Source organism: Acomys russatus, chromosome 17 (genome assembly GCF_903995435.1).
Source record: "Acomys russatus chromosome 17, mAcoRus1.1, whole genome shotgun sequence".
Classification (NCBI taxonomy): Eukaryota; Metazoa; Chordata; class Mammalia; order Rodentia; family Muridae; genus Acomys; species Acomys russatus.
In genome coordinates, this window is record NC_067153.1 from 25724774 (window position 1) to 25856930 (window position 132157).

At 45.4% G+C, this 132157-nt stretch overlaps 2 protein-coding genes, 1 non-coding gene and 1 pseudogene across 3 annotated transcripts; 2 read left to right on the forward strand and 2 right to left on the reverse strand.

Annotated features, from left to right (window-relative positions):
* Positions 1-11455: 11455 nt before the first annotated feature.
* On the reverse strand, positions 11456-35726 carry Fam83a (family with sequence similarity 83 member A). The gene is made up of 4 exons (XM_051159645.1): positions 35081-35726; positions 27850-28017; positions 25745-25869; positions 11456-11993 (listed from the first exon to the last, which is right to left on the reverse strand). The coding sequence occupies exons 1-4, from the start codon at positions 35558-35560 to the stop codon at positions 11456-11458; spliced, it is 1311 nt and encodes a 436-aa protein (XP_051015602.1). The 5' UTR covers positions 35561-35726.
* Positions 35727-46663: 10937 nt separating this feature from the next.
* Positions 46664-46736, forward strand: Trnam-cau (transfer RNA methionine (anticodon CAU)). Its single transcript has one exon. It is a non-coding gene; the product is annotated as a tRNA-Met (tRNA).
* Positions 46737-53377: 6641 nt separating this feature from the next.
* On the forward strand, positions 53378-53829 carry LOC127201807 (40S ribosomal protein S13-like; annotated as a pseudogene).
* A 5141-nt stretch (positions 53830-58970) lies between these two features.
* Positions 58971-120710, reverse strand: Tbc1d31 (TBC1 domain family member 31). The gene is made up of 21 exons (XM_051159647.1): positions 120518-120710; positions 115556-115702; positions 110682-110797; positions 107155-107333; positions 98582-98733; positions 95964-96123; positions 93998-94198; positions 91297-91473; positions 89368-89447; positions 89140-89286; positions 81934-82067; positions 80110-80243; positions 79390-79569; positions 78471-78703; positions 77451-77603; positions 75240-75375; positions 72460-72552; positions 69631-69771; positions 68395-68589; positions 66490-66625; positions 58971-59303 (listed from the first exon to the last, which is right to left on the reverse strand). The coding sequence occupies exons 1-21, from the start codon at positions 120592-120594 to the stop codon at positions 59170-59172; spliced, it is 3105 nt and encodes a 1034-aa protein (XP_051015604.1). The 5' UTR covers positions 120595-120710; the 3' UTR covers positions 58971-59169.
* Between the last annotated feature and the right edge of the window lie 11447 nt (positions 120711-132157).

A 132157-nucleotide genomic window follows, 5' to 3' on the forward strand; every position in this document is an offset into this window, starting at 1 on the left:
TGGGGTTAAAGGCGTGCACCACCATGCCCGGCTTAAAAGAGCATTTTCTTACTCAATGGAATTGCCCAGGATAGAATTGTTCTTTTCTAGTGGACCTGATAAGGTGGGCCTCACCCTGTGTTGCTTTTTATTTAGGCTTCCACGGAGGCATGATTCCGGCCCTCGACAAAAGGTGCAGCCTCCAGGACTTTTCGCCCACGCATTCGCTGCTCTTCCCCAGACAGACAAGGGGCTGACTATGCTGAGTCTAATGACTCTCAGTGAACTGGTCCGCAAATTTAGTTTCTCAAATCAGAAACAAAAGACTCTCCAATGATGAGGCGCTGCGGCTGCGGAAGCCGCTCACAGTAGAGCACCCATGTGGCCATCAGTTATTGAGCCCATTTTATGAGCCACTCGTATGATTTCTAGGGAGACATGGGCTGAAGTTCGTGGTTTAGCAGTGGATCACCCTCAGGGGCAAACTGACGTGACTGGCCACGCCCCTCTCACCACGTAGCTATGGCCACCTGGAACTCCTGTCCCCAACTCTTTTCCTTTAGCCTTTTGATGGACCCCTCCGTCCTCCATCTTCATCAGATAGCTACTTTACAGGCCCTTACCTAGGTATGGTTTCCTGGAAGTCTTCCTGACCCCCGATGATGCTGAGATCCCTCTCTGGTGGCCTCCCTTGCTAGTTAGTCCCTTCCTCTTCCTTAATTTTCAGAGATGTTTGCTGTGATAGAATCGGCATTTCTTTCTTTCTTTCTTCTTCTTCTTTTTTTTTTTTTTTTAGACAGGGTCTTTCTGTGTTAGCTTTGGCTGTCCTGGACTCGCGTTGTAGACCAGGCTGGCCTCGAACTCACACCGATCCGCCTGCCTCTGCCTCCCGAGTGCTGGGATTAAAGGCATACACCACCACGCCCGGCCTAGAATCGGCATTTCTTAAAGTCAGGGGGGATCTCGTTTACACTTTGATTCCTGCGGGAGAATTGCAAGCATTTTACTAAATATTCGCTGTAATAATTGCTGATGTCTCTGGTTTGCATAAAAGCTCACGTGCCTACCTGCCTGTGTCTCTTTCTGCAGCCAGTGCCCTTTGCCCCACTGTCTGCCTGGGTTTCCCGGAAATGCTCCCTGTTCTCCCACAGCCCCGGGCTCCAGCTCCATCCTAGCGCCTTGTCAACTTGACGTATGCTCCATGCTTTCAGTTCTTTGATTTTCCTCCCAGACCTCCCACCTACTCCCCATGGCCAGTGGTTTCCACAACACCTTGACACCTCGTGTACAACTTACTCCCACCTCACCTTCCTGGGGGTGGAGCCGTCACTGAGGGTGGGAGGGGCATCAGGAGGGCGGGGCATCTGGCTTTCATTGGCTGAGTTACCACAAGCATTTCCAGCCCAGATGGGGAGGATAATGAGCTGGCCAATGACTCTTGGGAGAAGAGGCTTTGCTGCTGTCTGTTCACACACCTCCACCCTCTTGCCAGCGAGTGAATCACTCGGAAGTGAGCGGCTTAGGTGTGACTGTCTGCTCTCAGGCTAGGGTGGGGTGTTGTATTGGTAATTTAACTTGTTGCGGTAACCAATACCATTCAAGCAGCAATTTTTCTTTTGTTTTTGTTTTTATTTCGAGTCAAAGTTTTTCTGTTTAACAGCCCTGGCTTTCCTGGAATTTGCTTTGTAGACCAGGCTGGTCTTGAACTCACAGAGATCTGCCTGCCTCTGCCTCCTGACTGCTGGGATTAAAGGTGTGCGCCACCTTGCCAAGGTCATTCTCAAAGTTGCCATAAGGGCCGTGAAGCCCTTCACTATGGCTTCTTGGCCCACTGCATCCCAGCTCACTCTGCTCCACTTGGTACTGGCTCCCGCTCTTATTCACATGCCCGGGCCCTTCAAGCCCCCAATTCCCACTCCAGCCCCCTGCCCATCCAGTTGCCTCTACCTGGGTCCATTCTCCGCTGTGGGTCCTATACACAGCCCTTGTTTCCTTCCTAAAGGTCCTCTGAGGTCACTGTCAAAGTGCTCCTGAACCCTACACTGGTCATGCACCATGTTACAGTGCCCTGTACTTTCCCTGGTGCCTATGCAAGGTAGAATTAATGATACAGTGTGGAATTACTCTTAGCCCGATCATAAGCCCAAGACTATCTCTTTTGTTTGCCCTTTTTGGTGGAGCTCAGCTTCCCCACTGCTGCCTTCCTCTAAAGTGTCAGTCCTTGGAAAAGGCCTCATAAGGTACGGTGAGCTTGAAACTCAGAAACCAGTCCCTGCAGAGCCAGGCCACCAGTGTCACAGATGTCTCCAATACCTGTGCACTATGAGGTTTTATACAAGATGAGCTCTGCTTTGGGGAAACTGTGGGTCATACACACCTCTAGCAAATGAATAAAAGCTGGTGTTTACATAAAGATGGTTTTAAATAGCAGCCCTCTCAAAAAAGTTAAAATTAAAATTTTTGACCCCTCTCAGAAAGTAGTTTATTTACACCCAGCTTTCCAGGGCTTTGGCTGTTGTTAGGAAAGCAAGCAAACCAGCAAAGAAACAAAGAGGGAACCACTCCTCTCCCCACCCCTTTCGTGAAGAGTTGCCGGCTCATTGCATCAGGGGCAGCCTTGCGTGCACATGGCTGTGTTCTCCCGTCCTGATTCGTGTCTTCTGGCTAAACCAGACCTAGGTTAATGTTTTGGACCAAAAAAAAAAAAAATCTAATGGGAATGTCCTGAGCGAGCCAAATGACAGTCCAGTAACTGGCACCTCAATTCCATGTTCCCAAATTGTCACTTGGAAAATTGTGCAGGAGTTGGGGGCCAGACTCGGAGGGGAGGATGGGAGGACTTGGAGGGATGCGGTGGGTGAAAGATGCTCATATATTTCCTTTATTTTTTTCTTCCTCCTCGTTCCTGGGTGGCTTCATCCCCTGAAGCTTTGGTGTAGTGTTGGTGCTACCTCCAGTGAGAGAAAGAGAGAGAGAGAGAGAGAGAGAGAGAGAGAGAGAGAGAGAGAGAGAGAGGGAGAGAGAGAGCTGGCCTCTTCTGAAGTGCGGGCATCTGGCCCAGAGACTCAGACTGTTAGAGGTGTAGGGGAGAGTGGTTGAGGTATAGGGGAGAGTGGTCTGGTTCAGTCTGGGTCGGATGCTTGTCTGAGGATTTAGCAACACAATCTTCTTCTGAACTCACCCGACTCAAATGCTTAGGAGCAGGCACTATGCTCTTCCAAGCAGAAGGCAAGAAGAGCAGGTCTGCAGAGAGAAAACACAGAAGCTGCCCAAAATGTGCAGAGAACAGTTGTCTGCTTTGCTACTCCCTAGTTCCAGGCCCTCCCTGGACTCTAGGGCCTTTCTCCTGCCTCCATAGAAACCCCCAGGGGCAGCAGGGAGAAGGATGCTACCCGCTCCCACTCCCAAGATACCCATATTCTTTTTGTTTCGGTTTTGGAGACAAAGTTTCTGTGTGTAGCCTTGGCTGTCCTGAACTTACTTTGTAGACCAGGCTGGCCTTGAACTCACAGAGATCTGCCTGCTTCTGCTTCCCTGAGTGCTGGGATTACAGGCGTGTGCCACTGCGCCCAACTAAGATATCTATGTTGGATCTGGGTTAACCCTCCAGGATGATCATTTCTAGTTCCATCCTTAACACCTGTGTCTCCTCAACCCCCGCCCTGTCTCTCTGTCCTCCCCCCTCAGGCTAAGAAAGCCCAGGAAATGTAAGCATGGCAGTTCCGGGACCCTGATGGCAATATACCAACTCTTCAAGTCAGGGGCATGTTGCTGTCTCCTGGAGAGTGAACACACAAATCAGGCACTCTAGAGTGGCAGTGAAGCCTGGCTCCCCAGGCCCAGACCTGCAGACTACCTGCTAATTCTTTCATAGTACTACCAGAATGTGGGCTAGAACATTCAGGAAGGAGACAACCTGCACGTGTCTCTATGCTACTGTTATAGAAGGGAATCCCACAGTGGTACTCTTGGCTCTGCCCCTTGGCAGAAATGTTCCTGAGTCAGACTAAGAAAGATGGTATGTACAGGTATCCAGAACAGCCCCGGGTCCTTCCTTCAGCTGTGTATTTGAGGAATAGCTGCCAGAAGTAACCTTTTGACTGCTGGTAGAAATAAGTTTGTTTGTTTGTTTTTAAGACAGCGCCTTGCTATATGGCCTAAGCTGACCTGAAACTTGCTATGTAGCCCAGGCTGGTAAAGGTGATGTTTTTGCCATAGCTTCTCTAGGACTGGGACAATGGACATGTGCCACCATGCAGAGCGAGACACGTTTCAAATGAGGGACTGCTGTGTCAAGAGGCCTGGCTGAATTACCTCTGATGGAGCAGGCTTCAAATCCAATCCAAAAGTAGTTGGTTATCCCCGATAACCTTTGCGCCGCCATTGTACCAGTGAGCACATCTTAATAGGCCTCAGGCTTGGCCACAGTTATAGCATTGATATCTTTTCTCCCCGACCGCTCACCCTCCGCAACCTGCACAACACCTTTCTGTTCCATGAAAGCTAGCCAGCAGGGAGGAAGTCATCGGGTCATTTCCATTTAGATTTCTCTATGTCCTAAAAAACAAAAGTGTGTGTGTGTGTGTGTCCTCAGCAATAAGGTCTTACCTCCTAGTTCTGGTGGGCAACCAAGAGTGACAGCAATGAATTATCCCGCCATTTTCTTAGACACATTTCTGTGGCTCTCCTTACCACACCTCGAGCTTTTATTTTCCAAATGGCTGGACACAGGCACTTCTTGGACTCCTGAGTAGAGTCAGTGTTTGATGATATCAACTCCATCTGTACTCCTCTAGCAGCCAAGCTATCTCAGAACATGCAAGCCATTAACAGTGTGTGCTCTCTAAGGCATTAACAATGTGTACATGCAGCTTCCTCCTACACCATGGAATATAAATGTGTTTTTTTACTGTGGAATACAAAGGTGCATGTACCCTCCCTCCATCCCTTATTGTTTTCATGCTATCTTTAGTTCCACTTGGAGTTATACTCACCTGTGGGTCTCCCTCACCAGGGCCTGCTTGCCGGAGCAGTCCTTAAGTGACAGTCTCTACTACCGAGCGAAGTTCAGCAATGGCACCTGACCATGTTCAAATGGGCACATCTCTCTGCCCTGGGGTCACCAGAAAGACCAGAAGAAGATGAAAGGGATGGCAGGATTTTTGTGCTGTAGAGCATCCAGCAGAAGAGGGTGTTTCAACCACGAGAAGGCATAGCTACATTGATGGACGACGTGATGGCTGTGATGACCACGTGCTTCCAGAATCTCTCTTTCCTTGAACTAGCCTGTTGCATTGGTCTTCATACAACGTGGATCTTCTACTGCTCCACCTGCTCAGCAAGAGAGCTCAACAGTGTCTCTACAGCCCCCAGGAGGCTGGCAGCAATGGCCGTGCTTAGACCACGCCCGTTACCAAGGCCCCTCAGGTGAGCGCTTGTGAGGAGTTTCTTTCCTGCAGGGCAGATGGGCCACTGTGACACCCCAAGACTGCCACAACAGGGCAGGAAAGGGAGCTCCCACCTTTGTGTAGCTTCACAGCTTGCCCTCCTGGCCTGTCAACCAAGCGTCAAAGCAGCTTCTTCAAACGCTTCATTTTCTGGACTCGATCCAAGAAGCTGTTGGACACAGAGGAACTGTCAGTCACTTTCTCGGCTTCCTCCTCAAGAATGTCTGTGTGTCGGGAAAACTGTTATCAGGAATGTAAATACTGTAGACACTCTGCCTTGGATTGAAAGACACCCGAGGAGATTGGAGTGAGGGCTTTTCCTCACACCGTTGGCACCGTGAGGGCTAGGGTCAACCAGTGATTGAATTTCCAGAGGAAATTGAATTTTGAATAGAGTGCTGAGAGGGATGGAAGTTAGGGTCTTGTTGGATACAGTAGGTCCACGGGGAAGGTGGCGAGGGTGGGGGTGGGGGTGAGGAACTTGGTGGTTTGAATGAGGTGTCCCCAATAGTTCCAGGGACCTGAATACTTGGTCCCTACTTGGTGGCTCTGTTTGGGAAGCTTAGAGAATGTGGCCTCACTGAAGGAAGTATGGCACCAAGAGGGCCTTGTACCATTCCCAGCATGCTCTCTGCCTCCTGGTTGCAGTTTAAATTGCCATATCTGCTCCTTCTTTTATTCTGTCTTCGTGGACCTTAACCCTCTGGAACCCTAAGCCCAAATAAGCTCTTTCTTCTATAAGTTGCTTTGGCCATAGTGTCTTATTGGTGTCTTATCACAGCCATAGGAAAGTGACTAACACAGTGGGTATGTTTTTGAAGAAATCTCTCTCTCTCTCTCTCTCTCTCTCTCTCTCTCTCTCTCTCTCTCTCTCTCTCTTCTCCCCTCTCTGTCTCCCCCCTCCCTCCCTCCTCCCTGCCTGCCTGCCATAAGCCTGCTCTATCATATCTTTCCACTGTAATGCTCTGCCTCACAAAAATAAGACAGCCGGCCAGCTTACTATGCATTGTAACCTCAGAAATCCAAAATACAATCTTTCTTCCTTAAAGTTATTTATTTATTTTTAGGCATTTTATCATTTATGGCTACAAAAAAAGAAGGGAGAAAAAAACTCACAAGATTACTTCAATATGCCTGTCCCCAAATGCCCTTCTAAGTACACTAGTCAAAATAAAATTTGGTTGGAGTGGGAGTTTCAGGAGTTGGAAACAGGCACCAAGATGATAAAGGATGGCCTTAAAATGTTTATTTTATGTGTTGACATGCCTGGGGTGTGGGGCGCCCAGATGTTTGGTAAGACATCATTCTGGGTGTCTCTGGGTGGGATTAACTCCTAGACTTAGAAAAGCAGGTTTTCCTCCGTAACATGTGTAGGCTTCATCTAGTCAGCTGAAGCCAAACACAATTCAAAGACCACCCTCCTGCAGCCAGGAAAGAATTCCTCTGGTCTGGTGGCCTTCAACCTAAAGCACTATTTTTTTTTTTTTTTTACATGACCTAAAACAGTTCTCTGGCCTTGAGCTAGTGGCCTACATGCAGAAATGATGCTGTTAGCTCTTGCGGAAATGTCCTGAAGGTCTTGGGACTCGCCTGTCTCCATTATCACACGATCCAGTGTTTTCATTGGCTGTTGGTACGGTCTGCCTCTGCCTTTGCCGCTTTTTCTCCTCTCTTCCCTTTCTCTCCCTATTGGTTTCTCCGGAGAGTCTTAGCTAATACAGATTTTAACACTGTGAATTTTAAGGTCGTGCTTCTAAACAGCCACATTCTGAGGTTCTACAGATTAGGGCCTTACAATAGGAATGTAGGTCACACCATTTAGTCCCTAACAAGCAGGCTCAGGTGCCAGAGGAGGCCCAGTTTATCCACCCCAGGGTGCTTCTCCTACCTTTGCAACTTGCCTTCCTCCTCCTCAGAACCTGGACTGACACAGATCTCCTCTCTCTCCAAGCCTGGATGGGGCCAGCTGAGAGCCCCATCACTTTTACAAAAACCCCATTAACTGGAGAGTTCCTAGACCTTGGGCCCTACAGCTTAGGGGGACCTACTATTGTTTTGTTAGTATCATATTGTCAAACTGCATTTTAACTGTTGATGTTTGTATTCATAAACTAGTGCTGCCCTCAGTCTTGGCCAGATTTCTCTCTGCAGTGCTCACCAGTAAATGTGGAGACTCATAACTTTTCACAGTGCTAAGAACAGCCAGGCGTGGTGGCGCACGCCTTTAAACCCAGCATTTGGGAGGCAGAGGCAGGAGGATCTCTGTGAGTTCAGGGCCAGCCTGGTCTACAAAGAGAGTCCAGGATAGCCAGGGCTACATAGAGAAACCTTGTCTTGAAAAACCCCAAACCCAAAAACCAAAAGCAAACCAAAACAAAAAACCACAAAGTGCTAAGAATAAATTACTATTGATTGCTCAGCCCTAAATGGGACATTTACACCAACACACACACACACACACACACACACACACACACACACACACACACACACGGCAAGGTTCGGGTAACATCATGGAAGAGGAGGTAGAAAGAATGGAAGAGCTAGAGAATAGGAAGAAATGCTGTGAAATGCTATGAAATGCTGTGAAATGCTGTCTTCTGGACATGGCACCCGTGAGCTAACCAGCTGTGATTACTTGTGTAAGACCTGTATAAGATGAAGCCAGCAAGAACAGTCGGCATTTCAACAGGCAGCACCTGTATCAAGCCAGCAAGAACAGTTGGCATTTCAGCAGGCAGCACCAAGAGGACTCTGGTTCCTGGGAGTGGGGAGCTGGGGTGTGCACGATCAAGTTGCGTTGTTTACAAATTTGAACTTGTCAAGGGGATGACTAAAATTATTCCTTACAGAAAAAGGCTGACCACTTGACCAGAGGGGCAAGGTTGATTTTCCTGAATGGTTGCCTTTGCCCTTGCTTCCCTGTAAAGCTTGCTGGCTGGAGACGTATGCTAAGCTTGTTATTTTCCTAGTTGTTAACCCGTTGCCTACTCAGATCTCAGGCTCTCCAAATAGATCTCAGCTTAAAGACTCAGATCCTTGTGGCCAGGAGCTCGAGCCCCAGTGTCCCCACTTACAAGACCAGGCTTGGCAAGACTTGAAACTTAGATGTAGCCTGGATCCAATTTTCTACCCTCCACTGCCAGGTGCTGAAAACTTTGACTGGTCTGTGGTGGGAAGGCACTCACGTCACCTGCCAACAATGTCCCTACGTCAAGCCAGTGGTGGGTTTCAGAGGTCCTATCAGTCAGGTTAGGGAAAGGCAAAGTCTCCACACCCCAGTGGCTTATATGACGTGGGCTTATTCCTTCACAGTGTATAGCCATTGCAAGGCAGGTGGTGGGAATGGGGGAGCCTGAGGCGGTGGTTGCTGGAGAGGTGTGGCTGGTAGGGGTGGGGGGTGAGGGGTGGGGGGTGGGGGGCTTCAAGCCGCCAGATCCTTTGGGTTGCAAACCACAGGCTCTGCCTGGATGTGAGCTTTTATAAGCTGCTAATCAGAGCAGTGCTGGCCTACCTGGTGACAGCAGCTGGCTGTCACCAAACTGTGAGGGCTCAATAGAGTATTTATAGTCAATAGAGTATAAATTATATATATATATATATATATATATATATATATATATATATATATATATATATATATATACATATAATTTTATTTTCTTGAGACCAGGTTTCTCTGTGTAAGTCTGGCTGTTCTGGAACTTAGATGTAGACCAGGCTGGCCTTGAACTTAGAGACCTGCCTGCCTCTGCCTCCAGAGTGTTGGGATTAAAGGCATGCACCACCATCATCCAGCTAAAAATCATATTTTATTTATTTATTTATTATTTTAACAGACTTAATTCATTTTATTTCTCTTGTATAATCCCCCATGAATGGTAGCCACAGCTGGAGCCTGGATCCTCTGAGCAGAGACTCTGGTGTGGGTTTTCACAAGATGATCAGTGAATTCCTGAGAAGGAGATTCGGTGAACACAGTCTCTTTCCAGAGGCCGGGTGTCATGTAGCTGTAGGTCTTAGAGATGGCATCAAAAGTGGCCTTGGCAGAGTTGCCCAGGGTGACAGTGCAATCCCTGGCTGATGTGTAGCAGTCACCAATACCGGCCATCATCAGTAGCTTCTTGGGCACAGGAGCAGAGACAATGGCAGTGCCTCTGGGGGTGGGGATGAGACGCTCCAAAACAGAGCCACAGTGGCCTGTCACTTTGCACGAAACAGTGTGTGGCTTGCCAATCTTGTTCCCCCAGTAGCCTCTCCACACAAGGACAAAAATCGCATTAGTTTTAATAGCCTAGCATAGTGACAGGGTGCAGGGGAAATTGCTGGCTGGAAGTGGCCAGGAACTGCCTGGTTCCTCCCTTCTCCAGGCTTGAACTCTTTCTGGTACACGTAGGCAGGCCTTAGAACGAAGCCTTTGGGAGTTTGTGCTACCCTGTGAGCTTTCTCTGCTTTCAACTTTCTCAGCCAACTGTGAAATCCAACTTAGAAGCAGCCAGGCCCAGTAATTCCACCTTGGTCCTGGTGTCAGCAGGGTAACAGCAGCCTGGGGCTGCCTGGAAGATGGTTCAGAGAGTCAGGGAACTAGCAGCCAACCTGAAGGCCTGCCGTTGGTCCTTGGGCCCCGCGTGGTGGAAGAAGAGATCTGAAAGCCACACTCTGACCTCCACACATGCAGTGCAGCACACATACACAATGCACACATAACTTTTTAAAAAATCAGGATTCATATATGAGTGTTTTTTGTTTTTTAAATGTGGGAAATAAGGTGGGGGGAGTAAATGGGGCAGGAGTGGGAATAGAACGTAAAAGAAACACGTGGAAACCAGGGTGGCCCTGCCTTTGCTGGAAGTGTTAGATAAATAACAACAAAGGGCTGGGTAGGTTAGATACTAAGTGTGCCATAGCTGCCAGAACGGGCACAGGACGAAGGAAGAGCTCTATTCCTCAATGCTCCCCAGGCTTCTCAGGAAAGCCCAGGGTTTTGTTGTGATGGGTTATGGCTAGCAGGAGGTGTGTGTGTGTGGTGTGGTGGTGGTGTGTGTGTGTGTATGTGGTGTGTGTGTGTGTGTGGTGTTTGTGTGTGTATGTGTGTAGTGGGGTATGTGTGTGTATAGTGTGTGTCTGGTGTGTATGTGTGTGGTGTGTGTGTGTGTGTGTGTGTGTGTGTGTGTGTGTGTGTGTCTATCCCAACAGAGGGGTAACTGTCACAGACTCTAGGAATGGACCTATGAGGCATTGTGAGGGTGCCACATTTATTCCTCAAGGCTTCACCAGGCCAAGCAGAGGCCCCCAGAGCTGGAGGCAGGTGCCTGCACAGGGCCGGCTGAACCTTTGAAAAGTTGTCCAAGGCTGCCCTGGGCCTCGCTTAAGGCCAGTCCCAGCCATGACAACCCACGTCCTTGCAGTCAGCCCAGACTCAGGGCCTTCCGGGTCAGACTAGGATCCTCTTATGCAAGGACGGAAGTCTGCTAAAATGTCTTGTGGGATGGAAACTTCCAGCCTCCCTGGGTTGTCCCGTCCCTGCTGGTGGCAGCGTCAGGTGACCCCACGAATCACAGTTTCTGGGGGCTCATTGCTAATTCTTCGGTTCCAGGGAACCCCAGTTTTAAGACACTTGACAGGGGAGGAGCATTTCCTACCAGAAACATCCAGAATGTTTTCACACGTGTGTTCCTGAAGCTTTCCTTTCTGAGTCTTTGAGGGAGGGGTGCCTGTTTATAACAAACAGGCAGCATTTGCCTGTTTTTACATTATGTAGACATCAGTATCAAAGTCCAGGATGGCCTTTGGAAGGCAGGGTTTCTCTCAATCATATTTTGTCATTGAGGTCTCTCCACTACCTCCCTGGAATCTTCCAGAACGGGTTACGTAGGCAATAACCCATCCCCACGCCCGACCCCCAGTGCTTTTAGCTCATAGGGAATCAGGCTCAATCTTATTGGTCCTTAAGACATGGCCTTTGACTCAGAAAATTCAGCAGTGCGCAGTCCTCATCCCCAGAAAGTCGGTGAGGGGGAAAGGACCCTTTAAAAATGAGGCAAGGCCTGTAGAAAAGGTCTCCAGGGCTGAGCCACCCTTGGCACCAGGCCGAGCTGCTGCAGCTGCAGCCGGGTGGGCCTGTAGGCCATGAAGCTGCTGTGGGGAACTGCTGCTGCCTCATGGGGCCTCATGGGGCCCAAGAGGGCCTGTGGGGCCGCCGTTCTCCGGGGGCTGTGGTAGGGCTCAAGCCTTGGGACTGCGGATGGGATGGGGGCCAGGGGACTGCCCGGCCCTGAGGATGTGGACAGACTCTGGTTGTGGGCATTGCTGCCAGTCGACGGGCTGCTGAAGGGGTCGGAGGAGGTCCGGTCACTGGCGGAGCCGCTGCTGCCACTGAGGCGGCCATTGGGGGCTTCTGGGCCCTTGCAGGGCTGGAGCTGGGGAACCAGCTTTGGGGACTTCAGGCCCATCAGGGGCTTGGAGGAGGCGTAGAGGCGTCTGAATTCCTCATCGAACAGCTCCACCGCCTGGCCCGTGAACTTGGAGAGGATGTTCCTGTGCACGTGTCCACAGAGCCAAGAGAAGCTGGCGGAGGTAGGGAGGGGGGAGGAGGTAGGGGGAGAGAAGGGGACGAGACAGTGAAGAACATCAGTCTTGCGTTTCTGAGACCCTCAGAGCCACTCACCCTGGCCACTGTTCTATGCTTCCAAAGTCTCTTATCTTTAAGACTCTACTTCCCAACTCTTAAAAACAAACAAACATAAAACCTAAAATCGAAAACCTTTTATCTCTGATTTCTTTGCACTCTGCTCTCAAAAAAATTGTCAAAGATTGTGTTGTCAGCTCACATCTGAGGATTTTTAATTTGCTCATTGGATATGGTTTAATATTGATATAATTTGCTCATTGGGTATGGTTTTAAATCTACATATTCTATAGCAATATTTGACTTTAAACTTTTGGCAAAAGGCTTATGATTAAGAATCCATATTTAAGTATATATATAATATATGATTCAACTCATGTTTAGGGCATATATATGTATGCATATGTGTATGCAATTCTAATTCAACTCCATATGTGTATATATGCATGTAATTTGAATGCAACATTCATTTAAACATATATCTATAGAAACACAAATGTTTTTAAATAACAACCATGTCGACCATATGGCTTGCAACCTGCCATATGTCTTTCCCATCTTAATATGACTATATGGTATAAAGCAACTTTTATAAAACTTCTTAGTCCTAATGAACTCTCTGTTTATTATTGCATCTCCTTTCAGACTAAGAAAGTAACACGTTTCATATTCTAAATTGGTATAAGTGTTTATATGATGATAGAAACTTAAGGTTACATTAAAAAAAAAAAAACCAACATACTGTATATGTGATTCAACCCTGGTTTAAAATATTCTTTATATAAGGATGAAATTTCAAGGTTAGAAAGGCCTATTCAGATTAACAAGCTAATTTATATCTTTGCTAGTATGTGGCCATTACATGTCTTATTCTGTATGTCTTAGCTATAGGTTATAGACTTATAAATTATTGGAGATGGTTAAAACTCATAACTTGGGGTTAGCAATTGAGAGTTTGTGCTTAATCTTGAACCATGGGATGCAACTCCAAAAATGCTTTTGAGATATATTAACTTGAGACACTGAATTGTTTACAGTGCTGTTAGAACTTGGCTTTGCCTTCTGAAAATTATGACTATACTTTATATCTTCACTCTTAAAGAGGTACTTTATTTTAATGTTACAAAAACACAATTGAGAGATTTTAAAAACTCCTTTTAAAAAGAAAATTGGAGGTTTACAACAGTAAAAAGCTTAAAATTACTGCCTTAAAAATATGTTTACCCTTGTTTTTTGCTAATATTATTAAGCCATAATAGCTTTAGATTTTTATAAGCTATAGCTTTTTTATAACCTCAATCATGCGGGAAACTGTTGTGTTCTATAGTTATATACCATATAATGGTCAGAAAAGTTCCCAGTCTTTTTATGGACTACGTTTATGTATTTAAAAGTTTAATTTTGATACTAGAAGGGTTTCAATTCTGAATCATGATTTTTAGGCCTCTAAACCTAACATGGATGGAACCTAAGCCCTAGTCTTTAATGATAATTAAGACATGCAAGCTAAGCCAGGCATAGTAGCACAAATCTGTAATACCAGCACTCAGGAGGCAGAGCCAAGCAGATTTCAGTGAGTTCAAGGCCAGCCTGGTCTACAAATAGAGTCCAGGACAGCCAGGGCTACACAGAGAAACCCTGTCTTGGGGGAAAAAAGAAAGAAAGAAAGAAAGACCTCAAAGAAAAAGAAAAAAATATTGAGCTAGGGTTTCTCTGTGAAGCCTTGGCTGTCCTGGACTCGCTTTGTAGACTAGGCTGGCCTCGAACTCACAGCAATCCACCTGCCTCTGCCTCCCGAGTGCTGAGATTAAAGGTGTGCACCACTACCACCTGGCTGCAAACAATGTTTGTTATTGTGCTAAATTTATATACATCCTGTCTTCTGGATAGAGGGGGAAAGTCCCTCTTTTTTGATGCATAGTCATCCTGAAAATCAAGGTCTAGTGAGTTGTTGTCCCTTCAGATCCACTGGCTTCTTCTGTCTTCCCTGAGCTCACCTCAAAGAGGATTCATGCTTTTAACCCAAGGTCATTTCCCAAGCCTCTGCTATGCTGACACGAAGATGTGTGTCTCTGGCTTTTTTTTTTTTTTCCAGTGCAGATTTCAGTGCAGATTGCAAACAGTGGAAATGCTAACATGTCTAAAGTCTATCTCTTTTGTAAACTTAAGAGGATTCTTCAGGAAATACACTCTCTCATGGTGTGTGTGTGTGTGTGTGTATGTATGTGTGTGTGTGGTGTGAGTGTGTGTCTGTGTCTGTGTTATGATCTGTAATGATGTGGTAGCCCTCTCAGAGGTCAAATGGATTCCAGAGAAGAACCTCTGTCAATCAACAGCCTAACTTTCCCATGTATTGTCTATTCCAGAGAATGGGATTCCTTCCCCCTTCCTTGGTTTTGGGACTCCCCTCCCCACCATGGGTCCAAATTTTTCAGAAGTACACTGAAGGAAAAAAACTTTTCTCCCTGACCTACTTAACTTTATCTTCTGCCTTACACACACACACACACACACACACACACACACACACACACACACACACTTGTAGCCTGCCAGTAGCCTGCCAAGTCCAGGTGTTTCCTGTATCCAGGACAGTGCCAAAGCTGTTACCCACAGGTGCCCAGCCTTGTAGCCCGCCTCAGCTAGGCCACAGATGTTCTCACAGATCCTGCACAGTGGTCAAACAGTTGACTCTCCCAGGACTTCTCCAGCATCCCAACTTTCTCAGGGCCCCCAAAGATGTCTTCATCCCTAACCAGCAGGAAGTACTCTAAAGAACACTCTGCCCTCACTCCTCCCACCATTACCCCTTCCCAGTTCCTCATTTTTAATTTAAAAAAAAGGGGGGGGGGGACAGGCGTGGTGGCACATATCTTCAATCTCAGCATTAGGGAGGCAGAGGCAGGCAGATCACTGTGAGTTCAAAGCCAGCCTGGTCTATAAAGTGAGTCCAGGACAGAGTTATCATACAGAGAAACACTGTGTCAAAAAACTGGGGGGGGGGGGGGAAGAAAAGAAAAAAATATAAAAAGGGGGGGGGGAGGAGGAATGTTAGCCTTCTGACAGATCTGTTGAATGGCATAGTTTCTCAGGGGGTTGCCACATCATTTTAGATCATAACACAGACAGACAGACAACACACACACACACACACACACACACACACACACACACACACAGAGAGAGAGAGAGAGAGAGAGAGAGAGAGAGAGAGAGAGAGAGAGAGAGCCCAAAGGTCAGAAAATAGCTAAGTGTGAGCTGAGTCCTCCTGCCTCCATTCTGCTCAAAGGAGGTCACCTGATGGAGCCAGTGTTGGGGGGCCTTCAGTGTTCCTACCTGTAAAGATGGGGTACCAGCCCCACGCCAACACTTACTAGCCACTGAAAACAGCTCCCCAAACAGGCAAAAGGGTGACTAAGTATTGGATGGCCCTGCTGTGTTGCCATAGAAATTTAAACTGTCCTTCAGGCTCCAAGAGGTGGCACTGGCCTTTTATCTCAGTGCTCAGGAAGTTGAGGCAGGAGGATCACTGTGAGTTCCAGACCAGCCTGGACTACACAACAGAATCCTAACACACAAACAATAAATAAATAAGTGCTCTTGAATGAAGAGTTAACTCATTTTGCTCTTTAAGCAATGCAAAAATGGAATGCAGAGTGAGCCCACGGGGACTTGAGTACCTACAGCTGCAATTCAGAAAAGAAAGTCCCTCAGATATCCAGGGATGAACACCTTTGAAGATAGGTCTTGACCCCCCCCCCCCACTCCCAATTTAGAGGTTTTAAGTGAAAACAAAAAACTTGAGGCATTTATGCCTTATTTTTATGATTCTCTTATTTTGGCAAACATTTTTCAGTCTCAGATAGAAAACACACCCTCAGAAGCCTAGGGCAGGGGAGGTACCCCACCAAGAGGAGCTAAGGATCGTGGACTACTCACACAAATGGGCCATCCCTAGGGTAGTGCAGTGCATGGGGATAGCAAGAAAAAGCCAGCATCCCCAAAGTGTGGGCAGTGTGAGAACTGATGAGAGACAGACCTCCGAGGAAGGGTCTCTGCTTCAGCCCTCTGCCTGTCTCCTGGCCTTAGAGCCCGGGTAGGGTTCTCTATACTGTGAATCAGGACAGGCCCACACAGGCCAGGATAAGCCTTGGAACAATCAGGATGCTTTGTTTAAACCTCTCCTCCCACCCAAGAGCACCCACGGCCTGGAGAGCTGAGCCTCGGAGGCTGAACTCAGGCTGCCAGGAGGCAGGCAAGGAGGTGACAGATCCGGCTTGCCTTAGACTTGCAGAGTTGTTTGTAATCAGATACGCAAGTGTCTGTAAGACACATAGGTGTGTACCTCGTTCAACAAAACAAGCTCAACAGCGCCCTAGAAACTTCTTAGGCCAGGGGTTCTCAACCTTTCTAATGCTGCACCCCTTTAATAATGTTGTGGTAACCCCCAACCATAAAACTGTATTCGTTGATATTTCATAATGGTAATTTTTGCTAGTTTTGAATTGTAATGCAAATATATGTGTTTTCCAATGATCTTAGCCAATGACCCCCGTGAAAGGGTTGTTTGACTCCCAAAGGGGTCCTGGCCCACGGGTTGAGAACTGTGCGTTCACTGTCTTAGGCTCTTCATGCCCCTCCATTCCCTGTGTGGCCCCCACACTCTGCTCTTGTGTACCACTGAGCTTTGCTCATAGACTTCTCTCATTAAACACAGGGGAAGGAATGATGTCTACTGTTTGCTGAGTTTGGGCCCTGAAGGCAAAACTTCACAATCTTTGTCTGATAGCCCACTCTCCTTTCTGGTCTATCCATGGCTTATTTAACTCACGGATCTATTTTCCTGTGTTACACTGTTAGTAGTATGGCCTGAAATGAAAGGGAGCCACCTTTAAATCTTGTTTGTTTATCATTATCGTGTGTGTGTGTGTGTGTGTGTGTGTGTGTGTATTAATACATGTATGATCACAGAGACCTGCCATGGTGCATATGTGGAAGTCAGAGGATGGCTTTCCCTTCTTCTACTTGGTTTGGGGATAGAACTCAGGTCACTAGGCTTTCACTACAAGTGCCATTGTCCACTGAGCCTTCCTCACCATCCTGGATCATAGCCCACACCCAGTGCCAAGGTCCTCCCAGCAGCCTTGCCCTGGGGTCCTGAGCTAAAAAAAAAAAAAAAAAAAAAAAAGTCAGTGAAATGTGTCCTGTGACTACAGGATCGATGTCAGTTACTCTTTCATTGCTGTGACCAAATCACCCACTGGAAATAACTCAAGGAACAAAAGATTGAGTTTTGCTCACAGTGTCAAGGATTTTAGTCTGCCTTGAGGAAGGCATGGCAGTGCTCATGGTGGCTGGATCATGCGGCGGAGCTGATCATATCATGATGGGCTGGGAAACAGAGAGAGCAAGCCAGGCTATAAGCTTCAATGCACACCCCATTTAGCCTAGCTCCACCATCTAGGCCCCACCCCTTGTGGGTTCTGGAGCCTTCCCAAATGCCATACTGCCAATCACCAATCCCTGCTTCCCTAATCCATAATTAAAAACAATGCTGTATGCTTATATTTATTCTTACAAGTAAATATTGTAACTTTAGGATTAAAAACATATATGCAAACTTTTAGGATTTTTCTCTTAATATTACATTACTAAAGTGTGTTCACATTATTGCTCCTCCCCACTCACGATGAGACAGGGTTTCTCTGCAAAGTCCTGGATGTCCTGGAACTCAATCTGTAGACCAGGCTGGCCTTGAGCTCAGATCCACTCGCCTCTACCTCCTGAGTGCTGGGATTAAAGGTGTGTGTGCCCAGCTAGCTACTTATTACTTCTTGCTGTACTGTTTTTTTTTTTTTTTTTTGGTTGTTGTTGTTGTTTTGTTTTGTTTTGTTTTTTTCTGGGGTGGTTGTTTTCTGTTTTTTGATTGTTACATACTATCCCATTGGCTATGTCACTGGTGGGGAGAACTGGCTTGCTCTTTCTTCAACAGGACTCCTTCAGTATTCTCCTGTGTGTCTCCCACATGCACATGAACAAGCTTCCCCAGGGTATACACAGAGGAGGACAAGTGCTGGCTTACAGGTGGTGAGTGTTCGCCTTGATGAGGAAATGCCAAACGCCTCCTACAGCCATTCTCCAAGACAAAGGCATTTCCACAGTTCTCAGTATTTGTTAAAAACCTTACCTGGCATCACAGGCCTGTAATCCCAGCTCCCTGGGAGGCTGAGGAGGGAAGGTAGAATGCTCAGGGCCAGACTGGGCACTTCATTTTGATCTTGTATCAAAATAAAAAGTAAAAAGAAGAGCTGGGCATAGTGGCGCATGCCTTTAATCCCAGCACTCGGGAGGCAGAGGCTGTGAGTTCGAGGCCAGCCTGGTCTACAAAGTGAGTTCAGGACAGCCCAGGCTACACAGAGAAACCCTGTGTTGAAAAACGAAAAACAAACAAACAAATGATGTAGCTCAGTGGCAGTGCCTTTGCCTAGTATGCGTGACACCTGGGTTCAATCGCCAGTACTCCAAACCAAAATAATGCCCTCCCCCCTCAGTCTCGCCTGACCGTGCAAAGCCTTATCATGCTTTTAGCCCTAATCAATGTTGGGCAACAAGCCTGGTTCCTGTACACTGCCTTTCAACCCCACGTTTGTCATGCTTCTCACCCCACCTTCTTTTCTGCAGCCCAAACAGGTTTAGGGTAAACACCTTGAAACTTCCCTTCCCTAGACTGTCACTAGGAAAGCGGTCCTAGGGCTAGGTCTAGTGGACATGCGTCCAGTGCTGTCTGGCCCTGCTGCGTTGTCAGGCACACACTGCCTCGAGGAACCTGGCCCTGCTCCCTGGTGCTTTCCTCCAATATATGTCACAGAAAGGATGAGACACAGGAAGTGGCCTCACCTCCTGCAATGATGCTTCTTGAGTCATTCGATTAATGTGCTCATAATAATAACACTTTTTGCTTACTCACCAGGACCCATGGGAGAGGTCAATTCACTTTGTATAGAAGACCTAGCTGTGTTGGGCTGAAGAACCAAAGTCACTATTCAACAAACCCTGCCTGGAGTTATAGCTAGCACCATACATAAGAATGGTTAAGTAATGCCAACTTGTTTTTGTTTTGAGACAGTGTCTCTGTAGCCAAGACTGCCTAGAACTCATGGCAATCCTCTTGCCTCAGCACTCTGGGTGCCAGGATTACAGCATACATGAGCTACCATATTTAACACCAATGCCATTTAAATTTGTGTGTGTGTGTGTGTGTGTGTGTGTGTGTGTGTGTGTGTGTGTCCGTACATGCCTCAGCATCTATGTGGAGATCAGAGCACAACTCTCAGGGGTTCTGTTCTTCCACTGTGTGTTTCAGAAATGGAACTGATGACATCAGGCTTATGTGAGATGTGCCTTTATTTGCTGAGCCATCACACTAGCCCTAATACCAATGTCTTAAACAAACGTTTTTGGGTATCTCATGGCAGACAGTTGAGAGTCTGTTTTGCCATTGACTTGATCTTCCAAGCGACCCAATGGAGCCCATGTTGTGTTTTGTGCGGATGAGGAAGCAGGCTGGCAGAGGGGTACGCTGTGTAGCAACATGAGCCAACAAGCTCAAGCTCTTCGTCTGAGGGAAGATGTGACACATAAGATTATGTTGACTTAGTTCAGAAATGAAAACAGTGCCAACGTGGGGATTAGGTAGCGAAATGGTCCACGTTTTCAGAAGTTAAGGAGCAGCAAAGATTGCGTTTCTCTTGATGCTCAGGGGGACAGCACGGGACGGCTCAAGATGGTACATGCCCAGTTCTGATCTTCCTAAAAGCGTCCTTTGGTTCTGATTCTCTAGCGCCTTCAGCAACAGCATCTGTTTTTGTTTTGTTTTGTTTTATCTCTCCCTTCATCACCTTAGCACATCTCCAAAGGACAGAGTCCCTCAATCCTCTCTCTTCCTTGTGGTAACTCTAATAGGGCCTGAGGAACTGGTGTTTAGAAGAGATGACAGAAGAAGCAGTCAGGTAGACAGCCAGTCACAAGGGATAGGCTGTATAATTAGGCAACACTCTAACTACAGCCTAAAAGCTATGCAAAAATGCCTACACATAGATGCAACAGGATTTTAAATTAGCTCTACCAAGAATAGCAACTTTAGTAAGCGTAGGCTGAAGAGTCTGGAGTGGGGCTCACTTAGGATTTTCAGCAATTACGGCATTAGATTGTGTTTTGCTGTCGTAAGACATTTGGTTAGGGTTCCATGATAGGTGAAACAGTCAGCGGTGGGGAAGTGTTTTGGGTCAGAAGGTTATTCTGCTTGGTGGGCACTCCTTCCCAGGGTGTCACTAATATGCTGAATGCCCCATTTTGGGGGTCTCTTGAAATCCTTAACACTGAAGGGTTTAGAGCAACTGAAAGCACAGGGTGACCAGGCTCCTGCGTGCAACAAGATATGGAAACTCCTTCCGCCCAGGACGAAGACATGACATGATTCTTATGATGGACGACACATCTAAGCTCAGGATCCTGACACCTCAGGTGCAGCTCTAGTCATACAGAGACATCCAGAGCAGGCAGAGAGAGCATTTACGGACCCTGCTTTCTAATAGAACCGCTTTGAAGGCACCAGCGCTTTGGCCTTTCTTGAGTCAGTCCTCATAGAGAAAGGCTTCTCAGACCAACACACAAAATAACAAATAAAATTACTTAAATTCAGTATGCCAAGGAATAGTTCAAAAGAGAAATGTAAAAAGGAAATGTCCTTAGGCTGTGAACTGATTCTTAGGAATTCAAATGGCAGGTCAAGCTTTTCCCCAATGGATACATGTATCCTTTCTCCAATGGATACATGTATCTTTTCCCCTAATGGATACATGTATCTTTTCCCCAGGATACATGTATCTTTCCCCCAATGGATACATGTATCCTTTCTCCAATGGATACATGTATCTTTCCCCCAATGGATACATGTATCCTTTCTCCAATGGATACATGTATCTTTTCCCCAGGATACATGTATCTTTTTTCCAATGGATACATGTATCTTTCCCCCAATGGATACATGTATCTTTTTTCCAATGGATACGTGTATCTTTCCCCAAATGAATACATGTATCTTTTTCCCTAATGGATACACGCAGGCTGCCTCAGAGCTCACTGTTGGCCCAGATCCTTCTCCAGCCACTCACTAATGAGACGTTTATAGAATCTAAGTGGAAAATAGCTCAAATTAATATCCTGCAATCCAAGAGCAACTTCCACACTGCTTATTAAGCCCCAGATGTGGAACCTTTATTCCACAACAACAGATAAAACATATGTAGAGCCAAATGGCTGCAAAGCTTCAGGTGGGAAATCCTTACTCCATAATTTTCAAATGAAATAAAAGAGGCCCCTAAATGAACTCCAAATGTGCCTCGGTTCTCTCAAACCTCTTTACAAATGAGTGCCAATTGCACAGAGAAAGCTCAGGCTGTGGGAGTTTACAAACCACCGAAACAGAATTTTTTCAAATGAAGAGCAAGTCAAAAAAAGAAAAAGAAAAAGCCTTTCCCTTAACCAGTTTATCGATGAGATGCATATATCCGTAGCCAGCACTACTGCACTGAGAAAGGGAGAACATTCTAGGATGCCACCAGCTGCTGGGAACTCCCCAGGACTCCAGCTGCAGGGTTGGCTGGCCAGCCTGGAATTTACATCCTGACTGGCTCGCCAAAAACTAACCAAGTCTGGAGTCTGAGAGCTGTGCCTTGTGGTCATAGCAAATGAAAACCAGGAGATAGACATTATCGAAGGGGGGTGAATTTACTTACGGTTTTGAATAGAACTAGGGCAAGAAAAGTTCTTAGTTTCTTTCCACCTCTTTTGTTAACAGTATTGATATTTGGTAGAAAAGATGAAACAGAATCCCAGAAGCATGCAGGTTGTTCAGTTTAAGGAAAGCCCCCAAACCGTGCTGCTGACAATTAACAAGCCCTTAGGGTCTGGGCTCAGCTTGGACCGGACTCTGACTGGGTAAACCGAAGGATTGCTAACGGATAATTAAAACCTAGACTCAGCATTCCCCAGAGACCTTGTGAAACTGGTTGCTGTTTGTCAGCAAAGTCATTAATTCCCTTGTCTGTCCCTTCCAGTCACAACTCCAGCAATGAGCACCTAGGCCCAGAGTAACTCAAACAAGCCCTAACAGATCAAAGTCCCCATGCCAGTCCCCAGGCTGCTCTGGCCTGCAATCCCACCTTCCAGGACTCTAACTCCTAGGCAGTTCCTGCTCACATAGCCCACCCCCTCCTCTCCCCTCCCCCCCACCAACCCCTCCCCCCACCTTCCCTGACACAACTGCAACCTGTCTCCTTAAAACTGGCAAGGCTTTTCCTGCCTTTTTTTTTTTCTTCTTCTCCATGTCCCCAAGTGACAGCCTTGCCAGTTCGCTACTGAATAAACCTTTCTTTCTACCCACACAGTGGTCTAGTTCAGTGGTTTCATTGTCATTCGTCAGCTAGAGAGGTAATCAGTACTTCCTGGAGTTGAGACCCTTCTCAGGTGCCTTAGCCTCAGCCGGGTCCCTCCCCCAGTGTGGGATCCCTGGGTGAGTATACTGCTTCAGTGGCCATTTTCTTCAGCGTCCTTGTAATGCTTTCCTTAAACAACTCCATGGTCATGTGGACGGAAAGCGACTGCTGGGTTCTAAAAGGCAAATTTTATTTGTGTGTTCTATTTCTCAGGTTAGAGCATCCGTTAGCTCTCCCAGCCATTGGCTATATCCCCTCCTCTCTCTCCATGCAGGCAAAGTCCCAGTTCCAAAAGGAAGGGGCCCAAGAGTGAGATTTCCAGACCTTAGGTTGCCAGGAGCTGGGGACAGGGACAATCCCTGTGAATGGGTGAAGGGTTTAGCAAACTGTGCTACATCCATACAGTGGAATGTATTGCTCAGCTATAAAATGGACAAGACACTGAAACATATCACAGCTGGTATGAACCTCGAAAACACTATGTTAAGTTACAGGGCCAGTTTTTAAAAATACCACCTAATGCATGACTCCATCTGTATAATGCCTGGAGTAAGTAAAGTCATCAAAATATAGACTGGGGGTCACTGGCGGTAGAGGAGAAGGGGATGTGAGTGTGACTTTTTAATGGATATGGAGTTTCTTTTGGGGGCGATGAAAACATTTCATACCTAAATGGTAATAATTGTACAGTGTTGCGACTGTATGGTCTGCCACTGAATTGAACATTTTGAAATGATTAGTTTCATGCTATGTAAATGTTAATGTAAAAACAATAGTAATAGTGAGAAAGAGGCCAACTCCAGCAGTGGTTCTCAACCTGTGGGTCGTGACCCTTTTGGGTGGTTGACTGTCAGATGCTCTGCATTTCAGATATTTATATTATGATGCATAACATTAGCAAAATTACAATTATGAAGTAACAACAAGATAATTTCATGTTGGGGGGTCAGCACAACATGAGGAACTGTATTAAAGGGTCACAGTATTAAAGGGTTGTAGTCTCAGGAAGACTGAGAAGCACTGCCCTACAGAGTCCTTACTTCAGGCATCTTCTTGTATCAAGAGCAACTGTCAAAATACGTCAGCAAGTCTGACAATAATGGTGCTATACTTTGGATATGGGTAGTGGGGATGGGGCAGCCATCGGGTTACATCCCACCCAGAGGCCAGGCTAGTCTTCCCGGGCTGTAAACTAAGTAACCTTTCTCTGTGTAAAGTTAATTGCCTCTGGTATTTTGCTATAAAAATGCTGACTTATCCAAATGATCTGGGAAATGGATATCGGTGTTAGAACTCAGTATTTATGTCTGTCCAAAATCCACAAGTTAAAACTCCCAACCCTTAATGAGACGATGTTAGGGAGTGGGGCTTTCAGGGGTGGCTGCATGCTGGGGGTGGAGCCCCCGTGAATGAGGTTAAGTGCCTGTGATGGTTTGAATCTGAAATGCCTTCGAGAGGCTTATCTGTTTGCACTTTGGTCCCCAGACTATGGCATTGTCTTGGGAGGTTGTGGAACCTTTAGAAAGTGGGGCCAAGCTAGAAGGTGGGTTTCTGGGGGGGGGATGGGGCGCAGCCAGCAGATTACATCCCAACCCTGCATCTAATGTGAGCATCCTTTCCCGTTCCTGACCCACTGGGGAGGTTAATATTGTCAACTTGAGAGGCTCGAGAATCATACAGGAGACAAGATTGTGCACAAGCCTGTGAGGCATTAGCTAACCTGGGCTAACTGAGGTGGGAAGAGCCACCTTAACTGTAGGTGGTACATTATGGCCTGGGGCCTGGACTACAGAAAAAGAAGAAGGCACCATTGGCATTTGTAACTTCCTGTTTCCTGACTATGCATGCAGTGTGGGCTCCTGAGGTTACTTCTTCCTGACCATGAAGGACTGCTTTCTCGACATGAGCCAGAGTAAACCTTTGCTTACCTAAGCGTCTTCATGTCAGGTATTTGGTCCCAGTTGATTACTGTACTCACTATAATAGAAAGGGCTGTGCTGTTTCTGCTGCCATACCCAAAGCTTTCCCACCATGATGGAGGGGAGGTGTAGCCTGGTCCAGGAACCCAAACAAACCTTCCTTCCTGAAATCGCCTCTGTCGGGTGTTATGTACATAAAACACGAAACATAACTGATTGGAGTGCCCTTCCAAAAAAGACCATGGAAAGCTCCCTCATCCCTTTTTCTGTGGGGGAGTGAACACAACATTTCTTAATAAAAACGTGAGAGGGCATTTTATAGTATATCTTGTTGTTAAGTTTCAAACCTGGATCAGAGGCTGAGGTGCCTACTTAACATATCAAAGCAGACCTGGCCTCCAGGTTTTGCCAGCCTCCCTCAGTCCTTACCTGTCACACAGTATGGCTGGCACACCTCACCCTTTACCCTGAACTCTCCAGCTCAGAGACTGGGCTGCTCTTCTCCAGGTGGGTTTTTCCTATATAATCCAAACATTTTGGTTACCTGTCTTTTTTTGTACCTTTGGCACCTGGTTCTCCTCTCGCTTCCCCTCCCCCTCTATCCATAAGCCCAAGTCAATCTGGTCATGTCCACGCTGGTCTCTCTCAGATGTCTCTGCCTCTGGCTATCCTCTCTCACATATCTATAATAAACTCTCTCCTCCACCACACCTAGGAACAGTCACGTCATTCCCTTTCCTTTTTATTTCCTTTCTAAAAATTCAATTGTAAAAGTGCATTTGTATTTTATTCCGTAGGGAGGAATCTACATATAGCTTAGCACCTGTGTTCTGCTAATACTTTTTTCCTCAGTTAACTTTTCAATCTTTGTATTGACCATCAGGCCCAAGCTGAACACAGAACTTAGTGGCCTTGATGTATGAGAGCCTTCCCTCCCATCATACATAGAGAAAGACCCTAATGAGAAGAAGCACTCACAAAAATTTTTAAAAATTAAAGTAAAAATGGATCATCATGTCCACACACAGGAGAAATCTATTGCTTTATAACAGTTTCTAAGAGATCTGAGAGTTAAAAGAATTCTATGTCTTATTTCAGTACCGGGAAGGTGCCACACTTCTCACTTCTCGCTCCATGTATGTGAAGAACTCTAGCTGTGGACAGAAAGGAGAGCTGGGAGCTCCCAGGGTGTTGGGAGCAGCTAGGGTCCAGCTGGCACCTCACTCAGCCCTTCACTGCCAGGAAGCCTTGACAGAAGATGAAACCAGTACTCACCTGTATGATCCGGATAAGACAAATCTCCAGTCTGAGATGATGAACTTCTCTTGGATTTGGCCAGCAAATTTCCTCCCTGACTTGGCACAATACACCTCCCCTTCCACACTCCTGATGGAAATGTTCTGTTGGAAGCAAAGAGAAGCTGTCACAAACGGTGTGTTTCTCGATCAGCATGCGAACTGTGGCTGAACATGTATCCCCAATTCTGTGTTGAAACCTAATCTCCAGTACAGTGGCTCTAGGAGGCTGGGCTTTGGGAGGTAATTGGCTCCTGAGGGTGGAGCCTCACAAAGGCATCTCCCTTGGTCAATATGCCATGTGAAGAAGATACAGTGAGGCAGTCATTTACAAACAAGGCAGGGAGCCTCCCCAAACATTGAATTTGCAGACATCTTGATCTGGGATTTCTCTGTCTCCAGAACTGTGAGAAATAAATCTCAGTTGTTTATAAGCCACCCCAGTCTGTGACAGTCTGCTGCAACAGCCCAAACACACCAAGATGATTTGCATGGGAAATTGGAAGGATGCTACCAAGAGTTTATCTGAGCTTGGAGAGATTTTTGTATCATTTACATTTTTTGTTGGCCTAGCTTTCTAAGTTTTTTTTTCCATTGCTCTGGCAATAGATGGTAATGGGGGAAAAGAGTAGAATTCCAGCAAAATTAAGACAGCAAATAAAAGAAAGACAAGGGCTTGATGGCCCAAGGAGCCCCTATTCTAGGCTTCCATGGACCATGGAAAGTCATCTGTATTGCCGAGGAGCAAGTCTATAGGTGAACTTAACAACATGAATTCCTTACCCTAAGCTGGTCAGACACCTGGCCCGGTACAACAAGAGGAGACAGTAATGTGAAGACCTCATGGACCCAGGACCATTCTAAGAAAAAGTGTGTTCACAATCCCAATTCTAACTCTATTTATATCTTGTCTCCCTGTCAGCAACTGGTGTCCTTGCCTCAGCTGGATCGCATGGAAGCCTGTAGAAATGGCAAAACAGGGAATATGTGGGGATTCACTTTAGGTTTATAGCCCACCAGGCTCAGGGAAGGACACGCCAGAGGAGATCCACAGCTCTTAGGTGTGGTCCATGAAGGCGAGGCCTGTGCCGACTCTCTCCATCTATTATAACCTACCCTTTGTGGAGGAGTAGGCAGACCTTGAGTGACTGCCCGTAATCAGTGGCATCACTAAGGATCCCTGAACTCAGCTGTTCCCCAGTCGGTGTGGAGGGGATGGTGTTTTAGAAGCTGATTACATGTATGAGCTAGAAGGGACATATCAGAGGAGCCCAGAGGACCACAGATCAGCTGTTCAGCTAGGCCTATGCATGAAAGTTATGGGTGGTTTTCCTCCTGACCTCCACTCAATGCTCTCACGTCTTGTATGACTAATGAAATTCCTATCTCTGTGCTTCTTTTCTTTCCACCAGGAGAGGAAAATGTGCATGCATATGCGAGTAGAGCATGTGTTTAGGGGAGGATCCAGTTAAACTAAGAGCATCAACTTCTTGTTAGGGTCAGGGAGTTCAAAACACATACATGCCTTTTCCTCCTTCTCTTCCTCCTTTCCTCTTCTTCTTAATTTTTTTTTTTTTTTATTCAAGACAGGCTCTTATTATTTGCTCTGGCTGTTCTGGAACTCACTATGTAGACCAGGTTGGCCTTGAACTCACAGAGATCTGTCTGGCTCTGCTTCTCAAGCACTGGCATGAAAGGCATGCACCACCACCATGTCACCCTCAAAGCACACATCTTGTTGGTTTTTTGGATGGCTCTGTACTGTCAGATGTGTCAACTTTGTTTCCAAAGCTAATAGAAGGAAAAGAAGATGTAGCCTACATTTTGGCAGTGTCCTGAAACTTGGAAGGCCCTACACATCCATTCCATCAAGGGTTTTATAGATGAAAATGATGGAAATCTCATTTGGGTCAGAGCCTAACACTATCCTTTAGAATTCTGCAGTCCTCTTTCTGGATCACTACTGTTTCGTATGCTGCTTCCCTGAATAGTATAGCTTCTTTGAGATACTGGGTTGGGTCAGAGCTAGCACTGTCCTCTCTGATGAATACAGGGTACCCTTAGAACCTTCACTGAACCTCTTACCTTAAGATGACTATCGGAGATCTGGACTTTGTCACACATCTCCTGGAAGAGTTTCACACCTCCCTGGTCTAGAAGCACACAGACGAACACCCCTCTCTTGTTGGCTGCCTCTAGGATGTCACAAAAGATCTCGACATCCGTGAACACATCCATCAGAATGGCCAGGACCTGGGCCAGGAGAGAAGACTCCATTACTAGAGAGGTTAGTGCAACACCACCAGGTTGCAACCACAGCTCCTAAACTGCAGTGGGTCTCAGAGAGCTGGAGGGGGAAGGGGGGAATAGGGGAGGGTCTGACAGGACAGGATTACAGGAAGGAGAAGGAAGCACCCAAGGGAGAGGTCCTGAGCCTCTCTTGGCCCCACCATGCCAGACTAGGCATATCTTTGCCTCTGTGGCCATGTTGGAGTAAGAAGTGTTGAGAGGAAAGATTAAGAGGAGAGCAGGGAGGTGAAGGAAAGCAAACAGGTGGAGAGAAAGAAAATGAACTTCAGGTATTCCTGGCCATTTGGAGGTAGAAGGAACCGCACTGTTTGTCAAGTGTTCTTAATCTTTTAACATTTTCATTTGTTTGTTTATATTTCTCCCTCTCTCTCCTCCCCCGACCCCACAGAATGGAGCTGGGAGGGCGGGTAACTTGTGCCATTGTGTGAATGTTGTGGTCAGAAGACAACTTGTGGAATTGGTTCTCTCCTGACGCTATGTGGTTGTCAGGGACTGAACTTCTATTCTCAGCCTTCGCAGCAGCTCTCTTTATCTGCTGAGCCTTCTCACTGGCCTCTAAGTGTCCCCCCACCCCCGGAGTCCTCATGTCCCACAGAATCCCATATGGAAGAACTATATTTAAACTAGCTCAGAGAGAGCTGCCCCCAGTGGGATGGAGGGGTCGTGAACTCCCAGCAGCCTCTGTATCATCATCAGTCTCCTCAGAACTTTGCTGAGATATCCCACAAAGGGGAGGCAAATGGAGGGGTGCCTGCTTGCCAAATCCCCATTTTTCCTTTCTGTGTCAACAGCACCCCAGAGCGAACTGGACAGAGCAGCTGGGAACCACTGGTCACAGAGCAGCTGGAAACCACTGGTCACATGAGACCAAGGCCAGAGCAACGAGAGCACCACATCCCTCCCTGGCCACAGAGACTGGTCCAGAGATGGTCACACCATCCAACTTGTTCTGATGAGAGCCGCTCCTGGTTGTTTGTTGGAATTCTTGAGAAAAGGAGAGGTGTTTGTCTGTCTGCTCTACCCCCACTTAGCTGCTAGTAGTTAATCCTGGCACCCAGTGTGCTGTTCCTGCACAAAAATGAAGCCAGCCTAGAGAAAGCCAAGCCAGGCAGTGGGCATGGGTCCTCAGTAATAGTACCTGAACCACCTGGTTCCAGCCATGCCTGAAATCCCCTGAGTGTTGGGATTACAAGGGCATACCCCTGTGCCAAGCTACCTCTGACCTCTCCACAAAGGATAACAAATCTCCGTCAGTTTGCTTGGATTGATTTATTCCCATTACTAATACCTAAATTGTGGTTTAAAAGATCATTTGGATGACTGTGTTAAAATTACAAGAATCATTAGTATGTTTGTGGTCAAAAGTAAAGCCTGCTAGATGGTAAGTACTCAAGAAATGTATGTTGGTAATGAATGAAATTAAATTTTAAAAAAGTGAAATAAACCTAATCGTCACCCTCCACTGTGACTGCCACAGACAGATTAAGCCTAAATGGTAGTCACAACAGGAGGGGTATAGAGAATTTTGTCTTCAACATTAGATGTTGCTGTTTGCCAGTAAAATGTCCCCCACTGGCTCATATGCTTGAACACCTGGTCACCAGATGGTGAGCAGTTTGGGGGATGTTGTAGAACTTTGGGGGTTTGTTTCTATCAGGTGTTTTCTCATAGCATTGAGGCAAGTAGCTACCACAGATAGAACAATATTGTTTCACTGTCTTGCCAGCAATGAGCCCGTGTGTGTGCAAGCACGTGTGCATGCATACTTTGTCTCATTTTGCTTTGAGTCTCACTGTGCAGCTAAGACAAGCATTGACTTGTAGTGTTTCCACTTCAGCCATCCAAGTGCTGGGATCACAAGCCCGTGTCAAAATGCCCTGTGACAATGTTTGTTGTTTGTTTGTTTTTAAAGCAGCAACAACTGGAAGCTAGCATGGAAAGAGAACACCTCACCTTATGGGTGGACCACAGAGGTGGCTGGGACCTGTGTAGGGCTGACTACTTAGCTGATGTGGCTATCTGTGTAAGGGGGGACAATTGGAGAACTGGGTCTTGCACAATAAAACCCATAATCCATGGGTTAGAAGCATGGGTGGTTGTCACAAGCTGGAAGTGTGTAAACTAAATATATGGGAGTTCAAATGGCCAGGGGCTTCCTTCCCTCTTGTGAGATAAATACTGCCCTTCTGAGGCATAGAGAGAGGGACCACACCCTTTCCAGAGCGCAGAGCTTTCTCTGAGACAGTGTTGGTGAGAAAGCAACTAAAGTGACAGGTTTATAAAAACAAGGCACCTTGATTTATAGGTCATGGATGCTTATAAAGATAGGTACACAACATGTGGGTTTATTTCATTTGTTTCTTGTTGGGATGGGCTTTCAGTTGGATGAATTTGAGGCCAGTAGCTGCTTTGAGTTATTCTTCATAAGCTTCCTACACGATGGCTGGGTTGGGGAGGTGCCATCTTAAAGAGTGTAGTGGATCGAACCGTGGTTCCTCCCTCCCAAAAAATATACGGTCACAGCCTAACCACTGTGAACGAGACCTTACTTGGGAGAAAGTCTATGCAGGTGGGAGTAAGTGAGAAATCTCAAGGTAAGCTCTTTCTAGATTACTAAGTGGGCCCTGGATCCAATGACAAGAGGGAACAGGGGATGTGGGTCTCCATGGTGCAAGACTGGAATTACAGCTGAGACAGAAAGATCACAGGTTCTGGGATAGCCTGGGCTACATAGACCCTGTGCCAAAATAAGATAGTAGAGGAAGCCGGGCGTGGTGGTGCACGTCTTTAATCCCAGCACTTGGGAGGCAGAGGCCGGTGGATCTCTGTGAGTTCGAGGCCAGCCTGGTCTACAGAGTGAGTCCAGGACAGCCAAGGCTACACAGAGAAACCCTATCTCGAAAAAAAAAAAAAAAAGTAGAGGAAAGATGCAAAGAGAAGAGAGGGAGGCCATGTGAAGACAGAGATTAGAGTTGGGGAGTCAAGAGGCCTGGAGCCCCCAGAGGCTGGGAGATGGGAGCAAGGGTTCTCTCTTGGAGTTTGTATGGCCCAGTGGGTACCACCGTTCCATCCCTTTGGCTTCCAGAACTATTTGAAAATAAATTCCTGTTGTTCTAAGCCACCAAACAGTAACAACAAAAAAGGCTCGATAAGCATCTACCCCAGATTTGTCTCATGTGACTTCCTCAATACCAATCCCCCACTTCCCAGGGAGGATCTGGGGGTGCAGACAGCTCTCCACAGCCACAGGCCTGGGATGTGGTCAGACCTACTCACACCCCAACCTGAAAACTCATGTCCTTATCATTATGCTCCACACCCACAAAGACTCTGTCTTTTTGTCAGTCTGTCTGTCCTGTGCACAACAGTGACAACCTGAGGGAAGAAGGGTAAGGAAAGTACATTCTAGAATTAAAAGAAACATTCTGGCTCTGTTTCCCTGCCAGGAATATAACCCTAATTTATTCCCCACTGGCTTTTAATGTGCGCGCGTGTGCGTGCGCGTGCGCGCGCACGCACACACACACACACACACACACACACACACCCCTCAGAGCATCTTCTTGCACTCTTAACAATTTTCAATATCTTCGAGAACTTTTTTCTGTGTATTATACCTATTGAGATGAGAAACTGGACCTGAAAAAATCATTTTTGCTGTTTTAAATTATTAGCCATCAACCCCATTATAAAATAAATAGCATAAAATAACACATTTCAGAAAATACCTATCTTCAAAAGCTATGGTGAGCAGCATGACCTTCTTCCTTATATGTTGTGTGTTTGTGTGCCATGCTGGGTCCTCATATGTTGTATGTTTGTGTGCCATGCTGGGGACCAAAGTCAGAACCTCACACATGCTAAGCAGACCCCCAGGTCTGATGCTTTACATTTTTGCTAATCAATGTCTGCCTCTACAGAACACTGTAGTTTTTCCCTATCTCCCACCTCAGTCTGCTGCATAGTGCTGTGAGTGGAAGCATAGAAAATAATCTTTGGGGGGAGCTAAGATGTAGCCCCACTGACAGAGTGATTGGCTAACATGCACAAAGCCCAAGGTTAAAATTCTAGAAGTGCAAACATCAGGGCATGATGGTGCATGCCTGTAATCCCATCACTTGGGATATAGAGACAGGACAATCAGAAGCTACGTGAGATTCTACAGCAGGGAGCAAAATACACTTAAAACAAAACAAAACAAGCCAAAACAAAACAGATAAGTGCTTAGAAACAACAGAGCATCCCAGAACCACTGGAAAGTTCTCAGGGATCCTCAGGGACTTGTTACTCAACTTGGGAAATGCTATTCTCACTCTTACATCCAATGTACAAAGCATACACAGTGGCTGGCCTTGGAGCCTCCATCCTTGTCCCCTCCTGACTCCTTAGGGTCTCACTGCATAGACGGTGGCATCTCCCCTTCTCCAGGACACTTGCCCCCCTCTGACATTCCTGACCTTTGCACTGGGCTTCACTCTACCTGGAACCCTCCCTTCCTTCTCTGCCTGGAAAGCTCTTACTCAGCCTTTTCCTGACAACTCAGGCCACCTTTTCTCAGCAGCCGGCCTTAGTCACTGTCTCTCAGGGACTTTGCGCCATCTGGAGTTTGACCTGCAGCATATCCAGTCCTTTCTCGTAGCGGGAGGCAGCTGACAGAGACGTCCCCAAGGCAGAGACACCTCAGTTCTGCTTTGCCACCCTGGGCTGGGAGCAGTGAAGGAATTCAGTTTGAAGGGAAGTAAGGAGGGTGGATCCTGCTTCTTAGGGTGGGGAATGCCCTAGAGAGGACAGGCCAGGCTGCTCCCCAGCCTGTCTGCCTTTCCTCTCAGGGGCTGCAGTTATAGAAGATGGGAGAGCTCCTCCTCCTCTTTTTTCGAGACAGGGTTTCTCTGTGTAACCTTGTCTGTCCTAGACTCACTTTGTAGACCAGGCTGGCCTCGAACTCACAGCGATCTGCCTGCCTCTACCTCCCAAGTGCTGGGATTAAAGGTATGTGCCACCATCGCCTGGCTTTCCTCCTCTTCCTGTCTTTGTCTGTCTGTCTATCTGTCTGTCTGTTTGCCTGCCTGTCTCTGTCTCCCTCTGTCTCCATTTCTGTCTCTGTCTGTCTGCCTGTCTCTCTGTCTCTATTTCTGTCTCTGCCAGTCTGTCTCTCTCTTTCTTTGTGTGTGTGTGTGTGTGTGTGTGTGTGTGTGTGTGTGTGTGTGTTGTATTGGCCTGTGCACTCTTGCACTCCTATGAGTTTTGCATGTCTGAAGGGTATAACTAAGTCAGTCAGCCTGCAGGTGGCTGGTAGGCAGTAGAAATGAGGAAAGCCTCAAGAGGCTCAAGTCCACAAAGAGATTTAGGAGACTGTGACAGAGAATACCCAGTCAAAGAGGTCACCATAACTTGTTTCAGAGGATCCAGTCTTCCTACTTGCTAAGTGGACCCAGACATCCTCACTTTTAGCACCTTCTGATTTTCAACTGTCTTAAAATCCATAACATGTTGTGTCATACAAAAAAGAAAAAAAATACCTGTGGGGCTTGGGCTTCAGAAGGTGGGGATAATGGAGCAGTGGCAACTTTCCAAGACGTTGCCCTGGCCCTGGAGCTGGTGCTGCGTCTGGTGCTGGCAGTCATCACAGTTAGGCCAAAAAAAGAGTCTCACTCAGGTCAGCATAGTAGCTGAGCCCCAGGAGGTCAAGTACTAGCCTGAGGTGTCACAAGGTAGCCATGGGTGCCCAGGCTCCTCAAAGCCTTCCTGGGCCCATCTGTCAACTGAGGATGCCATCATGTCATGAAATATAGTTCCCAGGCAGCCCTGAAACACAGTGGATCCACCCACTGATATCATCTAATTTAATTTTCCAGAGCTCTGCTCCCTTACAACCCTCCAGGCCCCCAGCCTTGGTAGCTTTCCCCAGGACTTTAAGATTGCACACCTCATTGACCCTGGGGGTGGGGGGTGGGGATCCTGTCATGAGTCCAGGACCACAGCCAGAAATAAGCATAAACATCACACAGACACACACACACACACACACACACACACACACACACACAGAGAGAGAGAGAGAGAGAGAGAGACAGACAGACAGACAGACAGACAGACAGACAAAAAGAGAGATTATTTCTTTATAGATGACCCCCACCCCATACTGGGGATTGAACTCAGGGCCTCTTCTATGTTAAACAAGCACTCCAGCACAGGGACACACCCCTAGCCCTAGATGGCAGACTTCTCTCCTCCTTGGAGCTCACTCTCTCCCTTGGGGTGACCCCCCACAACCCTGTGCACCTGGGAAAGAAGAGATACCAGAAAGCGAGCCCCTCCACCCAGCCCTCAGTTAACACGGGCAACCACTGCAGACCTGAAGCCCCAGAAGCCCTGGGGACTCGGGCCCCATCTGCTGTGATGCTGAGGTCCTGTCAGCTGCGCCAGCGGCCCCCCTATCACCCCCCTGCTCCTCCCATCCCCCTTGTCCCCCCCCCCACTTCTGAAGGACTTTCCCAAGTCTAAAACATTGGCCCTATGGGGAGAGGGAAACTTTCTCTGACCCTCTCCCTATCCCATTTTCTGCTTAGAGCTGCCCGATACAGGGGCCACATGATCAGCCGAGAGGCTGAGAGGACAAAAGGACAAGAGTATGCCCCCAATGAAGGCCCCTCCCCGCTTCATTTGCAAGCACAAAGGAAAGAGTAGCGAGAACCAAGTGACAAGCAGCAACGGTGAGGGTCTAGGCAAAGGTAGGACATCCTGCAGCCAGAGGCCAGGGACTCAGAACTGAGTGACAGGCAGTTGGCAAAGAGGCTGGAAAGCACTGGAAGAACTTTATTCTTCCCACACAGGAGACTGTGGTGCCAGGGATGGGGTGTTAGTGGCTGAGGTCCCAGTTGTTACAGGGAGCATGGGTCTGTGTTCTGGGGCAAGCTTGTGAGAAGAGGATGCAGCCCCTAGCCCCTGTTCTACCAGCCCTACTCCTCCCTGCCCACGGCCGTGCAGACTTGCTCTGGGTGAGTACCTGACTGGCCCGGGAGATGCAGCGGCGGACCAAGTCTCTGATGTTGTTGTGTTTGTCCATCTGGAAGTACACAGTGGCGCTGGACTTTTCCTTCATGTAGGGCTTCTCGGCCAAGGTCCAAGTGTGCAGCAGAGCCGGTTCGCTGCCTTCCGAAGCCACGGGGAAGTAGGTACCCGATTGTAAAGAGCAGGAGTCAAGCCCTCTGGGTCCTGACTCAGCCCCCGCTGCAGGATCTAGGGCACCGGGGGGCTCCCTGGCCTGGGCCTGGATATACTGAGCCTCCACTGAGGACAGGAAGTCTACCTCTCCTTCCTGGCTGAGGGCGCGCCAATAAGCCTCTGGACCCCCATCCAAGAGGGCATCTGTAGCCAGCCGGGCACTCTCATTGTCACTAAAGTCAGCTCTGGCTGGCTGGACCCACTGGTTCTTGACATCTTCCAGACGTTTCCGGATCTTGCCCACGTGCCTTGACCGGCTCATGCTGCAGTGCCCCTCAGTCGTGGTGGGGAGGCCAGCTGTGGAGCGCCTCCAGATGTATGGAGAATGCAGGTGATACCAGGGAGGAGTGGGGCTCCCGGTATTCCTAGGAAGCTATGGGCTTCCCATAACTAGCCTGCAGAGCAGAGTCTGTTCTTCCCCTCTGGCCTATTTGGGGAAATGATTCTCACCACCCAAGCTTCTCAGGGAGCTCCTCACCTGCAGCCCAGGTATTGGCTTATTTCTGAGGGCCGCCACCCTGCCCGCAAGCCAGAGGGCTGGATCAGTCACCGCCTTGGCACAGTCAACCATGGGATATTTCCTCCGCTGCAGCCGCAGGCTGAGCAGGCTTTCCCACTTTATTGCACAACACTGGAGACCTGGAGCCCCTGGGGCGTTTGTTACAGTGAGGAGCCGCCCCTCCATCACCACCAGCCCAAAGGACAGACAGGACCTAGGACGACTTCTCTCTGGTCCCCTTTGTCCTCCTTGGCTCAAACTCTGATGGGTTCATGTCAGGCCAACAAAATCTCCCCCTCAGGATCCCCTCGTTTCCTTGCTCGCTCCTTCCCTGTCCCGGGAAAGATCAAGCCTCCCTGTCTGGTGTTCACCATCATCCTGTTTGCTCAGTCTGCAAAGAGGTTCCAGGTCTGGGGCTCATGCTGCCCTTTGGAAAGTATGGCTGCTGTTCAGGCTACTACTTTCTGGCCTGGGAACCCATGGGATCCATTTGGGGGCAGGGGGGTCTGGAGGAGGGGCATAGGCTGTGAATGAACCCAGTGACTTCTGAGGGAGTAACCCCTGTGCTTTCTCTAGGGACCTGATCCCGGCCAGCTGTGGGTGGGATGGAACATCTGGAAGCCTGACTGTCTTGGATTGGGCTCTGCAGGAAGTAGGTTAAGATGAGGACTTGAGTACAAGTGTCTTGGGAGGGAGCTCCAGAGGACAAAGGTCGAGAGGGCCACGGGGAGTTAAACAGCAGGGAAGGACATTTGTCTTGCATAGGTTAACTCGTGGGCTGCTGTAGTGGCCATCTGGGGCCCGTGACCGTGATAGGACATACCTGGGGCTCAGTTCTCTAAGCAGTGTGTGATAAGATACGGGTCACATCTCAGCTTTCTTACCCGGAGGCATAGACCACTGAGGTGCCAGCTCACCTAGCAGTGATGGGGAGCCTCTCATGTCTGGCTTCACCCTGCCACCTGGCCTGCCCGAGAGGCCACTATGTGGAGGGTGGTGACAAAGTCACAGGTGGTTACAGGAAGATGTACCTGTGAGAAGGGTGACACTTAAGGACAGAAGCCAGGCTCTGGAAAAAAAAACCTGCTAAGGACCTGTGCCAGGAAATTCCAATTGTGTGCCTTCGAGGAGACAGGACCTGGGAAGAACCAATGCCTCTGGGGCACAGCTACTCTCTGAAGGAAGGCAGGTGCAGGCTTCTAGGACCTTAGAAAAAGTGGCCCAGGTGGGTTGGTCCATCAGGATAGTCACATGGCTTAAATTAGAGTGTGACTCCAAGACACGAAAAGCAATTTTAAGAGGAATTTCTTTCCTCCTAGTACAAATGACGTAGGAATCCAACTCACAATCTGAGAGAAGACTGCCTTTGTTCCATCGCCTCTCCTCCCTCAGGCCCTGTTGCCCAGGACAAACCCACTAGCCCCTCCTTGCCTTCGTGCCCTCTCCCTTCCTGCTCCCAGAAGTGGACATGCTTTCCTCTCCCACAACCACCTCCCTCTTCCTGTTTCCTGGGGTGTACTTTGTTCTTTCCTAAATCCAGTCCATCTTCTAACGGGACAGACCCTGGGGAGTACCCTCACAAGATTTGCTATTTATGCCAAGGGGTATTCTGTGCCCCCTAACTTGAGACTGTCTAAAATGACTCCAGTGTGATCTCTTCCACGCTTGGTTATCACAGAACCCTTAGGCAAACTAGCTCTCTAATGTTGAGGGCAAGATGGGTTTCTGGGCTCAAAACAAAGAAGAGGAAACCAAGGACCAGAAAGACTGGTAGTTTGTCCAAGATGGCGCAGCTAAGACATGGCAGGCAGAGCCCAGCCGCTGAGATTCTGAAGGTCACGTACTTCCTTTGTGAGCCCCACTCTCTTGTCTTCCCTTTCTACTCTTCCATCTCTACAGATTCTATCATCAGCTCCAGAGAGTGAGTAGGGCAGAAGGAATCAAGGATGTGGGTGTTCTTCTTACCTGGACTTGACTCTGTTTGCTAAATGATCGAGTGCCTCCCTTGAGAGAAAAGTAAGTCTTTGTAATCTATAGGGATCTTTTTTTTTTCTTTCTTTCTGTTTCCACACTAAGTAGTTCTAAGAAATGGTGAGAAGAATGTTTTGTAGAGCTTACCTCTTCAGAGCTCTGGCCCCAGCTCTTGGTCTTCACAGATCCCAGATATTCTAATTAAATCCCTTAGAAGAGTCAGCAGGCAAGAATGTTGTTCCACTCATCACCCCATCCCCAATGGCTGTACCCTTGGCAGGCATTACTAGTTGGTCACAGAGCACTGTCTGAGTGAGTTGAGAACTAATTTCACAGTGGAGCTTATAGGAGGCCATAGAATTCATCTGGAAACACGAAGACAGACTCCCAGAACATGAGATAATCTACATGACAACTGCGGCAACAGGACAGAGGCAGAGATGTTTTTCATAGAAAGAAACTGAGAAACTGAGGCACAGGGATTAATTAAATTCCTCAAGCACCCAGTAGCCGATTCTGGTTTGGGTTTCTCTCTGTAGCTGTAGCTCTTGCTCCTCTCTACAACCAGATTCTCTAATTGCTAGTTGTGTGTGTGTGTGTGTGTGTGTGTGTGTGTGTGTGTGTGTGTGTGTGTGTGTGAATTTGAGACAGGGTCTCACTCTCCAGTGCAGGCAGGCTGGCCTGAACTCACCATATAGTTCATGTAGGTTTAAACCCATAGCGACGCTCCTGTGTCAGCCTTCAGAGCACTACGATTACAGCACAATCTCAGCCACACCTGGCTTTGTAATTACTAACTTAAATCAGACTCCTTTCCGGGAGACTGAGAAATTTGTGCTGGCAGTAGGAGTAGGCAAGGGAAGTCTTGGCCTCTTGGCACCCCAAGTATGTATCCTAGTCAGTGATTAGCACAAAGCAGGTGGTAAATCAGTGTCTATTGGAACAGTAAATAGTGAAGAGCCCCCATAGAGAAGCTGAATAGAGACGTTCTCCTGGGGTCCAGGGCTTGATTGTGCACTGCATGGGAAAAATCTAGAGAGCGTGGCTAGGCCCTGGGGCAATAGCACCTCCCCTGCCACTTCACATTAAGGCTTGTAGCAGTGAGAGAATCATACGGTCCTGTTACTCAGTGACCCGAGACACTCAATTAAATTGAAAATTAGTTGGCATATTAATTAGACAGGCAAATCGCTCCTTGTCAACACCAATCAATTCTTTCTGCATAAAATCAGATCAGAGAAGGCAGGGCAGGGTGAGGTTCTCTGAGATCGGTCTGCTGGGGGCCAAGGCAGTGGGTGGGAAAGAGAAGTGTGTGAGAGTTCACCCACAGAACCTCCTCCAGTTGCTTTTCAGGGAGGCCTCCCTCTAAGTTGGTCCCCACTGGTCCCATCTTGAGCACATTACAAAATCCCTCTCTTGTTTCACACCTTTGACTCTGATCCATTGGTTGAGATTTCTGACATGTATAAAGGCCACACAAGCTCCCAGTTGTCCTTTATAAACAGCAAGGAGCTCTCTCAAAGTTGAGATCTCATTTGTGTGCACTGAAGTTCATCCTCCTGAGTGTGTGCTGTGCTAGTTCTGAGGCCATAACCAAATAGCATCCTCCTTACCACTAAAACCTCCCGGTGTCCTTCCAAAGTCACAGCTTCCTCTGCCTCAGCTCTGGGAAGCCACCTATCAGTTATCTGTCCCTAAACATTATGCTTGTCCCTGATGTCTGTAATCAGAAGCACACAGGTTTAGTTTTCCAAATCTGGCTTCTGGCTTCTTTTGTGTATCATAAAGCATTGTGACTCACCCATCTTGTGCATCAGTATCCGGCTATTTTTTGTTGCTGTATAGTATTTCATTGCATAGATGTACCATAGTATGCTTATCCACATCCCAGTGAAAGAACATTGGGTTCTCACCTGATGTGTTTGTGAATAAAGCTGCTATAAATAATCGTGTGGAATTTCATATAAACAAAGTTTATATCTGTTGGGTAACTATAGGACAATATTTCTAAGTTGCATGGCAGATGTTTTTATGACATCTTTGTAAGAAACTGCTTGTGAGTCTTGTAAAGACTGAACTATTCTGTATGCCCATTAGCAACAAATGAGACTTTGGTTGTTCCACATTACCCATGCATAAACATGTGTGTGTGTGTGTGTGTGTGTTTGTATGCATATGCATGTGTAGATATTCAAGTGTGTGCACGCCTGCTGAGTGTCTGGAGGCTAGAAGTTAATGGCAGCATATTTTTCTCAATTTCTTCTCCATGTTTTCTTCAAGGTCTGCCTAGCTTGGAACTCCCTGATTCAGCTACACAGGCTAGCCAATGGGGTCCTGTCTTGCCTCTATGAGTAGCCCAGTTCAGGGGTATAGACGAATGCTACCACACTTGACATTTTACAAGAGTTCTGAGGGTCTGAACTCAGGTCTTCATGCTTGCACAGAAAACGTTTTACCCAGCGAATCATTCCCCCAGCCCCTAGTTCCAGGGTATAAATTTTAAGAAGTGACATCACGTATTGCTGGTGATCACAGCTACACAATTTGCAGACCCAACAACAGAACGCAAACATGGCGTCCCTGTTCAAAACAGAAGGAAAGAAAATACCACTGACATTACTGAGCTAGAGGCTTTTGTCTTTCTTCTGTGGTCTTTCTCTGGGCTCATTGTGGGTTGTTTGGTTTACATTTTAAATTTGTTCACAGACTCAGGGTAGAAAGCATTATCTCAGTCAGTCCACAAATACATGCTGCAGATGTGGGGGTGCTGACATGCTGGGCTGTGTGTGGCTCTGGGAAAGCTGAACAAGAAAAAAAATCCCCATTGGGGCCCGGACCTTCTAATAAGAGGCACTTTGTAATTAGACGCTCTCTCTCTGGCTGTTAGGTAAATGGAAGCCGCTAAGCCAGATGAGGCAAGTCTGTCAATCAAGGATAGTTGTGCAATTCAGGCACAAACAGCATTGTTTGGAGGAAGGTCCGGGAGCTGATTTCACTGATGTGAGTTGAAAGGACCGGTGCTCTGGCAGCCCAGCCCTGCGAGCTAGCATGTCAAAGCCACACACCCATTAAGCTCTGTGAACCAGGGCCTCATGGCTCTGTGTGCCAGCATTGCCAGGGAGGGGGGTGGGAGGGGTAGGGTGGGGGTGGTGGAGGGGGGGAGGGGAGGGGGAGAGAGGGGTTGACAGGAGACACTGCCCCCACTCCTCAACGCTCTTATATGGATTGGAACTAGAGCAAAGCTCCTACCCTGTTCTGGGTCTGAATTTGGAAGGAGCAGGCTCAGCTTCGGGGCCCCAGGGTTGCTGCACCCACACCCACTACCACCTGTCTCACCTGGCAGTAGGAATGGAGTGGGAGGGTCCAGGAAAGACACCATGTAAGAAAGCATGCACACAGAGGAAGCCTGTCTTGAAATACCAAAAAAAAGAAAGAAAGAAGAAAGAAAAGAAAGAAAGAAAGAAAGAAAAGAAAGAAAAGAAAGAAAGAAAGAAAGAAAGAAAGAAACCGTGAAGCTAGGTAGTGAGACGGATCAGCCAGCAGGTAAAAGACACACATACACACATGCATATGCATGTGTGTGTGCGTGCGCGCGCGCACGCGCGCGCGCACACACACACACACAAATATAAAAGAATGTAAGAAAGGAAAGAAAAGAAACAAAACTGTGAAAGCAAGCTTGGGAGCTTGCAAACAAAGCAACTAAGCAACCATGACCCCAAACTATGGTGAATGTTGTGGTCAGGGGAGGGCAGAGACTATGAGAACACAGCACAGAATGACTCCACCTAGCTCAAGGGCACATGCCTCAGGAGTGCCTAGCAGGGACAAGGGAGGATGCCAGGCTGCAGGGTGAGGGTGAGGTGAGGTGAGAAGAGCCGTAAAGGACAGTCCTGAAGATGCATGAGGATATGGCTCTTCTTATGGGTGGTGGTGCCATGAGGGTTTGGCAGGACATAGTCAAAGTCACTGTAGCATTAGCAATGGCTGCTCTAGTCACATGAAGCCAGTGGAGATGCTCCTTGGGGGTGGGGGAGGCATCTGGCCAAGAGCAGAGGTGAGGCTGCCTTCTTCTCTGTCAGGGTGATAACTCTTGGGTGCTGCCAATAACAACACAGGCTGCTTCTTGCCTGGCTGTCCATTCATCAAGTCAAAGTTGAACCTGAAACTGGGAGGACTGTGACCTCCGGATGCCCTGGAGACATGGCTGTTTCCCTCAGGGGCGCCACTGAGCAGCCTGCCTCTGCTCCTTCTGCTAGCCTGGATGGCTGCCCGCTTCCTTCTCTCTCCTTACAGCCAGAGTAATAACGTGAGCCTCCTGGGAGCCTAACCAAGGCCAGCCAGGCAGGTGGCAAGCTGATGGAGGCCAGCCCAGGGACCTTTACGTATCCCGGAGGACCACAACACAGCTTCACTGCCCCCTCCAGGACCTTCTTCATAACTTCTGTCCTTCTGCAGTTCTCAACTGGCCTCTGTTTATTCTCAGTGTAAGCAGAGGTCACCGGAAAGGAGGTGGGAGTCCTAGTGTGCAGACCTGGCTCCAGCTGAGCAGTCAACTACAGGGAACTGTATGAGGAAAAGCCAGAGGGCAGAAGAGAGGCGGCTCTTAAGCTAGTCAGGATCCCTGCCAAACAGATTGAGACAATGAGCTGAGGGTGAAACAAAGGGACAGAGAGAGAGAGAGAGAGAGAGAGAGAGAGAGAGAGAGAGAGAGAGAGAGAGAGAGGAGAGCGAGAGATGAGGGCGAGAGAGAGAGAGAGAGAGAGAGAGAGAGAGAGAGAGGTGAGGGGTTAAAAGTAGGTGGGGAAAGGATTAGCAGATTTCTTAGAGGGTGTGACCTTTGACCTTTGACCTGTGGAAGGAAGAAATCCCTGTAGGAAAGCCACTTGAGGCTAGAGAGGATTGTCAGGTGGGGGTGGGGGGCAGTCTGTGCCCAGATGAGAATGGGTTGTTTCTTCAGTTTCCAGAAGATATGGCCTGGAATGCTTTGTCAGCCTGTTTGTCTAAGACATGGCTCATTGACTTCCAGCCAAGCCTGTAGCCCTGTGGGGGGTGTGACATTATCCAACCTGTATTCAGGACTCAACGCACACAAAGACATAGGCTCAATCTGAAGCATCGTGTGGAGTACAGTTGCTGGATTCTGCAGCAGTAGGGTCTGCTCAAGGCACCAGGAGGCTGGGCGCGCTCTCACATACCCAAAGGCTCCCTACGGGCCTGTATTCCCGATCTGAAACAACCTGCAGGGGGCAGCCCTTCTAGTTCTTTCAGTCTGTGTGTGTGTGTGTGTGTGTGTGTGTGTGTGTGTGTGTGTGTGAGAGAGAGAGAGAGAGAGAGAGAGAGAGAGAGAGAGAGATCTCCCAGGCTGAGAAGCTGGAACTGGGACGGGGTGACCCCTGGACCCAGTCCCCTGTGGCCAGCAGGTTCAGAGGCATCTCAGAGCTCCAACACTGTGGCACACGGCAGGACCGGCTCACAGGAGCCTCTCACTCAGTTTTCTTCATCCATCTCCTTTTCCCTCTTGCTTCTACTCCTCTTCCTCTCCCTCTCTTTCTTTCTCTTCTCTGTTTTTCTGTTTCCCTTGATTTTCTCCTTTTCCTTCTTTCCAGTTCCCACAGCTTGTTTAATGGCTGAGCCATCTCTCCACCCTTCCCCCACTTTTTTTTTTTATATTTAGTTTTATTGTATGTGCACTGGTGTTTTGCCTGCATGTATGTCTGTGTGAGGGTGTCAGATCTTGGAGTTACAGACAGTTGTGAGCTGCCATGTGGGTGCTGGGAATTGAACCTGGGTCTTTTGGAAGAGCAATCAGTACTCTTAACCGCTGAGCCATCTCTCCAGCCCCACCCCCCATTTTTTTAAGGCAGGTTTCACTATGTTTTCTCTTGGAACCCACTATGTACACAGAGTTGTCCCGAACTTGTGGAAATCTGGCAGCTTTTCAATCTCAAATGCTGGAATTAAAAAAGTGAACCATTACAGCTAGTCCTTAAAAAGATAGTAAATCAACATAGGGCCTTTCCTTTCCATTTTTATTGTTTTATGTGTATGGGTGTTTCGCCTGCACATCTATTCTGTGTCAGACGCCCTGGAACTGGAGTTATAGACAGGTTGTGAGCTGCCACGTGGGTGCTGGGAATTGAACCTGGGTCCTCTGGAAGAGCAACCAGTGCTCTCAACCACCGGGACATCTCTCCAGCCCTGTTTGTTTGTTTGTTTGTTTGTTTTAAAGCTACTAAAAATACATGCAGAAAAGTTTTCATCTCAGAAAACAGATCTCAACATTAAGAGCTGGCTTGAAGAACACCTGGCCAGGGCTCTTCAAGACCACCAAGGTCATGTAAGCTAAGGAGCCTGTGAAACTACCACAGCCAAGAGGAAGGAGGGAGGAGGACCACAGACAAGAGTGATCGCTCCAAAAGCAAGGACACTACATGGGAAGCAAGGTGGGCCTTGGTTATGTGCCCACAATGACTCCATAGTTAACAACAGTGCTGGTCCAATGTAGGAAGTTAGCATAGAGAGATAGAGAGGACACTGAATGGGCCTTGCCTCTGCAAATTCTCTGTAACTATAAAATTGTTTTTTTTTTTTTTTTTTTTAAAACAAAGTAAAGTTGTTTTTTTTTTAAGTACTCATCTCATTCTGGCCTAAATTATGCATTTTCCACCCCTCCACAGTTCATCACTGATTTTAATATTTTAGGTTTTTTTTTTCCTTCAATTTACCCCCTTTTCTTTTTGGAGATTTAGTGAGCAAACACTAACACATTAACACATTTAAATAATCCCCCCCATCTCCTCCTCCTCTTCTTCCTCTTTCTTTCTTTCTTTCTGTCTTCCTCCTCCTCCTCTTCCTTTTTTTTTTTTTTCTTAATACAAAGGAGTGGTCCATACTTAGACCTGTATTTGCCGTCTTCTCTGATTGTCCATCATCCCAGCCTGGACTGATGAATGCTTAACTCCTACTGTCTTGACACTTCACATTAGGAGGACACTTGTGCTGTTTCCGGTTCTCTGCTGTTCTGCACACACATCGGGCAACCGAGGCAGACATGGTGTGCTATCTGTGAGGTGGTTTTTCTGTCTAGAGACCTGCCATCCAGTGAGTGGTCAGTTTGCTAGGATACAACGCACACACCTCCTCCTGCCTAGGATCCGGAGTCCACAGATTTACTCCAGAGACCCAATCTGCACAGGAGCCCGCTCTCCGCAGCGGTTCTCAACACGTGGGTCGAGACCCACGGGGTCGGGGTGGGGCGTCAAATAACCCTTTCACAGGGGTCGCATATCAGATACCCTGCATATCAGATACTCACATTACAATTCATAACAGCAACAAAATTACAGTTATGAAGTAGCAACGAAATATTTTATGGTTGGGGGGTCACCCAACGGTATTGAAGGGTCGCAGCATCAGGAAGGTTGAGAACCACTGCTGGGGTTCCCATTGCCAAGCTAGTTTCAGGGTCTCCCACAAGGCGCTGGATTTCCTAGGCCTGGGGTGTTCGCGTTAAGCATCTGGACAACCCACTTCCACACTTCACTCCCTCAGGTTTGGAGATTCCCTGACCATCCACCACCCCCACTCGTGGGGGCTCCCCTTGAAATGTTGAGGTTCCTCTTCTCAGCAACTCTAGTACCTGCAGTCGCAACCATAGGTTGCCTGCACCCCTTTAAACTCACGTGAGTACAGCCAGGTGTCCCCTCCGCGTCCCACCTGTGCTCTCCTAGTCTGGGTGTCCTAATAGAACTGGGCGGCGAGTGTCCCCAAGCCTCAGCAAGGTCTTGCCTTTATGGTCCTCCCACTCATGGCTCACTGGGGCTGGGTTCTGTCAACCTCGGTCCTGACAGTCAGTCCGCAAACTGTCTCAGCTCTCCCACCCTTCAGATCTGTGGACCCCAGGACAGGCCCTTCCCAGTCCTAATGTCCACCCGATTTCCATTTAATCCTTTTTTCATTTAAATTTTAGCCAGGCATGGCACACCTCCCAACACTTGGAAGGTGGAGGCAGAAACTCAGAAATGCAAGGCAGGCCACAGCCACCTAGAGAGTTCCGAATCAACCTGTCAAGTCTGAGGCTTTGTCTCAAATCTTCCCACCCACCAATCAAAACGTCAGCAAAAGAGTGGCGAAATCGACACACCCCCAGCTTTCAATCTGGCTGTTTTGTTGTTGTTTTTGGTTTTTTCCCCTTTAATAGTTGTGTGTTGGTGATAACGTCAGTGAGAACAAGAATCCCGGCTGTTTCCCCGGAAACCTGAAGTTCCTTTTTATAGAATGCATTTAAATGAACTTACGAAAAAGAGGCTGGGGTGGGGTGTTGGTGGGGGTGGGGGCGGGAGGCTGGAGTGAGTCAGGTGCTAGGGCTGGGGCTTGTAGCCTTACCTGAGCGCGGCGGCTTAGAGCTGCCGGGGACGCCCAGAGGAAGCCTTGAAGGGAAGCTACAACGAAAGCTGGGTGGTGGGAGAACAACATGCCGCTGTAACCCGCATGCTTGTAAATATATTAACGTAGGCTCCTTCCGCTCAGTTGCTCCAGGTTAAGAGTGACCCTGAGAACCCGGCATCCGGAACGGGGCCAGGAGCTCAGTACGTGCCCAAAGAATGTCTCGTACTATCCACGGCTGTGTAAACGCTATACAAAAGTGAGCTCATAGCAGTTTCTCTCCCAAGCTCCCCCTCTGCAGGACAGCTTCACAGCAAGCAGCCCATCGTGTCAGATGGGACAGATGAAAAAAGACAACGGGAGTGTAGGTAGGCAGGATCCTAAGAGGCGAGGAACTCTAGGGCTCAGGAATGAAAACAGAACTAAACTAAACACAAGCTTCTGAGCATGCGCACTGGGCCTTTTCCACCAGGGTCTTGACACACAGCCCGGAAGCAGCCACTAGGTGCCTCGTTAGCGCAGTAGGTAGCGCGTCAGTCTCATAATCTGAAGGTCGTGAGTTCGATCCTCACACGGGGCACAGTACTTTTGACTGCACGCAAGCCAGAAGTGGATTTTACTGTTTTCCAGTTCTGAAATTTGAGTGAAGCGGTCGCAACGCCGAAATCATTTGGCGTTAGTTAGGTGCGGGATGGCGGCCATGTGCTCTGCGGGACCTGTTTTGTGTGAACCGTGAGGCGACCGCTGGGGACGCGGACAGCTTCGCTGGGTGCGGTGATCCGGTCTGTGCGAGGCACGTGGAGCCAGGTGGTGGGCGGCGTGGACTCATCCAGGCGAGCGACGGTTCCAGGGGCTTTGGCCACTCCTGCTGGCTGTTGCGGGGCGACCACAGGTCACAGAGCAAGTCACGCGGGGAGGTGTTAGATATCACCATGCCCACCTTCCAAGCTGCAACCCTCCCCGGGATAATTGCGGCAGAGGCCCCTCTTCAGTGGGTCTTGAGGCAATGTGGAGAGTCTGTCATTTCCCAGCGTGTGTTTAGTTTAGCGGTTGATTCAGGAAGATACAGGCATGGGCGTGGCTCTCTTCACTCTCTGGGATTCAGACTTACCCGAAAACTCCCCGGATCACCGAAAGCCCCCACTTTGGGTGGTAGTTCGCAAAAATGTAATCTAGTAATGCCTGTCGTGCTTGGCTTTTACTTCCCTTGGTACATATCGTTCCGTAAGAGTCTCCTTGGAAGAACGCTGAGCGAACGAACACGTGGCTTTCCCCTCCAACCATGAGGTTTGGGGTCTGGGATACAGGAATTAGCATAAAGGAAACTGAGCCCCAGGTCTCTGTGTGACTCAAGTTGGGCTCTGGGCCCTTAGGCCCTGGAATCTTTCCTTTACACTCAGCAACCTACACTTTTGTTGTTGCTGTTGTTTTTCGAGACAGGGTTTCTCTGTGTAACCCTGGCTGTCCTGGAGCTCGTTCTGTAGATCCGCCTGCCTCTGCCTCCTCTGCTGGGATTAAAGACATGACTTCTTGGTCCTTAGAAACACAATCTACAGCCAAAGAGCCCTGAGTATTATTGCCTTCCTGCACCTGTCTCTGTATGTGTGCATATGTGTGTGTGTGTCTCTCTCTGTGGGTGTTCATCTTTGTATCTGTATGCGTGTAAATGTCTGTCTCTGTTGTCTGTCTCTGTATGTGTGTCTCTGTGTGTTTGTCTTTATATCTGTGTCTCTGTATGTATGTACGTATACATGTGCATCTGCTGTGTGTCTGTCTTTGTATGTATGTATATGTGTGTGTTTGTCTCCGTGTCTGTGTATATATGTATGTATCTGTCTGTCTGTCTCTGTGTATGTGTGCATATGTGTGCATCCATCTGACTCTCTGTGTGTGTATCCTGGAGAAGCGTACAGCAGCATCAGACTGCTGACTACATCACGGCAGGCCCACACGACCGGGGCAGGCTCTGGATCTCAGCTAGCTGGTGCACATTGAGCCTTGGTCTTTCTGTGCATGAGGGTCATTTCCCATAGTCTCCTGCTATGGTCATCCCACCCTGAATGTTTGTGGATGCTCAGCTGTCAGCTTGGGACAGTGTGGGTCCCCAACACTGTGACACTGTTTCCTGCTGCCTGGGGCTGTAGAGTAGCTCTGGCAGAAAGGTCACCCTTATATGTCTGTCCTCCTGGCACTCTCCCTGGGCCTTTAGTACCCTGCAGTGCTCTGCTGTCATCTATACCTGTTTCCCTGTGAGTTTATTACGCTTTTACTGTCCTTTCCATGAGTAGTTGTGTGGATTGGACCCAGGACTGATACAGTGAGATTAAACATCAAATTCCGAACCTCTGACAAGTGCGCCTATATATAGAAATCATGCCATATGGAGTCTTTGTCTGCGTCAACTGCTGTGGCGGTCACTTTGGAAAGGCCTTTACCAAAATGCCCAAGTCACGTTCTGCACCGGAGGAAAGTGCTATGAAGGAGTGAAAACAGGCAGGAGAAGATCAAGTCCGTAACTCATTCTACACCATTGGGTTTACACGGCAAGGCTGGGGAGACAGCTCAGCTGGTAAAGTGCCAACATTTTTTTTTTTTTTAATTTTAATTAACTTATTCAGATTACATCTCAATTGTTATCCCCTCACTTGTATCCTCCGGTCCCTCCCTCCCTCCCTCCTTCACTCCCCTAGGTCTGTGACAGAAAGGGACCTCCTCCCCAACCATATGGTCACAGCCTATCAGGTCTCATCCTTCCTCTGAGTGCCACCAGGCCTCCCCACCAAGGGGAAGTGGTCAAATAGGGGGCACCAGAGTTCATGTCTGAGTCAGTCCCTGCTCTCCACACAACTGTGGAGAATGTCTTGTCCATTGGCTAGATCTGAATACATGTGCCAACGTTTAAACAGAAATCTGGACACGGCTTGTACAATTTGATATCCCTGTGCTAGACAGGTGAGGCAGGAGCTTGGAGCTTGCTGGTCAGGAGCCGAGACTACTTGGTAAGTCTCAAGGTAGTGAGAGAGCCTGTCTCAGAAAACAAGGTAGGGAATGACACCCAGTGTTGCTCTCTGGCCTCCGTGTGCACACACAAGCATGTATACCCCCTAATCATGCTGGGGTGTAGCCAGATATGGACTTAGCTGAAGCCCAATATTACATAGTTTGTGCGGAGCAATCGTGCAGGTTTGATCACACACTCAAGAGTGCACCTGAGCAACTAGAACATGAAACAATTTTTTTTTTTGTGGGTGGGGGATTGTTTTGTTTTTTCGAGACAGGGTTTCTCTGTTTATCCTTGGCTGTCCTGGACTCTCTTTATAGACCAGGCTAGCCTCGAACTCATAGCAATCCGCCTACCCCTGCCTCCCAAGTGGCATTCTCCACCATGCCCGGCTAGAACGTGAAGTGTTTTAGTTAAGCTCAGTGTTTGTTCAAGTGCAGAGAATTCGCATTATTATTATTTTTTAAGTGACAAACAAAAACAACCTGGGTAAGACTATGGGCATGGTGTTAAGAAGCAGGAAGAGATTATTGGAAACACACTTTATTATTCAATTAGCTATGAGAACCTTTGAAATGCCAGCCCAGGGCACATGGGTGTTCAGCAGTGCCTGGAAGCTGCAGAAACAGCGACTCTATGGAGACTATTGCTGCAGGCCTCAGAAAGCAAGAGGGTGCAAGAGAAAACTGTCTCCAACTGGGAAAGAATACTCCTAAATGCCTTTCGCTACAAAGATGGAAGCTTTTAAAAATGAGGTATTACAATTCTATGTTCAAGGACACACCACACACACACACACACACACACACACACACACACACACTTACAAAGGCAATTTGAGGAAGTGTAAAGTCTAAAAATCCCAGTGACCAGTTCTGGAACCTGAGGACAGAGGTATGGCGTTGGTGAGAGAGAGAGAGAGAGAGAGAGAGAGAGAGAGAGAGAGAGAGAGAGAGAGAGAGAGAAGAAGACATGGACCACCTGTTGGTGTTCAAGCAAATGGGCTGTGAGCCGTGTGGTTAGTGTGTGTGTGTGTGTGTGTGTGTGTGTGTGTGTGTGTGTGTGTAATATCAGCATTACAAAAGCCTCACCATTGCTATGCTCCCCCAATAGTTTCACTTCCTCCTTCTCTCCTCCCTACGGGCCAATCACACCTCCCCCTCTCCTTGATGATATTTTGCAGTACAAAGCACAATTTCAGCAAGCCAAATATAAATGTCTAGTCAGGCATGCCCTGTGGATGTGAGCACACACCCAGCTGGCAGCAAATACAGTTGCACAGTTGTTCAAGGTGAGACAGATGAACCATTTGTGGGTGTAGTTCTGTCATCAAATAGCATCCTTTGTCATAATACTTTAATCGCAGACAGAGATGTGCTTATTGTACCAAGCACCCTTTCCTGATATGTACCCATCAATTTCAATTTCTGATACTATCCTTTCTTTCTTTCTTTCTTTCTTTCTTTTTTTTTTTTCAAGACAGGGTTTCTCTGTGTGTAGTTTTGCCTATCCTGAAACTCATCATTTGTAGGCCAAGCTGGCCCTGAACTCACAGAGATCTGCCTACCACTGCCCCGAGTCCTGGGATTAAAGTCTTGTGCCACCATCACCCAGCTCTGATACCATGTTTTCAAGAGCCCCCTTTTAGGTGTCTGTTGGTCAGACACAGCCTCCCTGTGCCTCACTTATGCAAGAAGGACTCACTGCTCTCCACAGGCTTACCCAGTGCGACTGTAGCTGTTTTTCTATGGATATAATTACATGCCCCCAAATACCTAGGATTAATGGTCACATCTGGAAGATTGATAGAGGTAGAAGGAAGACAGGAGGTTTTATCCCTCTTAAGGAATTTTTTTTTTTCAAGACAAGGTCTCTCTGTGTTAGCCTTGGCTGTTCAGGACTAGCTTTGTAGACCAGGCTGGCCTCGAACTCACAGCAATCCACCTGCCTCTGCCTCCCTAGTGCTGGGATAAAAGGCGTGCACCACCACACCCGCCCTCTAAGGAATTTTGAGAAAAACATAGAATCATCCAAGGTGCTTTTGGCCTGTGTGGTGCTGGCCTTGCCTGTGACAAAGTGAAACTAAATATTGCTAGGAATATAAACATCATAGCGGAAGCAAGGAGGTGATCTAGGTTAACACATGATCTAGGCAATAAGCACAGAGGCCACCAAAAGTCACCATAGGTCCTTGCCAAGTGGGAAGGTGTTTCGATGGGCCTTGACATGTAGAGTCACATTAGTGAAGCAGTCACTCGTGGTTCCTTGCAGATGTTGCATGGCCACCACCATAAAAGGACCTAAAAGGGACTGGAGAGAAGACCTAGCAGTTTTGAGCACTGACTCTTGCAGAGGACTTGGGTTTGGGTCCCAGCACTCAAATGACAGGTCACATTCTGACTTCTCTGAACTCCTGCATGCATGCAGTGCACACAAACTCACACAGGCATACATGTACACAGATAAACCCTTTTCTTCTAAAGGACTTAAGAGATGACGGGTTTGAAGTACAGGCCTGATTGTGGATGTAAACATGTTCTTGTTTTAATTCCAAGTATGGGATGAGGAACAGACTTGTGAGAGAACAGGTGATGTTTATCCACTAGAAGATGAACCATCTTGTGTGGGGGCTTGGTTTTTGCCAGCTGAAGCATGTCTTAGTACAGACTCTGAGAGGATGTGTGTGTGTGTGTGTGTGTGTGTGTGTGTGTGTGTGTGTGTGTGACCGTTCTAGAGAACACTTCAGGTCTTTGGGTTCCGGCTGCTGTTAGGGGTTCTGGCAGCAAGCAACTTTGGTTGAATTGCTGATCTGCTGAAATCCTGCTGACTATGCCAGGGGAATCACTCCCGGGAACTGAGTCCAAAAAGATCTATTTCTTCTGTTCCCATTAGCCTTTTTTTTTTTTTTCCCCTCCTCTTCTATCTAGGGTAGGTGGGTTGGAAGGGAGGTATAAACATTAAAGAACCTCAAATAAAGTAAGTTTGGAAAAGGTTGAAGCCTACAGGTGGCGCCCAATGTGCTTTGGGCATGATGGGTAACTTAATTTCTAATGTTGTGGAGGAAGATGCACGTTTGAAGCTATCGAGATGCTGTTTCGGGGTGTCAGCAAAATCACAGCTGCTTGCAAAGTTCTTTCCTCCTTAATACCCAGAGGGAATTTTTTTTCTTTGTCTTTTTACTGTATTACATTTTTAAAAAGATTGGAAGAAAGACTGAAGGTACGAAAACCAGAAGGGTCACTAAATTCTATTATTCTGGAAAGGATTGCAGAGTTGGCTGTACAACTAGAAAAATTTCAGGTAAAGGTTGAAGCATTTGGAAAGCAAAAAGCGCTGTTGGTAAAGGGAAAACACCTGGTAACTGAGAGCCAGTGTTTCCCACAATTGCCATCCAGCCCTGCTCCACACGCCAGGTGTCCAGAAAGCACCAGCGTGGGGAAGGAAACAGAAAAAATGGGAAGCCGGAGAGATTGTAAAGATTCTAAAGGGATGGGAAAGCAGACAGGCCAAAAGGGCTTTGGAGACAAGTGCTCTGATAGAGGAATTCTCTAGGGCTGCACAGACACCACCAGCTTTTCCAGTCTTTGTGCAACAAATCCCTAATGATGGTGGTGAGGCTCATGGTGAGATGGCATAGCGTCCAGGAGATATTCTAGATTTAAAGCATTTTTAAAGAGGCTATTGTATGGTTGGAATGCATACATCTTTTGTTAAACAAATGTTAAGTAACTGGGATACGCAGCATGGATTTATTCCCCAAGATTGGAAGGAACTGGTGTCAGCTGTGTTAGAAGCTGCTCAACAGTTACAGTGGCTATCGTGGTGGAGAAATGAAGCCGCAAGAATAGAACAACAAAATATGACAAGGGGGATAAATGTTAAAGATCAACTGCTTGGTGAAGGGCGTTATGCTGACGTAAGAGAACAAACCCGATCTGAAGATGCAGTAATTGAACAGTGTCGTGTTGCAGCCTTAAGAGCTTGGGACATGGCTGAGGAGCCTGGAACCACTTCATTTCCTAAGGTATTTCCAGGCCCTGGAGAAGCCTTCACAGAATTCTTACAGAGATTGGGTTCAGCTCTAGATAGAGCCATACCAGATCCTGAGACCAGACAGGCAGTGACACTGATCATGGCGCATGAGAATGCAAACACTGAATGTCAGAGAGCAATTAGACCATTAAAAGCACGAGGGGCTTTGCTGCTAGACCTCCGCCATCATGGGTCACATGCACACTCCCGGGAAGAGCCTGTCCCAGTTGGCGCTGCCCTACCACTGTAGCGTCCCCACATGGCTGAAGTTGACATCTGATGACATGAAGGAACAGATTTACAAACTAGCGAAGAAAGGCCTGACCCCCTCCCAGATAGGTGTGACCCTGAGGGACTCACGTGGTGTGGCACAGGTCCGTTTTGTGACTGGTAACAAAATCTTGAGAACCCTTAAGTCCAAAGGCCTTGCCCCTGATCTCCCGGAGGACCTCTACTACTTGATTAAGAAAGCAGTTGCTGTCTGCAAGCACCTTGAGAGGAACAGAAAGGATAAGGATGCTAAATTTTGCCTGATTCTGATAGCAGAATTCATCGGTTGGCCCATTACTATAAGACTAAGTGGGTGCTCCCATCCAATTGGAAATATAAGTCATCCACAGCGTCTGCTCTAGTGCCATAAATTCTCTTGTGTGCACAGGAGTAAAATAACTTTGAATTAAAAAAAAAAAAAAAAAAGCATGAGGGGCCCCATTAGATGAATGAGTAAGAGAGACAGTTAATATTAGTTCTCAGGAGCTTCAAAACAACATAATAGGACAAGCTATAGCTAAAGGTCTCAGATATCAAAACACCTTGTGCTGTAATTGTGGTAAATTGGGCCATTTACAAAGAAACTATAAGGTTAGAAGTTCCAGACCTAAAAATAGCAGGTGCACTGACTTTGGAGTAAATGGTACTCACAGAAATGAGTACAAGGAGCTTCTGGCTGCGATGGTGATGATATGCCAAGACTTCCAGAGTATTGTAGATGCTGTGAGAAGGGAAAACATTGGTCTAGGGATTGTCAATCCAAGAGAGATTACAAGGTAATCTCTTGCCATTGGGAAATGAAAGGAGGGGCCTGTTAGCTCCAGGCCCTGCAGCAAACTATATGAGCAGTCTTTCTTTGGTCAGCCAGGAGCTAACAAACTTGCAGGAAAACAAAACTAGGTATTGATGATTTAATCCATGCTACTGAAGGCAGAGGAGCTTTGGATCTGGCCTCAGATAAATCTTTTATACTATCCTCACAGGTTGAAAGTCACAAAATAACCACTGGTGTTTACCTTCAAAGACAATAGGAATAATCTTGGGAAGAAATAGATTAACTTCTCAAGGCTTTATTGTGCATCCCAGTATTATGAGTGGGGATTGTAAGGAAGAAATGAAAGTCATGGCATATGTAAAGAAGAAGATGCAAATTAATGCAGGGGATAGAATTGCTCAGCTGTTACTGTTTCCTTACATCAAGGGCAAAGCACGGTAGAAAGAACAGGTGCATTTGGGAGTACTGGAAGATGTGTGTTCTGGCAAACAATGGTTAATGACCAGAGACCTAAATTAATGGTACAAATGAATGGTGTTGAAATAGAAGGTTTGGTGGATATAGGAGCAGATGTCACGATCCTTTCTCAAAAGTATTGGAAGCCAGATTGGCTACTTCAGAAGGTTTATACACAGTTTATAGAATTGGTAAATTATCTCAAATAAGACAAAATGTCTGGTGGATTAAGTGTGTGGGACCAGAAGGGCAAACAGGGAAGCTGAGACCCTGTGTGGCTGACATACCTATAAATTTATGGGGAAGGGATCTTTTACAACAATGGGGTACTCAAATTAATATTCCTGCAATCGCAGAGAAAGACAGTGATGAAATTAGGGGTGAAATGGTAGATGCTTCTGGGGAAAGTATTGCCATGTGTAATCAAGGGCAAATACAAGCTGTGCCCATCGCCCAAACACAGAACTTCACAGGTACTGACTTTCCAAATTTATAAAAATGGCCACTGCTGATATACCAACAGCCTTGCCCCTAAAATGTCAAACAGACCTGTGTGGCAAGAGCAGTAGCCTATAACAAAAGAAAAACTGCAGGCACTTCAACAACTGGTCCACGAGCAGCTGGAGGCTCACCATATAGAAGAGTCTACCTGCCCATGGAATTCCCCTGTGTTTGTTATAAAAAAGAAATCAGGAAAATGGAGGATGGTAATGGATTTAAGAGCAGTGAATATAGTAATTCAACTGGTGGGTCCTTTACAGTCTGGAATTCCTTTACCTTGTTACCTAGGTCATGATACCTGAAAAGCAAACGTATATAGTTTGTAAAAAGAATTAATTTGATCCTTCCTCATATTGTAGAGAGAATACCAATTCCAGAGGCAGCAATCTTCTGTAGCGATGCAAACAGGATGGGAATGGCAGGTTATAAGTCAGGTAAAATAACTAAGGTGATCAAAAACCCATATACCTCAGTACAAAAATCAGAATTGTATGCAATCCTTATGGTGCTGTTAGGTTTTCCTGAATCTCTTAATATAATTACTGACTTTGAATATGCAGAAAGAATTGTTTTGCTTATAGAAACTGCCGAATTTACTCCTGATAACTCAGAATTGACTTTTATTTATAGAATTAGAACAGGCCATCAGAAATAGAAACTATCCCTTGTATATTACTCATATTCAGTCCCATACAGGATTACCGGGTCCACTGGCACAAGGAAATGAGGAAATTGACCAATTACTAATAGGAAATGTGTTAGAAGCCTCAAAATTGCATGAAAAACATCATGTTAACAGTAAAGGGTTAAAGAAAAAATTTCTCTATTACTTGACAACAAGCCAAAGACATACTTAAAAAGTGTCCTACATGTTCTTTGTATAACCAAACTCCATTGCCTGTCAGAAGTAACCATAGAGGTACCAAAAGGAATGAAATCTGGCAGATGGATGTGTTTCATTTTGCAGAACTTAGAAAACAAATGGTACATACATCATAGCATTGATATATACTCAGGGTTTCAGTGGGCAACTGCTTTAAGTTCTGAAAAGGCTGACTGTGTAATTACACACTTGGAAATCATGGCAATCATGGGAATACCTGCATAAATTAAGACTGACAATGCTCCTGCATATGTATCCAATAAGATGAAGAATTTTTTGCATATTATAATATAAAGCACATTACTGGTACACCACACAATCCTATAGGACAAGCAGTTGTAGAAAAAGCTAATCGTACCTTAAAAGAGATGCTTATTAAACAAAAAGGAAGGGTAAAGACCCACCAGGGCTTTGTTGACTTTAAATTGTGTTAATGTTGGTGAAAAAAGAACAACAGCAGCGGGGCTGGAGAGATGGCTCAGAGGTTAAGGGCACTGGCTGCTCTTCCAGAGGACCTGAGTTCAATTCCCAGCAACCACATGGTGGCTCATAGCTATCTATAATGAGATCTGGTGCCTTCTTCTGGTGGGCAGGCAGGGTGTTGTATACGTAATAAATAAATAAATCTTTAAAAAAAGAAAAACAGCAGCTGAGAGACATTTGGCTATAGAAAAAACTGAGGAACTAGGACAACTGATATATTATAAGGGTCTGTGGACACGGGACTGGAAACCTGCAATAGTTTTGAGATGAGGATGTGGTTATGCTTCTGTATCTACAGGGAGTGAAAAGAAATTGTTACTGACAGAACTTATAAAGATTAGATCTGACCAGGAAGACCTCCTACTGCCTGAACATGAATGTGTTCATACAGCAAGGGAATCTCAAGGGCCACCTGGTCCTTATGACATGCCATTCTTTCACACAGCGTGGATATTATAGCTCAAACAGATGTATAACGTTGATGTCTTATACCTGCTCAAAAATAGGGCAGACATTTATCTTTAGATAATGCAAAATACACCTTGCATATTCCATATATATGTAGAAATATACCTGTACTAATACTTTTTAAAATTTGACTATTTTTCAGAGCAAAAAACGAGATGATAATGAAGACAAAGCAGACGGCCAGGGTGGTTCAACCTCGAAGACTGACTCAGCTACTGTTTCCTCAAGAATTTGCATGCGTATCAACTTTAAAAGGGCTAGCCCAAAGGATCGATCACCAAAAGACTGGACAGAAACAGATACAATTAGCTTTTCCAGTACTTGGCCAATATCTTATTTTTCTAAGGGTACCCAAAAGGTGTTTTTACCCTGAGACAGCAAAAAGTAATTTTGTGAACATACGGCCCCATTCCCAATAGGTGGGGGTGAGTGGTTTTGGTGGGTTACCCATGTTTGTTATTGTCTAGGGGGGTTGGTTAGTAGACATTACATTTAGGGATTTCTTTCTTTCTCCCCTCTATCTTTCTTTTTCTCTTATCTTTCATACTATCTAGTGTTAGGGGAAAGGAAGGGCAAAGGGAATGATAAAAGGGGAGGATATAGAACTATAGGAGAAAAGGTAGATTGCTGGGGCTGGAGGGATGGCTCAGAGGTTAAGAGCACTGACTGCACTTCCAGAGGTCCTGAGTTCAATTCCCAGCAACCACGTGGTGGCTCACAACCATCTATAATGTGATCTGGTGCCCTCTTCTGGCCTCCAGGTGTATATATACATAATAAATAAATCTTTAAAAAAAAAAAAAAAGGTAGATTGCTGAATCTATTAGTCTCAGTGTTCCAGCAGCAACTTTGGTGGAATTGCTGGTCTGCTGAAATCCTGCCAACTATGCCAGGGGAATCGCTCCCAGGAACCGAGTACATAAAGGTCTACTTCTCCTGTTCCCATTAACCTCTTTTCTCTCCTATCTAGGGTAGGTGGGTTGGAAGGGAGGTATCAGCATTAAACAACCTCAAATAAAGTAGGTTTGGAAAAGGTCAAAGGCTACAGGCAACATTTCAGACCTTGAATGTGTTAGGTCGGCAGGCTCCTTCCCTAAGGATCCAACATATTCTTCAGTCTATACCCTCCATTTCTGTGGCGAAACACCACCAAAGGCCCGGACTTTAATCACCGAAAAGGCCCAGGCTGAGGCAGTACTCCTGGGAAGCCAATGTTTGCACCAAGACCGGTGTGTGTGTGTGTGTGTGTGTGTGTGTGTGTGTGTGTGTGTGTGTGTGTGTGTGTAATTTTACTAGTATGACTCTGTGCATAAAGAAGAGCACTTTGCAGATGTATTTGGTTTGCTGCACGATAACTCTTAGTTAACCCAGAAGACAGAGTTACTGCAACACACCACACAATTACTATACATCAAGTCCTGGGCCAGGAACTTGAGGCAGGTGTTGAAGACTCCCCACAGGTCCTGCAAGGATGAAAGGGAATCCCAGGAGGCTGCTGGAGTGGTATAGGTGACGCAGTCCTGGCTCCTGGCAGTAGGGGGCAGGAGAAGCTGAGCCGGCGTGCTGTGGCCACAGCAGAAAGGCCCGGAAGTGCAGAGTAGGAGGAGTGCTGCCTTTCAGCCAATCCCATTACAGCAGGGCTCTAGCCAGTCCTGCTTGTTGCTGAGGACTCAGCCTTTTTGTTTTGTTTGAAATTACGTGTATTTATATACTTATGATGGGCGCATGAGAGGACAAGTTGGTTCTCGCCTTTTGGCCTGTGAGGCCAGGGGTTTGAAACTAGGCCATCAGGCTTCAGGTATGCACCTGTACCCACTCAGCAGCCTCCTTGACCATGGTGTCCTGTTCTTTATTTCTCCATTTATCTTTAAAACAAACCCCATCTCATCAGCTGAAGTCTGTGCTGGTCTTTGCGAGCAAAGAAGACAGTCAGCTTCAATAGTTACGGAAAACCTTTATTGTGAAAGGTCCCAGAAGTCCTTTACAAGCCAAAAGCATTATAATTCAGCAGAAAACATAATTTTATAGACATAGCTCTCTATACAAAAGGCTGACCTTTATAAAAAGTTAGAATAAATAATTGAAAAATTAGTGCCATTGATTTAAAAAAAAAGGTATCTGATTGTTTTGCGGTGAAATGCCTTCTATGTCACCAGGAGATGAGGAGACTGACACCTGTTGCGAGCCTGGGCTGCGAGTCTCTGGCGAAGATGTCGCACTTTCTTGAGAACATCATGTTCTGTGTGGTTCCATTCTTTTGTTTTCTTACTTGAAAAAACTTGAAAGCGAAACTTAGAGTTATTATCAGCAGAGTTTTCTGATGCACTAATAATATATTTACTTTCAGTGAAATTATGTTATAAAAATCAATAACAAAGCCAAAATACTAATAGTTTCTTGAACAAAAAGCCAACCATATAACCCAATCCTGTGTGGTTTCATTTCCCAGCCAAGGGGCTTTATTGCTGCTGCAGTTGAGGACGTCAGAGGAGAGCTTGCAGCTCTTGCCTACTGAGCACACGCCATATGTATAAATTAAGTCCAAAGCCTGGCTGGGAAGCTGAGCCCTTCAGGGCAGTGCACATCCTCCTGTGATGCTCTCTGGAAAGGAGAAGGGACAGACTCTTAAGTCATGAGCTGACTCGCACTCCACAGCCACCTCCAATACAGATATCCTAGCAGCAGCTGGTGGCAGGGGAGTCCAGATCAACACTAAAGCAACTCCTGCTGGAGTTTCTACCGCTTTGTCCTGATGGAGGGGATGGGAACACTGCGAAGGAGGGAGTACCCTTTCCAGAGTTTAAATAGCTTCAGTGTCTGAAAAGGATTTCAGTCCCCTAAAGATGGCAGTCTGTATGCTTTCATTTCGCTGCCAAATAACCTGAGCTCAGCTGGCTCCTCCCCATCACTCTAAAATGCAGATTATCTGGGTGTGAGGCTAAACTCCAGCTGGGCTGCTGTGTGTGGTCCCCTCTGCAGGCTGGAGGGGCAGGGCTGCGCAGCTGCATGAGTGGAGCAGTTTCAGGCGGCCTGTTATACACAAAGAAAACATCTAAGTCTGAAAAAGGGAAAAGGTTTAATTCTGGCGAGTCTGAGTAGAGACCAGTTGTGACCCTCTTATATAACACTGGACTCCCAAATGATCTTTGGTTTAATCACTCTTCTGGGACAGAATTTACAGATGCAAACAACTCAGCAAAAATAGTTCACACAATGTTGGAATTTCACGCCTTGTCATTAGTCATAGCTCTCATAAAGCTTGTCTTCTGGGGCTCTTTTTTTTTTTTTTTTTTTTTTTTGGTTTTTCGAGACAGGGTTTCTCTATGTAGCCTTGGTCATCCTGGACTCACTTTGTAGACCAGGCTGGCCTCGAACTCACAGTGATCTGCCTGCCTCTGCCTCCCGAGTGCTGGGATTAAAGGTGTGCGCCACCACGCCTGGCTCTTCTTCTGGGGATCTTGAATAAAGGTTTTTTTTTTTTTTTTTTTTTTTTTTTTTTTAAAGAGAGCTCAAAAGGCATTTAAAAAAAAAAAAAAAATCAGGCAGTGGTGGTGCAAGCCTTTAATCCCAGCACTCAGGAGGCAGAGGCAGGTGGATTGGATCCCTGTGAGTTCCAGGCCAGCCTGGTTTACAATTCGAGTTCAGGACAGCCAAGACTACACAGAGAAACCCTGTCTTGAAAAACCAAAAACCAAAACCAAAACCAAAAACCAAACCAAACCAAAACAAAACAAAAAAAAGCCCCCCAAATAAACAAACAAATCAAAATTTGCCTTATCTATATAACAGCTTTACTGGAAAGCCATTTAAAAGTCTAATAGACTTTCTTGTCCTCCCCTTATTATATTAAAAAAATTATTTATTACAAATTAATTAATTTTGGTGACAACCCAGGCTTCATATTGAGTTGCATCACTAGGTTGCTCAGGCTGGCCTGGCCTGGATCTGTCTGCTTAGCTTCCCTAGTGGCTGGGATCACAGGCCCGCATCTACAGGCCCCAGATCCTTTCTGAGTTACTGACTCTACTGAGATATGACTGGCTCCCTTACGGGCGAACTCAGGATCTTACCGTACCCCTACCCTGCCCTGGGCAACAAACAAGTCACCTAGCCAGCCCCAGGCCATCCCGTCATCAGTCAAGCTGAAGTCTTTCAGGCAGGCAGAGTGGAGAGTTCTGGGTCTATGTTACTTGTCCAGTCAATGTCCCACCCTGCTATTTAGGGGCTAAGGAAATGGAGTCCCATGATCTCTGTCAAGACTGCTCCTCATCCTGTCTTCCCCAGCAGAGCTGCGACACTCCGACTGTCCGCATTCTAGACTTCCTGCTACCAGTGCCCTGGGAAAACATTCTCTACGAAAAGGTACCTTTAGCCTCCACTCTGCTTACATATTGTGAAATGGAAAATAATAGCCAGAGTCGACCTTATTGATCAACTTACTCGGTGTTGACGGAGCCATTTCAGAGTCTTGACTTAAATGTGAGGTTTGGGGCAAAGAGGCTGAGGCTATTTGTTCCCTTTGCAACCAGGGCACTTCTGCAGGTAAAGAGGAGAGAAAAAAGATGTGTGAGAGTGAGCAGAGGCCCTTTATTAATGACAAACAGGGCTTGGTAACTCACACTTGCACGGGTGGTTACCCTCCCCTTCCTGTCTTGTTCGGGGAAGAACACTGCTGCCTTTTAGCAGACAGCGGAAGTGTAGTGCAGGTAGTACAGAGCTGTGCAGAAGCTCTGCTAATGGCTTTTAAGAACATCTTCAGCTAGAACAAAAGGGCAGCAAGTAGCTAAGAGACAGACTTCAGGGGCTAGCAGCCTGGCTTGGTGGTAGAGCACTGGCCCAGCGCGCACACGCCTCCAGATTCCTTTCCCAGCAAAAGAAGATGTCAGGGGCGATCCCAAATACTAAATGAAGAGACTGTGGAATGTATTAGCCACAGCCACTGAGAACCACTGTGAGTGCATCAGAGGCAGTCAGGTGGCTTAGCCAGGCGGGTTACCACAGCCTAGACAGTGCATCACAGGTAATTCTGATCAGAGTAGTGAACACAGCAGCCAAAACTCAGGAGGCCTGCTGCTCATTAGCCCCACTCCTCACCACGCAGTTCACACAGGGCTGATGAGATGCTTAGCAGGTCAAACCTGACCGTCAGAGTCAATCCCTGAGACAACACAGTGGACAGAGAGAACCTCTTATAGCTATGCACTCAGTACAAAATTAAAGAAATTAGCATCACTAAACCACACTCACCTTCAGCTGTTTCCCTCTCCCCCAAACCCCACTGCTCCATGTCTTTTGGATATCCTCCTCCTCCTCCTCCTCCTCAGCAGCAGCAGCAGCAGCAGCAGCAACAGCACGACCACCACCACCACCATCATCTTTTCTGTCTATCGCCCAGTCTAGAATCCACACTTAGAAGAACAGGCCTCACTGACTCACTGTGATGTCCACCTCCCACTCCACCTGATCTTGGGAGAGTTAAGTGGAGTGTTTTACTTTGATGAGTCATTAAGACAATGTAACTGCCAAGTAACTAAGTGGAACTGGTATGATGGGATAGGACATAAAGGATTCTATCAAAATACAGCTGTCTCAGAGGCAGCTAATATAATCTGCATTGCTCTAAGGAAGACCTAGAAAGAAAGAAAAATCATAAAAAAATCTTTACCTATGGGAGGAAAATGGTACCATGTAACAAGCTGGCCAGCTTCCAAATATCTCAGTATAGGTGATGCCCCCTACTGCCATGCAGAGGATGGGCCACAAGCCAGGCTCTGGCTCCCATCACCCACCTTTCCAGAGCTGCGACCTGCCTGCCCCTGCCTCTCACTATCTTCAGGAACCCATGCTACCCACTGCTATCTGACCCATCACCTCCAGAGGCTGGTCAGTGATGTTTCCTGCTCAAACAAGCCCTGGCCATCTACCTTGAGATTCTGCAGAATCTCTCGCCCTGGCTGAGCAGACTCACCTGTGAAGCTAGGCTAGCCATCGATTCAGCCCTACTCTGCTGAGCCACTTGCTGCACCCACTGACTCAGAGCACCACCACCAATGCAGTTCTGCATGAGTGGACTTAAAATAGTCTGCAACTGACTGAAAGATACTCAACATGTACGGAATAAAGAAGTGCCTACGCTTTCTGTGCGGCAGCCTGCCGCTTTTCTGCCCTCAGAGCACATTCTTTAAGGCTGCAGAAGAGATTCATTTCTTTCCGTGTGTGCGCGCACATGGGTATGTGGATGTGCAGGCACATGCGTCTGTGTGTGTATAGAGGACAGACACTGGTATCTAAATCTTCTTCCATGCTGTCCACTTTTTATACTGAGGCAGTCTCTCATTGCAATCCAGATGTTGCCCAGTACAGCCATCCACGGGCACTTACAGCCATCCACGGGCACTTACGGCCATCCACGGGCACTTACGGCCATCCACGGGCACTTACGGCCATCCACGGGCACTTACGGCCATCCACGGGCACTTACGGCCATCCACGGGCACTTACGGCCATCCACCGGCACTTACGGCCATCCACGGGCACTTACGGCCATCCACGGGCACTTACGGCCATCCACGGGCACTTACGGCCATCCACGGGCACTTACGGCCATCCACGGGCACTTACGGCCATCCACGGGCACTTACGGCCATCCACGGGCACTTACGGCCATCCACCGGCACTTACGGCCATCCACCGGCACTTACGGCCATCCACCGGCACTTACGGCCATCCACGGGCACTTACGGCCATCCACCGGCACTTACGGCCATCCACCGGCACTTACGGCCATCCACCGGCACTTACGGCCATCCACCGGCACTTACGGCCATCCACGGGCACTTACGGCCATCCACCGGCACTTACGGCCATCCACCGGCACTTACGGCCATCCACCGGCACTTACGGCCATCCACGGGCACTTACGGCCATCCACCGGCACTTACGGCCATCCACCGGCACTTACGGCCATCCACGGGCACTTACGGCCATCCACCGGCACTTACGGCCATCCACGGGCACTTACGGCCATCCACCGGCACTTACAGCCATCCATGGGCCTGGGTTCTCTGCTGCAGCTACCTTAATAACACCACCAAGGCAGGCAACTGCATACCACTGCTGAGTTATCAGCGCGTCAAATTTTGGGAGGAACAACAGGTGATAAAGCCACAAAAATTCTTAGAGAAAATGCTGTCGATATATGTGTATGTTTCCCAAACAGGCCCAGAAATGCCAAGTGGTTGGAAAACAGCATCATACAATGCTAGAACTGTAACAAAATTCCAGAACCCCAGTCTATAATATTCTCACTTTACAAATGGGAAACTGGAAACTTAAAAAAAACCAAAGGCACACATTTCCGCGGCTGTGGCTGTGTGTGTTCCCATGAACTCGGGCCAGGCTCCTAGGGCACTGTCTTGCACTTGGCCCCTGGTAGTCCAACTGTTCACCTCCCCAAGTGCCATCTCCTTCTTCTAAGCCCTCCCTGTTCTCCCTTCAACTTCTAGTATTTTTGGAACCTGGTCCAATGGCTCCATCTGGCAACAATGTTTCCCAGTATTAGTTTATTATTTACTATTACTTTGTGGAGGAGGAGGTGGTGGTAGTGGTGGTGGTGGTGGTGTGTGTGTGTGTGTGTGTGTGTGTGTGTGCGTGCATGGGCACACAAGCTGAGTGAGTGAGGCTCAGCACCTAACTTGCAGGAATTGGTTCTCTCCTTCCACTCTGAGTTCTGAGGACTAAACTGAGGTTAATAGGTTTGTGTGGAAGACACTTTGATGGCTCCCAATGTCTTTTATTTTTGAGGAACTGTTTATTGATATAGAATTTATATATCATAGCCTTCCTTTTATTTGAGACAGATTCTCATGTAGTGCAGGCTGGCCTTGAACGTCTGATTTCCTGCAGCTAATTCCCAAATGCTGTGATTATAGGAATGTACCATACACTTGGCCAATTCATCTTTTTAAAGTTAATAATTTGATGTTACTGATAAATTCAAAGTTATTATGTAATCATCATCACTAATTTTAGAACATTTCATCACCCACCCCCAGTGAAATCCCATATCCTTCAGCAGACATTTCCCACCACTTTCGCATCCACTCCTCTCTGTACAAATGTGCCGTCCCTGACTAGTTCATCAGGACGGGCGCTCACAGTGTGCATCTAGCCTTTCACAACTGGCTTCTGTAAGCAAATATATGGTTTTCAAGGTCAACTCTTCTGAAGTATGGCACATTCCTATTTATAGCAGAGTAAGATTTTACTGTATGGATATACTCATTCTCTTTCCCCTCAGATTTCACCATGTGGCTCAGACAGACCTGAAAGTCATGTCAGCCTGCGCTTCCCGAGTGCTTGGATTACAGGTATAGAGTTTGAACATGTACTCTGTAGACTATAAGCAGGCTAACTGTACACTGAAGGAAATATGTACCAGTGAAGCTGTTGTTTTAAAATATAATAAATCATATATTATAAAAAAGCTGACAGAACAAACAGCAGTAAAAGAAAATTTCCTCATATCTGTGCTCTACTTTAGAATGTTAAATTGTAATTTTCATCTAAAGTTACATCTGTCTGTCTGTCTATCCATCCATCCATCCATCCATCCATCCATCCAGTATATATGTGTGCACATGTGGAGGTCAGAGGATGACAGTGGGAGTGAGTTCTCTTCTTCCATCATTCAGATCCTGGGAATGCAACACAGGCTATCAGGCATGGCACCAGAGGCCTCATCCATGGACTCATCCAGCAAGGAGAATTGTGAGTTTAGTTGACCGGTTTCAAGCCTCATCCCACAACTTACCAGTTAGGGCCTATCAGAAGGCCCCGCGGTGCTTTAACATGCTGTTGTTCTGGAGCTGATTATCTGGCAAAGCACATCTCCTTAGGACAACTAAAAATAGCTCCTAGGGAACAGAGCAGACTCCGGGGATTAAGGGAGCACCAGAGACAGCACGGGGTGCCAGAGGTTCCCTTCTTCTTCATTGGTTGCCTGGTGAGTTCCGTGCTAGGCCTGAGCCTGAGCTTCTCACAGATGAGGCAAGCACTCCATAGCTAACTCTGTCCCCAGCTCAAGGTGGCTTTCTTGACAGGAACTCTGTCATATCAATTCTACCTCTGCAGCCTACTCTCCCTTGTACCCCTTATCCACCCCCCTCCCAAAGGTAGCATTACCTTTTAGCCAAGCATAATTTGAATGAAAGCAGAAGAGAGCTGCAGGGTTTATTCATGGTAACAGAATATGCTTTTGTTTTGTTTTTGTCTTTTGAGACAGGGTTTCTCTGTGTAGCCTTAGCTGTTCTGGACTTGCTTTGTAGACCAGGCTGGCCTCGAACTCACAGAGATCCGTCTGCCTCTGCCTCCCGAGTGCTGGGATTAAAGGCACGCCCCACCACCGCTCGGCTGGTAACAGAACATGCTAAGGAACCTGTAACAGCGCAGACCCTGACACTCACCTTTGCTCAGTGAATCTCCGTGTTCCAAAGCTGCGCTGGTCTCCTGCCTTAAAAACCACTTTCTAGAGGCGTCCCCGAGGGCAGATGCTTTCTTTTCTGATTGCAAATGAAGCTGCTTCTCTTCAGCTTCCTTCCACTGCACGTACGTGGGGCAAAAAGACTGTTAGCGACTGGAAACACACACTACTTTACGACACTGGCTCCTTCATTTTCCTCTACCTCTCTCCTTTATAGTGTGAAACACACAGGGCCTGAGTGGTACTGTGGGACTTGGGGTGCCTGTGGCTATGTAAGAACCCCAGAACAGAGGCAGGACTTGCTAGCACATGAAGCACACAGCTGGGTCTTAACCATCCCAGGGAAGCAGCAAGCCCTTTTCACAGGTTCCAGGCTTTATCAGGCTAAGCTAGCTGCCCACCAATGGGAATTAGTTTCGATTTAATGTGAATGCTATGCCTCAGTTACAAAGACTACAACATTCAGAGAATTACTTTTTGCTCGGCTCTGGGACACACAATAATTATAAGTCTAGTAATTTCTACCAGCACCCGTCTTTCCCCCTATGAGAAAATTCATCCTAAAATGAGTTCAGAGAATGACTAAGGAGTTTAAAGCATCCAGATATGCTACATACACAGAAACACATATACAATTTTTGTGATTCAAATACCAATTCATTAAATATAAACTTAAAGAATCTCAAAATCAGCTGGGGGGTAGGTAGCACATGTCTTTAATTCTAGCACTCCAGGAGGCAGAGGCAGAGGCAGGTGGATCTCTGTGAGTTCGAGGCCAGCCTGGTCTACAAAGTGAGTCCAGGTCAGCCAAGGCTACACAGAGAAACCCTGTCTCAAAAAACAAAAAACCAAACCCAAGCAAAAAACCCTCAAAATCTGAGGTCAAAGGATAGCAGAGGTCATTTCCCCTCTACCGGTTGGGACACAGAGTTGGCCTGCTTTGCCAAGACCATGCAACAGTAAAGGGAGCTTTAGAACCCAGGTGCTGGACACAAAGGATTGTGTAGGAGACATGCACACAGAGGCGCTCAGTCGCCTCTCAAGTCATTATTGTACCTCAAGTATATTGCACCAAAGTTTACGTCTGCTGAGATAGCGCCAGCAGTCCTTGCCTTGAAGAGAGGGCTCCCATCACAGTGCTCCTATGGCCAAGGATTTCAGTGTCTGGGTACCGCCCCATACCCAACCTTCTTCCCTGTCCTTGAATAAAGGGTGATAAGACATGTTCGCTCACGGGAGTGAGGCAGGAGGAAGTGAACCTGGGAAAGGGCGATGAGGGAGGCTCCCAGATAAGCAGAGGCCTCAGAAAGGCCACTTCCCTAAGGTCCCAGAGTGGCTGGGTCAGCCAGAAGATACACAGCTGTGACTCTTCAAAATCTGACAGCTGTGACTCTAGCATCATTCAGCAGCGAGCACGGTGGGAAGACCATAGTGCAGTCATGATACTAACCATCCTCTTCTGAAAAAGATGGACACGTCGGTCCATCCTCTTCGGAAAAAGATAAGCATTTCCATCCTCTGTATAGTTATGCTACTTTGGGTTTTGCTACTACTGGCTCCTGTGTCCACCATTTAAATTCTTTGTACACTTTAAGTTTAAAGAGAAAGGTAAATTAAGGCAGCAATATGTACTATAGAGTTAAAAGAACAAACCCAGAAATCAACAAGCTGAGACATAACAATATAAACATCGGATTAGAAAGACTTCGGATCATTCATGAGTAGTGTCAGTATTAGACGACGCTCCTGAATAGCACTTGTCATATTTTGATCATTTAATAGGGGAGGGGCGTAACTCAGTGGTACCTGCCTGCCTTGCATTTGTAAGGCCCTGGGTCCAAGCCCTAACCGGCAAGGATCCTAAGCAGAAGTGTGTAGTTTCCCTTACCTTCCTAGCCTCCTGCTCCATCATGGCATTTAAGACTTCTGTTTCTCTCTTTCTGTTCTTCCGGATGAGAGTGGCAACCTCTTGGTAGCCCTCACTGCGCTGTACGTCATCACGTTTCTGTTTGTGTAAAGCCTGAATCTGCCAGTCAGCATTGAGGCACGCTTGCTCAGCCTTTGTCAAATTGTCCTCGATTACCTAAAACAAGTAAGTTTCAGAAACAAGGTGAGACCATAAAAGATATGGACAATAGACATCCATACGTTGTATCTGAGATTGATTTACTAGCCTGGGTGGTGTGGTACAGTCATCAGGGTGCTAAACTGACTTCCAGGCCCCATCATAAACCAATCAAATCCATCACCAGGGCAGGGCAGTCGGTATTTTTTAAAAGTGTGTGTGTGTGTGTGTGTGTGTGTGTGGTGGAGGTTGCGAGTTCAAGGCCAGCTCAAGGTTACATAGTAACAACAGCAGCACCAGTAAACTCCTGAAGTGGCTCTGCTTCTTAGCCAACACTGAAATTTTTCCAGGTTAGAGAAAAGGCAAGGTTCAACAACTGGTTTTAACACCCTGAGAAGCCGTTAGAAAGCCCCTTTCAGATGCACAGAGACCTGGAAGAAAAACACAACAGTATGGTATTCTAGAGGAACCAGCTAAGAGACTGCTGCTGGGTCCCCTAGGCCCCACCCACTCAACAGTAGGTTAAAGGGACCTCATAGAAAACTCTTCCTGAATGTCTCATGTTCTATCTCCATCCACTTCAGCTAGGACACTTGATAAGAAATGCTGAAAAATAACTGGATTTTTTCCCTTAAGGACTCCAAATACATAGTATTCTCAAATCTGGTGTAACTCCCTCACTTCACACCAGTGCTTCCAATCCTGACCTGACCATCCCGTGTTACTGGGTAAGCTATGAGTTTTCCACAGAGAATGCTTTGGACATGTTTATATACCAGGCAGAGGCCCGAGGTTCTGTGACCTTGTCCTGCCCGGACGATTCCAGGGAAGAACACAGCAGCACTGAATAACGTGTAAGTTATTAGCTCTCCTACACTTTCTTCTACATCTTAACAGTCTCATGAAGGTAAGGTGCATCTGACCAATACAGTCAGCTCCTGAATACAAAGCTCTGGGCAGCTAAAGACCCAGACAAGCAAAACAAATAAATGAATGATGGCAGCTCTCACAAGGCCAGCTCTAAGCTCACCGTGTGAGCCAGGTTCAATGGATGCTCACCTTCCGCGCCTTTGTGCTCTCCAACTGGCTGCTTTCCAGCAGCTTCTGGAACATGCTTTCTTCAAGAGCCACTTTCCGCCTATGGGCATCTGCATCTGCTCGAATTTCCTTCGCAGCAGCGTCTTGTCTTCTAGTCAGATCCTGTTGAACACAAAGGGACTTTGCTTTGTTCAGGCCCCAAGGAGAACTGTAACTTTGTCATTGTCAGAGTACAAAGGAAACAGTGGTGGCTTTGATGACAGCTGCAGGGTCCCTGAAAAAGCTCTCCACAAATGCAGTGAGAATGGCAAGCAGCTCAGAATCAGCTTCTGAATTCTAGGAGTTAACAGGTGTGTGGTATGCTAGGGACCATGTCTCAAGAAGAAGGGATCTCTTTCCACCTCACCCATAGCTCTGCATCAGCCTTTGAAAACCAAACATCTTGTCAGACCACCCTGGAGACCATGGGTAAGGTACACATCAAGGTCTGAGTGCATATGCAGACCTGAGCGGGCCCCAACTCTCTCACTCAGGTCATCAGTGAAATTTCACACAATCAGAAAGTGAAACTGAAGTTAGGATTGCGAGGTGCCTTGCTGAACGCTGAGGGTGTGTCCAATAATTCCCCTGGGCTTCTCAGCAAGTACCAAGAGCCTTTGCTGCACACAGGGCATCATTGCTCAGCTATGGAAAGGAATGAAGCACCAAATTATGCTACAACATAGATGAACCTGGAAACATTGTGCCAAATGAAAGAAGCCAACAGTAGAAGACACTGTGTATGTGTTGCATTTTGATGGACAGGCAAATCCATAGAGATGGAGACTAGGTCAATAGTTGCCAGGGGTGGGGAAACAGGAAGTGATGCTAATGATACGGTGAATGGGCATGTGGAAAGCAAGCAGCTTCCATCATGATCTAAGTTAGAAAGGCAGACACAAGCTGTATGTGCCAATTGTCTCACTAACCATTGCTCTTACTAACAGTATTGAGATTAACTCCAGGGCCCGTGTGTTCTACCAAGTAGTCTACCACCTGGATGGGGAGGCCTGGTGGCACTCAGAGGAAGGATAGCAGGCTACCAAGAGGAGACTTGATACCCTATAAGCATATACAGGGGGAGGAGGTCCCCCTCAGTCACAGTCATAGGGGAGGGGAGTAAGGGGGAAATGGGAGGGAGGGAAGAATGGAAGGATACAAGAGATGGGATAACAATTGAGATGTAATATGAATAAATTAATAAAATATATTAAAAAAATATAGGCCCGGAGTTACTTCTACTAATATTTATTTACTTTAAATTGTGTGTGTGTGTGTGTGTGTGTGTGTGTGTGTGTGTGTGTGTGTGTGTGAAGTGCAGGTGTCCTCAGATGTCCTGGGATTGGAGCTACAGGTATCTACGAGCCACCTGATCTCTGATATGCACGCTGGGAACTACACTCTGGTCCTCTGCAGAGTAGCACATGCTCTTAACCACTGAACTTGCTCAGTGTGAGAAGTATAAAGAAATTTCAGGCCCCAGGAATTCTTTCTTAAACTTTTTTTTATTTCATGTGTGTAAGTGTTCTCTGCTTGGATGTATGTATGTGTACCGCATGTGTGCAATGCCCATGGGAGCCAGGAGAGGACGCTGGAGCCCCTGCAGCTGGAGGTACAGATGACCGCGAGCTGCTCCGTGGGTACTCTTAACCACTGTGCCATTGCTCAAGCCCCTGGAGTTATTCTTGACCCCAAGATGGTCTTTTCTAATGACCTACAAGCAGCTTAGTGACTTTTACAATTAGCTAAATATAAAAAGTTTTCAGTTACACGCAGAAAAGGTGCATGTACAAAGATGTTTACTGTTAAAACCTGTAAATGGTGTAGTTTAGTGGTAGAGCACTTGCCTAGCATGCACAAGGCCATGGGTTTGGTCACTGGGACCATAAAAAAAAGTTGTAAATCTCTTAAACATTTAAGATGTATTATTTTTATTGTATGTGTTTGGGTGTTTTGCCTGCATGCATTCAAGTGTACCACATTTGAACACATAGAATGCCCGCAGAGGCCAGAAGAGGGCACTGGATAGGCCATCCCCCACCCTGGTATGGGAGGGACAGAGGGTTTTTAGCTGTATATATGTGTGTGTGTGTGCTGGGAACTGAGCCTGGGGCCTCGGAAGAACAGCCAGGGTTTTGAACCACTGAGCTGTCTCTCCAGCCCAAACATTAAGCTGAGCTGCTGGCTCAGCACAGCTACTACAGATGCTAACTATAAAGATCCACAGCCATTCAGAAAGAGAACTGCATCGTACTGTTTAGTAACAAAATGTTTTTTTCAAATAAAAGCCTGCATTAACAGCTCTTCTCAATGGCAAAAACTGAAACATATACCTGCACCACACGTTTGGTTCCAGATAATTCAAATGTAAAGCACTTCCCATTTTTTGCTTTGTGTTCCTACAACCCCTAAGGTTCAAGGAATCTCCCTTAGTTAAACCCTGGCAGGAAGCACTCTGGATTTGGGAGGGCACTGGATTCTGAGCACCATGCAGGTGGAAAAGTGCTGACACGAGAGATTTCAGACTCAGGTCTTCAGATGGGGTGATTTCAGTCACTGTCACACAAACACAGGGGAGCTAAGCAAACAGGAAGGGAGAGGCCTGAGGCAAAACCTGGGCAGATGTGCAACCACACCGCGGAGAACCAGGGTGAGTGTGGTTTACATCCCGACATTCGCTGATTTACAGTCCTGGGTGATACGATGTTCTGCTTGAAGGATAGATAAAATGAACACTATAAAACCACAACTGAGTGCAGTCGAGAGTGGCGGAAGGACAGTGCTCTCCTCCACTGGAGGGCTGCTTTTTACCTTCTCGTAAAGCCGCTTCTGTGACTCCAGTTCCAGCTGCCTCATTTCCAGGTCTTTGGCTGCGGCCTCAATTTCTTGATCTCTCATTTGGACCTAAGGACAAAGCACAAGCTGTCAAGGCCCCGAACAACTCACAGCTCAGTTTTTAATAGATTCAATATCTTGTACCCTGGTGTCCCATTAACAGCACTACAAAAACAACAACCCGGAACTGGGTTCAAAACAAAGTAACTGGCAACACGGCACTCTTCTGGGATCAGGGCTAGTCTGGGTTAAGCTTACGGTTTTTGAACAGCAAGCATAACTGCTCTATGCCCGATGAGCAGGTGGCAGCTCCTCCCCATTACAGAAACCAGCTCCCAGTTACGGAAAGCCAGGTAACAGGAAGTTGGGGTGGAGTGAAACAACATCTTATCTTACTAAAATAATGTGTTTAATTAAAACGTAAGCTTCTGAACTTGTTATAAATTTGACTTGACAACTTGTAAGTCCAGGCTGAAGTTCCCTGTGACCGGTCTGACTGCCCTATGCTCTCTGTGGACAGTGGTCATCTGGAGGTCACTGTCCGCCAGTTTGATTATTTGGGGCCTCTCAAGACAAGGGATGGCTGGGTAAGGCACTCTCCACAGAATTGTCTTCAGCATTTGGCTGCCTACAGACCCAGTTATTTTCAGGGGTGATAATAAAATAAGCACTGTGCATTTGGAAAACAAAACAACCAAACTATAACCAATCAACTATCGATCCCCATCGATTCATTCAGCAAACATTTCATGACTGTATCACTGTCTTAGTCACTACCAGATATTTACACTGTTGATTAGAGCACACTACTACATACAGGGCAGAAGCAGCAAAAATGAAGACACCGTGGGCTGCAGGGACAATTGCAATAAACACTGCAATGGACCTTAAGGAAGTTATGGGCAAGCACTAGCTAAGCGGAGGCCTGAGCTTGAGGGGAAGAGAGGCTGGGCACGCAGCACCCCGCAGAGGGGCCACGTACAGAGTGAATTAGATTATGAATTGTCAGAGATACAAACAACTGTACAAAAAGATCACATGAGTTTGTGAGCAGATGTCCACAGTCCCGTCCACAGGTCCCCGTTGGAGCGGGGGGCAGGGCCAAGGCACGTCACTGGGTGTGCAGGGGCCTCTGCTGCTGCTGACAAGGATCAAGATGCCTCATTGTAGGTCAAGAGGATTTGGGATAAAGACAGAGTTCTGAGCATGGATCAGCTTGGGGGAAGAACATACATTTTTTGTTAAGAATACAAGGCTAATTAACTGGATTCACTAGATAAGGTAATTTAAAAGAATTTTGCAGATTGGAAAAGCCAACTGAAATTAATTAGCCTTAAACAAAACAAGAACTATTAAATTAGATGCTTTACAGGACTTAAAAATTTAGTATTTTATCGAAACTAGGTTTTAAGCTTTAAAATTAATGCATAAATTTAGTATAATATTAATGACAATTTTAGTCTGATGGGGGAGAGTCAGAAGGATGGAATGCTCTGGTGGGAATATAAGTATTTGAGAATAGTGAGTCAAATAAGGAGGAAAAACAGTGAGTGGCGGCCAGGCCCGTGTTTAAGACCCACAGCTGCTGTCACTGGTGCTGGGCAGGAGCAGGATGGGAGAAGACGGGGTATACAGGCAAGTCTGTGTAGTGACAACCTCCTCGGCAAGTGACTTCATTAGCACTCAACAGATGCTGTTGGGATGATGGCATGTCTTCTAGGTGGAGGTACGCTTGGTCTCTAACTCACTCCTTACATTAATTTTCAGATAGACCCGGAGCTGGCAAACCTTTTCTACACAGTACCAGATAGCGAATACTTTAGGCTTTGGCGGCCACAAGGTCCTTGACACAACCACCAGCCTTGTCAATAATTTAAAAATTAAGATACTATTAAAAAAAATGACACTATGAACATTTTAAAGAGATAAGACCAGCTGGAAAGAGTTACAACAGAGAAGGGTTAATATGCCAACCACACACAGCATGGTAGCTACCATTGGCAAAAAGCAAATTGCAAAGGCAACTGAGTGCAGGCTGTCACCTATACTGTTAGAACTGTCAAGGTTAATCTGGAGACATCTCATCTTCAGAGACTAACCTGATTTTTGTCATTAGAAAAAGGTTAATCATAGTCTTTTCATGTGTTTCTACAGGTGGAGGAGTAATTGTGTTTATATTTTCCTACGTTAATGTAAATTTCCATTTGCATTCTATTTTTGTGCCATGTTTTCAAAACTGTTTAATGTCTTTCCACACTGCTTTTATGTATGTTTCTCCTTGTTGTGGCTGTATAGTATTTCATGGGTGGAAATGCCATGGTTAACTTAATCCTTTGCACTGTGTGTTTAGGTGACTTGTAGTGTTTTGTTTTTTACAAAGGGTACTATGCTATATATTCAGAATAAATCACTTACACTAAGACACCCATACCCCAGACATCTCAGCTTTAAAATCAAGAAAGCACAGAAAGGCCATGTCTCTAACTCCAGGTGTTCTGTGTGGGAAATTCTTTTTATATTGCCCATGTATGAATTTTTATAATAGAGATTATCTCTCCTAGCTCACAACCAATATTTGGCATACTTTTATTTCTAGAGAAATGGTCATTAAGCTGACTAATTTTCTTGGTATAAGAACAGGTGAATGTTAAAGTGAATAAATTTAGTATTCGTCATGGACAGTAGCATCATCATGTAATTTGAAGGAACTCGCTACACAAGAATAACGATCTTGATCAAGATGAAAGCTGATAAACCTTTCTGCCAATCTCATCCTCCAGTCTGCGTAGCTCCATTTCACGCTGATCTTGCTGAAGCTTCAGAAAACGTCTCCTAGCAGCGTCCTGTAAGTGTATTTCCTTTATCTTCAGTTCTCTTTTCACAGCAGCTAGCCTGAAAAACAAATTAGATCAAAGCACTTTTCAACACACCTTTGATTTTTCCTTCACTGAGTTGCCTGTGCTGTTTGGATACATTGTATCCACTGCAACACAATTGTGTTTACAACTCATAAACAAAGTTAGTCCTCAAGGCTGCTGTGGTCCTTGCAATGGCCATCTTTTCAGACTTGACCTTCCAACTGTCTGTGAGCTACTTTCCAAGTGACAGGATGGAATCTGACACCAAGCTGCAGCCCAGGGCTGTCAGATCATTCCAATACAAAAAGAGACACTCTTCAACCAGAGGGTAGTGACCATAAAACCGGTACAATGGCATCACATCCTTTACACATCCTTTACAGTTTTAGTGGAGACATCAGTTCTGTAATTGCTTTTAACTGCGTGTAGAAGCCGGGCGGTGGTGGCTCACGCCTTTAATCCCAGCACTCCGGAAGCAGAGGCAGGCAGATTGCTGTGAGTTCGAGGCTAGCCTGGCCGACAAAATGAGTCCAGGACAGCCAAGGCTACACAGAGAAACCCTGTCTCAGAAACAAAAAACAAACAAAAACAAAAAAACAAAAAACCAACAAACAAAAACAAAACAAAGAACTGCACATAGAAATAAGAATCAATAAACATGGAAAGAAGACGGTTTCCCAAACTGAGTGTGGAGGCACACACCTGTTTCCCCAGTACTAGGGAAGTGTCAGCAAGAGACTTCCTCCTTTGCCCAGGTTTAAATTTTCAAAAATGCACTCCCTTAGGACCTGGGACCTTGAACTTAGTTTCCCCCTATGATTAAATGGAGCCTGAAAACAAAATGGCAGCACTTAGAATACGTTTCTTCTGCTTAGTCCCCACTCAGATGGTTGTGAGGAGCCGTGTGGGGGCTGGGAACCAAGCCCAGGTCCTCTACAAGAGCAGCAAATGTTCTTAACCACCGAGGCATTGCTTCAGACTCTCGGCAAATATCTTGTTTGTTTGTTTGCTTGTTTTGAGACAGGGTCTCACTGTGTACCCCTGGCTGTCCTGTGTACCCCTGGCTGTCCTGTGTACCCTAGGCTGTCCTGGCTATTCGTAAACTCAAGAGGTCCAAGTGCCTCTGCCCCATAAATGATGGGATTAAAAGCATGCACCAATACAGCTGGCACTGACAAAATTCTAAACACCACAGGAGAGAAATGATTTGTTTCAATTTGTTGGATCTGATAGTTATGTTTAAAACATAATTTTAAAAATTCACAGTGCATCAAGAGTGATTTTTCCAGTGCTCTATTGCAAAGCATTTCTATCTACCATTAAGTGATTTTTTTTTTTTTTAATAGAAACAAACTCTTACTCTGTAGCCCAGGCTGGTCTAAAAGCCCACGATGAAGACCAGGTTAGCTTTAAACTGGCAATTCTTCTGCTTCAGCCTTCCAGGTTGTTAGGCTAACAGGCATGAATCATGCCTGGCTTAGAATGAATATTTCTAAATAATGTTTTTCAAAATATACTAGCGCTTATTTTATTTCTGAAAATTCATGCCAAGGGACTATATTCAACATTGCTTTAGCATTAATTTTACTACATGTAAATTTTTTCCCTTCCAGTGGCATATATACTTTTTATTAATTTATATATTTGCTTAATGGAAATTTTACTGTGTAATTTTACATACAGTGTTCTAAGTAAGAAAAGGAGAGGAAACAAAACTTATCTGATTCCTGTTCTAGGATTTCCATAGCAGTGCACTGCACTGACTCCCGTTCTAGGTTTCTCATAGTGGTGGACTGCACCTGTGTCCCTGCTAGGCCATATGGACTGCACCTGTATCCCTGCTGGGCCATGTGGACTGCACCTGTGTCCCTGCTGGGCTATGTGGACTGCACCTGTATCCCTGCTAGGCCATGTGGCCTGCACCTGTGTCCCTGCTAGGCAATGTGGCCTGTACCTGTGTCCCTGCTAGGCCATGTGGACTATACCTGTGTCCCGGCTGGGCCATGTGGACTGTACCTGTGTCCCTGTTGGGCCATGTGGACTGCACCTGTGTCTCTGTTGAGCCATGTGGACTATATCTGTGTCTTTGCTGGGTCACAGGGACTGTACCTGTGTCTCTGCTGGGCCATCTTCTCCTCTTCCTGTAGAAGCATCTCTCTTCTCGTCTCCTCAGCTCTACGGAGTAGCTCTTGCTTCTGGTACCATGCCTCATCCTCAGCTCTCTGCTCATCCACTTCAGCTTGCATATTTTCAACTGTCTGCCTTAAGTAGACAATATTTACAATTATGAAAATGCAAACAAGAAAATGAGGTAATTTAGTTCAAAACAACCAAGATATAAAATCTAGAAGCTGGTAAAGGTTCAATATGTGGTTTTATTTGCAGAAATAGGAGAAATTAGGCATTGCGGAGACTGAAGCACTAACCAAGGACCAGACATGGACTAGACCTAGACCCTCTATAAATATATACGCAATGGGCGGCTTGGCCTTCATGTGGGTCCCCCAAAAGGGGATGGAGGCTGTCTCTGACATGGACTCAATTGTATGCCTTTCAATCACTTCACCCTGGTGTGGCTGCCTTACCAGGACACTGTGAAAAAGGAAGTACAAGGTGTTGGTGAGACTTGAAATGCTGAGGCGGGTGTATGTGTGTGTGTGCGCGCACAGGGAGATGAGGGAGGGATGGAGGGGAGGGACTAGCCGGAGAGGAGGAGGGAGGGAGCTACAATTGAGATGTAGAGTGAATAACTAAATAAAAAATATATCTATTTTAAAAAAGATACCTCTAGCCTTCAAATGTGGATTATATACACGTACTTTATAATTCAAACTGATTTCTCATTAAGAACTTTACTTGGGGTTGGAGAGAAGGCTCAGGAGCTAAGGTCATGTGCTATTCTTGCAGAGGACCAGGTTCTGTTCCTAGTACCCACGTCTCACAGCTTATAACCACTTGTAACTCCAGGCGGCCTGACATCCTCTGGCCTCCATGGGCACCTGCACACACATAAGCACACAAGCCCATGCAGGCCCACATACACGCACACATATAAAAATAATCTAAAGAAAAAACCCTCTCTTATTTATAATGTCTTCTTTTTATGAAGAGTAATTATTCCATGATTACCTCTCTCTCAAGAAATCCAATTCATCATTCCTTATCCTTTCTCGTTCTTGTGTCTGATAGTCCACAATAAACTTTGGATATTGATTAAATATGGGATATTGCCCTTTTGTCAATGCAACAAAGGCGTCCAGCATGCTATCTGGATGAATGTCAGCAGGCGTGGTCTCCATGAGGTGATAAACTTCTCTAATTACAACATTTATATCCAGGTTATTCCGATGATGAAAAAAATACTGTAAGAAAACTTGATGTTTAAGTCCAGGGTTACCCAGCAAAACACTACTAAGTACCCAGAAGACGCAGCAAAAACGAGAACAGCACGGGATGCAGACATGCACGCAAAGGGCAAGGAAACAGAGCAACTGACCTTGAGGAAGTTATGGGGGAACACTAGCTGATGTGAGGCCTGGGAACACACAGAGGGAAGAGGAGGCTCTGTGGGGGTTCAGTTACAGAGCATAGCTGCTTGTGTCATCATTGGGTAATAGCTTAGGCTAGCCTGGAATTTTCTATGAAGCCCAGACTGGGCTCAAACTTGTGATCTTGCCTCAGCCTTCCTAGTGCTGATATCCTAGGTCACAGCTATAATTCCAGCACTTGGGAAGCCAAGGCAGAAGGATTGCCAGGAGTTGTAGGCTAGCCTGTGCTACAGAGTGAGTTTGAAGCCATCCTGGGCTACAAGGTCATAACAAGACCCCTAGTTCAAAAATACAAAACTGGCCAAGCGCAGTGAAACTCTCAAGTAGCAGCAGGTTCCAAGGGCTGTGCTTGTCGGTGTTAACAACTGGGAGTTGAGAGCTTCTTGTGTGCTGTTGACTTTTGGCGGGTAATGGGTGGGAACCCAGGGCCTCATGTGTGTAGACAAGCACGCCACAACTGACTATCCTTCCAGCCTCTTCTCTTGCAGATGGGTATTTACCTCGAAGTCGTCCTTAAGTGTACAGTTGAGCAAAGGCGCTCTAGAGCAGGTGTTGTAGGCCACCACGGTCATCAGGAGGAAGGAAGGGTGATTGGAGAAGACATTATCAAATAGTCGGAGCCACTCTTCTCTTGTTAGCACTTCTGAGAACAGAGTTTCAAGGAGAGGCCAGGCATACAGCTAAAGCAGACAAGAAATGATGCATAATGTATCAATATTCTAAGTAAGAGTCAAAAGAGGCATTGGCCATTTAAGCTATGCAGTAATCATATTTCACACATAATTATGGAAAGAAGTGCACTAATTTGGACAATGCCTCTGCTTCTCCCAGGCTGGAGATTGAACACCAGGCACGTGCTCTGCCCCTGAACTATACTCTCAGCTCCTCTTTGGGCTCTCTTCATAACTTAATAAAGAAGAATGGCAAAATGCTAAAAATACAGAATGTATGTGTCAAGATGGCTCAAGAGGCACAGATGCTTGCCATCAAGCTGGATGACCTGAGTATGATCCTGCACACATGACCACAATGTACACACACACACACACACACACGTATATACATGCACACAATAAACTAATTTAGCTTAAAAATTATAAAAATTACAAAGCAGCATATGTCTTTCATTATTCATTGGGGAAATACGGTTTCATCTATACCAGAACCATTCTTAACTCTCAAACTAACTGACGTCCCTCTACAGCCCTTCTATTTCTTACCTGGGAAGTTACGTCACGATCTATGAAGTGTTGTAGCAGTTCCTTGTCATGAAATGTCAAAACATTTTCTATCACACTAAGAATATTGATGGGAGGGTTAGGAAAGTACTCAAACCAATGTTGACACCAGTTGACTACAAAGGAAAAAAAAAATCAGAAACTTTGTCTTTAAATATTTTAATGTATTATAAAAAGATGTTTTTCAGTCTCACTATGTGTGTGTGTATGTATATATGTTTTATATATATATATATTTTTCATATTATCAGGCTACTCTCAAATTTCTGATCTACCTATGTCCGCCTACCTAATATTGGGAATATAGACAATGGCACTGGGGCTTTTAATCTCTAGTACAAGGGCCTTGTACACTAAGCTACATCACCAGCGAATATTACTCATTTACTTGCTTATTTACAGGTTCTAAGGCAGGCCTTGAATTTGTGGCCTATGTGGCTCAGCTTCTAGATTGGTTGGGACTGTCCCACCAGTCCCAGTGAACTTTTTTTCTCTCTCCTTCCTCAATATGCTCATGAACAAAGAGATAATATAACTTTTTAATAGCTAGAACATAAGGTTCCAAAACTCCACACTGATGGTGGCTTATCTCACCTCATTTAAACCTCCCTGGGGAGACCTGTCCTCAGATATGCCCAGAAGTCTGTCTCCTACATGATTTTAAGTGTGGTCAAGCTGACCATAAGGGTAAACCACTACAGCCTTGTCTAAGAAAATCCCTTTGTGAGCCAGGACTCAGCAGAAACCAGAAGGCCCAACATGTTGGATTAGGAATGGTTTGGAAGCATGTGTGCACGTGTGCATGCGTGCGTGTGCGCGTGTGTGTTGTGTGCATGTTTTTATTGACACACTTTCAACACCTGCCCTGCTTAGGATAAAGAAAATTTGCCAATCTGGTGGCTCCATTCCACGGATAGGCCCTAGGTGGGGTGAGCACAGCCTGCTGCCTGCCTGTGGATGCAGGGTGAGCAGATGCCTCTGCAGTGTGACTCTCCTCCCAGGATGGACCATGTGCCAGTTGGCCAACAGCCTTTCCTTAAGCTGCTTAGGCGTTTGTCTCAGCAACAGGCAATGCTGGATTCATCACTGTTACAGCCTCCTATCTCAACTCAGTACAGAAGTTGCATTAGCAAAGTGTTGTAACATTCTTGAGGGCAATTATTTCATTTATTATTGTACATTTAGATTTAGGCTAATAATTAAGCCAGAAGTAGAACCTGGCAAAGATGTCAACATCTCTGACCTGCTGCTGCTGCTAAGTGAGTGATATTCAGCACCCCCAGTGGGACCAGGAGCAGAGCGCCCTAACCCAGCCTCAGAACCCAGGGTCTCCATCTCGGCTGTGCCCTGGGGTTAGGCATGTCTATTGCACGGGGTAGTGACGAAGGCAAAGTGAGTGAACAAAAGTTAAACACAAAGAACAATGCATCATCCAGATGCTCATGTCTGTGACCTCACACAGTGGGATGAGGGCAGTGGCTCGCACCTGGGCAGGCACTGTGAGAGGAGGGCGTAGCCCCACAGCAGCTCTATGGAAAGCCACCAACCTGACTAAGTGCAAGATCAGATTCTTTCTAACCAAACCCAGTGCCCAACAACACTGCCTAAAAAATCCAACTCTCTACATTTTCTTGGAAAGGTTTCCCTATTAATGACTGCTGACACGTCTACTTTTTGCTCTAAACTTGACCATTTCATACTTCTTGACTGAAAAGTAAAGATATGGAGATTCCCTAAGTGTTACAGATGTACCAAGGCACGTAAGGCTCCGTGCTCAGTTTCGCTCTACAGTTGTGAAGTACTTACTTATAAGAGTAGCAACAACTTCAAAACACAGGAGCTGATTGTTCTGGAACAACTTTACAAACGGAAACGCCAAGAGTGGAAGATAGGGTGTGTCACTGAAGATTGCAGACCAGTGTGCTAGCGCAGAGAGGGTTCTGGAAATAAAAAAAGATTAGACCAGAAAGTGACATCATTGTTAAAATGTCTGAGTAAGTGGTTCAGAGTTGGTGGAGACTCGCTGGGTCTCATACAGCGCACTGGGCGTGGCAGTAGCGCACATCTTTGATCCCACCAATGGAGGGGCAGGCAGATTTCCGGGAATTCGAAACCGGACAGAGCTACATAATAAGCCCCTGTGCCCAAACACCAACCCCAATCCGCCCTCACCACCAACAAAAGAACTCAACGCCACACAAATGGTGGTATTCCATAAATGCTGCTCTGTGCCTTGAAGTTTTCAATAAATACTTGAAACATTTGCATCAGCATATATAGAATAAACACCCTCATGAGGTTTTCTTGGTGCCTATAAGAGCTTTGTGTTGAGGCTTAATATAGACTTATATTGTTCAATTATCAATTATAGTGGCATAAACCTTATTAAATAAATAACACAGCCCAGTCTCCATTATTTGGGCTCTAGCTGGGTTAAGAGAGAAACTGCAACACACATACTTAACCCAAACACTAACATAGAGACTCTGACACAGCAGTTCCCAGTGTGCAAGTCTAATCCACAAAATCATCACACAAAGATATGTACATGGATTATCACTGTTTGTAAAGCCAAAAGTTGTAAGCTACTCTAAATGGCTGTTAACAATATAAGCAGTTTAAATAACCAGAATTATGTTTCCATGTGCATTTTTTTTTGTTTTGTTTTGTTTTTGTTTTTCGAGACAGGGTTTGTCTGTGTAGCCCTAGCTGTCTTGGACTTGCTTTGTAGACTAGGCTGGCCTCGAACTCACAGTAATCTGCTTGCCTCTGCCTCCCAAGTGCTGGGTTTAAAGGCGTGCGCCACCAAGCCTGGCTACTCCATGTGCATTTTAAAAAGTGAGGCAGGGCCAGCAAGATGGTTCAGCAGATAAAGAGGCTCGCCACGAAGACTGACAGTCTGAGTTTGATCCCTGGAACCTCAAGCAGAAGGAGAGAATCAAATTCACCATGTTGTCCTCTGACCCTCGCATGTGTGCCATGGCAAGTACATGCACAAGATCAGGGACTCTAATAGGACAATGAAAGACCTAAAAACAAAAGTAAGCAAACAAAAAAGACAAAATAGCATATGTCCTATGTTTGGGGTGTGTGTGTGTGTGTGTGTGTGTGTGTGTGTGTGTGTGTGTGTATTTAGTAGGGATCACTCCAGGGCAGGGAGACTCCTAGTTTTAGGCCAGCCTGGGCTACATGGGGAAACTTGAAAAAACAATCAAATCAAATAAAAATAACTAGTGTGCCTGTATCTGCATTACATACCTACAGAAGGCAGCAAGAGGAGAGGCGTTGCCTCTGCTGCAAGTCGGCTTAGGGAGCAGAGGAAGAGAGTTTCTTACGACCTTCTGAACTGCCTCATCTATCTTTTTATTGTATTGTATGTGTCTGTGTGTGCATATGGGGGCAGAAGGGGAAGTCACACCCTCTGCAAATGGAGTTACAAGAGGCTGTGAGCTTCCTGACACAGATGCTGGGAACTAAACTCTGGTCCTCTGACGTGCAGCAAGTGCTCTTAACCAAGAACTACATTCTTTTTAAAAGATTAAAATAAGCAATTTTCAGTCACTTTAAATGCCCAAATATATGAAGACACAATATTCTGTCACGCTGTTGCCTGTGTCTGACAGTAAGACCCTACCTCCATTACTTTTACTACAGTGCCCTAAGCAAGTCTTTAATATATCATTTTATTCTATAATTGTAAAGTATACATCTTTAAAAGGGGGGGGGGGGAAGAGGGGCTGGAGAGATGGTTCAGAGGTTAGGAGTACTGACTGCTCTTCCAGAGGTCCTGAGTTCAATTCCCAGCAACTGCATGGTGGCTCACAAGGCTCTATAATGTGATGATGCCCTCTCCTGGCCTGTAGTGTACATGCAGGCAGAGCACTGTATATATAATAGTAAATAAATAAATCTTAAAGAAAAAAAGAACAACAAAGCGGGAGAAGGGTGTAGGGGTGTGTGTGTACGTGTGTGTGTGTGTCTGAGTGCTGTCAAGATGTCTTAGCAGGTAAATGTTCATTTTTAGGACCTGCAGAGTGGAAGGAGGGAATTCACTCTCACAAACTGACCCCTCAGCTTCACATATGTGCACGATAGGCCACACACACACACACACACACACACACACACACACACACACACACTCTCTCTCTCTCCTTCTCTAAATAGATGAATAAATAAATGTAACTAAATTTTTTTTAAAATTTTTTTTTCTAAATTTTTAAATTAAAAAACAAGCATTTTTTTATATAGTCACATCATTATAATACTTAAAAAGTAAGTGTGACTTCTTCAGCACCTACAGCCAGGCAAGTCTCAACCTTCTGTACTAGTCAAATTAAGCTAAAATACAACAATTCTCTTTCACTACACTATAATTTTGAATTAAAGTTATAAAATAAATAACATAAACATAAAATAAATTTTTATTTCATGTGTATGGATACTCAAGCCACACTGTGCCCTTGAAGACTAGAAGCAAATGTTGGCCTGCTTGAGCTGGAGTTACTATGGCTGTGACCTGCCATGTGGGCACCCTGAAGAACAGCCAGTGCTCTTCACCATCCCCTGGCACCTGATTTTGAATTTTTAAGTTAAAGTGTAGAAAACCAAACCAGGTGTGATGGCTCCTCCTTCTAACGTCAGCCTGTGGGGCCTGAAGCAGGAGTATGGAGAGCGTGAGACCAGCCTGGGCTGCGACATGCTAAGTTCCAGGCCGCACTGAGCTAGACAGAATCTGCCTCAAAGAAATGAAATTAGAAAAATAGAATTTGAAAAACAAAGAAAAAAAAAAAGAGGATTATAGTTTGAAGTATTTATACAGAATTATAATTAAAATAGTAACTTTAATTGTAAATGAATTTGTAGACACAGAATTGCTTTATGAAAACTCTCTTGTCACCCTAGGCAGAGTTTAGAAAACCATCTTCAGGGAGTGCCCTGTCCACACGCTATATAGGAAGAAACCTACAAGGGGTGTTTCTTCAGCTATTTGAATCATCAGACAAAAGTTAGCATCTCAGTTGCCTGAATTTATTATTGATTTCCTACAATGATGGGACCAACAGAAGGAAGGTGAAATCTGCGCACAAGAGCAAGCTAGCACTGCAGAGGAGTGTGGGAAAGAGACGAGGCTTTCTCCCGAAGTACTGGCTGTGTTTAACTCTGCATACATGAATCCAAGAATCAAAGACGTGAGGCATGAGGGTATTCTGAAAGTATCTGAACCACAATGCCATTTTATGAAGACTTGCTATACAAAACAGGCAAGCATATTAAAAGTAGGGGCCAAATGAGTAAAATAAGTCAATGCCAGCTGATATTTCATCAAAGTCAAAAGGGCAATAGGTTAAAAACTTAAGGTACATCTTATTTTTAAAAGTATGAATAGGCGGGAGCTGGAGAGATGGCTCAGAGGTTAAGAGCACTGGCTATTCTTCTAAAGGTCCTGAGTTCAAGTCCCAGCAACCACATGGTGGCTCACAACCATCTATAATGAGATGTGGTGCCCTCTTCTGGAATGTAAGCATACACCCTGGAAGAATACTGTATCCATAATAAACAAATAAATTTTTAGAAATTATGTATAGGCAGAGCTAAATTAACTAAGCATCTTTTAAGATCAAGAGACTGTTCATTAGTAGAGACAAGTCAATAAATCATGCTGCAACGAGCACAGGCAGCCACAGGATCAGGTGCAGAATGCTTCTGCACTGTTCAAAATGCTCCCACCTCAACACAGGGTCTAGAAATGTGTGACAGTTTATAAACAGCTGCATAAGGAAAAATACAAATACAGACGTGACTGTGCAATGTTGACTGACAGGATTAGTAATGGAGAAACAGGGTGGAGGAAACACAAACCAGACTGACTTGAATAAATCTTACTTTGTATAAGAGTATAAAGCAAAACAAAGTTTAAATAAAAAACGTATTTCAGGGGCCCACTAACGAAGAACAGTACTAAACCAAAACCACTAAAAATAAACAGAACAAATTAACTGAATTATGTAATGAATTTGTGGCATTATCATAGAAATGGTTAAGTGAGTTAAAAATAACATTTTGATTGTACATGCATGTGGGTTATAGTGTAAGAAGAAAAAACTAAGAAGCATTTGAACTATTTTTAATGATTATAATATGAACCAGGCATGGTGATACATGCCTTGGAAGCCCTGAGGCAGGAGCATTATCCTGAGTTAAAGCAAGCTTGGCTTATATCCCAAGTACAGAGCCAGCTAGAGCTATGTAACAAGACCCCACCTCAAACACAAAGCAACAAAAACACCAACCACCCAAACACTAATGTGAGATACAGTGGTCCCACTATCAAGCATACAGTCCAGAGCTTAGAAGCCAGGGCAGACGTAGGAAAAGTGGCAGGCACCTCAGTAGGACAGTGCTTGCCCACTGTGCAAAGGTTTGATCCCAGTGACACATACACACATGTACACACACATCAGTGCTTTTAGGAATCAAGATGTTTCTTTTACTCTAAAAGATTCTAATAGAAAATCAAAGTTATACCAAAAAAATCCCAAATATGATAGGAAATACCACTGTAAACTTTTTCCTGGTCCTGTCCACTGGAAAGGCCTGTGTTTAAATCTGAGTTTATAATGGATACTTATTATTTGGGTCATTCTTAGGTAATTAATTTACTATTTTGAAAACTGGTAAAATTTGAAAAGGCACTGTGTGCCTTGCCCTTCCTTCACAGATGGCATTAGAGGGGTCTGGAGTTGATGAAGCTTGTCTTTCTTTGTGTGTCCATGTGTTTTCATGTGGGGGAGGTATGTGTGTGAGGGAGCCCATGTGGCCGGCCCTGTGTGTGGAGAGCAGAGGACAATCTCAGCTGCTGCTCCTCAGGTGTCCTTCATTGTTTGTTTGGGACAGGGTCTCTTCTTGGTCTGGAGCTTCTCTGACTAAGCTAGACTAGCTGGCATCAAGCTTGAGGGATGTGCCTGTCTCAGCCTCCACCTCACCACATCTGCAACTGCTAAAATAAACACCGCCTCAGATTTTATGGGTTCCGAGGATTTAACTCCGGTCCTTTGGCCTGCAAGGCAAGTGCTTTAAGAACTGAGCCATTTCACCAACCCCCAGGAAAATTTTCTTTATAGAAATTTTCTGCATAATAGAAAAGAAGGCATGACAGAACTAGATTGTCAGTGTTTTGCTAATGTCCGGGAGGCAATGGATCCAGATGATGGTCATCAATGACCAGTAACGCCTTCAAAAGAACAAACAATAATTAAAAACCCTCCTAATAGGAGGTACACAAAACCACCTATAATGTCACTTGTTGAGCTACCAAAATGGAGAAAATTAACATCTGCCTCTGTTCAGGACCTTTGCATGACCGGAAAGTTTAGAGTAATTATGGAGAAAGAGAAATAGTGCAAACAGTAACAAGGAATAAGCTAGCAAAATCCAAACTCGGATATGAGTCTGTAAGGTATAGTTCCTGGGTCTTCAATAACTATATTGCCAGAGAAACAAAGAATCTGTTGATTAAAAGGGACTCCAGCGGCCTAGTGTGGTGGCACATGCCCACAATCCCAGCTGTCATGAGTCTCAGGCAGGGGGGCTACAGTTCCTGGATAGCCTCGGCTACACAGACACTGTCTCAAAAATGCCAAAACAGGGATGGAGAAATGGCACAGTGGTTAAGAGCACTGACTGCTTTTCCAGAGGTCCCAGGTTCATATCCCAGCACCCGCATGGCAACTTACAACTATCAGTAAGTCTTAAGATCTGACACTCTTACATGGACATTTATGCAGGCAAAAAAACACCAATGCACATGAAATAAAGGTAAATTATAATTTTTTAAAAGCCAAAACAAACCATTAAAAATATAAAAATAAAAGAGAATGGGGGTATCAATCAAATATTATGTGTACAACTTGTTTAAATGCAGGTTTGAGGAAGTTTACCATAAAATTTCCCGAGCCAACCAGTAGTGAGGATGCTGACTGGATACGTGAGGAGACAAGAACGCCATCTTTCTTGGTGGCGTCATAATGGCAGTACATGCACTTGTGTTAGAGCCAAGTGTCGCCGGCCTAGAGGCTTGTGTGTATTTAGTATGGTATGTGCACACTTGTTTAGGGAGGCAGCAGAGAGGAGAGGGGTGGAGGGTGCAGCGATGCAACTGCTGAAGTTAGCGATGGGCACAAGGCTATGCTTTATGATTTCAAGCACATTTGCATTTTTGTCATCATAAAAACTTAATTCGGAAAAGAGGCTTGGATTCTGGAGACCAGGTGCAACTTTGGCTCTAACGGATATGACTGAATCACATTACCCAACATCCTTCTGCCTTAGTTTCTCTGTCACATAAATGTATTTACCTAACAGTGAAAGACACGTGTGCTCAGCTTTGTGACATGAAGTCACCTACAAACTTCATACTGGAGAACTGTGTGACCAAGTTACTGAAAAACAAAAAAAAATCTTACAATGTTTTAGCTAAGTTTACAGTTTTGTGTTGTGTCACCTTCACAGCCATGCTCAGCTCCATACAGCACGTGGGCTGCAGAGGACATACGTGCAAGGCCAGGTTCATGACTAAGTTACCAAGTGTCTACTATGACCTAGACACGGGTGTAAGCATTCTCAGTGACCCTGTCTTCAAACACCCAACAATCTCACAATGGTGGGGTGACTAGCTCCACCCCTGTTTCCTGACAAAAGATTAAGGATGAAGGAGGAAAGACACATTACCTATATTTATTAAATGACAGAATACCGAGTCTAAACTGGGTCTGCTGTCTTACAGCCCAGGCTCTTTCTACTGCCCCACACGTTCCCTGGGTCGCCTGAGAGGTATGACTTCCTGGAACACAACACAAACTAATATCCATATATAATGTGTGGACGTTTTGCTTTGGAAACAGCCTTACTGAGGAGGCGGGGACAGTCAGCGCTGACTGAGCAGGGCACAGGGAGAAGGGGACCTGGCATGCGGCAGCGTCCCCATGTGTCGCGGCAGTGAGCCGGGCATACCTCTGCAGCACTCGCAGCAGTTTTCTGCTTTTGATGGGGTATTTCTTCTGAAGGTTGAGATAAGCCACGTGGGTCCCCTTATCCACCAAGCTGCTGAACGCAGTATGATTTTCAGGCAGTTTTAGTAAAGAACGCCAAATAAACATTCTGAAATAAAAATTTAGTTTTAAATTTAGAAAACTTTTTTTTTAACAAAAGTGACTTAGAATGACATAAATTCAGGTTTACCTGTATTTTGTTGGATATTCCCCGTAGCCTTTTAATAAGATTTGCAAACGTTTTCTATTTAATCCTTCGGACAACTCATTCTATAAAAAGATTGGACCAGAAGTGACAGTTAAGCCAATGAAGACATGGTAACCTAGGTCACAGTGGCTTCTGATTGCTAGAACCCAGCACACTGATAGGCAGGGAGCACAGGCTGCAGTCTGAGCGCTCAGAGACCGGGCTGGAGGCTCATGAGTCTGAAGCCAGCATGGGCTGCAGGTGAGATCCTGTCTCAAACAGCAGGCCAGAATGGAACACAGTACACAGTAAGACATATCCAGGCCCCGGGCTGCCCCCCAGGCTTCCTAAGCACAGCCCTCCCAACAAAGCAGCAAGCATGAGGACACCAACACGGCACAATGTGATCTGATTTTTTTACTAAGCTATAATCTGTTTTATACATTCTTTCATAACATAAGTTTTATAATTTAAATGCTTGAGGAGAAACATCATTAAAATGAATATAAAAAGTGGCAAGCGTTGCGAGGATACGGAGTAAGCAGAGCTCTCCCCGCTGCGGTTAGGAATGTGGATTACCTCAGCGACTCGGGAAACTGACAGTATTTACTGAACAAACCTACATGTATCAAGAGGCTGCAGTGTGTGGCAGAACACAGACCTACTCTCTCCAACAGCGAAGGGCAGTGTCTAGAAGGGAGGGGGACATTCCATTCTTTGATGAGGCTGCTGGTAAATATATTCAGTTTGTGAAAACGCACTGTGTACTTCACGTGTGTATTTTATTGTCAATAAAATGTTCCTTGAAGATACTGTTAAGCATTTCTATGAATATTTATATTTTCTATTTCAAAATAATATATATGCTTTGCAGGAAAAAAAGTTAAAAAAAAAAAAAAAGGTAGAAAGACCATTTTAGAAAAGAACATGGGGCAATGAGAGAGCTCAGTGTTTTAGTAAAAGTGATTGCTGTGGGGGGCTGGTGGCCCGAGTTGGACCCTTGAAACTCAAAGTGGAGAGAATTGACTTGAAAGCTGTCCTCTGATCTCAACAAGTTTAACACACATACACACACACTCACACACTCACCACAGTCACATTCACACACACACACACACACACACACTCACCACAGTCACATACACACACACACACACTCATGCACGCTCACATACACTTAACTTTAAAACACAAAGCCTTTTGAACGCTTTCCCTCAAGGCGATCCTGCTATGGCTGCCTGCAAGGAGTCCAATGACAAACTCCAGAGGGAGCAGTGTAAAAACTATGCCTATTTTCCCCTTGGTAGCCTTCTACAGCAGCACTGTCTAACAGAAATAAACACGGATGGAATTGAAAAATCTTCTAATAAGTACATTAACAAAAGTAGAGAGAACAGGAAAAATCCAGTTTCATAACATGATTTTTAGGACAGCATAACCAAAATATCATTAACACATAATCAATATGAAATCATCAATTAATAAGACAGTTTACATCCTGGATTTTCCTGCTTTCCTACTGCATGTGTTTTACACTTTTAAAAACACTGATTAATTTAGTATGTGCAATGTGATATGCGTGTGTGTACATCTCACAACACACATGAAGATACAAGGACAATTCTGAGAGTTGGCTCTCTCTGTTCTTTGGGTTCCAGGGATAGAACTCAGGGCGTGAGGGTTTGCTGTATGTTGTTTTCAGACAGTGTCTCACTCCGTAACCCAGGCTGACCCCAAATTCAATCCTGCCTCTACCTCCTAAGTGCTGGGACTACAAGTGTGAGCCAGCCACCATGACAGGTCACTATAACACCTCGTCATTCAGATGAGCACACCTCAAGTTATCATTGGGCACACACACTAGCCCAGAAGTCACAGCTGGCCTACAGCACGGTCATGGCGAGCTGAAGTTCAATTACAATGTACCCTTACCTCCTTGTTTTCCAAATTACCAGGCAGGTCTTGCTTGAGTACTCTAGTTTGAATTTTGCTCTCTTTACATCTCGCTGGCCGCTGCACTCTTCCTGACATCACTTTCATCTTGAGGTTACTGGAACTCACTGTGTTATTAGGCAAATCTTCAATCACTTTAACTAAAGGAGGAGGTGGCTGAAAGAGGAGAAAGGGCTCCATGTAATTTATTTATGTACTATATGTATCTTCCCCCGTGGGTATCCTTGGAAAGTAGGCCTATTGATACATAATTCACCAACTTTACATGAACAGCTTGATTTAGTTCACATAGTTAGTTTTAGGCATAAAGTCTAAGTAAAACTGTCTAAGAATGCTTTAGAGCATTTATTGATGAATAAGTCACAGCATATGTCTATTAAATTCCTGTCAGGAATAAATACATGATTAACAGCAATAAGTGAATTTATTCCCAAGAGGTGGCTTAATACGAGACAATGGCAAACCATTTCCCACTTGCACCAGGAAGTAAGCACATGACGAGGACAGAGAACGCATGGCTAGAGAGAGGCCCAGGAGAATGAGGAGAACACCCTAACAGGCCCCGGGCTCCAGGGCAGAGGCTCTGAGGGAGCACAGGGTCCCTGCACTGCATGAGGCCAAAGACTGTGGTCTCTGCAGCAGAAGCCGCCAGTCCTTTACAGCCTCAGCTGCCTTAGAGGCAGCTCAGGCGACGTCACCTGGAACCCAGGAGCTCATTTTACAGGGCTGTCAAACAGGAAACTCTAACAGCTTACTCAAACTAAACTGACTTACTGGTACTCCTTTTCAAATAAAATGCTTTTCCTTATTCAAAGGAAGTGAGCCAACAAGGCCACACAGGTGAGTTTAAAAGACAAGGTACAGTGCCACTTCCGTGATTTAACTCCTCATCTTGGATGGAATCAAAATGATTTGACCAAATTATGGCCAATTTTTAATAATGCTGAACTGTTCGTTCTTTAATTTCAATCCATTCTTCTAAGTTTTTGTTAAAGCCTCTATTGTAAGGTTATCTCCCTTGCTGGGCTCTTATCCTTGGTGTCAGGTCCAGAGCTGGAGCCTGAGATGTGACTGGATTTGCCTCGCTTCTGTTATGAATACATAAGAAGCCACTGACTTCATTAGAACAACGTCAGATGACGAGAAAGCAGTAAAGCGCGGAAGGGGCACAAAAAAAGCACGGTTTATACAGGAAACGCGGCTAGTTACGCAGCTGCAGCAGCCACAGAGACACTGGCTGCTGTGCCCTGAAAGTAAAAGACGCTCCCCTCTGCAGCTAGCTTTCCTTCGCTGTGCTCTCCGTGTGCTTGGCACACAGCAGCACAAGCAAGGCTGTGAGTTGTGAGTCACTCTCAGCAGCTCCACTCAGTCTCTTCCTGTCTCCTTTAGCACTTCGCCAGTAGTGGAAAAGCAAAGGAAAAGGCTAAAGATGCTCAGCAAGAGCACTTAATATACTGGTGATTAAAAAAAAAAAATAACATATATCAACTTCAGCTGGGACCAAGGGCACTAACTGAGTTGTGGAATGAACGCAACAGGAAGGAAACCACTAAGTAGTATTCAACAATGATGGGGGGCGGGGGGCAGGGCAGGCCTCGTGACCTGTGTTCTATCCCGGGATCCCACAGCATGGCTAGAGAGAACCCACTCCTGAACAGTGTTCTCTGACTTTCATGTGTGTGTCACAGCACACGTGCACACGCACATACTCACTAAACATTTTAATTAAGAAATAATGATGAGCAAGGCAGGTGTGGTGGCGCATGCCTTTGATCCCAGCACTCGGGAGGCAGAAACAGGTGGATCTCTGTGAGTTCGAGGCCAGCCTGGTCTACAAAGAGTCCAGGACAGCCAAGACTATTATACAGAGAAACCTTGTCTTGAAAAAAAAAAAAAAAAAAGAAATGATGAAACCATTTTTTTCTAAAAATGTCATGTAGAAGATGGACTGATGGGAGGGATAGGCACTGAAGGCTGAGTTTAGGAAATCTGTTCAAATTACTGTAATTTGGAATTAGCTAATAAAGATCAAGATAGAGAACAAGTAGCAAAGACAAATGATAGACAGACAGACAGATATACGATACCAGATAGATGATGAGATAATAGACAGATAAATAATGGACAGATAACAAAGCGCTAGACAAATAGATGATAAAATGGTAACTGAATTGACGGATAAATACGTGATGGGTAACTGAGAAACAATGATAGATATCAGATAGGTGATAGCAAGAGAGAACTAATCAACAGCTACAGATAGATAGTGGATAGACAGGTGATGACATAGATAGTTGATAGACAGGTAGATGATAGGTGGACAATAGAGACAGATCTCAAAAGTAAGAAATTCTATCGCTTAGCAGTGACTGGATTAGGAAAGAAAGAAAAGGAAGGAACACAGAGCTCCAAGGCCTATAACTACAAGACGACAAGAAAGAACAAAACAAACAAAGACAATGAAGTTAAAAACCTCTTTTGAGAAAGCGATTACGGGTGACACTGAACGGAGTGGGCACCAGGCTGAGGAGAGGTACAGTGAGAAGCCAGAGTGGGAGACACAGCTCTTGAAGGGCCAGGGACTCATCCAGACGACATCTGTGCCCACGCAGTTAGAAGACAGCACAGAGGACAGACACACTGCAGTGCACAGAGCAGACTCTGTTCATTGCTGACATACCTTATTTATTTCTTGTGTTAAAGCCTGAACTGAATATATGTTCAGACTTCCATTTTCCATAATAGATGCTATGTACCGACCGTGTGGGCTAATTACTGATGAACTAATTCCTTCTTCGATGCTCCCAATTTCAAAGAGAAGTTTACAAGTCTGTATGTTGACAAATCTCATAATTCCATCTTGACTTAGCACACCAAGAACCTGGGGAGACAGAAACAACAGGGCCTTACCATTTGAAAGCAAAGCCTGAGAGTCTATATACAGAGACTGTATTTATGTGCATATTAATATCCAGATCACACCAACATATTTCAGAAGTAATGTATCCATTTTACATAATTTCTAAGAGGGCAGCTCAATTTCCAGGGAGCCATTACACATTTTAAAATCACCAATGACGGCTCATGTAGATGTGTCTGGGTCTGACCACACAGTGTGGGATGCGTCCTGGGAAGCTATGGAAGGCCTTGGCTTCCCAGGCAGGCCGCCTCCACTGAGACACAGGGACCAGTTGCTGACCCTCACCCACCCGCACCTCCACTCTGGCTGCCAGAGTGGGGAGAGAGACGCGTGCGGTCTTGGTGAAGTCTCCCCACTCTCTGCCTGTCTTCAGGTGCTCTAGCTGATAACTGGAGAGTGGACTGACATTATGATAGAGAAGTAGGTAGGAAGCTAGTCTTCAAGAGGAAAAAAATTAACTTCGAGTCATATAATTTGAAAAATTAAAAGCATGTAGTGAAAACATTACATAAATAACCCCTCTTGCTGCCTGTGGGTTAGGGCCCAATGGCTGCAAGTATAACTTCTTATGAGTCTTTGACATTCCAGGGTCGTGTTGTTTTACAAAAGTGGTCTGGTGGTGTCAACAGGACAAGCATGTTCTTCACCTGGCTGGCTGGCAGGGCACGGCCCTCCACATGCGCAGCAGACGCCGGCTCTCTTGAGGGCAATTTACAAAGATCCTGTCCTAGTTAGAGATGACTTTGTGAAACCATTTCAACTCTGGGATTTTTATCCTACAAATAGGATATGAAAAATGACAGAAAAAGACGAAGAATAAATGAATCCCAGTAACAGAGGGCTAGTTTAAAGAAAAACCTGAAATATTATGAAGCCAAAAAAAAAAAAAAAAAAACTATGAAGCCACGAAAAAGAAAGAGGTTTTGTACTAATAATAATTACAGAATAATTTTCAAATTAAAAAAGGTGTAAGGTCGTGTAGAGAGAAAAAATATATTATATGTAACAATAGCAGTTACAAGGAGGAGTGAAGAACCAGACAAAGAGGAGATGAGATGACCACAAGAACACATCAAGGGGCTGGAGAGATGGCTCAGTGGTTAAGAGCACCGTCTGCTCTTCCAAAGGACCCAGGTTCAATTCTCAGCACCCACATGGCAGCTCACAACTGTCCGTAATTCTAGTTTGAAGGGATCTGACACCCCCACACCAATGCACATAAAATAAAATTAAATAAATTATTAAAAAAAGAACACATCAACAATTTAGAAATCGTAAATAAAACAGATAAGATAGCCAATGTGCTTACATATTACGTGTATGTGCGTGCATGTAACTGCATAAAGCACATGTTGATTTTAACTCTGGAATTAATCGCTATGACTGTCAACTTAAAGTTAAAAAAATTTCCAGTAAATTTAAATAAATAACACAAGGTTTTTAATTCTTTTTTTTTTTTTCAACTCTAGATTCTTCACAAAAATAAAATGCTTAAAGTTTTAGATTTGAGTCAGTCATGCCCCAGGCACATCCTACATGAGCGCTAATGAAGATGGAGCTGAGGCAGGGGCATTACGGAGTCTGGAGGGAGGCTGTGTAGAAGGACAGGGCTAATACACACTGTATAAATGTGGAGACTTTCAAAGAACAAGGATTATTGCAAATGAGAAGTGCATGAACAACAGAGCCAACACAGGTCTGGAAGTGGGAGCTCGCTGTTACTAACCTGATTGGAACCAGCATCAAAGCTATCAGGCAGGAATTCCAGATGGCGAACAGCCCGCACCTTTGTCGGCATCTGGATGATTCTGAAGAGCTGTGTGGCCTCCAAGCACCACAAATGCAGATGATTGGATTTGCCTGCAGCAGCCAAGATTCGGCCATCTCTACATTAAAGAGCAAAACTGAAGAGTGAGGGAGCAAGGCCAGCTGTGCTGCTTGTGCAGCAGTGCTCCCTGCAGAGCTCCTACAGTCATGCTGACCGAGGGTGCCTCTGGCCATGTGCAACTGTGAACTCTGGGAGCATGGCTATGCAACTGAGGAACAGAAGGCTACCAGTGGCCAGTGGACTAAGCAGGGCTCAGACTTATCGAAGAGTTAGGACTTTACAGACTGCCTTAAAGCACCAGCTTGTTTGTTGTTGACTTGTTGGATGAGTTATTAGGGGATCAGGAACATTTACATTTTAAATGATTTTTTTTTTTTTTTTTTACTAGCCAGGTGGTGATGTACGCCTTTAATCTTGGAAGGCAGAGGCAGGTGGATCTCTGTGAGTTCAAGGCCAATCTGGTCTACAGCGCGAGTTCCAGAACAGCCAAAGCTACACTGAGAAACCTTGTCTACACACACACACACACACACACACACACACACACAGACACACACACACACACAGAGAGAGAGAGAGAGAGAGAGAGAGAGAGAGAGAGAGAGAGAGAGAGAGAGATGTATACGTATATGCAACAAGCCAACCCATTTCTTAGTATTTCTACTGGGCCTGGAAAGGTTTATGGAAAATGAGCAGCCCAACCACGGCTGGCATGAAGGGTTTCCAACCATCATTTCCCACCACATCAAACTCACTCTACGGAGGCTTGAAACTTTTCAACTAAATCCATGCGTTTGAAAAGATTAATGATGAAAAAAAAAAGTTCAATGGCCATCTTTGGAAGATGCTAATAAACCAATGTATTACTTTGAAATCTTGTTTTAGAAAAAAAACCAAAAACCAAAAAAAACCAGAAGCACTAGTGAGGCTGAGGCAGGATTGCCATGAGTTTGGGGTATGCCTGTGCTACAGTAAGAGTCTGTCTCAAAAACAAATACCAACAAGCAAAAGCCAAAAATAACAGCAAAAGCAACTAAGAAAAAAAGGGGTGGGGGGTCAAGCCTTAATGTGCCCTTCCACTATTTTCCATAAGCTATGTAAAGTAAGCAACTGCCAACAAGAGAGCACTCATTTTACAGCTGCTAATTCACAAGTGAACAGCGAGAGAATCAGAAGTGAAGGAACAGTTGAAAAGGAACTGCTAGTGAGAGGCTTTACAGAACTACAACTATTAGTGAGCCGAGAGTGACAGAGCTGGGATAGCTAATAAACCAGGAGAGGCACTGCCCCAGCCCTGCTGTTCCAGCATCTCACGGCATGCTGGGGTAGGTGGTGTTTACAAATTCCATCCAGGTCCCAAGAGATAGAGACCTAAGCTGCTCCTGATGGAAGGACACAAACCACCATGTCGTTCTCTTTACCTAGGTCAAGCCTCGTTTCCAGAAAACAGGGCTGACCAGTGTACGGGGATCTGAGCAGTGCCACACAGACACAGAGCAAGATCAGACCGTAGAAACAGTTGTGTTCTCACATCCTCCCTCCTGAGTATACACATTGTGTGTGTGTGTGTGCGCGTGCACACACACATGCTGGCTTATGTGCAGTACACATGCACGTGTCTACATGTCTACAGATGTATGTGGAGGCTGCTCTCTTTCTCTCTCTCTCCCCCCTTTCCCTCTCCCTCTCCTTCTTCCCCCTCCAGGGGAACTCCAGGGCCTGGGACTTACCACACAGCTAGGCTGGCTGGCCAACCAGCCCCACAGACCCATTATTGTTCAGCACTTCTCAGTGGTGTGATTACAAGAATGTGCTACCACATCTAGCTGTGTGTGTGTGTGTGTGTGTGTGTGTGTCTGTAATAGTCCTGGCTGTCCTGGAACTCTCTTTGTAGACCAGGCTAGCCTCTAACTCACAGAAATTAGCTTTTTAAAAAGGACTGAATCTAAATCTTCAAGTCCTTGCACATGTTTACTGATTAATTTTCCCAGCCATTCTACAAGAAAACATGATTGAGACACACCAACCAAATGAGAGGTGTAAAGCTTGCTGTGCTGACTGGAGCCCCACCATCATTAGAACCAAGTTTAGACAAATCACTGACATCTGAACAATGGTTATATGACAATTTTACAGAGCCCTTATTAACGTGTAAAATGTTTATAATGGTATGGTTATGTTCCCCAAAGACAGCCCTTATCTTTCAGAAACATACTATGAAATATTTACCAATGAAATGATTCATGTAAGCTTTGCTGCGAACAGCAGAGAACTAGGCAGAGACAGAAAGAGGCCCAGAATTAGCTGTCAACTGCTGCAGCTGATGAGTCCTTAGGAATTCACAACAACAGTTCTTTATTCTTATGTATACTTAATTGCACAATAAAGTTAAAACTAAATAAAAGGAAAACAAGAGTCTGCAGATCACATCTAAAGTGGAAAGAAATTTTCCCCAAGATACTGAGTGGGAATTCAGAATTTTAAACAGAAACTAAATCTCTTAAAATGCCCATTACCTGGTCACAGCAAACACTTTGTACAGGATGCTGGAGCCTTCAGGTGGAGCTGGCAGCTGGTACTTGCAGAACAGGGTATCGCATTCCCAGGCGAAGATGGAGTTGTCCTTAAAGCAGCTGAGGATGGTGTTGCTTAACGGTAGGAAGAAAACCTGGGGACAGAGAGAAGGCTGGTTACCTCCCACCGGGGGCCACACAGTCCTCTTAAACCTGGGGACAGAGAGAAGGCTGGTTACCTCCCACCGGGGCCACACAGTCCTCTTAAACCTGGGGACAGAGAAGGCTGGTTACCTCCCACCGGGGCCACACAGTCCTCTTAAACCTGGGGACAGAGAGAAGGCTGGTTACCTCCCACCGGGGCCACAGAGAAGGTTGGTTACCTTCCACCGGGGGCCACACAGTCCTCTTAAATTTAAAATTATACACAGTCATTTTCACCCTCTTAAACTGATCTCTTATACTAGACAATATATTTTAATGTATGATAGCATAATACCAGTATTTCATAAGCTATAATAAACAAAATTAAATGGCAAACCCTTTCAACTAAAAAATAATTGACCACAATGATGAGGAAATACACAAAATTCTAAATAACACTTTAATATTTATCGCCTTATACTTAAAATTTCAGATGAAAATCAGATAACTGTGTATCATGTTTTATAACTAGGGAACATATTTATATACATATAAAATTACACAAAATTTATGGGCTATACAGTCATCTGCCTATTGCCCCAGAGATGTAATGAAGACAACAATTTCACGTCACCCTAAAGCATGATGTAAAGCTGTGGCACAACTCACTACGCATATGTCTGTGGGGAAGCTGTGGTGAAGCACTGCCAGCTGTGGTAAGTGTGAAGCAATAGTGTGCGGGCCTAACACGGGAATAACACATGACTGGTTCTAGTTCATACACCTACTCTACTCTTTTAGTTTGTTTGTTTATTTTGACACAGGTTTTTTTTTTTTTTTTCCTGTAGTCTTGGCTGTCCTAAACTTACTTTGAAGACCAGGCTGGTCTCAAACTCACAGAGACCTGCCTGCCCCGGCCTCCCTGAGTGATGGGACTAAAGGCGTGCGCTACCACGCCCGGCCTACATCTACTTTACTTTTAACCATTACTTTAGATGATAAGGCTCCAACTTTTTTTTTTTTTAAGTATGCTGCCTCACACTGGCAGCAGCTTCAGAAGCCCCATGCTCCCTTGTTTCATGACTACATCTAGAGGCCCACAGGGTGACTGACCTGCCCCATTTAGATTGAAAGTGCTACCATGTTCACACAACAAAACTATTCAATAGCGCATCTGTCAAAACATACCAGGTTGTTCAAGAATCACAACTCTATATTCATACGAAGACCTTTAAAAATGATTAACAATGCTAACGAACACTACTTACTGGTGGAACCAACGGAGAGGCTCTGCCATGCTCTATGCTAAACAGACAATACAACATGCCTCCAAAGCCTTCAAAGCATTCCTCTGACCTAGTGACTTATTCATAAGACTAAGGCCTCTGGGAGGTTGGTGGCAGTGTGTGTGCCTTTAACCGCAGCACTTGGGAGGCAGAGGCAGGCAGATCTCTGAGGCCGGCCTGGTCTACAGAGTGAGTTCCAGGACAACCAGGGCTACACAATGAAACTCTGTCTCAAACTAACTAACTAGCTAACTAACTAGCTAACTAGCTAACTAACTAACTAATTCCAGTGGGAATAATTGAAAAAGTGAAGATAAATGTAAGTGCTATGTATGCAGGTAAAATGAAAGTGTATATACAACCACATTTTATTAGAGATTTAACTCATTTAATGGAGAACGGTGGGTGAGGTTCATTGATTCCAAAGCTGAAATTGGCATCTTTTATTCCATTCGCCACTTTTCTGTTACATAAGCTTTAACCAGTGTTTTCCTTTTGAATACAACCTTTTTGCTAGGACTAGGGGTGTGGTGAAGCTCGGCAGCAGAATGACTGTCCAGCATGCCACAGGCCCTGAGATCCATCCCTAGCACCTGGAACAAAAACCCACATGGAAGCTGACCACGGACAGCCTCAACCTAACGCTCTGCACCTGTCTGCACAACACACACACATATATACCGTGTGTATACATGTATATGGAATAAAGCATATGAAACACTAGTTACAATGATCCAGTCAGGGTCATTGTCAATAAGACACGATAAAAGGCTAACCACAGTATATAAAAAGTAAAATGCCAGCAGGCCAGGCAGGGCCTGGTCCTCACTTGTGCTCGGCTCACCCTGCCACAGGCCGCCCCTGGACCTTCTGTTGTAACTCGTTGTGTGATTTATAACATGGACTTGTAGACGGGATCTGCCACGAATATATTACAATCCATAATGAATGCCTTAAGACACTTTCAAAACTGGTGTCAAGAAGTGACTTCAGAAAATTCTCATTTTAATTAGCAGTCATTTTTTTTTTGTAGAGAAGTAATAAAGTTTATTCCTACTGGGAGAAGCAAAGGCTTAGAAGTTAATGAGCATCAACTGCTATTTTAGGGGAAAGCTGTGATAAGATTATTGCCTGCATGATTATTCATTACCAGATTTGTGATTTTAATTGCTAGATTTTAATGATTATAAAATTGTTCCTAATGAAACATGTCATTATTATTTAGATAATGTCATCTCCTGACAACATTAAGTATTTAGAAAAAAACTTAAAAAAAAAAAATTACCAAAATGCACAGGCGGCAGGAGGGGGCATTGAGCTCAAGGGCTAGACCTGCTTCCTCGTAGAATATGGCGACTCTAAGCTTTCTGTAGTTGCCATTGCTGTTGCCATGACAAACTGCTGTTGGCTAGGTGATTTGTAAAGATGGGGGTGTACTTAGCGCACAGCTCTGGAGGGCTGAGAGCACAGGCCTGCTCTTGCCAGGCTCTGGTGCAACTCAGCTGCATGCTGTGCCGCATCAGGGTGGCTGCGTCTGAAAAAGGAAGCCATTCCCTCTACCCTTCTTCTCTCCGGGTTCCCAAGAACACTTAACCCTCTAAGGGTGGAACAATGTAAGGTTCTGCTATGCACCAACAGGCCACACCGGGGACGTGTTTCCAGGACAGGCACCTTCGGGAGGCAAGCGCATTCAATTCGGCATTTTCTGGTCAGTTTTGGGAGGTACGCGAACTCTTACCAAATTGAGAAACTCAGGCTTTCTCTGTGGTCGGAGTTTTGCCTACCATGGGCAACACTCTGTGTTTGAAAAATCCAGAACTGAGAAGCTAAAACAAGACAGAGCCAAAGCCAGAGCAAACAACTCATTCCCATACTTCTGGCACGCAGAGGCCGAGGTGGGCTAGCAAGTCAGGAACCACCTCGGCCACACAGTGAGACCCCATTGCACTACAGAACCCAAACCAGAACCACAGCAAAACCCCACGAGAGTAACAGTAACAAACTTAAAGCCAGGCATATAACTCACAGAAACTTACGGGGTGCTCACTGTAGACACACTGATGTACTAGAACCTTCTTTATGAAACATTTTCTGTAGGGATCATGGAATTGCAAATACAAGGGTATATTCCCAAGTATTAGCTGGAGAGCTGAATATCCTACCACTGAAGCTCAGCAGAGCTCCGGGATTCTAGGTGGAGAGGTACGTCTGTATTACCTTTTGCTGTTTACGTAGAGCCTTTGCTTCCGTTAATGACAGACCAGACTCTCAAAGAAACTGTCTTTCACCATGCAGTTAATGTCATAATGGCATTTTTAATCTGAAGCAGTGTCCCGTTCTGCTTTTCTGTGACAGGTTCCAATTAAATCGCAATATGGTGCTATGCACTGCTTTGCAGTAAGGCAGGTTTGGACTCAGACCAAAATCGTTTTACAAGCTATCTGACACTGGGTGAGTTACTGAAAGATTCTGAATTTCAGTTTTTCCTTTTGGAAAGCAATAGGATTATTTAAGATGAAAAATCATGATTAAGCCAGTCCTGGTGGAGCACGCTTGTATAACCTTAGCACTTGGGCGATCTAGGTCAGCTGGACCGCACTTCAAGCTCTAGAGCAGCGTCGGCTGTGGTCAGGTTCTGTCCTAAGAAAGGAGGGATGGGCGTGAGTTAGGAGCATGCGAGCCTTTCCACAACTGGCAGTTATCAGTGGCCTATTTCGTTTTTTGTTTAAGATGAGGTTCTCTCTACACTGTCAGGCTGGCATTGAATTCAAAATCTATGGCGCTATGGGCAAAGGCACTTGTCACCAAGCCCGATGACCTGAGGCCAATCCCTAGGACCCACATGGTGGAAAAAAAAATCTGACTCCTGAAAATTGTTCTCTGACCTCCACATGTCTACCATGGCATGCTTATAAATGCGCACACACACATAAATACAAAACTATTTTAAAACACGGCATTATATTTTTTAAAAGTCCTCCTATGTTGTCCTCTGGAGCAGCTGAGACTACGGTGTATGCTGCTGTGCCTGGCTGACTTCTAGCATTGCTTCTATACTACATAGAAAACACAGTGCAAAGCAGCACTTACTTCAGAGGCTGGAGGCCTTAGTTCCTCAGCAGAGCACGGGCCTAACACAAGCCCTAGGTTCATCTCCCACCCTTCCTCCCTCCAAAACACCACCACAACAGCCAAGAACAACAAAAAAACCACTTGGAAATTAAAAAAAATAAAAATAAAAAGAATTCCACAGCCTTGGGATGCCTTGTTGAGATGTCTTAGGAGCAGACACGGTTCAGAAGTAGCGCCATTGCCAGCCTGAGAAGGCTCTGTAATACTGTACACATCATCACAGCAACCAGCCAGCAGCTCATCCTCGGATACATTTGAACCTGAGGCTGCTGCCGACTCAGTTCAGATTGAGCTGTCATTTAAGTAAGGTCAGGTCATATTTTGCTATAAACAGAGTTAAACCCTTCTAAGTTTTAAAGTTATTAGTAAAGAAATGTGCACCTACAGCCCAAAAGAAAAATAGAATCACTATCGAGATTTTAAAGAACACATCCAGAGACTCATGGTGCAGGCCAGGTGGCAGAGTTTGCCTACTGTGCATGCAGGCCCGGGTCCAAGCTCCAGCACTATACAAACTGGGCATGGTGGCACATGCCTGCAATCCTGCACACAGGAGGTAGAGGCAGGGGAATCAGAAGTTCAAGGCCATCATTAGCTACATAGTGAGTTCAAGCCCAGCATGGGCTTCATTAACTTGCCTCAGAAAAATGGATGGATGGATGGATGATAGAGAGATAGATAGATCACAGATATAATAGATGATAAATAGATAGATGATGGATGGATAGATATAGATAGATAACAAGTGTACTACGCTCTGTGTAAAGTGCCCGCCATGTACTATCACCTTGCGTGCTGAAGTCAATGCTGAGGTTGGTGCTGCTACTTTTTTGATCTTACAATGGGTGAAATACCCTGTGGAGAAGATTACCAGGAATATACTCAAGCCTTTAGACTAACTTCTTGCTTATAAGAAATACAAAGGACAGAGAGCAAGGTAAACAGTATTAGAAGGGCAGGACAAATGCAGGCTGGGAGGCTTCCCCTAAGATCAGTGACCTTTAAAAAAACAAGTATCACAGAAAAAAACAAAAACAGAAACAAAAAACAATGGAATACTGTTTTAGATTAAAGGTGCCATTATGACATTAACTTCATAGTAAAGTGTCATCAATGTAAATAAAGGTTCCATTTAAATTATAAGATCAAAACCTGCAATAAAAATATCCTGTCAGTAAAACTTTGATCAGATTAAAGTTTTATTTTGAAGACTGGGTTATAGTTAACTTCCATTTCTAACACTGTACACCAGAAACTATTTGTCTGTCTCCAAATTTTGCATAGCCTAGGAATGAAAATATTCTTATTTATTTATTTTTGAGTCAGAGTCTCACTATGTAGTCATGATTGGCTTACAACTGGCTCTGCAGACCAGGCTGGCCTTGAACTTGGGGCAACCTTGTGTCCTGAGTGCTGAGATTACTGGCTTGTGCTGCATCCCAGGTTATTTTACATTTTTTAAACAGTTATACTCTAAAGGGCTATATAATCTTGGTTTTTATTTTTGTGCAGGTGTGTTTGTGTGTGTGCATATATGTGACAGAACACACATGGTGGTGAAAGGACATTTTGCAGGAGTCACTTCTCTTTTTCTCTTATGGGTCCCCAGGGTCAAATCCAGGTCATCAAGCCTGATGGGCAGTGCCAGGACCTGCTGAGCCATCTTGTTTGCCAAACTCTCTCTCATTTTTTAAAGAGTTTGCTGGTAATTTAAAGGCTACCATGTTCTATAATTTTACAATATATTTACATGCATGCACCATAGTACACTCTCTATATGATTATATAGTGCATATATACTATAAAATATATATGAAATATATGATTGTATTCTTATGGCACTAAAACGTGGAGACATTTTTAACTAAGTGTCTGAGTGACGTCCACACTAGCACCCAGGTGAGAACAGAAGGCTTTCTGTCATTGTTCACAGCCATCCCCGCTGAGGGCTCAACTCCCTCTTTTCTCTCTACTTTGGGACTTAAAATTCAATTTAAGTGCTAAAGCAATTAAAGAAGAGAAGACCTACTAAGACATTTGTTCCACAAGCCTAATGAATACTTGGCTACAACTTCCATCTTCTTTTTAATTACTAAAAGCACACTAAAGAACTCTTGGATCTCTACGGAGACCATATGATAAATTTTGGTTGACATGCATTATAATGAAGAGAGTAAAAACAACACCACAATACAACGTAGCCTAAATAAAGCAGTTTATCTTACCGGAGACACAGATACTCCTGAAAATAGTGTTCAGCTAATCAGAGAGGGGGAAAAAAATTAAATCCTGAAACCAAGCAAGTGAATCTTTTTAAAGGTAGCATATTTATACATAGAATATTAATTAGTGATTAAAAGAAATAAGATACATAAAACAGGCCTTATATAAAGTATTACCAATAGTTCAATTTACTTGAGTTTTATAATAGATAAAACCAAACCACAGTAAAAAAAAAAAAAAAAAAAAAAAAAATCAGATGTATCCATGAAAGGATATGATGTCTGAGCAGTGGCAGGAAATGATGCACACTGCATGTTTAGGTGTGTTTATGTAATTACGCATTGAAGAAAGAACATAAAGGAATGTAATGAGATGAAAAGAATTCAATGCATGAGACTGTGGGCTGTATCCAAATGGACTTCCTTATTTCTGTTCGCTGTACCTAGTACAACAACGCGGACTGCGGGTTTGTTTCTGCGCGCACCATTCATTCTCTGTCTAACCTTCAGTTCACAGGCCGGCAGCCACTCTGGTAGTTAAAATGCCAGTGACAATCACTTGAAGGACAGTGACTCATTGCCCTGCTTTATTTTCATTTTCCCTCTGGATGCCTAATTGGGCGTATGTTATATTTTTTGGTCAACTTATTCCTTAAAAAATTTGGCTTCCCTATGTAGGAATTTTATTCTCATGTTATCTTTTTCTCTAAGTTTAAGAAACAAGTGGCCATTGCGACCAGCAAAGCCGCAGACAGTTAAGGTTTACTGTTTGGTTAAGATCAGATACTTCTGATGCCAAATCCTAGTGGCCTGTATAAACAGCCTTGGTCATTCCCATTGTGTGCGCTTCCCTCACGGAACAGTCAGCTCAAGACAGACCCACCTTTAGTTAGGTTTACACACTAAAACAAAACACTCAATAAGAAGTACATTTTTGCTGGGTGTGGTGGTGCACACCTGTAATCTCAGCACTCAGGAGGCAGAGACAGGCAGATCTCTGTGAGTTCGAGGCCGGCCTGGTCTACAAGGTGAGTCCAGGACAGGCAAGGATACACAGAGAAACTCTGTCTCGAAAAACAAAAACAAAAACAAAAAAAGGTACAATTTGTCTCGTTTAGGGGGAAGAAAAGAAGGGGATATGATGAAAATTTCTTAGGCTCACCCCACATAGGTTGCAAGTGTAAGCATCTGTCACACTCACCAAATGATGTGTAGGCATTTCATATGTAAATATTCTATCAACAAATACTTCAACCATAATGAGTCAAGGCAGGCTTAAAGTGCTTAAGTAAACGCTGTTTGCATTTAACTTTAAATGTATTTGGTTCTAACATGTAATGAAGTGCACAGCAGATCGACATGGTAATGAAGGACTAGCTGACATGCAGTCTTGTTCACTATGGAGTCCTTATAGATCTGCTCTGTGTTTAAAGTTGGTCATCGCAAAATTGGAAACCATCTTAAATGTTATAATGTCAAACAAGGGCTGGAGAGATGGTTCAGTGGTTAAGAGCACTGCCTGCTCTTCCAAAGGACCCAGGTTTGATTCCCAGCACCCACATGGTAGCTCACAACTGTCTTTAACTCAAAGATCTGACACCCTCACACCAATGCACATAAATTAAAGTTAAATAAAATATTTTTTTTTAAATGTCAAACAAAAGCATCTTAAAATCGGTCACTTATGACAACAGAATTTCATGTGAGAAGCAACGACTGGAGAGACGACGAATCATTGCTACTGCATCTCCTCTGACTCCTCACCAGGAGGCCAGTGGAGCCCGTCACTGACCTTCTGTATCCCCACAGACTGGCGGATGTTGAGCTTTCTTTTCCTCTGGAAAGTGTCCAAGTCCCAGAGCTGAGCTGTGTCAGAGGATGTAGTGATGGCGTATCTCCCGGACGCGTGCACGGAGATGGAACACACCGACGACTCATGTCCTCTCATCCAGCTGACCAGCTCCTTGGTGACTGGAGTGAAATATTTACATCAGCAAAGCATTGCTCACTCACCAGTGCACAGAACACTATAAACACTATGCATGGACCGACTGGGCTGATGGGCAGCATGGGTCAGAATGGCATCTCCTTTAACATGGGCAAAGGGGGGCCTGTGGCTAACGTTTACTATGGGTGTGTCAGTGGCAATCACGGAAATTTCAGGTGAGGCCTACAGAGGGCTTGGGAATAGCCTCAGTGGGCCACTAGCTTGGGTATTAGCACAGGGTAACAGATTTAGGTTGCAGAATGGTACATCTAAGCCTCTGTTTTACAAAGAGTAGTCTGAGGCTATGGAAAGCGATTAGACAGGACTAACTTATGCTGCTCTAACAATTCTGACAAGAAATGGGGGCCTAACCTAAGAAAAAGGCAATGGAGAAAAAGTAAATTCAAAAGCTACCAATGACAGAGACATGCCACCTCCACGCTGAGAACTGGGCCCCAGTGGCCCTAACACAGTTGAACAAGCAGCTGCTGACGCTGTCAAATCATGTGATAATAATGCACAAGGCGAACAGACCAGGCATGGTGGGAAAAAGGGCAGGGCTGCTTTAAAGAATTGATATTGCCAGGCATAGTCACACACACTGTCTCCTGTGAGCACTTGGGAGGCTGAGGCAGGGGGGATTACTAGAAGCTTGAAGTCAGCCTGGACAACACAGAGAACATGAAGCCAGTTTGGACCACACGGAGATCCTATTTCAAAAAGGAAAATTAAATAAAGCCACACAGATAATAAAAATTAAAAGCGAATTTGGGCCAGGTGTGGTGGTAGGTGTCTGCAGTGTCAGCACATGGCAGAAAGGATCTGCATTTGGAGCCTGGGTTACACAGTGAATTCCAGGCCAGAGGCTATGTAGCAAAACTGTCTCAATAGACAGACAGACAAACAGTTTTGACTTTGAGGTAGCAGGGTATCTGTGTGTCTATATGTGTATAGATGGAGAAAACAGAATGGTATGGTAGAAAACTATTCATGATAAACACCACTAGGTAACTAAATGTGAGCTTTATTTTACCCTCACACTTTTGTGAATGTTTCTAAGTGATCTATATCATATCACTTTTGTGACCGGAATTCTTCTGGAAAAACGGAAATGAGGAAAGAAAGATCTAAATTTTCCAAGTGTTAAGATACAAAGGAGGTCGAATCTGAAGACAGCACCGAGCTCCTTAGGGAGACAGCAGCTTCCGAACACTAGCTGGTGTCTGCAGCTGTTACTCGCGCCTTCCTGTTGGTCTGCAGTGAAGGGAAGAGGAGGACAGCGCTGTGAGACTCCCATAAGGCTGCATTGAAATCACCACTTTTCAGTTCAGGATTCTGTCCCTCTCAGCTTATGGTGGTGGGAGAAAAATACTCTTTTTTATGAAATGCAATTTTTTTTTTCCTGATGTTGAATAGAAAATTAAAAGCTAGCCAGAAAAAAAAAAAAAAAAAAAAGCTAGCCAGCTACACTGTAGCTCTTTGTCTAGGGGTGGAGCCTGTGGAGCCCGTGCGATGGCGTTCTTTCGGGAGAGCATGTCAAATGGTGTTTGCTCAGGTCTTGTTCAGGCAGCCCTACTGCTGAGGTATCCTGGGTGTAGTAGCTTCCCAGTCATTCCTAGGAGACTCAGTCTCACAGCAGACTTCCTAGTCAATGCCAAGTTTAAAGCGTTACAAGAAGTGGGGCGCAGGCTGCAGATGAGACAGGCGGGGGCTGTTACAACCTCTGAGACAGCCTTGCTGACGTGGGCAGAAGGAACAAGAGTCTGCATTTACTAATGGATACTCGGAGGAAGCAGGAGATGGCCGCAAACAGAAAGAAAACGGCGAATGGGAAGTTAGGACCTGGAGACAGCATCTGAGGAACTTAATGGAGGGTCAGGTTCAATGAGAGAGGAGGCTATAAAAAAAAACATGGAGCTTAGAGAAGAAAATGGCGGCGTCCAAGGAAGCTGGTTGTACAGACAAAGACTAAATTTTTAAAAGCATTTTTGTTCCAGCAATGGAGATTGGGTTTCTCGGCACTCTTAAAAAAGATGACCAGGGCTTGAGAGATGGCTCAGAGGTTAAGAGCACTGGCTGCTCTTCCAAAGGTCCTGAGTTCAATTCTCAGCAACCACATGGTGGCTCACAACCATCTATAATGAGATATGGTGCCCTCTTCTGGCATGCAGGCTGAATATTATATACATAATAAATAAATCTTTAAAAAAGAAAAAAAGATGACCATTTCTGCTTTTTTGCGTGTGGACTGCAGCACAGAGATTACAAGCTGGAATTCTGGCTGCTTTGCTTTATATAAACCTGGAACCCTGGTCAAGTTATTTCACTGCCTCAGTTTCCTCATCTGCAAAATGGTGATAACAATATCCACCTCTGTGAGTTATTAGGATGAAAATAAGTTAGTACATATAAAATCAGAAAATAGCACTTGGAAAAGAATAAATGCAATATGATCAGTTATTATCACTATTATTAATGTTAACCATATTTATATATTTCTAAATATTACATACCATCAATTATTTAGTAACAAAAAAATTAAAATTTTTTCTTTTCACTTGTGATTGGTTTGAAGAGTAAGTGGTTTAATCTATAGTACTCCAGAATGCCAACTTAAATACATGTAATGTGGTATGAAATATGTGGGATTTTTTTTTTTTTTTGCATTTTTTAAAAAAGAGTACCTGTACAGTAAGGAATATGGCCTCAAAAGAGAGCGCTCAGATTTGTCCATCCTCACGGTAGGTGTCTTTAACTGCTGGGGCTTCTCACATGATAATTATCCTTATTACTTAGTCAATAGTTTCTGTTAAGGTCTCAGAGCTGGGGCTGGTCTCACCAGAAGGGCCAGCAATGTTAACAGACTGGGCATCAGGAAAGGCAGGTGGACTGGAAATGGAATTCAACCACACAGACAATACTTTAACCCTAATGATAATGGAGTGAGACATCACCCCACATGTACATAAAGGCAATAATTCAATTAACTATGTCTGTAAGGCAAAGCCTCTGCTAAAATTCCTGACACCAAAGCCTGAGTGAGTCTCCTGCCTCAGCAGTAACCAGCAGAGCCACAGCATGTAGATGCTGAAGACAATGGAAGCATCCTCTTAGAAGCCTCTCAGGTCCTACCCTATGCATCTCTCTCGTTGGCTGCCTCTAATGCGTACCCTGTATTAAGGCTGTGGTCAGTCACACAGACAATGCTTTCCTAAGTTCTGGGAGCACTCTTGAATGGACTGATGCTCAGGCTACACAGACTGGTAAGGGCCTTGCAGTCTGCTGGGCTATCGTGTGCTTTGCTCCAGAGGACAAACACAAGGACTTCTTACCTGTGTCAAAACACTTAATAGAATAATCAGCTAATGCCACAAGGAACTCAGACTTCCTACGAAGATTAAAGGCCAGAGCTGTGCACGCTTGTGCTGTTCGCTGAACAAGATTAAACCTATTAAGAAACAGCTGCATTAGTATCAGAACTTCTACCAATGATCATAAACTTTACAGTGGTGGAGCTCTTAGAGGGAAAAATGAAACCGAGAAAATGATGAGCCAAAAATAGACATGAAGGGCTAAGAGATCCACTGTGAATAAGAGTGTATTCCTGCCATGTGCAAAATGGCAGCCAGGGGTTACGACTGTGTCTGAGGAGCCATGCTAAGGGGACTGGAGTCTACTTCCACAAATGGGACATCGTTGTTAAGTTTTTAAATGTTTTAAAAATTTGTTAATTGGGAAGCCATTCTGAAGTTTGTGTTAATTTAGCATAGCAAAATTACAACTTGCCAATGTGTTTTAGGTAGATGCTTCTGGAAGCAAAAGCAACTGATAGATGGAGGGTCAGAGAAGAAAGGATTACTTTTTGAGAGTTACTAGAGAAGACCTCAGCACAGTGGAAAGGACACACAGGAGAGGCTGTGCTAAGCCAAGAGAGAGGCCTGGCGCGCGTTACACACGGGGAAGAGAAGGAACCGAGCTTCTTGAGTGTAACTGAAGATAAGAACAGGAAGCCTAACAAGGGTAGGGAGTGGACGGGTGTGGGGGGGCAGAGGGGAGAAATGGGACACGGACAACTGGGAAGTGAATGTGATGAGGGTGCATTATGTGAAATGTCCAAATAATCAATAAAAATATTAAGTTAAAAAATTGAAGCCTAAGAGTTTGCTGTGATTAAATTAAATAATACATAGTAAGGCCTTAAGAGATCATGGTACATATCTAGAATATCATTTACAAAACATTAACCATCTGAGCTTAAGAAAAAGGGCACAAACTTAAAGGTAGGGAATCCTAAATCTTATTTTAAAGATTTTGAAATCAGCCAGCATAGTGGTGCATGCCTATAACCCACACTTGGGGAAGCAAAGGCAGGCAGATCTCTGTGAGTTTGAGACCAACCTGGTCTACAAAGTGAGTCCAGGTCAGCCAAGGCTACACAGAGGAACCCTGTCTCGAAAAACAAAAACAAACAAACAAACAAAAAAATGATGTTGAAATCAAGTTCCTGTACAACATTCAGAGCTATGGGGTCCAAAAAAATACTACACAGGCCATATGTGTAATTTTAAATTTTCTAGGAGCTATATTATAGTAAAGAAAAAGGGAAAATTAATTTTAATATCCAACGCCTTATTCTGGTGTTTAATCAAATATTCCATTTTTCTTTCATAATGAGGCTTCAAACTCCAATGTCTATTTTAGCAGTACACTTACAACATATCTAGTCACCTCTGGAAGGCCCAAGAGCTGTGTTCAGCTAGTGGCTATCGGAGAGCTCAGCACAGAGTAATTTTACAAGTGAAATCTCAGTGAACAGCACGGACACGACGCCTGCTCATGTAAACATCAAGGCTCCACTGGCGATGAGATTATTAAAAGGAGCACTTGAAATAATAAGTAAATAATAAGAGGACAGAAGGACGAATCCAAGGGCAGGCGCCTGAGCATCACCAAGGACAGGATAGGCACTGAAGAAGGCAGCGAAACAAGGGACAAAGTGGTCAGAGCGGTGGAAGAAAACAGCAGAGTTGTAACTGGAAGCCTAAAAGGGGAGACAAGATGTATTTAGTCTTTCGATGTAAAAGAAATTGAAAAGAGACCATTGTGCTGGGCCATAAGAAGACTGAAGGAGCTCGGACCAGCGGGCTTAATAATCACGCCTGATTTCACGGTCCCTGCCTACTGCTCAGTCCAGCCGTGAACGGTCATTCTAAAACACATCACTTTGGTCTAAGGATTATTTTGAGCTCAAACAATTAAGAGGCTGACACGAGCAAAGTTCTATGGCTTTCTGGTATTGATCTGTCTGGTCTACATAAATCTGAACAGAATTACAAGGGTGTCTCTTCTGCCCTGTCTATCACAAAGGACAAAGGGCAATTCAAACAGTAACTGTGGCTCCTTACCATCTTGGGGATGACACTGTACCACGCCATCTACCGTTACTCTACATGTCAGCCTTCCCACAGCTCACTGCCTCTTAAGAGAAGCACATCTTTTTCCTGTTTGCTTCTCTGAAGCTTTATTGTTCTCTGTTGCAGGTGATCTGGCACTTGGTCACTCTCTGAACACCCATATAGCACTGTGTCATAACCTGTCTCCTTGTTAATCGTTTGCGCTACAAACCTTGGCTCACAACCTCGGAGGGAAGGGGGAAGCTATTACACCTCCCTGTTGTAGACAGCAAAGAGACAAAGGACAACACAAGCAGGGAAGACCTAGGTGTGAATCCCAGGGGACAGCAGGGATGGGGTCAGGGAGAAACCAGGACCACCTCCTTCTGTAAACAAGATGAAAAGTTGCGGTGGCTTAACTCACTGGCATAATGAGGCTGCAAAGGGGACAAGGGAAGGGAGGCTTTGGCATCTGTTTTTCTCATAAACCAGGAGGCTGAGCAGTGAGAATACAAGATCTGTATCCAACACAAGCAAGCAAAGAAACTCCAGCGGCAGTGGCTGGAGAATGACAAAGGAGCAAGCAAAGGAACAAAGAAGCAAGGAACCACCTAGAATCACCGACGCTGAAACATGCTGTTGTACAGTGGGCACCGTCACTCAGCATCTTGTTGTCCAGCAACAGGAGCGAGAGACAGATGTAGCAGCTCAGGGTGAGACTGCCAAGGTGGGTGAGCAAGAACGAGCAGAAATGATGGTTAGCAGATCTAACAGACTGCAGATGAATCTGTGACTGCTTTTCCTGAACTACCTGAGAGTAAGTCACCAAGACATGTTCCCAACATTTCCACCACCTGATCATCAAAGTCCTTCCATTATCCTGCCAGTTGTCTCCTAGCAGCTTTGACAGGAGAAGCTGATGGGGTGCAGGCTCACACCTCCGCCATGTCTTCCCCTCCTCCTCCATTTGGAAGCTCTGTTTTATGGCCTTTCCCAATATTCTGTGACCTCTGTGACAGTTACAGGACAGTTTTGTTAGTGAAGGCCTCTAGCAGCTGTTGATTCCATGTGCCTGCATCTCGGTTCTTTTTGGCAAGAACCACACAGAACTGTGCGTTTTTTTACTGCCTCTGATCACATAGGCTTTTACTGGTTCTATTAACTTTAATCATTCGGTTTACATTTTAGTGTGTGCCAGGCCTTTTCATTTTAACCATTATTCTGTTTCTTTTATAGTTAAGAATTTTGTAATATGGCTGGGATATCTCAGTGGCAGAACTCTTACCTGTGTAAAGGCCCAAGTTCAAAGCCCCAGTACTGGGTGATAAAATAAATAAAAGAATTTTATGAGGAGCAATATTTTCGACTGTGCCATATTATGCTGCATGGATTGTGACTGCATCTGAGGGTATGACATGTTACTTTTGGTACTTACTTTGGTGTTCAAATTATCTCCACCATGGGCACTCCTTCAAGCTGGCTTCTGTGTCCTGACATATTCTTATTGTTCTCTGGATAATTTTTCTATCTATGAATATTACAGGCTCATCCTGTACCATGCATGCCTCTAGTATCACACTGCCTATTTCTGCAAGGATCTCTGGTTTTTCTTTCAAAGAACCTAAGACCTGGGCACGAGGTATACTCCCTGCTTCTGGCACATTGCTCTGGCACTCTGAGTGGCACTTCCTGGGTGGGAAGATGTGCACGTGTAATGTGCCCATTCTCACACAGATGTCTGTGTTTATTTCCTTTTTAAAAAATTATTTATTTATACATATGAGCACTGTATTTGCATGTATGTCTGCATTATAGAAGAGGGCATCAGATCCCATTATAGGTGGTTGTGAGACACCTTGTGGTTGCTGGGAATTGAACTTAGGACCTCTGGAGGATCAGTCAGTGCCCTTAACCTCTGAGCCATCTCTCCAGCCCAATTGGTCCAACTTTAATCTAAAACCAAAGGGTTCATTCTAGCCTCCTCCTTGCCTTAGATGGAGCCCTTGTCCAGTAGTAAGCCAGGCTCTTCTTTCCCCAGTGTTTGATCAAGGTGTGTCTCTGACACTGGCCCCACGCAGACATCCTATGGCTTCTGTTGGTCATTCACTTCCCACTTTGCCTCATGGTGTGGTTATTTAGTGATCAATTCTACTTAGCTGCTTCTGAACCAAATGAACGAGGAAAGAGGGTGACTATAACTCTTTGTGGTCCTTAGATCTGGTACACCATAACAGAAATATTCAAAGGAAATCAAGTTTCTAAATTACCTACTGAAGTACCAGAACCTAAGGATAAATTAGCAGTCATGAAAACTTAAGAGGAAGCAGGCAGACAGAGTGAGGAAGTGCTTGCCACAAATGCTAACTGACACAACTTCAATCCCTGGGACCCACATGGCAGAAGGTGACAATCAATTCTTTGAAATTGTCCTCTGACCTGCACATGTGAGCTTGCAGTTTGATGTGCATGCACAAACATACAGACACATATAAGTACAATCTAAGATTTGTAATACAAAGAGAAAACCAGCAGTCAGGAATGGTGGCTCCCAGCAATGGGGAGGTTAAGGTAGGACCACTGCAAGGTTGAGGCCAGCCTAGGATACAACAAGACCCTATTTCAAAAAGAAAAGAAAACTCAGAGCTACCAGTGACCCTTCGAACTGGTCCTCTATTCCTTTCCTCCGTTTTCCCACCAGCACTTAAAGCAGCTTTCTAAGAACTGAGGTGCGCTTTGTAAATCACCAGCGAGCAACGAGTCAACAGCCAGTAACTTCCTAACCAATAAGGTCTATATTGAAAGCATCCGCTTACCTGTTTCCATGCAAGTCAAAAGCATAGATGTTTCCCTGATGGTCCCCAGCAATCAAGGAGTCGCCTGAGCCATCAAAAGCCACATTCAAAAACCGCAAGACTTTTGGATGGTATTCGGAAGTGCTGTGAACAATGTTCACTATAATTCTGTCAAAACACAACAGCCCAAATGTTACATTCTGCATCACATGCCAGCTTTCAAGTGCGGGGTTCTCCCGCCGGCTTTCTGCATGCTTACCCCGCCTGCTGCTGTCCTTTCCTCCTTAGCCTCGGCCTTATAGAGATTTCTAAACAGTTGAGCAAGGCATCCGTTACGAAAGAAGCTGACATTCATTTACCCATTAAATACGAGAAAACGTACTCCATGCCAGAACTGAAGAAGCCAGACACTAGAAATAACTGAGAGACAAGGCTCCTGCCCTCCCACAGCTTAGTAGCAAAGACAGACACTAAGAAGATACATATAAACAGCAGCCTATGTTATGAAGAGGCAACAGAAACTTTGCTTCTGTAAAAGAAAGTGCTCCACAAAGGCTGAGCTGTGTCTCTGCCTCTCAGAGGCCTACACACTACCCTAGCAGGTGTGTGCTCTGAGGCCCACTTGCTCATCGCTGCATCCCCACACCTGCCCTACGATGTGCAACACTCACAGCGTGCCTGTGACGTGCTGTAACTCACGCTTTCTAAACCCCCATGGCTCACACTTCTACCCCAGTGAAATGGGAGTTTACTCTTCAATATTACCCTGGAGAAGCAGGTAGCATGCACTAAAGGTATGTGAAAATGCAAACATCTTAGCCTTGGGCTTTCAATTACTCACATGTAAACACAAACACAAACATGCAAAAGACAAGGCATACACATGGAAAAAAAAGACATAACACATATGAATACTGCTAGCTGTGCGCAGAGAACAGTAACATGGGCGACTTTCTCCTACTCTGCTTTTCTACGTATGATACATATTTGCTAATGTTCATATACTGTGTTCATGGGCAAACTTTGTACAGAATGGACAGCAATATTTTCAGAGGAGGATTCTTGTGCCATACATCTGCTGAAAAACTGTTTATAAGACTTACAGCACTGGGCCCGTGGGATGGCACAACAGGCGAAGATGCTGGCCACCGAGCCTGGTGACCTGAGTTTGAATCCCCAGGCCCAAATGATGGAAGCAGAGGAATGACATCCACATGTTGTCCTCCAGCTTCCACACATGTTATGTTGTGCATACGACGAATGTAAGAAGAAAAAAAAAAACCCTTGCGACATAAAATGCTTCTTTGTTAGAGTTGGATGGTGATGCGTACCTACGGCCCAGGACTTGGAAGTACAACTGGAAGGACTGAGAGTGTGAAGCCAGCTTGGATTGCACAGCGGGATCCTCTCTCAAAAACAAAGGGGGTGGGGGAAGGGGGAGGGGGAGGAGGGGGGACAGTGGAGGGGGGCAGAGAAAGCATGCATAGTCATTCTGGTCTTAAAGACCAGCACAATCCCATTCTGCTTAAAAGTGCTTTATTTGTGTGCACATGTGTGCACACGTGCACAAGCCTGGCATGTGGAGGTCACAGGACAACTCACATGATTTGGCGCCCTCCTACTATAAGGTACCTGGGGATTAAGGCCAAGAGGTCAAGCTTGGTGGCAAGCTTCCTTACCTTCTGAGCCTTCTGGCCAGCCCCCTTCCTTTATTTCAAGAATAGTTTTTAGGGCTGGAGAGATGGCTCAGAGGTTAAGAGCATTGGCTGTTCTTCCAAGGGTCTTGAGTTCAATTCCCAGCAACCACATGGTGGCTCATAACCTTCTATAATGAGATCTGGTGCCCTCTTCAGGCCTGCAGGCGTACATGCAGTTAGAGCATTGTATACATTAAAAAAAAATAGTTTTTAATCATGAATATTTTACCTTTTGTGTATGTGTCTTATAAAAATTGTTTGATGTGCCTTTTGACTGAATGTACGTCTGTGCACCTTGCCCATGCCTGGTGCCCTGTGGATGCCAGCAGAGGATGTGAGATTCCCCTGGGACTGGAGTCACAGATGGTTGTGAGGTACCAAGTGGGCACTGGAAACTAAACCTGGGTCCCATTCAAGAGCAGTTAGTGCACATAAGGCCTGAGCATCTCTCCAGTCCCTTGTATATGAGTTTTAATATTCCAAATTAACATCTCACTTTCAAAAAGCCTTCCAGGAGAAGTGTGCTACGTTGGTAAGTGGATTAAACGTTTTCTTCAAGGGCTCATTGGTAAAGTTCTTGGCTAATATGGACAAAGCCAAGCCCTAGGTTAGATACCCAGCGGTGAAAAATGACTTTTCTTTTTAGTATCTATATATAGAGCTTTTTAGACTGATTAGGGCATAGAAAAAAAAAACTTATGGTGCTCGTTTTTTATGTAGTTTCGCAGTGTTGAAAATACAAAAATTAGGCCAAGCATGGTGCACAGCTGTAACCCCAGCACTTGGGATGTGGAGGCAGGAGGATCACAAGTTTAAGGTCATTCTCAGCTAAATGGTGAGTTTGAGGCCAGCATAGACAAAATAAATAAGGAAACAATAAAACAAAAATCATCCTGAAATAACATACAAATATCTCTGGGGCTGATGGCTCCGTCAGTGAAGTGCTTAGTGCATAAACATGAGACCCTATGTAAAAGCTGGGCACGGTGGTCCACGTCTGTAACCCCAGAGGCAAGGAGCTGGAGACAGACAGCTCTGGAGTTCATTGGCCAGCCAGACTAGTTAAATTGATGAGCACCAAGTTCAGTGAGAGTCTATGTCTCAAAAACAAAGGAGAAGAGCAATTAAGGAAGACACATGATGCTGCTCTCCAGCCTTCACAAGCACACCTGCATATACAGGCATGAACACATACACACATAGGCATATAAACACACACACACTAAACAAACAAACAAATGTAATACAGCACACCAACAAAACAGCCAGCCAAACAACAGGAGTAAGGTTATTGTAGAGATTCAGCTAGGTCACCAAGGGCAGCACGCAGAGTAACACACTGTATTGACTAAGTGACTGTCTCTCATAGTGACTGATTATCTGCTCCAAGGGTAAGGCTGGAGATCTTCTGGCTCGGCTTTTTAATTAAAAAAAAAAAAAAAAGTATTTATTATCAATGTGTGGCGTGTGTATGCCATGCAACACAGGTGGGGGTCAAGGACAACACTGTAGAGTTGCGGTACCCTAGTTATAACGTTTTAACTGTCAATTTGACACAAGCCTAGGGTCATCTGCAAGCAAAGTCCCAGCTGAGGAAGTGTCCAGATTAGACTGGCCTATGGCCTGTCTGTGGAAATTGTCTTGATTGGGTGGCACCATTCCCTGGGCAGGTAATCCCGAGCTGTATATTTTATAAGCTGCCTAAGTGCAACCCGGAGAGTCAGCCAGCAAGCTGTGTTCCTTCACTGTTGCAGGTTCCTGCCCTGACTTCATTCAGTGATGGACTGTGACCTGGAAATGTAAGCCAAATAAATCCTTCGAGTCCTAGGTTACTTTGGGTCAGGGTTTTATCACAGTGACAGACAGGAACCGGGAAGCTGTGAGCTCTGGGATTAAACTCTCGTAGCCAAGCTTATGCAGCAATCATCTTGACCTACCGAGCCATCGCCCAGGCCCAACAATGGGTTTAAAGGAACAGAAAGAAAGCTATGTTCAGGGTTTGGTGGCGCACGCCTTTAATCCCAGCACACATGAGGCAGAGGCAGGTGGATCTCTGTGAGTTTGAGGCCAGCCTGGTCTACAAAGAGAGTTTCAGGACAGCCAAGGCTATACAGAGAAACCCTGTCTTTAAAAACAAAACAAAAAAACAGCTGTGCTTTGGTGGAAGCCATAAGAAACCTGCTCACTCTTTTTTTTTTTTTTTAAATCTTGAATATATCTATCTACTTTGTTAGAATGGTTATCATCCTTAGACTTTCAGAGGAACCAAGGGTAGAGAGTGCTACTCATACAAACCCCACATTTGGAAATGACAACGCTGAAGAATCTCCACTATTGACAAAATTGTTTATTCAACAGATCGATGGGTCAGTAACATTGGTGAAGGGTAGTCAGCCAGCAGAAACCACAGTGGCTGGCTGGTCATATAAATGGCTGACCCACTAGTAACTGAGCTTTCGGCTTACGAAAACACCTTAAGTTTGATTTCTGGGGGGAAACAAAAGATAAACAGGAAAGTCTCTAGAGAAACAAACCTCGAGACAAGAGCCCAAGTGATAGCATGAAGTCCGTGTAAGCCTTCTGAATCAGAAACAAGACGGCTTAGGAATGTACCATGGGAACCAAAACAAATGTGTCCCAGGGCAAAGACTCCTGCTGACGTCACACAAGAGGCTGGGTCTCAAATGGGGCCAACTACTCGCAACAGAATGAAAGGAAGCGCAGGCGGTGTAAAAGCTCCTGCGTCGTTGACATGCCCCGCAATATACACTCGTTTGTACAAATTGCAGAAAGTAAGTTTGTTCCAGCGCTGTCCCATACTGCTTAGACGCGTGCGTGGCCCACACTAGGCTCTCAACACTACAGATGTGTGCAATGAGTTAAGGATGGAGAGCTTTGGCTTTTGGAGAGACAGATGTGCATTGCCTCCTTCACTCCCATCACCTCCTGGAGTCTTTTTCCCAATTGGAACAGTCGTTAGTAAACCAAAGCAGGTGGAATCCTGGTACTCAGCGGAAGTGCAAATTCTTTTGCATAAATCGTAGAGCTTTCTCCTGCTTTCCCCGCTCCCTCAACCCCCCCACTCCCTGTGACCCGGGACTAGAACCTGGAACGCAACTGCAATTCATGGCTTCTGGAGCTACTTGCTCCTCCTGAAGTCCCAACTCAGGGAGGTAGTGCACCGCCAAAGGCAGAACCTCGGGGCCCCGTATTCCTCTTCCACGCTACCCATCTCAGCCTCCCGCAGACCAGCCCCCTCGCCGGTCTCCACAGGCCCCGGCCTCACCCGTCGTGAGTGGCCGGCGATGGCTTGCGGTGCCATATCTTGCCGCTCTCCTTGTTGCCCAGGTCAGTGCTCTGCATATCGAAACCCCACGCCGGACCACTGCAGGCCGGGTAGGTAACCGTCCCGAGAGCTTCCCGACAGTCCTCGCGCGCCCAACCCGGGAAATTCGAGCAGCCGCCGCTGGGGTCACCTCCCTACTCCCGTGGGGAAACGCCCTTTCTACTTACAGCCAATCAGAACGCGGATACGTCTACCTCCGCTCAAGAAAATGGAATCGGCCAACGACTGCTCCCTGCACTCCACCCCTTTTCTTCAGGCTTCTGGCCCACTCTGCAAACCAAAGGCTTTTGGGAGTTGTAGTTTCCTGAAGGCGAAGCTTGGGACTTGGGTTCTCTGACACCTCTAGGCTCAAAAGTGTTTTTCTCCCGAGAGTCCGCTGCCTCCAGCATTCCGTTCTAAATTGCGTTTAGAATAAGGGATTTACAGAAACAACTAACAGAGACTCAAAAGACACGTACATTGGGAATTACAGAGTTCCTTTCCTAGAACTCATAGGCTCCGCAGAACCCCTTAGACCTAAACGAATATTCCATTCCTTTTGCCATACTCATCTGTTTTAATTGCATAAATTTACAAGATGCTCCCACATTATGGTTTCCAGCCCACCAGTCACAATCTGGAAAAGCAAAAACGTCAAGAACCAGCTGCATTGGCATGAGAAACCGTTTCACTTGGTGTTTCTCTACTGTTTACTATGTGTAGCTTTCCTGCGCGCTTAACATGCTAATTCACTTAATTCGCAGAGAAAACAACAATTTAGTTAGTACTCTTAACTCCACTTCAGTGGTCTATGAGGTTGAGAATTAGTTTTCAATCAAATCACCACACTTAGCATATAAAACAATAAGTTATGCCAGGCAGTGGTGGCTTGTGTCTTTAATCCCAGCAATTTGAGGGGCAGAGGTTGAGGCCAGCCTGGTCTACAGAGCTAGGTCCAGGACAGCCAGGGTTGCAGAAAGAAACCCCATTTTGAAAGCCAAAAAAAAAAAAAAAAAAAAAAAAAAAAAAAAAAAATATCAGAAATGTATTCTCTCGGCATTCTGTGTCAACAGAGTTTGCCAACAAAGATGTAGGACAAAGCTGTCACCCCATTTCGGTACATGGGGAAAGATAACAGGTGACTGACCACTATGTAAATAGAGAATTGCCAGCATCTGAGTCCCAGCCAAAGAAACGCATTCACCAAAACCCCTCACCACCGCCCAAGGTTTGTTTGTTTATATATTTTACATATATATATATATATATATATATATATATATATATATATATATATATATATATATATATATATGCTGTCACTTCAGAAGAGGGCACCAGATCTCATTATAGATGGCTGTGAGCCACCATGTGGTTGCTGGGAATTGAACTCAGGACTTCTGGAAGAGCAGCTAGTGCTTTTAACCTCTAAGCCATCTCTTCAGCCCTGCCTGAGGTTTATAAAAGCCCCTGTTTCACATGAAATAAAGCACACCATCTAGTTAACCAAAGATTGACTGAGACTGGCTGTATATCCTGAGCTGTAACACTGAAGAAAGAAGGGCCCCCTTCTCCCTGAAGAATTCATTACTGGATCCCTGGACTTGACTTCTGGCCAGGCTGTTGCCACAGGACCATCAGCCACCACCGTAGAATCAATCTTGCCTGGTCTCCTCAGGCACCTGCTATTCATCAGTGCTGCTGCCTACGCCACAGTGCCCATCTGCAGTAGCGAGCTGTCTACTATTCCCAAAGCAGCCATTCTGCTCGCCTATGCAAAGCTGGGGTTCTACCCCCACTTGGCTCAGCGCCGGAACTCACATTCCAGATGTAACTTGGTCCGGTACTGGTGTACTATGTTTACTCCCACTGTCTGCCCCTAAATCGTCTGGTTAGCCAAAGAGCCTTAAGTCTGCTGTTGCCGAAGCAAGAAGCAGCCGTTCTACTCTCCGGAGTCAGGTCGGGCTGCTGCCTGGTGCCACCATTCCGACTAAAAGAGTCGCAACACTTTGCTGTGGAGAAATCTTCTCCCGAGTCTCCTGATGAACCAGAAATCCTGTGGCATGGACCGTTCTGTGCTCTTCCTTTCCCAGCCTGGAGCCCGACCTTCCTGAGGGAAGCAGAGCTCAAGACCCAGCTTCCTGCTTTTCTGCCTGGAGACCAATGAAACTCAGACCTTCACCGGGAGAAGCGTGCACTTCTGGCTCGGTGTCTGGAAGCCCGTGGGAATGCAGAAATACATCGAATCTTATTTACCCTACCATTTTTCTCTTCCAACTGAATTCTTTCATATACCATGAGTTTGAAATTAAGAGGTTTAGGGGCTGGAGAGATGGCTCAGCAGTTAAGAGCACTACCTGCTCTTCCAAAGGACCCGGGTTCAATTCCCAGCACCCACATGGCGGCTCACAACTGTCTGTAACTGCAAGATCTGATACCCTCACACAGACATACATGCAGGCAAAACACCAATGCACATACAATAAAAGTAAATAAATTATTAAAAAAAGAAATTAAGAGATTTAGTTGTTTTGTTAGTCATCATTTTCATTGGTGTTTGATTATGTCTATATAATGTGTTTATCCATTCGTGAGCATTGCCATGGTTTCCAGATTTTTTTTTTTTTTTTAATTCCATGTAAACATGTTATTTCTCTGGGAGGTATTTCTGAAAGTGGAGTCGTTGCCTGGCGTGGCAGGCATCAGTTTAGCTTTTCAGGAAACTGGCAGATATGTTCAACACACTTGTGCTATTTCCCTCCCTGCCCTCAGTGCAGAAGTCCTGGCACTTCACACTTGTAATGAATCTCTATCGTTTTGGGAATATCCTGGTATCCATGGTGATTTTAATTTCTTCTTTTGAAATGACAAATGAGGCTTTGCATCTCTTCAAGTAACTATTTGTGTCCTACATATATCCTTGCTAAGTATCTGTTCAAATCCTTTATGTGCTTTTAATTGGATTGTTTGAATTCTTATCACTGTGCTTTGAGAGTCATTCATATATCGTAAATATAAGCATTTCATTATACATATATATGCTTTGCAAATATTTTCCCAGTCTGTGCCTTGTTTTTTCATGTTTTTTTTTTTTTAAACCAATGTCTGTCAAACAGTAGAAGATATTAATAAAGATCAACCTATCAGCGTTTCATCTTTGGGGAAGTTTTGGGGAATTGTACTTAAAAAAAACAAAAACAAAAACAAAAAAACCTTTCCTATGAGACTGGAGAGATGGCTCCACTGATAACGTGCTTGCTATGCCGAGTTCAAACTCTGGCCCAGGGTACCCACAAAAGGCTGTGCCTGGGTGTAGCCACTTATAATCCCAGTTCTGTGGTGGTAGAGACAGGCAGTCCCAGGGGCTCCATAGCCAGTTATCTCGGCCGACTTACTGAGTCTCAGACTTTTATGTACATACCCACACAGCCAGCACCCAGGTCCTCCCATAAACCCCACAGCGGTAACAGGTAACAGTAATGGTAACAGTTGTTTACTATTGAGTAACTGGCAGAACAAAATAGGATGCAGGCAAGTCGGAAGGTAGAGGAACACAGGCAGCTATTTGAGGGTGCTCAAATCCTGTGCTGAAAGAACCCGATGGAAACCCTTGCTTCCAGGTGGCCTTTTATGCGCAGTGGGGGACAATTAGAGGGCTGGACTGGGGAGAAGGCTCAGCTGGTAAATCTCTTGCTGTGCAAGTGTGAGGACCTGAATTTGAATTCCCAAAACCAAAACAAAAGCTGAGCATGGCAGCTTGGGGCTGTAATTGCAGCACTCCTGTGGTGACATGGAAGGTGGAGACAAGAAAGTACCAGAAGCTCAGAGGCTTTATTTAGCAGCGAACAATAAGGAAAGCTCATCCCAAACAAGGTAGAAGGCAAAGACTGACACTTGAGGTTGTCCTCTGACCTACACGCACACACTGTGGCACACCCATACACATACTACACTCACTCATATGCACGAACAAGAACACACACACACACACACACACACACACATGAGCGTGCAAGCATACATCATACACAGACATACACGCATACACAAACTTAAAAGTAAAAAAAGTTTGAGCTTGAGGTGGGAGAAGGAAGGAGCTGTCATTCCTAGTAAGACCAAAGAAGATTTGCAGTTGGCCAGGGCAGTCACTGAACAAGGACTACAAGCAGGCAACAACTGGGTGACATGGATATATTGGGTAGGAAGGCTGACATTGCAAAATAAACAGTTCTGTTTCATCAGTACAATGACTGTGTCCTGCTGCCAGCTGATGCAAACCCAGGCAATGCTTCCCATGCAGCTGATGACTCAGCTACGTGACCTTGGAGAAGGGAGAAAAGAGATAAAAGCCATTGTATGACAAGGGGCATTTCCTCATTTCTGTCATACAAGCCAGAACAGAAATGGGGGGCGGGGCGGATGTTTCAAGCTGCTTGAATAAATATTCATGCCTAGGTGTTCTCATAAAACATACATGAAAGCAAGCAAGGGTGACATTTCATGTAGAATGGAAAGGATTTGGCACTTATAGCTAAAACAGTACCTGATCCCAGGAGGGGGCAGAAATGCGATGCTGATCTTGTCAGGCAGCAAGTCCATGTCCACATACAATAAGACAACTGCTGACATTGATTGGGGTTTCTCTTTTTTGTTATTGCTTGTTTTGTTTTGCCAAAACAGAGTTTCTCTGTATAGCCCTCCTGCCCTTGAAGTTGTTCTGGAAACCAGGCTGCCCTCAAACTTAGAAGTCTGCCTGTCTCTGTCTCTGGAGTGCTGGGATTAAAGGCATGTGCCAACACACTTAGTTTACATTGGTGTTTGTTTGGCTTGGTTTTTTAAAAGATTTATTTATTATATATACAATGTTCTGTCTGCACGTACATGTGCACACCAGAAGAGAGCACCAGATCTCATTATAGATGGTTGTGAGCCACCATGTGGCTCCTGGGAATTGAACTCAGGACCATTGGAAGAGCAGCCAGTGCTTTTAATCTCTGAGCCATCTCTCCAGCCCTGTTTGTTTGTTTTTTGAGACAGGGTTTTTCTGTGTAGCCCTGGCTGTCCTGGACTTGCTTTGTAGACCAGGGTGGCTTTGAACTCATAGTGATCTGCCTGTCTCAGCCTCTCTGGGTGCTGGGACTAAAGGCGTGTGCCACCATGCCTGGCTTAAATTGATGTTTTTAAAAGGTCCCCAGACAAAAGAGGAAGAAAAGGAGGAGGAGAAGAAGACAAAGAAGAAGAAGAAGGAGAAGGAGAAGAAAGATTGGAGGATAGAGCTTCCTATTCCATGAAAGAATGGGCTGTGCCTGCCATTTCTGGTCTTTGAACCCTTTCCCAGAGCCAGAGAGGAGGTGGGTATGGCGTTAGCAGCCTCTGTCACATTTAAAGCTGTCCTTAAAAAACCAGGCCAGTCTAGAGACACTTGGTTCTTAACCACAGCACATAATACTCCATCTTATGGGGACATAATTTTATGATTTCCAAGTTATTGGCAAGTGGTTTTAAAATGCTAAGCACAAGCCAGGAAAATGGTGCTCTAATTGTGCTATTGGAGGCATTTGTATACTCCAGCTCAGAAAAATTCTATTGGTCAAGGCTAATCTTCAATACTATATTCTGCAGTCCCAGCCTTATCTGAAGATCTCCTTGGGCAGATGGCTATGGAGTCAGGATGTTGGGAATATATTCTACAGCACTGAATAATTAGCCCAATTCACTGGCTTCTAAAAGCATCTGTGGGCTCAGAGGGCAAGCCATCCATCAAGCATGACAGGACGCTAGTAAACCAGGAGTAAGGCATCTGTGATTGCTGTAAGGAAGGAAGACATGCTGACTGAGGGAAGTGTTAATTGTCCAGGAAACTGCTCTGGGGTGGAACAGCTTCTTTCCTCTGGTGCCCACTTGGAGGAGAAGCATGTGCAGTGAAGTCATCCACTCACAGAAGGATGACCTAGAAGAAAGCTGTACCTAACACCCCTTCTCAAACGTTGCCACAACTGCTATGCGGGACCTCTTATTTTCTGTGTAGCCTTCTTCAATGGTAAACTGGTCTTTTTGAAGCACTGTGGGGGAGGTGTCCGTGTGCCCGTGTGCACTTGTGCATGTACATGTGGGGGAGAGGGCGACCTCAAGCATTGTTCGTTGGGTACTGTTCACCTTGGTCTTTGGCATGGGGCCTCTCTTGGGCCTGAGGCTCGCCAGGGCTGAGATATTACATCACCACGCTCAGCTCTTTGCCTGGGTCTTATGGATTGAAAGCAGGTCAGCATGCCTACGAGGCAAGTGCTTTATAAACCGAGCTATCTTCCTAGCTCTACTTTGGCATCTATAGTTTGGCAATCCTGTGGTGTAAATACTCCTGCCTTGGCCAGTTCCAAGCTACCAAAAATGGCACCCCTGACTAGAGTTGAGCTGCAATAAAGATACGTCAGACATAGATAACCTTAAGCCAACAGATGGTAAGATGTGGCATGCTAATCAAGACGTGCTTGCTACCTCTTAAGCCTGCACTTTGATGTAAGCTTGTGTCATTTACAGCTGTGTTTAAACACTGACTCAGAGCATGCTCAAGAGAGTGGCGTTAGCTCCTACAAAATGGTAGGCTCTGCTTCAAATGCTGCACTGCTCGCTCACTCACTCACTTGAACACTTGCTCACTCACTCACTCACTCACTCACTCGCTCACTTACTCACTTGCTCGCTCGCTCGCTTAGGCATTTGGTCATTTTATACAGCTGTCTCCTACTATATAACAAACCATCTCAAAATTCACTGCCTTGAAAACAATGACTTCCTGTTTTTCCCACTTTTGTGGATCAGTGCTCAGCCAAACGCTTCTGATCCCCAAGGTACAGCCATGATCATTCATTTAGCCTGAAGCTCAGCTGGGGCTGGAACATCTGAGATAGTTTCTTATCAGCCCATACCTCTCTCAATGGGGCCTTCCACCATCCAGCAGTCTACCCTGACTATTCTTGTATGACACTGACTTCTGAGAATGAGACATTATAATAGTTAAAGCTGCAGAAGCATGTGGTCAAGGCCACAATCAATGCAGGAAGGAGCTGTGTGAATGAAGGAATTCCGGGAGGGGTTTTGTTTGAGACTGGGTCTTGCTCTGTACCTCTGAGGCCCTCAAACGCTGGGTATTTCTCCTGCCTTAGCCTGTAAGTACCAGGATGATGGAACTAAGCCACCAGGCCTGGCTAAAATACAATTTGTTGGAGGTTCTTTGTACAATAGTTTTTCGCTGATGGCAGCAGGAAATCCCAGGGGCTCATTTGAAAGGAGTATACATAGGAATGAATCATCTTGTATCGGATGGGGGTTGCCTCAGGCGTGTGTGTGTGTGTGTGTGTGTGTGTGTGTGTGTGTGTGTGTGTGTGTAGGAATAAGTGTGCAGCTGCGAAAGGGGGGGGGCGAATAAGCGTCATCAGTGTCACATACAATCCAGAGCTGCTTTCATATTTTTGGTTGTGAGCCTAGCCTTTAAAGGCTGAGCCATCTTTCCAGCCCCAGAGCTTCACATCGGGGTGATTTTTACCCCATCCACTCACAGGGCATTGGAGAAGACTTGCAACACTTCAGTTGTCATAACTAGGGGAAGGCATTGTTTGTGGTGGTCCAGGGATGCTGCTACCCAAGTGGTGGCCCCAATGCATAGGTCAGAGCTCTCACAAAGAACAAGCCAAGTCAAACTGTCACAGCGACCCTGCTGAGACACTATGGGTCCAACCCCACAGAGGCACAGCACCGAGTGTAGGTACACATTTTCTTCCCAATGCATTTCCCCCTATTGTTTTTGACAGCGTGGACAAAATTTAGAATTATCTCCGGCCTCTCTAAATGTGCACTCAGTTTATTTGGACTGCCTTCAAACCAACACGACAGATGTAGCATTCTGGGCTCACATGCCTTGCCAGTCAGACATATGCACGTTTGCACACCAACAGCAATAACATCCTGGGACTAAACAAGTCTGTGTTTGCTGTGTTCACTAAAACATCTCAGATTACCTCATCTCCCCCTAAGTCGCTGACGTTCTTAGTGCCACTCTTTCCTCTCGTCTTTACTTGAATGTGACTTATGACACAAATGTCACCTGTGGTCTGTTTTGACTGAGGGCATCCATGAGTAGTTGTTCATTGAGCTGTTACCTGTACTATGTACAAAAGCTGCTGACTGGCATGTAGCAGCTAATGAAACAAAGTCGCGTTTGCATAGAGCTTGCTCTCTAGTTAGACAATCAACAAGTGTTTGTGTTTTGTTTTGTTTCCTTTTTGAGGCAGATTCTTTCTGTAGCCCTGGCTGTTCTCCTGGTACTCAGTGTGTAGCCCAGGCTAATCTCATCTCCTAACATTTGGCAACGTAAGAGTAGCATGTTCACCCCTGGGGGCTAGGAGCTGCTCCACTTTGAAGTCTTGGCCAGACCTTATGCCCAGGCTTGCGTGTCTTCCTGTGGAGTGGACATGAGATCCAATGAGAACGCAGTTGGCTGCTCTCATCATGGTCTTGCCTCTATTGCATCCATGTGGAATGTCTTACCAAACCGGCTTCTTGCAGTTCACAGAGGCCACTGCTGAGTAAGGCTGCTGATAGTCTCTTCCCCTCGCCAGTCTGCATAGTGCCTTCCAGTCCTACGAAACTGCCTTTAAAAATATTTACGTACACATGTTCTTTTTTCTCTTCTTCTTTGTATGAAAACTGGTGTTTTATATTATAATTTGTACCCTTTTTTTTTTTCATTTGCCCAGAGATATTAACAGTCACTATGTACTCATAAAAATAATGTCCCGTTTATTCTTTGTTTACAGCTGCACGGTATTCCAAATATTACTGTTTATTTGACCAATTATCTCCTATATATGCACATTTAGTTTCTCTGGAATATGTTGCAATTATAAATAATATATTAAATTACTTTATATCTTATTCCTTGTATAGTATTTTCAGACTGTTACAGTTTTGTTTCTAATGTCCAGACAGGGTTTTCTTCTTTCTTTTTATTTTTTTTAAGGTATATTGTGTTATATATTATATATATATTACTATTATTAGTTTATTCAAATTACATCTCAATTGTTATCCCATCCCTTGTATCCTCCCATTCCTCCCTCCCTCTCACTTTCCCCCTACTCCCTTCCCCTATGACTGTGACTGAGGGGGACCTCCTCCCCCTGTATATGCTCATAGGGTATCAAGTCTCTTCTTGGTAGCCTGCTATCCTTCCTCTGAGGGCCACCAGGCCTCTCCATCCAGGGTACATGGTGAAATATGGGGCACCAGAGTTCATGTGAATGTCAGTCCCCACTCTCCACTCAACAGTGGACAATGTCCTGTCCATTTGGTAGATCTGGGTAGGGGTTCAATGTTTACTGCATGTTTTGTCCTTGGCTGGTGCCATAGTTTCAGCAGGACCCCTGAGTCCAGATCTGCCCATCATAATGTTCTTCTTGTAGGTTTCTAGGACCCTCTGGATCCTTCTATTTCCCCATTCTCCCATGCTTCTCTCTCCTAGAGTCCCAATAGGATGTCCTCCCCTCTGTCCCACTTTCCTGGTAAGTGAAGGCTTTCGTGGGACATGTCCCTTGGGCTAGTGTCCAGATATAAGTGAGTATATACCATTTGACTCTTTCTGCTTCTGGGTTAACTCACTCATTATGATCCTTTCTAGACAGGGTTTTCTTATATAGCTCATGCTACTCTGGAATTATCCGGCCCTTCCTGACTTTTAGTCTTCATCTGCTTAGCCACATTGGTCATACTAAAGGCCTTCATGCAAGACTCCCTCCCTGATGTCCTGCGGGTCTAAAGGATCTGCCTGCTCCCAAATGTTCAGTCTGCTTTTAACCGTCTTGAGGCTTTGTCTACAGGCTCTCCTTGGGGGGGGGGGGGGGAGGCTCACTGAAGCCTTTCCTGGACAGCACGAGCTTCCTCCTGTTTCTCTTTTTCTTGGTGTTATCCACCACGTCTCCTATTAGACATCTTTTAGCCCTTTCAATTGCCTCTCTGCCTGGTATAAAGAGTAAGCTCCAAAAGGGCAGCAGCAGTTGTCAAGGGGTAACTCCTTAGAGGGAGTTGAGCACACGTTGAACAAAACACTGTTAAATGTTAAAAGATTGTGATTTAAATACTGTGTATGTTCTTGATAGCACATGGCAAGCTAAGTACTTCTTTTTTATTTATTTGTTTTTTGAGACAGAGTGATGGATTGGAGCTGTGGAGCCACAGATTAAGGGTCTTGAGGACCTGGAAGATTTAAGAAAATGTGTGGAGATGGAGGCAGAAGCATTTCCACTGCATTAATTACTATTAATTATTAATTATTATTGTCTCAGGGCATGTTTATACAGACCTAAGACAAAAGTGGCATGTTGCCAAAAATTATTATATAGCAGAGTCCATTACTGTCTTCTTTTGGGATCCTCAGCTATCTTTTGTCAGCCATTCTGTGCAGACTTATAGCCTCTGCTGGTCAGAATTCCCTCTTGGCCCTGCGAGATATTCTAAACATAAAGTGACTCTCACACGCATCTGTTCTGTACATAGGTCCTCACTGTAAGTTGTGTAGGCTGGCCTTGAACTTGCTGCATAACCCACAGAAGCTTAAACTCAAATTTACAATCTTTTTCATCTCATCCTCTTGTGACTATGGATATGTATCACTGTATCAACCTGCTGCATAATTTCTCTGTAATGTCTTCTGAATTTAGTTATTATTATTAATTGCTTTTTTTTTTTTTTTTTTTTTTTTGCCTTTTCTAGACAAGGTTTCTTTGTGTAGCCCTGGCTGTCCTGGAACTAGATCTCAAGACCAGGCTGATCTCAAACTCAGAGATCCACCAGCCTCTACCTCCCAAGTATTGGGACTAAAGGCATGCACCACTGCCCAGCTCTTTATGTATTTATAAATGAAATAAAAATATATGGATACTGTGAAGACCCATTGAAACTATTTCCATAAGGGACATATTCAGTGCCTATCAAATTTACATACTCAGTGTATGTTAGCTGTTAGTAAAAAAGTTGTTAGTTGCAAACATGTATATGAAGATGTACTGACATTTTAGTATTCATAGTATTGAAAAATACATTTCAAAGTTTGGACAAATGGCCACAGATCATGCACATCAGTGGTAGAAAACTACCCTTCAAAGTGATATAACTAGTAAGACTTTGTAGAAACACACAGACTCTTTATGTAAAGTTAAATGAAAAGATCAAACAATATCACACACACACACACACACACACACACACACACACACACACACACACAGGGCCACATATTATTTGTTTCTTCTCAGGAATAATTCTCTGCCCAATCTTCTAAAATACTGTTCCTACCCAACAAAAATCCTCCCTTGCCATTCTTTTTGAGGTGGGGCCTCACAATGTAGTCCAGGCTCATCTTAGAATCCTTCTCCTACAGCTTCTGGAGTACTAGGATTCTAAACATGCACCAAGCATATACTCTCACCCCTATACTTATAGTCCACAGAAACCGAACACTTTACTTCCATTCTTCTGGTTCCTGGTGGTGGTGGTGGAGGTGGAAAGATCATCAGGTCTCTGCTTCCAACTGAAGGTTGTCTTCTTCCT

Coding starts and splice junctions, on each gene's coding strand:
- Fam83a (XM_051159645.1), bottom strand. CDS start 35,560: ATGAGCCGGTCAAGGCACGTGGGCAAGATCCGGAAACGTCTGGAAGAT. Junction 25,870..27,849: donor TCTCCGATAGTCATCTTAAG/GTAAGAGGTTCA, acceptor TGCTTCCAACAG/AACATTTCCATCAGGAGTGT. Junction 11,994..25,744: donor GTCTTATCCGGATCATACAG/GTGAGTACTGGT, acceptor TACCTCCGCCAG/CTTCTCTTGGCTCTGTGGAC.
- Tbc1d31 (XM_051159647.1), bottom strand. CDS start 120,594: ATGCAGAGCACTGACCTGGGCAACAAGGAGAGCGGCAAGATATGGCAC. Junction 75,376..77,450: donor ATGGCCCAGCAGAGACACAG/GTACAGTCCCTG, acceptor TTTGTTTTTCAG/GCTAGCTGCTGTGAAAAGAG. Junction 69,772..72,459: donor AGAAGCGGCTTTACGAGAAG/GTAAAAAGCAGC, acceptor TGTGTTCAACAG/GATCTGACTAGAAGACAAGA.